Genomic DNA, 144179 nt, shown 5'->3' on the forward strand with positions numbered 1-144179 from the left:
GGACGAATGCAAACGAGCTTGCTTCATTTGACAGCTAAACTTTACTTAATCAGAGCCACTTTAAATAACGGCAGGTGTGTACAGACCCCCATTTAACATGAATTTGAATGTAGTGGTTAATTCTGAGCAAGGCTAAACCACAAGTCACACACATGTTCACCTTTTAGTTTTTGACCGTAATAGGAGACGGTAAACTGCTGTTATGTGCACGCCCGCTTGACAAGGGGGGACAAAGAGCGAGGGAGAGAGAGAACTCAGCGAGAGACAGATGACAAGGTAACAGACCTATAAACTGTCAATGAAAACATTTTTAGATTTAGTCCGCTCCTCTCTAATAACTTTGGGCTGGATTTGTTATTGAATCGTGTGTTGTAATTTTTCCCAACCAAATTATAGCACACCATGAAACTGAGTAAACCTGGAAAATTTAGTAATTTTTCTATGACATAAAATACATCCTACAAGTGTAAAATATTTTGTTCTTAATGAGAAAAAAAAAGATGAAAAAAGTAAGACTTTTTTCATCAAAAAAGTAAGACTTTTTTTTCATGAAAAAAGTAAGACTTTTTTTATCAAACTGACGTGGAACAGAAAAGGTTTACAGTAAATACAAGGTAAACAGGAACATTAGGTTAATCATTGTAAACGTATTACAGTGTTTTTCTAATACATAACTGTTATGTTAGCCTGAATCCTTTAACAAAATAAAATGATTCAGTAAATAAATTGGCAGAGAGCTTAAAAACCCTAACGGTAGACCTACAGTTACATCCTTGCCCACCACAGATAACAGTGCAGATGGAGGGGCTGGCTGCCTGGTCAGAGAGCAGAATAGATCAGAGAAAGACTTCATTTCAGCAATCCTGTATTACGGCCGACAAAAATGACCAAAACTGTCAACAGATGCAGAGAGCAGGGAATTCCCAAAATACCCACAATGTACGGGGAAAAAAATTTAGGGACTGGATGATAAACAGCCACTCAGAAAATACTTAATTTTACTTAACATGCTTGCTGTTCTCTTACAAAGTTAAGAAAAGGTAAATTAGTGCAGTATATTACAGAGAACATATGCTATATAAAATACAGAAAGCTTTATCAGAGATTTCCAGAGCATGAAAAAACATACTGTGGACGATATATTGTGTTTGACAAGTGTTGTCCTGCGCCCTGACAAAGCTGTCAGCTGACCTGATTATGTGCACCGAGAGAAAACTGTGGCAGTATTGTATTGTCAAGGGCATTAGTTGATGTTAAATAATAATAATAAAAAAAGATTTATAAAAGCCACTTCCAAAAAAAGAAACAAAAAACTTTGCAGATTATTTTATGTCCTTTCCATACAACCTAACAAGGACACTGTCACCGAACACCAGTCTGCTTCTCAGAGAAAAGTCTAATGGTTTCAACAAATCTGTCTTATATCATAATATTCTGCACAGACTGTGTGCTTGGGCTCCAAGGGAAGCAAAGCAACATAAATATTTATGTTTTAATAACCCCGCCTGGGTCAAAATGGTCCCAAATGCCGGGACGCGGACGTTTCGGGCCAAAGCCTAATCTGGTCCATCAGTTTTATGGAGAACTGGTGTTCATGGCAGTCTTATTTAGGCTGGCTCCTGTATATACAGAGTAAACATCAAGAAATCCTTAGTGTTTGCTAACGGGCGGGGGGTGGCGGGGGCTCGCATGCCTCAAAATGGATCCGAGTGTATAAACAATGTTAGCTGGGCCTGAGCAACAGATACCTCCACGGCGGAGGCTCTGTCACGCACAAAGTGGCCAGACACAGCACAGTCCTCCTAAATCATAACGCAATTAGCTACGGCCAGAGGAAGTCATGTCCAGGCCCTTAGGCCTCATTGTTCACATCAACCCGTTCAATTAGTGTTAATTTATTGCTTTCTGCTCAAAGATTCTGAATCTACCGCACACACCGTTTGGATTGCATGTAATTAGCTTAGTGCTTGTAAAAGAAAAGTCATGCAAAGGTAGATTTCAAGCAACTGCTGCCCAATTCTTCTCTTAACGTCTGCTTTCTGTCCCTGGGATCAAAAAGTAAAGAATGTGTAAATATTAATCTAAATCAGCAGTTATCTTTGGCCGACTGCACAATGGGTACCGCTACGCAGGAACACGGCCAAGTGTTAACAAGCCTGCTTTGACTCTTACTTGTCAAAAGAGTCGACTTGTTTAAAGCGAACCACATGCGAAAAGAAAGGCTATTTCTGGGGGAAAACATTTCCGATCTTCACATAAAAGCAGGAGCCCCATTTCGAGTTTACAGAAACTATAACAAAATGTAATTAAAGGTACATGCTTTGGATCATGGCGTCCCTGTGCTAACGGCACACAGGCATGAAACGTCAGCACAGAAATCACTAGCGTGGAGATTTTGGCTTTTGGAGGTGAAACCAAAGCTCCATCAAACACAAGCATCAAGCGAGTCCTGGTTATCTGTGCATCAGTCGACTGTAAAGCCATGTGTGCTTCAGGTGTGGCCCGTCTGAGTCTGCAGTTTGAGCCCATCCTGGCTCCACGTTTCCCCCATCGGCAGCCGCCTCAAGCGGTGACGAGACACCACTACAAAGGCTCGCTCCAGCTGCTCCCACATCTGGGGCCGTAGCATGTAGCACTTTGTTAGAGCGAGGGCCTGAAAGAGAGCGAGATAAAAACTGCACAACCATCATGAAAGGATGCAGGCAGAAAGCGACGGTTTGTATTTATTATCTCCCTGGGCAAGGGTTTATCTGTTCTTCCCTTTGTGCTCCTGTACGAGTATAAATCAAACCCTTCCTTTTGCTCCGCTCGTGTTTACGGGCAAGGTTCAGATCTCTTCCCATGTTTCATGTACGTCTGCAGCAGGTGGAAGAAAACAGAATACATGACAAACTCGTGTATACGTGGGTTTTTATTATCAAAGTCAACTTTTATCTCAACATAAAATAATAAAGGCAGACTTTCCATATTAAATATGGAAAGTCTCCTCTCCTAAAAACAAAAACAAAAAAAAATAAACATCTCTACATTACGTATAAACACATTACACAAGTAAATATTATTGATATTTAACGTGTCCGAACTCTGAAGCAGTTGTTGCTCAACTTTCATCGTGTCTTGAACTGTTGTTGTCCTGGAGCAGTAAATGCGTCGCCTTCAAGGTGGTGCACAGCTTTAGTCAAACAGATACAGACTCAAGGTGGAAATAAGTTGGTGAAAACATTGTTAAATAGAATTAAGGTAACTTTACCACTACGCCCAACAGGTTTTATTCTGACACCAATGATATTTCTCTCTCAATTACCCCTTTTCACATTTTGTCACATCATAACCACAAACGTCGATGTATTTTACTGGGATTTTTTTTTTATTGATAAATCAACAATGTAGTTCATAATTGAGAGGTGGAAGGAAAATGATGCAGGTAATACAATGGTTTTTTTTTTACAATGAAAAGTATTGCATATTACCACATATGCTCATAGTGGGGAGTATATGTTTTAGTTGCCCCTAAATGAAATTCAATGAACCTTAATTTCCTTTGAAAGTCAGTTAATTAGTAAATAGATACTCCGAGTATAAATCCAGCTGTTCTGTGAAGGCCTCAGAGGTTTATCAGAGACCAATAATGAATGAAAATCATCACGAAGAACAAGAACCACAGCAGACAGGTCAGAAATAAAGCTGAGAAGAAGTTTAGCTGATCAAACAACATCCTGGGCTCCAAACACCAACTGTTTTCCATGTGGCAAGATTGTTGTATAGTAGAACGAAAGCAGTAAGAGGTGTCCTCCGTAGTTTGTCACAGTCCATTTAGGTGGCACAGCTAATAAGATAGAGGGTGCTGTGGTCACTTGAGATGAAAACTGGCCAATATGCAGAAATAAAACGTGTGATAGAAGAATGACACCTCAAACACATCATGACAGCCGTCAAACTATGGTAAAGGCTCCAGGATGCAGGGATGCTTTTTTTCAGCACTGATCGAGAAGCTTGTAAGACCAAAGCTGGATGGAGCCAAACAGATGCAATCCTGGGAGAAAAACTGTGTGTGGCAGCAAAAGCGAGATACTGGGGCATGGGTTTGCTTTTCTCGCAGGACAACGACCCTGAACATTCATCTGGAGCCGGAATGGTTTCAATTAAAGCCAGACATTATTAGAAAGGCCCAGGCAAACTCCAGACTCAAATCCTGTGATTTCTGGTAAGACTTGAAAATTGATGTTCATAAAGACCTTCAAAGTCTGCCTCAGCTTCTGCTAGTTTGCAAAGAAAAACGCGGATATTTCTACAATCATTGCCTCCAATGATGCAAATGCACAGCACACTTTTCACAACTGTATTTATATATAAAAAAAGCATTTTCTTTGCCCTTTACAGTAATGCATTCATTTACATTGGTCTGTGACACAACGTCATAATAAAATACAGTCATACACTCATATTCAATGAATCAAAATATTACTGTAAAGTTAATTAATTTAAGTTAAACAGATTTATTACACACATATTGATGTCTTCAACCCTTTATTTCTGTTAATTGTGATAATTTTCTGCTTACAGCTACTGAAAACATGAAATGTCAATCTTAAAATGTTAAATCAGGCTAATCAAAAACATTTTCAACACAGAAATGTGGGCTTAGTGAAATGTTTGTTTAATACCAGCTTAAAAGTTTCATTTTCAAAACGTACCTTTAATCAGACAAACACACCTCATCCAGTGTATATTCTAATTTATTGAATATGACTGTACATGGGCATTTGAGGTGTACAAGTGACAAATGATGAAAAACTTAAAGGGCATTAATGTTTTCTTTAAAAACAGGCCATTAGAGCCGCAAACACCATTAGACATTCAATGTTAGAAATATAATAGATCTTTTTTGTCATAAATTAAATGTATACTGAATCTAACATATCAAGCTTAAATCTCCTTTATAATTTTTTTATGTACAATACATAATCTAAAAATATCTGACAGTAAATCTGTACAAAGGTATATTCCATACAAAAGGGACCTAGCAGCATTAAAAGAGTAAGGGAATATAAAATATAAATGGAAAAGGCTTATAAAATGTACCTGAAAAACCGGGATTTAAGAAGTTTTTAGGTCAACCCAGCTTCAAGCGTGCTTCATATTCTTCCTTAGCCTTTCCTCCACAAAGTTGGAACAACATCACTGATACCAAACGCTTCAGATTAAAGGAAACCTTGCATCACTAACGCAAAAAGGACACAAAACAATCACTTTCAACGCAAGCCTTTTGAAGACAAAGGGGAAAATGCTTTTAGTAGACACATCAGTAGCTTTATCAAGTCATTTAAAAAGTATATAAACACACAGTACAGAGTTAGTAGAGGCTGAGATATCTAGGCCAGGGCAGAAACGCGGTGTCTGGGTTTTCCTTCAGCGAGTCAAAGATTGGTGGTTAAAAAAAGGACAATTAAAGAGAAGAAAATACAACCTGGCTAAACCAAACAATGTTTATACTGTTGCCATTTTGTGCACCACAAACTGAAAATGCCATCGAAGTCCAAAAACAATAAGTTATCACATAAAGTCTTGTAGCTTTTGAGGAACTGCTGGTGAAAAGAAGTCGTGTCCAGCAGACAGGTCCTTCATATGCATCATAGTGAGAAAGTCTTGTTTGGAAGAGAGGACAGGACGTGGGCTTTATTTAAAACTGGGAAGGGTGGTTTAAATATTCTCAAAAGAACAACAATCTCGTTGTTAGCCGGCTGCTCTTCAGCCAGAGAATCGGGGCGTTTCCATGCGTCTGCGCTGCTAAGGTGTCCATCTCCTCCGCTGATTTGGTTATTCAGCCGTGAGTTCGGAGAACTCATGGAGGTTCTGCGCACCTGAACGAATAGTCGTTATCTCCGACAAGCGTATGCATTAATGTTTTTGAGGACATAAAAACCTATGGTCATTGGAGGCATGGCTATTGTCCGTCCAGCACGCAGAATTTTAGGCTTGAGCTCTGGGAATGTCTCGTCGTTGCCCATCAGGAGCTTCTCCCCGTTCAGCTGCACATGTCTGCAACGAGAAGGCAAAAGATATGCACAAAAGACCACCAGTGTCCTTATTTATGCAAGAGACAGACTGTCGTGAACCCTTCAATGGGAACATAATCACAAGAAACATTGACAGACAGAACATCAGAATTTCAGCAGTTTTACCTGAGCATCACAGCATACTAAAATCTTAACTTTTACTAATTCAATTCAGAAAGGGAAACTGATATGATGTTGATTCATTACACCTAGAATTATGTATTTCAGCTGTTCATTCCACTGCAATTGTGATGATTATGGCTTATATCTAACGATACCTGGAATTCAGTTTTACTGAAGAATTTTATATTGCATGAGACTGAGAATAATAAATAAATATTTGTCATTGCAGAAATGCTGGCCTTCGGAAATTCTGTAGAGTGAACGGCATATGCGTGATTTACTGCATCGATGCAGCGTGGCATGGAGGGGATGTGCTGAGGTGTTAAAGAAGCCCAGGTTTCTTTTCTAGTGTGTCCGTACATTCCTCTTGATAATACTCCAGGCTCTGTGTGGTAAATTGGGCTATTTAGGTCAGAAGAGGTAGCTGGTCAGGCAAGCCTAGTGATGTCATTGTCATGAAATCAAGTATCTGTGCTTTTGTCAGTGTGGGAAAATGCCCAGTCCTGCTGGAAAATTAAACCAGAATCGCCATAAAACCTAACAGCAGAGGGAAGCAGGAAGTGCTCTAAAACTTGGTAAAACACAGCTGACCAACACCGGCAGATGAGATGGCTCCCAAAATCCTTCGTGACCGTGGAAACTTCTCTCTGGACCTCAAGCAGCTTGGATTCTGGTGCCTCTCTGCTGTCTCTCAGGCTCTGTGACCTTGATTTCCAAATTAAATGCAACATTTACTTCTATGTTAAATTTTGGACCACCAACCAGCCGTTTTTTTCTCCTTAGCCCATGTCAAAGAGTGATATTCTCTCTGGATCAGGAGTAATTTAACTCATGGGACGCAGCAGTTGTATCCCATGTGCTGGATACGGCAGCATGGTGCAGCCTGGAGCTCTAACTGCAGCCGCGATCCACGTCTTGGGAATCTCCTAAATTAGCTTTGCTTCTCCAAATCTCTCAATACTGCAGCCATTCCTATTGGACTTCTCTTTTCCTGCAGATCTTATTTGATTTTGTATTTTTAAGAAACTGTAATATCCTGTAGGTTTTCATTAGCTTAAGCCATAGTCATTAAAATGTAATAGAAGTGAATGCTTGAAAAATAACACTGTGTGCAATGATGCTGTATGACGAATGGATTTCACTTTTTAATTCACTAACTGGACTAAATTAACTTTTTTCAGATAAATTCAGATTTATAAACATGGGCCTGTACATCTTTACACAAAACATGTAGTCTTTTTTTTATTTTTTATAGGAATCAGTCAAACATTTTGAAGGGCCTCCCACCTTGCAGTGGGAACCTGGATACTCTGAGATTTTAAAGCCAGTAAAAACTAAAGGACTTTGCCTTTGAATCTTTGCCATGTGACAGAATATTGTTTGCCTTTTATGTTAAAGAGTGCATCTTTCAGTCTTTTAAAATAAAAATTTCTCGTACAAAGCAGCGCAGCCATTACATGAGAGATCTCCATTTCTTTGGCATGTAGCGTGAGTGCATCTGTCCAGGAATCTGAGGGTCTTCAGGCATGGTTTTCTAAGTCTTTCCCAGCTGCTTTCTCACACATAATACCACTGATTGTACAATCTGTGTGAAAGGCTTAAGAGGAAGATGAACTGTATCCACTTTCAGTTGAAATGCTGATTCCAGATGATGAACACTTGGGGGAGCTATTGTTACAATTTTGTTATTTACTGACAGCACAATAGTGCAGATAACCTCCAACACTCTCAATGGCAGATAATTTGGTTTAAACTGCTTAGAAATGGATTACTAATGGATTCTAGATAAACAATAATGTAAATATTTGCCTTTTGAAAATTTACCCTGATAAAAGTAGAAAATAAAAATAAAAACAGAAAAATCAGTTAAGATGTGTTTTTATTAAGATAAGATAAGAATTCCTTCATTGTCCCGCAGTGGGGAAAGTCGGGTGGGAAATTTTTATCTTGCCCAGTAAAAAAACAAAAAAAAAAAACTTTTTCCTGAGAAAAAAGACGGCTATAATAATCAACATCTTAGTGTAAGCAAAAAGAGCAGTTCATTGGCTTTTTGTAAAACAGGTAAAATACTTTCATATATAATTTCCCTTTGTAAAAAGAGGATAAAAACAGTTTGTCCTGTTTGATTTAAACAACTAAAAAGTGTATCCAGTCCAACTGGATTGGTATTTATTTACTTTGTAAAATATTATGTTTAGTCGCCAAAACATTTTCATGAGAATGCATATTTGTAAAATAGGTAACATGACATCTAGAAATGGATGAGGGTAACGTATAAAGTGGATTATTTAAAAAAGACATGGGGAAAAAAATCCAAGAACACAAGAGCAATAAAGTTTACAAGTAAGACTTTGTGTTTATTTCTTGTTTTGCATGTTAATCATTTAGGATCAGGTTCATTTGCAGCAATTCTTTCCTGAAGCTGTTTTCCTTTGATTCACAGTGTCATAAGTTTTACAAAATCAAACCATTCTTAAGAGCGGTTCAGTTACTGGTGTTGTAAAGTTTATAATAACATGGAAATAAAAGCAGGTGGTCTGGAGGTTATTTTTACAAGAACCAACCAAATTCAATAAAATTTCAAATAAAATTATGCCCTCTAATAAGAATTTACAAGTCGACCCGAACTGCTCAAAGTTGCCCCTCAACATGCATAAGCCTAAACACTTTAAAAAGTCCCACAAGGGAAAATTTATAGACATCTGGTGCTGTTGACTTGATCATTAAATTCTCATGCAGTGCCTGTGGTAAAAGAAAGCACTTTAAGGACAGATAATGGGACATCGTTAGCTGCCTCGCCTTTTAATTGCCTTGCAATTCTGTTCTAACACCAAAAACATCCTTCATCATTACGCTGTTCTTCAGGTTTATGTGTGAGCCTCCATTAAGGCCCAACGCAGGTATCGTATACCTCAAAGACAACCACATCCACAGTTGTGAGTCATTAGGCTGTTATTCCAGGATTTTAGGCTTAAGTCAAAGTCAAAAAATAACAGGCTAGAAGGTTCAGGGTGGAGAGGGTGAGACTAAAACTATAATGATTTTATTACAAGAAACATTTTGAGAAAATGAGAATTAAATGGGGTTATTACACTAAATGAAATAAATCATAGATTAAAAAATGAACATATCAGCACTGAGAAGTTAAATAGTAAAAAAAAAAAAATCTATTATGGTATTTTAGCTGAAAAACGAGAAGGAAAGCAGATTAAAAAGACGCTGGAATAACTGAGCTGGGCTATACCAGGATTGAACAGGACTGCCCTGGTGAACTTTCGCCGTACGTATCCCAAGATTACTTTTGTTGTCAATTAGTGCTGTATAAATAAACCAAACTGAACTTTATTTAACCTTGTGAACTGATCGGTACTGGGAACATTTCCTTTAAACACAATTAAAGCCCCAAAAGAAGCCTACCAGAGCAAAAGAAGAAAAAAAATCCATATTAGCTTTTGCTGGATGATTATTGGATTAAGTATATGTTGATAAAACAGCATGTACTCTAGGTGTGTATTGACATGTTTTGTGGTGTGCTATTCAACCAGCATGCTGGCTCAGCACAAGCTACGGTCTTAAAACTAGACGAATTTAATGCAGCATTGTGAAAGGGTCTGTGATTAACACCTTATAAAAACAGCTTATAAAATATCAAATTTTCCTGATTCCTCAGCTACATGCCCTTCAGACCACTGCACAAAATAATTTTGTTTCGGGCAGTAATCTGAAATCACATCGTTAGAGGTAAATAATTAGCGGTTTATACATAAATCTAAAGAAAGAAGCAGGCAGCTACTAACCTGGCTCTGAGTCCACCCTCGCCGTGGGGTTGCAGCAGGTACTGATGGACGGTCCTGTTCCGTAACGTTCCTGCCAGCTTGATTTTCTTCCTCGACCGATGTAGATTGATTATGTAGATTGTTATGGAGCCTCTCATGTAGTTAGGACTGATCCCACAAAAGATAAAACACAACATTACTTTGATTTTGGCCCAAAACGCCTCTTGGCACAAACCAGAATCTAAAAGATACGCTCCTCTCCACATCTGCTACTGAAGACTTATTATAGTATCACAGTGCCATTCTGAATAAAATGTTCCATTAGTAACAACGAACACAAAGAGAGGAAGATCTTTGATATTTTTTTATCACATAGTTATAAGATAAAAGCATGACTCATTTATCTCATCTGGATCAAAAGGCCTTAAAAAAATCAGTAAGTAAAATATGTTTAACAGATGAATTCCAGCTACAGTGGAAACCAGATATTTACATAAGCTGATAAAAAAAAAAGATACATAACTTTATTTTTATCACTGTTTGGGATTAAATCAGACAAAACTTTTCTTTTTTCTGATGAGGTTGGATTACTAGACAAATTTATATTAGCAACATAATAATTAAAATAAGTTTTTGTATTGTTTTATTACTTTTTTGTAATAAAACAATACAAAAATAGAAAGTTTCTTGTATAGCCATCCACAAATGATAAACGTGCTAAATGCTAAATTTGGCCCATTCCTCCTGACAGACGTGGTACCTGGTTTAGGTTTGTAGACCTCTTTGCTTACACACACCTTTGCAGTTCGGCCCCATTATTTCCCTTTCAGGACTTTGTGATGGCAACTTTAAAACATTCACTTTGTTTTCATTCAAACGCTATGTAAATAATTTGGTGGTATACTTTGGATTACTGTCGATTTTGTAGATTCATTGATGCTCAACAACTATGTTTTTTAGATGCTGCCACTATTGGACTTCAGAGTTGGGATATTCAGGCTTGCAAGCTTCCCCCATTTCCCCTCCAAATGTAATAATGGTCATTATGACCCAACTCTTTCACTTTGGTTTCATCAGCTCACAGGACTAATCTATAAAAATTAAGATTTTCATCCCTGGCTTTTCATGTTGCATTTGGAGTATAGGTGTCTTCTTCACTTATTGGCCTTACAAAGCATGCCAGCATTTGTTCTGTGAAACCCACATTTTAAAGAACCCATCTTCTTCCTGAATAGGCCGTATCCCTGCACAACCATTGTTATCAAAGGGGAACAAGGGACCTTCAAACATCTGCAAATTGTACACAAGGATGAATCAGATCTGTGGATGTCCGAAAGTCTCCTCCTGATATCTCGACTGATTTATTTAGGTTTTTCCATGATGTCACAGAAAGGCTGTGTGTTTGAGGTGTGTCCCTAAAAAACATCCCCAGGCTATGACGCTATCATCTGGGATTTACCAAATGGTTGACAAGCATAGTGATACCTAGTATATGTAAACTTCTGACTTTGACCAAAGTAAAACAAAAATAAATGTCTAAATTATTCTCTCTGTAATTATTCAGGCTTAGCAATTCAAAATCTTTTTGGTCATTCTAAGTGACCTAAAATAGAGAAAAAAGTTTTTGTATTATTCATTGTCAGGCAGAGAGAGAAAAAAAGGTTACGTTTCTTTTTTGACAATATAGGTGAATAACTGGTTTCGACCGTTAATTTAGCATGAACTACATTCATCAGCTTGTACAGTATCTAATATTAAAACCTGCTGTTGTGTGGATCTGGGTCAAATGGAGGGTGCTCTAACAAAAAGGACAACAATACTTGAGTTACACAGACAACAGTGTTTAAGTCCCGCTCTAGGGACACAACTTGATAGGAATATTAGCCAAAGATAAATAACTAAGCGAGACAGATAAAACAAACTTGATAAAATCTTTTAAGGGCCCAGATAGGAGGACAAAGACAACACAGCTGTAGTGAATACCACATGTCAGCCATGGTGTTCAGGGTCAAGGCTAAATAGTCTGGTGGTTAAAACCCTTCCCTAACAAAAAAAAAAAAAAAAAAAAAAAAAAAAAAATCTCATATCCTTACAGCAGGCATGTTTTTGGTTTAATGTTTATCTTTCTTTTGGACACAGAGCGAGCCATTTATTTCACCACCCTGCAAGACAGCAAGTATTCAATATATTTACCAGGAGACAGAAAAAAAAAAAGAGTGTTCTGGAGCTGGGAACACAGCGTGTCTGGCTCTGGGTTAAGCTCTTTGAGTCTCGTTTCTCAGAAACATGGAGCGGGGTTCAGAGTGATGGACCCAACGGTTAGATGGAGGAATTGATAATGACCTCTAAGGCCTAAATGACGAAGAGCCAAACCAGAAACATAAACTCATTCTCTGTTTGATGTCTGCGCATCAGTAGAAAGAGAGAGAGAAAAAAAATGCCACAAAAACCACTGAAAGGAGGCAAAAGGGCAGGAGAAGTCAAACATCTAAGCTGCAGAGACTTTTCAACCCGCTCCCTGGCTGGACACATTTACAGTATAGTCAAACCACTGAGACAACAGGGGTTTGTCCACATGCTTACTGTGTACAACAACAAAGTGGCAAGGATATTGGTTCAGAGCATGAAATGGAGAGCTTTTAAACGTAAAAGTTTGATTACGACTAAACGAGTCCTGAACTTCTCCACATAACATCATTTCACTCCCAAAAAAAACAAGTTGAAAACTGTTGAAAATCTTCATGCCTGCCATCTGTAATAAATCGGTTGCATTTGTAATCGTCTGTCTATCTGACCACTGCTTGCCTATTTTTTTTGTCCAGAGATGCTCCACCTGTAAGTGAACCATGTCTAGAGTAAGGCCGTAAGTCTAGCCTGGTGCTGACAGCCTCTGGCCAGGGTTAGACGATAACCTTGAACAGGCCATGATGGCACTCTTTATCTCCTCCCAGCACAGACGGACTTATTGTCCCTCCTCCCACCCCCTCAAATATCCCCCTCCAGCCAATCCGAGATGGGATGAAGGCTTAGCACACCTTTCAGCGGCTCTTTGACGACAGGGAGACAGAACCCACACACCTGATAAGTGATACCCGTTAAGTTTTATAGGCTCTGAGCTGTGAAAGAGCGGGTGTCCGCGTACTGCTTATTTATGGGAAGCCAAATGGGCTGGCAGGGGATTTTGTTCTTCCCCGTCGACAATAAGCCTCCGGTATTCGCACAATGACACTGGGGGGTTGTTTTAACTGCAAAAGTCTGCTTTGTTCTAAAGATTCAAGGCAATTCCCCGAGCATTTTGGCGACAGATTTTTGTGAAGGTTTACAGCCTCACGACAAAGAAATGCCGTCACAGGCGAATTATTTCTGGTACGTACTTGTAGTAGCTCGTACAGTGGGCATAGATGCGTAGCTTGTCCCGAATGACTCGCCCTGGTTGGGGCTTCCTCTGGAGTCCAGCCACGCGGACGGCTAAAACCCTCGGACCAACAAGGCGTTTGAAGACCAGAGAAAGCCAGTAGTCCTGCAGGAGCAAGGCCAATAAATCACACAGTGAGAAGCACAGAACAGCTTTATTTTGCAAGCACTATTTTAAAAATACACGCATTTTCCCAATGACAAACATGAGCGGATAAATTTCATCTATGAGAATCTAGCGCTTCTGTAACATAAAGCTGTCTACTACAAGCTCTTATTTGTCAGCTTCTAATGAACGTAGAAACAGCCGTTCAAGCTTTAATCTTCATCTTTTTTGTAAATTAGTGACTGCTCCGATGTTGATACATTTCCCCCCTAATCAAACAGATTAGAGGTCTTAAAAATGTTTTTTGTGCTTATGTTGCATTGTGCCCCAGTAGGTTCTGCTGCTGTATTTTACCAGAGATGCCACAGAAAAATCAGCTGCACTGCAAAAACAGAACTAAATATAAGTAAAATTTTCTTTAAATGAGTGTATTTGTCCTTGATTTGAGCAGCTAAATATGATTATCTGCCAATGGAAAGAGTAATTTTACCCCTAAAATAAGATAATTAGATAAACTGCACATAAAATAAGTTGATGGAGATGAGTTGTTCCTATTTTAAGTGCAAAAATCTTATTTTATTGGCAGATTATCTTATTTACCTGCTCAAATAAAGTACAAATACACTTGTTTTAAGAAGAAAATTTTAACCTATTTTTAGTTCTGTTTTTGCAGTGTGGCGACCAGAATTAAACAATTTTCAGCTTGACAGGCCTGTAGGGGTGACCGATTTAAAGAAAGGCCCCTGACTGAGAGTAACACTCTTTCCTCTGGTAGTTGTGAGTATTTTAATATCAGTAATATGTTTAAAATTTAGTCAGATGAAGCACAGAGATATAAGAAGCTATTTATTTCTTCAACATTTCAAGACATATCTGTGATTAATTTGGGCTGTGAGAGGGTGAGAGAGAGACTAAGACCTCTGCAGATAACAGAGAGGCTGCAGTAGAACGAAGTCGCTCTGTTTCATCCCTTTGAGCTTTCAGCCTCTGCTGGATAAGGAAATGCTGGGAGCATTTTGGGAATCGTACGGTTAAAGTAGGATTAACGTCCTCTAAATTATACGCATGATACCTACTGTTTTTCTAACACCAGCCATACTAACCACGCTGGTGTAACTAATCACAAGTAAATAACACCAAAGACAAATTAAAATATCAACTCTGGAATAATTTTGTTTAGTTTTAAAACAGAAAACTCATGTTTTACAATGACCACTCTATACATTACATAATCATTATAAGATTACACCATTTTTCTCATAGTTTAGTATTCATATTGTTATTTGGAGTAAATAGTGACCGCTCACAACAGCAAGTCTCATCCAGCTCTTTAATTTCTTTCATTGAAGTTTTACAATAGAAAAAAAAAACAGAAATCCGCTGAATTGGTATTGGTTTGTCAAAGTTGACAGAAAGCAGCCACAAAATTCTGATTGGTATATGTTTATATTTTTATGTTGTTGTAAGTGTCAGAAACAGTAATCTCATAGAAATGGGCTTTTATTGAAATCTTTCAACAGATTATAAAATGTTGCACTAATTTCCTAGTAACTGCATCTTTTATTTAAACATGTTTCAAAAGCACTTCTTGGTATAAGTTTAAAAAAATTAGCGAGTTAAAAAAAAAAAAAACTAAAGCCCAAACATGAATGCATTTTGACAGCACCTAACAATTCTGACCCACTTTAAACAGATACGCCTTTAATACCACATTTTTACAAAATATTATGCTACATCATAAATTGCTGTTTTGTGTTATCCTTATTAAGAAGTTCACCATAACGCGTCTCACTCTACACAGACTACAACAGACTCAACACCTCTTCAAGAGACCCAGAACAACATGTGCTCCTCAGGAAGTTCCCATGCAATCCTGCATATGGCAACATTTAAGGGCTTCTTTTTTCCACGCAGACTTTAACTTAATTTGCTGCCAAGGCATCGAAGAAGCAGAGCACAGTATAGAGCGGTATATTGTTGACAGTGGCCAGAGGGACTGATACATGAGTGCTCGGTCAGAGCTATGATCTATCATAAGTACATCATGCGTAATGGAGACTTTCTCCTTTAGTTTTATATTCGAAGATTTGTAAACAACAACAAAAAAAAGCAAAGGCATCAGTATGTTGACACATTTCAGTGTATGGCAGCTCTAAACTGTGTGACAAAACTGTAATAGATGTAACATGGTTAATATCTTTATGTGAGAAATATTTACTGAATTTTCAGTTTGTCTGTTTTCTTGTCATAGTGCTCGCTGTCTCCCAGTCTGCCCTTGACGCTCGGATCCACTTAGACAGAAAGACAAACATTACCTGCAGGAGCAGCCAGTGAGAAGTGATCCAGCCAAAATACAATTTAAACCAAGCTGAGAGAAAGTCATGCGGGCACGACTAAAGCGGCGAAGAAAGCGCCACAGAAGGAAAACCCTACTGCAGATAACAATACCTTAGCCGAAGGAGCTAACATGAAGTAAAATGATGCACAATATTTTTGTTGCTAGGGAGAATAGAAGAGAGCCTCTCTAAATGTGATAACCAAATTAAAATGCTATCATGTTTTAGATTTTCCCTTCATTAAATAATAAAAGCACCTTTTAAAAATCCAGAGTTGATACAAGAGTAGACAGGAGTACCTTTATGAAGAGAGGCTAAATTGCTGAACCTCCCTGCTTTTTTTACTGTAAATTATTGCTGCTTCTTTTCATGCAGGAGCAATATGTCCTCATATACAGCAGATGTCTGCTCAGTAAAAACTATATCTTAGATCATCATCACTCTGCAAGTAGAGCTTACCACCCACCCCTGGAGACGGACAGCCAGGTCATGAGGAGGAAAAATAACAAAGAAAACAGGAAAAGGGAGTATGATTGGGACAGAAGGACAAGGCCAAGAAAACGAGGAGGGAAGGTAAGGAGGAAAGTGTGGAAAAAGATTAAGTGGTTCAGTCTTTTAATGGGCCAGGGGCTTTGAGTAGATTCTACCAATGGCGGAGTCATCCTATAGGGGAAGGGGCCAAGTCATAAATTTCCCATGCAGTAGACAGGTTGGCCCTGCAGTGAATTCTCTCAGCAGGTAGGCTTGCACAGCCGTCAGACATCCAGCCATGTTAAAAGCATTGTGATCCTAGCGGGAGCTCAGCATTCCCAGAAAAATAATGGAAACGAGCAGCAAAGAAAAACGAGGCCATCTTGACTGATTGATACATCTTAGGAAGCGACAAATAAGTAGACTTCTGCTTGAGCTATTAGATATGAGACACGTTTAGCAGATAGAAATACCCTCTGTAATTTTTAAATAATTTAGTGGATAAAAATTAAAATAATCTAAACAATATAAATAATCTATGACAAAGGTCCTTAATCCATCATATTTTAATTATTATTTTAAGCAATGATTTACTGTCAAATGTTGTATACCTTGAAATTAAATATCCTAAGATGTAAAAATTTGTCATTTTAAATTCATCCCCCAAGAAAGCACATGATGACTTCAAATTCCCAATTTAACACAAACGTAGGAATTATTTTCTCCTTCTCTATTGATTAATAGAACTAAGTACATGAATGAGTGCTGCGGACTCAGCTAAGTGATCTTTTCTTCCTGCAATGCCAGACTGCAGAAAAACTTGGCGTTAAGCATCTCAGTTCCACACAGCGTTGCAGACTATTTTACGAACTCGCCTGCATATCAGAGTCTCAGGTTCCAGATCTCTCACCGGCCGCCTGTCCCACACAGAGAGGCACACAGTTACGATGAAGGCGGAGGGGAGCGCTGACACTGTCCTGAGCTCCTGATAAACGGCTAAGGTTACATGGCATTTTGCCCCCGCGTCTGACCACTCATCGCCACTAAACACCTTTCATCTCGGCTAATAGCTCCCACGGGAAAGAGCCAGAGGTGCTATCAAAGTACTGGGCTCTGCGCAGAAACGTTTCTGAGTGTAATGGGACTGGCTGGGTCAGATCTTGTTGTTGGGATGAAAGGCCAAACAGTGTGTATTATGTTTAATCCTTGTGTTGCTGAAACAGACTTACAGGTAAAGGGTTAAAATGCTGATCCACAAGATGTGTGTATCCATAGTCAAAGAAAGAGTGCCGCAAAACCACATCAATGCCCTGCACAGCGGCCACACCCAGCGTGTTCATCCACCTGGAAAGGGTGCATATTGGGACTATTAGGAAGCCAGCTGATGCATTTAATTGCAGAATACAAAAAAATATATAATTTTAATAAATATATCACCTTCCCCTTATCATCTTCATATTTTAATTTTTTTTTTGTATCATGTCACTCACAGAAAGCTTGCAGCGTACGTCTCAGAGAGATTGTTTATGCCTCCGGCCCATGCTGCTCCAAGTCCACCCAGCCACACCTTCTTCCCTGGAGTATGTGTGCTAACAACCTGGAAAGAGACACCAGAAATGCAGATGCATTAAAAAAAAAACATGAATTAAGCTACTATTACTTACATGTTCAGGTTGCTTGAATCTCATCATGAAAACAGAGAAATTATTCAGATGATGTGTTATCAAACATCCAAATGTTTCAATTCTAGCAATATTTCATTGACCACATCTTACAAGAGCATCAAGGGAGCTGGGAGCAAAACGCTTAAACCAAAATGCACAAATAAAATACTTGGCAATGGTATAATGGACTTTGAGTTTTATTGAATGGTTAATGGAAAGCACACTGAAAAGTGGGAAGCAGGACTAAAGTTTTGGTTGGAGGTCTGACTGTGGAATCACAAAGCATAGCTACTTATAGAAAACAGTCAACCATGTTCAGAGCAAAGAAAGAAAAAAAGATCAAAGAACATAATTGTAAACATGGATTACAGATGTGATAAAGCCAAATGGATTTTATTTTTAATGTATGTGAATCAAAGTTTGTGCACGTTCACTGGGGGTGTATGTGTGGAACGTTATGGATAAATAATGTTTGCTATGTAGAGCTGAGTGCATGGCCTGAAGCACAAACTTGACATTTGCACACCCTCTCTTTATATAATCAAGATTGGCAAAAAGGGGAACACAAACGTCTTCAGCCGAGGAACATCATTCATCCTTCTGGCCCCTAGTCTTAGCAGCTGAAATATGGTCCAGGTTAGGATCCATCTTCTGAAACCTTTTGTTGTTATGAATTTTGGTGCCGGGAATGGTTGCTTCACTTCCCTCAGGCGCTGAGATGTTTCTTTTTCACAAATCAGTAGATTTGGCACAGAGGCTTGTGTTGATTGTGACTCTTTCAAAGGAATGAAAATATGTTTCATAAATAAATTGAATCATTTTTTCATATCCTCCCCTCAAGGTGGTCTGCAAACCTAACTTACAGAAATTAAACACACATATCTATATCTATCCATATATAGAGAGATTCACAGTATCTCATCTATATATATATATATATATATATATATATATATATATATATATATATATATATATATATATATATATAGAGAGAGAGAGAGAGAGAGAGAGAGAGAGAGAGAGAGATAGATAGATAGATAGATAGATAGATAGATAGATATAGATGTAATAATGTAATGTAATATCATCTTTATTGTCATTGAAACATACATTGAAACATACATTACAACGAAATTTGTTCTCTGCATTTTAACCCATTACCCTTGGGGAGCAGTGGGCTGCCATGTGCGGTGCCCAGGGAGCAATCTGGGGTATTGCTCAGGGACCCAGAGTGCCGGCACTGGGATCGAACCGGGTACATGCATCCTTCTCCGAGTGGATGCAAGTAACCACTCGGCCACGACCCCCCCCCCCTTATATATATATATATATATATATATATATATATATATATATATGACCCATCTTGGTATCATGGAATTTTAAATACAGAGAAAATATAATTCAGAACAATGACTCAGGATTGAGTTGAAAAAGTATCAGTACCTTGGTGACTTTTGTAATCTGTTCTGTCAGTGTGTCCAATAGACGAGTCTTTAGGAAGTCCTCTGCTTTTTTTACTCTTCCATCCATGAAATAACTGGGGAAACAGGGAAAAGAAAGACCTCCTTACAAAATCATTAAGTCTGGTATAGAATTAATTTTTACTGAATTACTGGAAATGCATATTCTAAAAAAATAATTATAATACATAAACAATATCTATTAATACAATTTCATTACATTTGTAAGCAACAACATGTTGTTTAATGACATTATGTTCTTTTATTAAATAAAATTACAATTTTATTAAATTTGTTGATGAAACATTTATTCATAAAATTTCAGGCCACTTCTGTGATTAAATGTTTAAAACAAAAGTGACCTTCTCACCAATGCTAATTTCTTGGGCTTGTGATTTAGCAGAGCTAGCAGGCTGGGTTGAACACATTACCAACCACAGACTAACTCACATGTAATTCACATTATTTGTGTTTAATCACTCTTCACTGGATTTACAGTTTTGTGCTGTTTTTTTCCTTTTTTTGTGTGTCCTGTCCCAGCAGCTTGGCAAAAAAAAGCTTGGCGGGTCTGGTTGCCTTCAAGTGTCGGTGCAGATTTTTTTTCTCACTCTCTCAGTCACTTCAGACATAAAGCTTGTTTAAGACTTTTTTTACTTTTGTAATTCTGCTTTGATGTGTTCAGAAGTTAACACTAATCAACAGAGATTGACGGCGTAACAGGACACTGTTTGATTTCCTTATTGTTTCAGTAAAGGGGAATTTGGAGAAATGCTCAGGTAATTAACTATTTTAACGTATTCTATTGTTGTGTTTTAGAAAAAAATGCAAACAAGTAAAAACATTTTTGAGCAACCAGTTGTTTTGATACCTCTGATACATTTTCACAGGTTTACTCTGGACTGTTTTAATATTGTCAGAGATATTATATCTATTAGATTAAATTAGATTAAAGCATGACATTTCTGCAGAGATTCAGGCATATCAACCAAGCTGGCACATGGCTTTGATCCGCACAGGATTGCAGATACAGTGCATTATTTTGTGTATCCATATCCCATGTGACAAAACTGTCAGTAGAATTTTACGGCAACATTAATCTGTAATTAATATGGTAAAATATTACAAAATAAAACATTTGCAAAAACCTTCCCACATCCTAAAGCTAGCTTTTCAATACAAGCAACTTTATTCAGTAATAAAAAACAAAAAAAAATTGATATGCAATATAATCATAGCTGACCCAAACTAAATACATTATTTAATAAGTAGCTTTAAATAAGTTTCACAGACTGAAGATTTTCTTTTGCATGTTTATAGTTAGAATACCGATACTGTACGTATATTAATGATTTAGAAGCCAAAATCTAATAAATATAGTAAGAAATGTTAAGTAAATATTTACGTCTGTTGATTAAAATGTATGTATTAAATAGACATTCCATCATGAATTTCCCGATTAAGGAGTAGTTAAGTATATTTCTATTTCTATTCTAGAATAATTTTAGTGCTAATTTAATTATTTCGAGCTTGACACAGAATAATTAAAAGCATGATTTTGCCCTATCAAACGGACAATAGCAATGATTGGTTATCCTGTGCTCAAAAACAACCAATCCCCATTGACTATAGTCATTTAAGCCCTGCCCACTGCTACTGGCTGGTAAAGCTGCCAGACGAAATAACCACAGTGTACAGCAGGATTCAAAAACAAAAAAATCTTTTAGAGTATAAAAATATATTTTTTATCCCTAGACATATTTGAATATTATTGTTTTATTAATAAAATTTCATTTTAGTTTTCCAGATTAATTTCCTATTTAAAGATTTATTTTTTTACTTACATTTTAAATTGTCACACTTGCTCCTTAGAAAAAAGGAGTGTCCGTCGACAGTTTTAATTATTTTATGCATTAATAAAATGCTGAAATAATTTAAGATTTTAACAAAAAAATGTGTTACATTTATAAAGAAGATTTCAGTAATTAATGATGAATTGACTATATTTTTTTACATCATTTATTTTTTATTTCATAACACATACAGTGGCTTGCAAAAGTATTCATATCCCTTCAACCTTTCCACATATTGCCACATTGCAACCATAAAAATAAATATATTTTATTGTAATTTTACGTGGAAGACCAACACAATGTGGTATACAGTTGTGAAGTAGAAAGAACATTATACATGATTTTTTTTTTTTTAACAAATAAAAAACTGAAAAGAGCATTGTGCAAAAGCATCAATACTTTGTGGAACCACCTTTTGCTGCAATTACCACCTTTTGCTGCAATTACAGCTGAAAATCTTTTAGACTATGTCTCTTCCGGCTTTGCACATCTAGTGACTGAAATGTTTGCCCATTTTTCTTTGCAAAACAACTCAAGCTCAGTCACATTAGATGGAGAGCATTTGTGAAAGCAGTTTTCAGATCTTGCCACATATTCTCGACTGGGTTTAAGTCTGGGCATTAACTAGGCCATTCTAACACATGAATATGTCTTGATTTAAACCATCCCACTGTAGCCCTGGCTTTATGTTCTGAGTCGTTGTCCTGCTAGAAGGTGAATCTCCGCCCCAGTCTCAAGTCTTTTCAGTCTCCAACAGGTTTCCTTCCAAGATTGCCCTGTATTTGGCTCCATCTATCTTCCCAACAACTCTGAGTATCTTCTGTGTCCCTGCTGAAGAGAAGCGCCCCCAGAGCATGATGCTGCCGCCACCATATTTGACATGGTGGTGCATTCAGAGTGTTAGTTCTCCACTATATATAGCGTTTTTCCTTTTGGCCAAAAAGTTAAATTTTGTTCTCGTCTGACCAAAGTACCTTCTTCCACATGTTTGCTGTGTCCCCAACATGGCTTCTGGCATAAAGACCGCATGTGTGCAATGAACAAATAATAGTTGTCCTGTGGACAGATTCCCCCACCTGAGCTGTGGATCTCTGTGGTTCGCCCAGAGTCACCATGGACCTCTTGGCTGCATCTCTGATCAGTGCTCTCCTTGTTTGGCCTGTAAGTTTAGGTGGACGGCCTTGTTTTGGTGAGTTTAACGTTGTGACATAATCTTTACATTTCCAGATGACGGATTGAACAGTGATCCGTGAAATGTTCAAAGCTTGGGAAATCGTTTATAGCAGAAGCCTGCTTTAAACGTCTCCACAACTTAATCAACATAATCTGCTCATGGTTCTAACAAGTTCTTCATGTATGGGGCATATATATATATATATATATATATATATATATATATATATATATATATATATATATATATATATATATATATATATATATATATACACACACTGACACAAAGCCCCATTTTACAAAGCTGGCCAATGACATTTCAACTGTACAAAGGAGACAGCTTCACTGATACAGCACTTTATATCTAATCTAAAAAGTCTCATTCTCATTGGCCTAAAGTTGTTATAGTAACACGTCAGTTCACTTTACTTTTAGAAACAGACACTGACATAACTGACATAATCAATTTTACTACACCACTTTGACAATCCAGTTCTGTGTCAAAATGCTGGATTGCATCTGCAGAGAACCTGGAAGTACTGGACTTCAGTTGAATGAACAATGCAAAAAACATCTGCAATGGTCTCATTGCAAAAGATAAAGATATAAGAAGAAAGGAAAATGAAAAATGATGTTAAAAGACCATGATGAGAGAGGATTTTGTTGACAGTTAGAGTCAAAGATCTGTGTAAGATCTCCCTGCAGGCAGACCAAGAGCTATTCCAAAATCCGTTCCAAAAGTTCAAGGAAAGAAAACAAGAGCACAGTATGCACAGTCAGTAGTTCATATTTCAGTTACCATAAAGCGATATATTATGCACAACAGAGGTTGGCAAAAAAATCAAAAAGTCTTTTCAAACACACAATAGCCAGTTGCACAGACTTGTAAATGTACTGAACGTTTTAACATTAGTTGGCATTACAGGGACAAACACCAGAACACTGTACTGGGGTTTTATGTAAGAGACCAACACAAAGTAGAGGATCACTAAGTGAAAGGAAAAGGACACATGCATTTCAAAATTTTTCACAAAAACCTGTAAAGTGCATGGGCGTAACAGACAAGTGGTTCACGTTGTACATGTCCTCCGGACTTTCCGTATCTGTATCCTGCACTTTTTTTCAGCTTTTAGAACCGCTTAATCCGTTATTAACATGCGGCAACATGTTCTTTAAGTGCACCGTGAGCATGGTGGATCACCAATAATGGAAGACATGCTGCTGAGCAGTGCTGCAATGTGTGTGTTAGAAGCATATTCAGCAAACCAGCCATAGCCAGCAAAAGCCAAAAAACTTTGGATAATTTTTTCCAAACAAACCATGTATGTTGAGTAATGCTGTTTTCTGAAGATGTTGGCTTCATGATAGCCAGTTAAAACATGCTACTATATGATATTAACTTAGTTAACAAAAATACTAATGTTGTTGTTATCTATGTTACATCACTTGCTAGTTAGTTCATGCTAGGAATAAACCCAATCCTCTTTCATTTCTGCACAGAACTTGTGCTCGCTATTGCTTTCCACATACCGTATTTTTCAGACTATAAGGTGCACTTAAAGTCCTTAAATTTTCTCATAAATTGATGGTGCACCTTATAATTTGGTGCTCCTTATATGATTACCATTGTGCTTTCTGACCAATTTTATATGGTACAATGTGCTCAAAAATCTGTTAAAATGTGTAAGTACAATTTTCGTAAGCAACGAAGATGCTCTGCTCAATGGTTATTTGGCCCATTGCGGCACACTGTGTCACTATCTAATTGGACCCCTGAGCTGTCTATAAGATTGCTTGACTGTAATGTCGAAACTAGAGGTGCATTCACGTAAAGGCCCCCACATACTCGGGCATAGTTCACTCCGCAGAGGTCCGAGCGTACTTGAGGCGTACTCAAGATGGACTCTGCGCGGACTCCGTGCATTCAGGTACAGCCAGACAGAGCTTAATTTTTACGACAGTGTATGCGGTGTCACACTATAAACTGTCAAGAAGTCTTTACATCAAACTGTTTTATATGTGACACTGAGCTGCGCAAGGACGCGTTCTCCCTGACAGGTGTGTGGTGGGAGCCTGCTGGAAAAGAAATGGCTCTAGGTGTTCAGTCAGCTAATCACACATTTCACCATCCACAGAAAGTGTTGGAATTGTAGGAATTTGTCACAAGAAATGTAGGCAATGGTTACGTTTGACTATGAAGGATAAAACATCCGCAGAGAGTCAGTGTGGAGTCAGCACAGCTCACAGTTTGTGCACAGTACGCCCGAGTGTGTGGGAGCCTTTAGGCAGCCCCCGTCCGGAGTAAGCGCTAGCAACATTAAACCTAGTAAGTTAACTCGATATAAAAGTTATGTTTATTTTGTCCTTATGTTAGAAACAGAGTAGTGTTGTCCATCTACCCTGTCCTCCCAACAGATACTGATAGCTCTCTCTCTCTCAGGAGAGAGCTGTGTACGTGAAGGGGCAGAGTGATATTACACACTTTGGAAGAATATTTAGTGCACCTTATAATCCAGTGCGCCTTATATATAGACAAAGACGCAGTGACACATTAATTTACAGTGTGCCTTATAATCCTTATGGTCTTTAAAAAATACAGTACTAACAAATTGATAGAAAAACAACAACATAAAACACAAAAATAACAACTAATACGCCAGCAGGACGTGATAATCTTTCATAAGAACTTTGTATGCCACCAGAGTGAGCTACTGACGTATACATTACATAAAAGAGTCAAATAATGTGGCTATTCACCTTTATACTGTCACCTAGTGGTTCAAATTGGAATGACACATGCACAATGCCTTTCAGGGTTACTCTACAATCCATTGTTGCACTGAATTTTTACTTCTACAGTATGGGTATATGATGTTGTATGTTGTTCTATTTCTGGTCTGCTTCTCTTACTGGCTAAACTAAATACAAGGCACTTGCCAGACAATGTAAAAAACTATGATACTGTGGCAGAGTCACACCTTACAGCTAGACAACAACCCTAAACGCACCCAGAAACATCAATGGGTGGATCAAATAATAGATCACTTAATGTCCAGATATGAATCCTTTTGAAAATTACTGTCAGGACTTGAAGAACATTGTGCATTCAATCACTGAGCCATCTATACCACAAAGCAAAAGGAATTAAGATGTCAGTCACCATGTGTAAACTTTAGACTCTAAAGTTTAGAGACATGCTTCAAAATATTTCCAGCTGGATCTGGAGTTCAAAATGGCTCTACAAAGTTCTGACTCAGAGAGGCTGAACATCAGTGCATGCCACACCTTTCAGATTTTTGTTATTTACAAAATTTTGAAAATGGACTTAATATTTGTGCACTACTTTGTGTTGTTCTATCACTTAAGCACCAATAAAATTAGTTTGGGTTTGTGATAGCAACATGACAAAAAGTAAAAATATCAAGTATGAATACTTTCACACGGCACTATAACACAGCAGCATTTGGCTGTGCATGATACCATTTATTGCACATTATTACTGTTATTGGATTATTATCCTAAAGTCATTAGTTATTATTTTGCCATTACGCACTTTGTTTTTGCTCAGTTTGTCAGTAAATAAAGCCCTTCATGGTTATTTATAGTAACAAGGGAAATACGACACTGCACACGTGCAGAAGGGGATGAACAGGGAAGTACCTAAGGGCTATTAGCGTCTCCCATCGAACTGTGAGTAAACCTCCTTATTAGTACTGTGATAATAGTGATAGCAATGCTTTTCTTAGCCTTTACAGTCTTAAGTACAAACAACATTTTAAATAGATCAATCGATCGGTTCTGACCTTGATGCTGTGTCCCTGTTTCCGTTGCTGAATGGAAATTTTCTTCTTGATGTTCGGATATGAGGCTCTTAGAGTTGCTGTAAATCGGTTTCTTTAATTAATAACAGCTGGTTTTCAATCAAGCCGAGCTGCTGCTTTACCACGAGGCATTGCAGAGGGGTCCAGTTCCGTTCGGCATTATTTAGTACTGATTTATTAGTCGCCATATGGCTTTTTGATAGTTCTGAGGTACTGCTAGTAGATGGTGCCACATCTATTTATATCTGCTCATCGCGCCCATTGCTGGGGTTTCTTTTAGCCTCAAAAAGGAGTATCAAAACACTATCTGGAAGGATGCCTGGAGTATGCAGCCTTTATTTTATCATAGTCAACTGGAATTTGGTCTTTTTGCTATGTGGCTATATACTTTTAAAGTCACCTGTGGTGGATGATTTCAGGCCAAATCTGAAACAAATTGTCAACTTGTGATCATATGACAAGTCAAGAACTCAGAGCATGTGGGAATAAATTGAATTCATCCACGCATCTTGAGTGACCAGTGGGATTTTATTAGTAGTTACCGCTTCCTCTTCCATTTCTACATATCATCTAGCAGTGGTCAAAATGTCATCAAGTCCATTAATGTTACAGTAACATAAAAAAAATAAAAATGTTTTCTTCAACACTTATAGGTAATATCAATTGGGTGCTACAACATTTTCAAATTTTGTGACTTAGCTACTAAAAGCGTCAATTAAGTATATTAGGAGCTTTTGTGATAAATCAACAAAAAGTGCCTAACTGTTAGGTAGAATGGGACTGAGATTAATATTTTTTTACTACTAAAATGAGAACATTTTGAAGAACCTCCTACTGCTACAATTAAAGCTTCAAATCCTTTGTTTGTTTTTTTTCTACCAGCTCTGCACATCTAGAGGCAGAATGTCACGACTAGTCTTCTAAGTAAAATAGCTCAAAATCAGAAATTTTCAATGTTTCAAGTCACAGATTTTAAAATCGATTCAGGTTTATATTGTTTCAAACACAGGAATATGTTATGATTTGTTACTCGCTGTAGCTTTAGGGTGGTTGTCCTGCTTAAAGCCAAACCTCTCTGCCCTTGACTCAAGTCTTTTTACAATCCCATACAGGATTGATCGATATGTACATCCAGCTACCTTCTGATCAACTCTGACAAGCTTCCCTGCTAAAGAAAAGCCTCCCCGCCGCATGAGACTGCCACCACCATGTTTCAGAGTGGTAATGATGAGTTAAATTGTCATTCTTCTATTTACCTACCTATGTTAATGAAAAATAGTGTTCTAATGATTTATTGAAATGTATCTTTAATTACTTCTTTTTTTTTTGAAAATTGCATATTAAATTAGAAGTCACACTGATCATAAACTAAGTTTCCTAAATTTTCTAACCCTGTTAGGTAATGGCAAATGCCATTTAATAGTATTTACTGAATATACATTTGACTGATGTTTGTATCCACGGAAAAAAAAACATTACTCATATTAGGGTGTGAATTTTATCATTATACAAAAACACACTGTGATCTACAAGATCAGCTCATTCCAGCAGAGCTAAATGCTACAAATTTTCCCCTTTAAAGATGTTTTAAATACACCCCCTCACCACCACCTCCAAAGGAAAAAAAAAAAAGCACCACCTCCAAGCAACTTGGGCACAGCCAAACTATTTATACCCTAAATAGAAAAGTAAACAGGCAAACAGACAATAAAATCTTGGAAACAAAGGTCATACTTCTACAAAACCTGTCATGGAAAATCTGTGGAAATGACAAACAGGTGAGTGGAAGTGATGTGAACAGAGCTGCATTTAGTTCATGCAGGGTGAGGCAGTGTTGCAATCCGAGCTTAGACTCATTGAAATGTTCCTCATAGCACTGGAAAGGCCCCAAGCTCCTGGCCCCAAACTGTAAACAATGCAGGGATTAAGTCATACCAGTTATTTGGCTATCCTTTCATCTTTCCAGAGCGCTCACAATAATTCTTCAGGCCAGATTCCAGAGAAAGAAATTTCCCTTCATACATGGGAATAAAGCAGAAAAGTGACTGAATTTTAAAATTTCAAGAGGACCGTTTTTAGCTTAGCACTGATGTTTGCTAGTATATAACACAAAAGGACATAGAAACATTCATCTTGGTGTTATGACCAGAACTGACAGGATCATTGCTGGTTTATTAAGTCCGGCAGCTGAAGCAGAACCAAGAACATTTCCTTTGTTCCTGCAGCATTTGCCAAGATCCTTGTTTTCCTGTTAGACTGATTGGGATTCAATAAAATGTAAAAGTGAACAACACTGTGTCTGAATGTTTGCAGACAAAGATCCACTTGGTCAGCTTGTTTTACACAACTCCCTCCAAAGCGTTATCCCCACATCAAAGGCGGATCACTGACAATCTAGCACTCTCCTAAAACAGAAATATGACACAGGAACAGATGCGATGCAATCAAAGAAAAAAATAGAGGAGCATCAGTGCCAAAAATGGAAACATATAGTTGAAACTGTACATGAACTTGCACTGTATAAGGAGACAAGTAGGGCTGGGTATCATCTAGGATGAGCCGATTCGATACGATTCTCGATACACAGCTCACGATACGATACAATTCTCGATACATGGCTCAGCTTGCTTTGATTCCAATATCGATATTTATTACTTTGAATTAATGCTCAGTGATTCAATCACCAAAATCAGCCAAATATTATGTTTATGTTCTATTTATTGATCACAGACATATTAACAGGAAAATAAAGTGCATTTGCTTCAATGCATTTAACGTGTCACAGAAACCAAAAATGTGCCCCAACATCTGATTTTAGGGACAAAGGAGCTTCTAAAATCCTGTCGGCCGTTCCACAAATTCGTCTCACTTGCTCTCCTTCGCTGTGAACTGTAATGGTTGCGCTGTAATAACGCCCCCTAGAGGTTGGGAGGTATATCGATATTGAAAGCCAGAATATCGATATTAAATCGTTTTTAAAAATATCAATATTAATCTTTATATCGATTTTTATGCACAGCCCTAGAGACAAGCCACTTTTTTTTCTCATTGTGTTGAAGTAAATCAGACTAAACTTTTCCTTTTCTGGATCAATTTGAATTCCCAAAGGTATTTCTATTACCTGTATAGATAATAGTGAGAGAATTTCTGAGATTTTATTTTTTTACTTTCTTCAAAATACTATTAAGTCTATAAATGCACGCAACTACAAAGACATTGATTTTTGGAGACATGTCCACTGGTCCGATGAAACTAAGTTTGAAGGTGGAATCTTGAACGTGATCCCAACTGTGAAGTACGATGGTGGCACCATCACACTCTATGGGTTTTTTTAATGCAGGAGGGAGCGATGCATTTATTAAGTTATGTGGCATTATAATGGGGGAACATTTTGTGCATCGGTGGGCGGAATACTTCGAAGACCTCCTTAATCCCACCAACACGTCTTGCATTGTGGAAGCAGAGCCTGAGGACTCTGGGTCGGGTTCTCCCATCTCTGGTGCTGAGTTTGCCGAGGTGGTTAAAAAGCTCCTCGTGGCAAGGCCCAAGGGGTGGATGAGATTCGCCCTGAGTACCTTAAGGCTCTGGATGTTGTGGGGCTGTGTTGGTTAACGCGGCTCTGCAACATTCCGTGGACCTCGGGGGCAGTTTCCCTGGATTGGCAGACTGGGGTGGTGGTCCCCCTATTTAAAAAGGAGGACCGGAGGGTGTGTTCCAACTACAGAGGAATCACACTCTTAAGCCTCCCTGGTAAGGTCTATTCGATGGTTCTGGAAAGGAGGGTGCGTCGGATAGTCGAATCTCGGATTCAGGAAGAGCAGTGTGGTTTTCGTCCTGGCCGTGGAACACTGGATCAGCTCTATACCCTCAGCAGGATCCTGGAGGGGGCATGGGAGTTTGCCCAACCAGTCTATATGTGCTTTGTGGATCTGGAGAAGGCATTCGACCGTGTCCCCCGAGGGATCCTGTGGGGTGTACTCCGGGAGTATGGAGTACCGGACCCTTTAATAAGGGCTGTCAGGTCTCTGTACGACCGGTGTCAGAGTCTGGTCCGCATTGCCGGCAGTAAGTCGGACTCGTTTCCGGTGAGAGTTGGACTCCGCCAAGGTTGCCCTTTGTCATCGATTCTGTTCATAACTTTTATGGACAGAATTTCTAGGCGCAGCCAAGGTGTTGAGGGGATCCGTTTTGGTGGCCTTAGGATTGCGTCTCTGCTATTCCCGTATGACGTGGTCCTATTGGCTTCATCAGGACGTGATCTACAGCTCTCACTGGAGCGGTTCGCAGCCGAGTGCGAAGCGGCTGGGATGAAAATCAGAGCCTCCAAACCCGAGATCATGGTCTTGAACCGGAAAAGGGTAGAGTGCCTCCTCCGGGTTGGGGAGGATGTGCTGCCCCTAGTGGAGGAGTTCAAGTATCTTGGGGTCTTGTTCACGAATGAATGGAAGATGGAGCAGGAGATCGACAGGTGGATTGGTGCGGCGTCTGCTGTGAAGCGGGCGCTGTACCGATCCGTTGTGGTGAAGAGAGAGCTGAGCCAAAAGGCGAAGCTCTCGATTTACCGGTCGATCTACGTTCCTACCCTCATCTATGGTCACGAGCTTTGGGTCGTGACCGAAAGAACAAGATCCTCTCCCTTAGAGATAGGGTGAGGAGCTGAGTCATCCGGGGAGGAGCCGTGGAGGACGTGCTCCTCCACGTCGAGAGGAGCCAGTTGAGGTGGCTCAGGAATCTGGTCAGGATGCCTCCTGGACGCCTCCCTGGTGAGGTGTTCCAGGCACGTCCCACCATGAGAAGACCCAGGACACGCTGGAGGGACTATGTCTCTCAGCTGGCCTGGGAACGCCTTGGGGAACGCCTTCCCCCGGAGGAGCTGGCCCAAGTGGCTGGGGAGAGGGACGTCTGGGCCTCCCTACTGAAGCTGCTACCCCCGTGACCGACCTCGGATAAGCGGAAAAGAATGGATGGATGAATGGATGGATGGATGGATGGATGGATGGATGGCATTTTGTGAAATATGAAATATTCAAACAAAATCTCAAGACATTAGCCAGAAAGTTAAGCTTGGGCACAAATGGGTCTTCTGAACAAACAATGACCTAGTCATTTATTCAAATTAGTTACAAGTGGCTTACAGACAACAAAGTCAATGATCACCAAGCCTTGATTTCTAGCAGAAACATGATAGTCATACCAGTCCAGTCAGAAAAAATGTGCCCAAATCCCAGTAAACTATTGTGAGAACTGTGTTAAAGAAAACATTTCACAGAAGTTTAAAAGGCAATTCTACAGAGTACTAAGGAAATGTATATGGACCTCTGAATTTAATAATCCCAACTGATTTAAAACCAGAAAAGTTTTGTCAGATCTGAGAAAATGAACAACAACGTTATGCATTGTTTCATAAAGAGCATAAGCATCTGTTTAACCTGTATAAAAACCAGAGTTAGTGTAAACAGTATGTAACTTTAGAGTTAAAAACAGGTGCTGAAGTGGTCAAAAAGAAAAGATAATTTTGTTCTAAAGTGGTGTTTGAACACCCTTGAAGGATAAATAATTAATCTCTACATTTAAAACAGACAAAACAAACTATAACCACCGGTTGTGCTGAAGCAAACGTTATGTTAGGTCACATACCCAGTCTTGAACAATTTATTTGTATCAAGAAATAACCATCTGGTGTGATACCAGAGGTGGATACACAAAGAAGAGGATACATTTCCTTATATGCCAGTGTGCATCTGAGCTGTATTATTAAAGGAGACATACCATGCTTTTCTGTTCTTTCTTTTCACATTTAAATCATTCAGTTATTGTCTATATAAAGTGGAACTGCATTATTTTGGTCTGAATTCCCAGTTATTGTTGTCCCAAAAGCCCCTCTTGGCCCCTGTTCTGAGGTCTGTCTGAAAGCAACTCGTTTTGGTGCTATCTCTTTAAATGCCTTCCAGTTCGTAGAGCGCTCCACTTCACATTACACAATGTAATGAATTGTGTGGGTTGATAAAACATATCTAATTGAGGCGAAAAACTAAAAATGACGGATTTGTGAAATTGGTAAGTTGGAAGTCCATGACGTTTTAGCAGTGACATAATAGTTAAAAAAAAAATGTAACAGAAAATAGAGAAAAGCAAAAATTGAACGGCTTGAAAAATATAACTCAAACAGAATATAAAGATATCTAAGCAGCACCCGGAGAGTCAATTTTTTTTTAATTTTCTGCACTCCTAGAGACTTCAAGTACAAAACAAAATGTAGTTAAGGGCTAAAAAACTAAATTTTGTTCATTTAAATATACACAAAAGCATTTAGTTCACTAACATAGCAAAAACTATGTGTAAAACACAGAAATGAATATATAATAGGCCAATATAATAGAATAACCTTTGTAGAAATTAGTGACGTCATAGTACGTGTCACAGCAAATCCGCAGCAAATAGCAAAGTGTCAGGATCTCCGAGCCGTAGACTTGTTTAGTTAATTGGATTCACCTGTTGTTGCCTTAATCCCCACATGTATTAAATTCCCTTGGTTTGTTTCCCTCGTTGGCGGGTCATTCTTCATTTCAGCGTTCTCCCTTGTATTCTCTCCTGCATTGCTCTGTGTTGCTCCGTGTTGAAGCCTGTCCCCAGCCTGTGTTTTTCCCTGGACCTCTGTGCCTCCTGTAAGTCTCCTTTTGATTAAAGTCTCCTTTTTTTGCTAAATGCGCCCGTCTCTGCCTCGTTGCTGCCTAGGTCCTTGCCACAAAACCATGACACAAAGGTCTATTTGTCGCTATAAGTTGCACTTTTTTTCAGAATTTGACTGATCCTGCGACTTATATTCGGGTGTGACATATATCAAATTTAAAAGTAATTCATCTTGACCAGTGTGAACTAAGGAGTAAACATTACAGTCTATAGCCACAAGAGGGCTCGCTAGGCCTGTGAAAACTATCCTGATCATGTATCACTTAAAATAGGGTGACCAGTCTTCCCAGATTTACGGGGACTGTCCCCGTTTTTGATGACCTGTCCCCAGCAAAAGCTGTCCCTGGAAATGTTCCCTATTTCAGTGTATCATGATGGAGTAATAAAGTTTAGCGCAACGAGAGATATTTACCCAGTCCTGCCACTGTCCCAACGTACTAAAAGAACTTATCCGAACTCGCCTTCCCCGCCCCCTCGGCGTTGCAGATCATGCAAAACAAACCAACCCCCAGACAGATATTCTTAGCAAAATCAGAGACATCCCTCGTTTTCATTAGACATATGTGGTCACCTTAACTTAAGAATCAATTGAAACATTAACTTATAGTCAACAAAGACTGAACACATGTTTGTATGTTGTTTTGCTGTTTCAGTATGCATTCAGGGAAGCGATGCGTGGTGCAGCACAAAGGACCCAGATTGCAACAGAACCCTGTTATTGGGCTGTCTGTGACGCTAATAACCACTAACGCTAGCTTAAAGGTCTGTTGTCTGGGGAGGTTACAACTTTGCTGATGCACATGAGCTTTATGATGCTCTGAAATGTCGTAATGTTAGCTTAGCAAGTGGCGCTGCTAATTTAGCCATAATTTTGACAACTTTCAGTGTAATGCCTCATTACGCTGAAATGCGCTGGATAAAACCTTGCTGGTTAGAGCTGCTAATTTACCCCATTCATCATTCCAGATATGCTCCATGTCATTCAGCCAGTTGTGGGTGCAGCTGTGTAATTTAATAAATCGGTTTACCAGATTAAATGTCAGTTTTTAATCTTTGATTGTAAATAAATGGGTATAGTCCGGTGTGACTTCTATATGTGTTTTCCTCTTTATGATGCATTTTTGGTGAGACTTAAATTCCGGAGCGATTTAAGGGTCAGAAAACATGGTAATTAATTTAAATTCAATTCAGTTCAATGTCTCTATATAATGCCAATTCAAAACAATGTAATCTCATGGCGCTATACCAGATAACAGGTCCAGTTCATATCCAAAAACATGTAGTTTGAGGAAGGGCTATATGTTTAAGGCAATGGCCCTTTTAGTGCACCTCTTATTAAGGAAGAGTTTAACAGTGGGGGGTTGCTTCACATGCAGATGTTTCTGCTGCTAATACCCACAGATGGAACAGTTAGGCTAACATTATGTGCTTTGCTCTGGGGCATCTAGACAGCAACTCACGTGCAAAAGGGTAAATTTGTCTCATTCCCTTTACTCACTCGTATTTTCACAGCTAGCTGCCTGGTCACACACTTTCGGCTGTTTGAAATCTCTCACCATGAAGCAACCCCTGTAGGTAAGTGAGCTGTCTGTATATACGCTTGGAGGGCCTGGGTGTAGTTAAGTGTTTGATTGAAGTATATGTTAGTCTAAAACCACAAATGTCAACCTTATGGCAGCGTTAGAGGAAAGTCATGGAACCAACACTAGGATTCATCCTCTGGGGATTGTATGTGTTTGTAAAAAGTTTCATGGCAATCTATCATGTAGCTGTTGAGGTTTATCAGCGTGGATCGAAGGGATAGCCCGACACTGCTGCTTTTAAGCTTATAACAATACCACTACAAATGCCGCTAAAGATGTATTTCAAATATCTGAACTTCCAGGTTCAGATATTTCCCAACCAGAGTCAATGGCAGTTTCACTATAGAATAGAAACCCTGCAAACCAGGCAATGGGAAAATAAGCAAATAAAGCTAAATCCATCCATCTCATCCATTTTCTGATCGCTTAATCCCTCATGGGGTCGCGGGGGTTGCTGGTGCCTATCTCCAGCGTTAACTGGGTTAGGGGCGGGGTACACCCTGAACAGGTCGCCAGTCTGTCGCAGGTAAAGCTAAATCATTCCCTGCAAAAGTTTTGTTCACATTATACTGCTTCATATTCTGTTATGTTAGACCTACAAATACAAATACACTGTAATATTTAATAGGACAGACAAAGAGAAAGCAAAACATATCAAGCAATGGAAGGAAACAGAGTTTTCAACAGTTTGCTAAAACAACTCTGAAAATGTGGTAATGTGCATTTCAAATTAAGCCCCTTGACTTGGACACTCACATTTTAAATCCAGAAAAAACAATTTCCAACTTAATCTTACTGTTTCAAAAGGATGCTGTTGGAGAACATTACAGAACTGCAAAGACCAAGGAACACAGCAGCCAGGTCAGGGATAACATAGGGGAGAACTTTGATGGATGGTTAGGATGGTAGCCTTAAAAGAAGAGTGGCAAGAGGGAAACCATTGCTTAAGGAAAGCCATGCATATTTCCAGTCTGCCATGAGGCATGGTGGAGGCAGCATCAAGCTGTGGGAATGCTTTTTGTCTGCAGGGACAAGGAAGCTGATTAGAGTTATGTGATTATGGACAGTTAGCTAAAAATAATTCAAACATGTGGCATATTTAGAATTAAAGTTAATTTTATTTAAACTAGAACTTTGTTTCTGAATGAAAATGAGACTGACATGTCAGAAGAGATAAATAAAATCTGCAAGGAGTTTCATTGTTATTCTTTTATATAATAAAACAATTATATCTCAAAAGACTTGCAGACTCAGGAGGGCTAAATAATTATCCACACATTACTTTTTGGATATATAATTGTAAAACAATATTGAAAGCAATGAAACCTTTATGTTCCACTTTGCTCTATCTCATTAAATCGCAATAAAAAGACATTAAAATGTGTGGTTGTAATTTTAAAAAATGTGAAACGGTTCAAGAGTTATGACTGCTTTTCCAAGGCACTATAATGAATGACCACACTGTTTTATTGCTTTCCAGAAATGGTTTTATTTTAAATTTAATATGGGCAAATAATTAAAGAAAGGTTGAAATAAGTAGAAGTTTTCCACCCCAGGTTAGTTTAGAATATGGAGTTATGCCATAGTACTTATAAAATATTGTCTGGGATTGTTTTAATAATACAAGCAATCATTCTTGGGGTCATGCAATGATTCCCACTTGTTTTCCACTCAGCATGTCCCTTTTTAATGAAGTGCTAAATGAAGGTTTTGCAATATTACCCATTCAGCTTTTTTTGCTCCACCTGCAAAGTTATTTTTTGGATTCTCTCAAAGGTATTGTGTAATTTAAGAACAGAACACTGCCCACTCATGATAATCTGCTTGAGTTTCACCTTTCAAAAAGTACCTGCTTCATCAAAGAATGTTGAAGGAAAAGGTTTTTTTTCTGATCAAATCAAACCAAGAAAAATAGGAAAATACAGGTGAACACAAGAGAAAATAAGTCAAAACAAAATGATTAAACCTTTTCCATTTTATAGATATAGGACAGCATAGTCCTATATCTATATACAATGCAACAGAAAAACTAGTGGTCTTTATGATGTGAAGGTTTGAAAACATCTCCCTTTCACACCAGCATGTATCATTGCTTAAAGCATCAAAGGAAGACTTCTGGTTATACTCACGCTAAGATGAACAGATCCTCCTTTTTTAAGCCAGTTCATATTGACTGCTGAGTTGCTTGCCTGCTATATCCGATTAAAAACAACTTCAGACAGCTGCAGTGGTGTAAAACCTGAGCTGTAGACATGTTAATGAGTGTGCTCCATTTTTGTTAGGTTGGCTTCTTTTATAGAGGTCAGAGTTTCTGTCACGCAGCATGGTTAGACTGGAATCTGGACCTTGAGTGTAAAACGGGCTAATTGACAGAGGGAATGAGCCAGAGCATATGGTTTGATTTTAACACCGTGGGTGGTGTTTTTCCTAGTCTTACTGACAGCCCCTCCACCTTCCGTTTCTTACAATTTCAACTAATTAGACCTGACCTTCACCTTGGTGACTGCTCGTGGCCACTCTTGGTATGCCTTAGTACAAGGTGAACGTGTCTATTTGCCCAAATCTTACAAACATCCTCAGGTAGATGCAAATAAAACCTGGTGGGAAAATGTTTGAACATATCTGCAGACATTCTTTAAGTATGGGCAGCAAACAAAATGGCAGGTGGTGCTGTTTTTTCAACATTTTTAGGCTTCTTTTCCTGTTGTTTCATTTACAGAATTGTTCTTCACATAATGCATCAATCTTTCTTTGGAGCAACGTTATTAATTGTTCACACAGGCTATTTTAAATACTTGTGGCAACATTGGGCTTTTTGTCCATTTCTTGACAAGACTTCAGGTGATTCATTTATACATTTCTCAATCTCTTCATTCATTCATTCATTCGTTCATTCATCCATTCATGAGCTTGGTAAGAGAGTAGAGAAAAAAAGGGTAAAATACCTACTGTTGCCACGTAACTGCATCTATAACTGAGCCGGCGTTCTTCATGAACCTGAAATTTCAAAAATAAACAGTCACAAATTCTTTTCCACCAAGGAAACCTGAATCTTGTACAGCTATAGTAATCAATATTATCAGACATTTACACTGCAAAAAGAGAACTAAAAATAAGTACAATTTTCTTGAATGAATGTATTTGCCCTTGATTTGAGCAGGTAAATAAGAATATTTGCCAATGGAATGAATATTTTTACCCCTAAAATAAGATAATTAGAAATCCTGCACTTGAAATAAGGTGATGGAGATGAATTGTTCCTATTTTAAGTGCAAAAATCTTATTCCATTGGTAAATAGTCCTATTTATCTGCTCAAATCAAGGAAAAATACTTTATTTTCAAGAAAAAAAATCTTATTTTTAGGTCTATTTTTGCAGTGTATATGCTTCATGAGCTGAGGATTAGTTGAGCAGTTAAATGAAGTTATGAAACGAGACACAATGTAACAATGAGGCTACAATAAAAGTCAGAACTTGTATTTTAGGAATTGGATGGAAATGTGTGGTTTGTTAAAAATATTCCTCTTAAAATCCACAATGTTTTTTTTTTAAATAACTAAAGCAGAAATTATGTTCGTAAATAGGCAGACGCACTCCTTTCAACAAGATCTTAAATATTAAAACACTGCTTTTATTCATATTAAAGACAATGAACTCAAAACTATTATCTACTACTCTGAAATCAAAATCGTTTCAGATGCATCTACATTTGAAACCATAAGAGAACGGAGATTGAATGAGGGAGACACAACCAGGATTGCAAATGCATTTTCATATCATCATTGAGCTATACTAATGAATTGTTGGAAACGCATGATCTCTATTTACATTTGCTATTTCTATAAACTAACAATATGTACTGAAGGCCTATTAAATCAATTTTAGTTTTGCTCAAAGGTACACACACACACACACACACACACATACATACACTCCACTAATGGTAATTTACTATTAGTTTTCTCTAATCTAAAGAGGGTCAACGTTATAGAAACAGGCTGAAATACATACATACATCCCACAAATATTCGGACAACTGCCTCTTGGTAAGTTGCAGAGATCTTAAAAAGTGAGAGGAACTGGACTTTGAAAATCACTCCGTGTCAATTTAAAGTCTGGAACCAGATTCAACCTTTTTGGTGAAACATACCAAATCGTGTTTAACATGTTTTACTGCCTTGTTTTATTGCCTATGCTGTATGTGTCTGTATCTAAATATATTGTCAGTATCACTGTCGACTCTCATCATTATGCTATCTACTATAATATTTTGGAAATCCTGGTTTTTAAAGGGACAAGTTCTACACATTAGCCCATGCTATATACACCATGATTCATGCATGGGGCTACTGCTTTCTTAGTTTGTCTTTGTTATTGTGTATCTGTGCTGATAAAAAAAACTCAACAAATAAATACATACTTTAGATGAGATATTTGAGTTTAACTCTAATCAGATTTTTTTTCTTTCTCATTTTAATTGTATGGTTCCTCTGCATGCAGCTGCACAGCGAAGAAAGTGAGCAGCATCTGTTTTTAAATCAACACATTTTAAAAAAAAGCTTTTACAAATCTGCAGCCGTCCAAGTGGACAAAACAAACGCTTCATGCAGAAAAAAGCTACATTTTCATAGCTTTATAGTTTTAAAACTATCGTCTGATGACGAATAACTTGTCAAGTTCAAGTTTAAGCCCACCTCTATTATATATGTGTAGGTCTATTTAGAGTATTTCTTAAAGTGAATTAATAAAGCAGAACTTACAACATAAATAAGAGAACAAACCTCTAAAAGCCTATCCTTCAGAGCCTTGTTGACTCAGAAATCTTTTTAAAAATGTGTTATAAACTGTTTCTACTACTCTGAAAGACTTATGCTGTAAACTCACATAAACAAAGCTCCTCCTGCTATCTGCCTTTCTCCATCTGAGGCTGTGCATCTGTGTGCGTTTTCACCTGAGCCAAATCATTCCATATTTGGGACCAACAACACGCCAAGATGTCTCTAAACATCTTGTCACAAAAATCCCAACTTTGACCACGGTGGCTTGTTTAGTCTTGCAGCTCTGATATTTGGACTTTTGAGTCGTTCAGAATCAAATTCATCTTATTTGCTAAAAGCTGCAGAGTGCACTGACTGTCAAACATAAGAGCCGCCCGCCTCGTAACGGTGTCAACCACACAAGAAATGTCGCTTGTTAAATATGACACCAGTGACCTACAGATACTCCAGCTCGCTGTTCTTCACCCGTTCCAGGTTAAATCTGTACAAATCGACTGCTGCTCAATAAGTCTGAACATTGCAGAGAAAATACATGCAAAGGTGTAAACAAACATACACCTTTTAAACTGTGGTGTATTTGAACTATTATGGAGTTCTCAATGCTTTCAATAATGGGACAATCTCAAGTAGAAGGAGGATGGAGACTCACAAATGATAATTGTTGCATAATTTTCCTATTATTTGTCAAAATGTGTTCATTTATGACTGCCTGTGTGCTCTAAGAAGAGTTATATCTTATAGTATCAGCTTGAGAAACACAGACATAAAAGTGTTGTGCAGGTATTGGGGCCCTTTCACAAGTACGTTTGTCTGTTGTTTTTTATTTTCTACTTTTTTCCATACCTCTAAATGTCACTTATCGGCATATCTCTGTCTATGGAAAATAATCTCCTGTATCTGTTGAGATTTATTTATAGGTGTATTTTAGTACAACAATACATCTTAGTTGTTAAAGGCACTGTTTCCTGTTTTTTTAAGAATGTATATGACTACTGAGAACAAAGCATTGATGAAATAAGTTGAAGTCAATGTGATATTTTGAAAATTATGTCAGAATGATGAAAGTAAAGTTTCTATGGAGTCTTAAAATGCAAAGCATATGTTTGGACTTTAACTCAAACTAGCTTCAACAAACACACCATATCTACTTAGATCTTGTTGACTTTGTACCTCACAATAAAGAGGATAATCTCTCACTTTTAGAACAACACAGCTGAGGCAAGTTTTAGTAATTTAAGGAAATTGTGTTGCGATTTGGATGAAAACAGTGCAGCCAATCAACATATTTCTTTGCAATGTTTCAATAAAATGTCCCATTTTGAGTTGAATTGGAAAAGATCACATTCTCAGGTAAAGATGAATTAAAAGGATTGAAATAAAATAATATTTTCATTGCAGTGGCATCTTCTCGCATTGACAATGTAACACAAATGTTGCCTCTCAACTGGGTACATTTATTCAGTGGGGAAAGGATACAGTATTGAAAAATAATGTTTTTAGCAAAAAGACTGGTGCGACCATTTTTGGGTCCCAAAATATCTCTGTAAAACAAAACATAACTGTTTTCCTGGCATATGAATACAGTGTGTCACAGAGCCCTATTTCTATGAGCTACTCTTCAAATTTGAAAGACAAGAAAACTTTTTTAACTAAGGTGTGTTGATAGGAGAAAGTATAGGCTAACATTTCCTATAGATAGAATACAGACATAGATTGAGGAGGGTGGAATGAGAGATCACTGCAAAATGTGGGAAAACTGTATTAAATCTTATTCAGCTAGATTAAAAGGTGAATATTTATGATAACTTTTTACACACCTTTGCAAGTGGTTTGAGTAAAAGTGGAGGGCAATGTAATAGAAACAAAACTAGGTAGGAAAGGAACATTTTCCAGGTTATAGGTCACCGTATCATCTGTAAATTTGCTCTTAACTGCTGAGGATTTGAGTTTGAGACCGCTGGTTTAGACGCTGCAAGCTAGTTCTGCTCTGTAACATTTCTTTTGGTACCAATAATTTGACTTACAACAAACTTTACGACACCGGTGCTCCAACGATTGCACACTATGTTTGGAAAATAGTTCTAATTTTATCAATGAACATTAAGCATATAACCCCCTCTGTTGTGTAGCAGGCAAATATATCAAGAAATGATCCTCCAAGTCAAGAAAACCCCCCATGTAGTACTTTCTCTGTAAAAAACTTTCCATATTTACATCACTGAACATTTTTGTGACTGAATATAAAAATGACAATAGTCTTTAATTAGACAGGTTTCAGTTTACAACTTAATGAAATTACTCATTACATTACAGCTTTAAACAGAAACACTGACCTTCATTTTAAGTTCAGACTTTGTGAGCATCTGCAGGCTCTCATTTCAAAGGATAATTTGGTTAATGTTTGTTTATATTCCTTCATCTGAGGATAATCTTAAATAGTTTTTTTCTTAATATTCTAAGACAGACTGTATTTGAGAGACTAGGTATATGTTTTAAATCCTTAATGCAATGTTTTTACTTTACTGTTTATTAAAATAGAAGACTAAAGGCTAAAAAATATGGCTAAATTTTTTTTTGGAATGTACATTACAAAAAACTCCTACTTGAGCGCCAGTCTGTGTTTGTTGTTAAGTGGCAGGAATGCATCCATTGCTGTCACTTCTGTTTTCATTTTAGCAGACAAATATTTACAGTAGCCTAACTTTTGGATGGTAAGACACATGTTGTAGGCACGCTGATCTGATGTGCTCAAAGAACCGAAGACGTTTTGTTATAATCCGTTTGGACATGCAAGTAAAGTCTTCCATTGCCTTCATTCTATGTTATAGTTAATGAAACTACCTTAATACCATCACGAAAGAGGTAAAATGGGTTGTTGTCACATAGGAGATGCAGCTGGATGGTAATTTTCTTTTACTGCCTTCCTCGCATTATTACAATATTTAATGCAGAAATATGTCACTTTAGCACCACGTTCTCTCATCTTTCCCATACCTTCAGTGTTGCAGTGTGATATATTTACTTTACTTTATATGAAAAAAATGTTAAAGTGTTAATGACTTTTTAAAACACAAAATATAATTATTTGCCCTAATAGTAAGATGGCCAAACAGTGAATTTACATCTTCTTGTCGCAGGCTGCAGTTGGGAGGGAGCAGTTAAATAAGCAATCGGTGTGAAGCTAAAACTGTTGCGGCTTCTGGCTGAAACCAGCAGGTGGGATATTGTGCCGCCACGTTATCAGTCAGATGACACTTTATTTAGGTTGACACGGTGTAAGTGGAGCTAAGACCCTGAAACCCAAAGAGTGGAAATTCATAAACACTAACGCTGCAGTGTGTGTGTGTGCGTGTGTGTATAAATGGTATAAATGAAGTGGGGGGGGGGTTGCATTGAAATGAGTAAAGCTCCATAAAGTCTGAAACTGCTGCAAGATACTTTCCACTACGTTTCCTCGTCCCTCCCTGCCAACAGGACAGCCTAACAAGGAGTGGAAATCTGGGCCAGCTACTCTTACTTATTATACTCACCCATCCAGCAGGAGGACTGCATTCTTCCGGGGTCGTCCGGCGTTCGGGCCGTAGAGGTGAGCTCGGTTGTAGTAGCGTACAGACTGCAGGAGGGTGCGTAGCTTGGCGTAGTCCTGAGCCAGCTGGGTGCTGTTGACGGCACGACCCACCATGCTCCGGTAGGCATTAGGCTCTGGTAGGAGGAGACGCAGCACAATCAGTCAACGCTCGTCCCAGAAACAGTAGGAATGGGGCAGAGAATATTGTTGTTGTAGTCAGACCTTGCTATCTTAGAGTATCCAACTGCCAGTAAAAAAAAAAGAGGGGTTGGGAGGGAGGTAATTGGGCAATTCGCAGTAATGTAGACCGATGGATTCGGTATCAGGGGAATTGTCCAAGCACACATGGTGGCCTTGCACATTCATTAAAACAAAGACCGAAGGAAACGGTTTGTACAAAAAGGAGGAACGCTAAGCTTTTGCAGGCCTACTGCTGTTTAATCGCTTAGAAGATTATTCTTTCCCTTTCATTCAACCCCTATAAATTTGTCCCGTTGTCTGTGCTGCTTGGATGATTTGCTTAAAATTATTGCTTTTGCCACGGTTGAAGTCCTCACAAAAATTTTCTAAACGCTCATATGAATGGATTTTGCATGACATTTTCAGACACAGGCTTCTCCTTCAATGAACCACAATGTTTACCCTTAAACTACTATAAAGTAAAAAGAGTATCACTGTAATGAAACAAATCTGTTTGTGTTTAAATGATGCACCAGAAGGGCCTTTTGTCATAGCGTTCAACGTTTTCTGGATATTGAAGATCTCTAATGTGAAACAGACATGAGGTTTAAACTAAAGTTTTATCACTGTTCAGAGTAACACTTTAATATTGGTTGATTGTAAAGTTACTGCCAAAGACATACAAAACTCTTCTTTTCATTGCATGTAAGGATTGAAAGGCCAAATTTAAATTTCAGATTTTTATCTCTACCTAAAGGCATCCGGCCTTTATTCATTTTTCTTCCTGACAGGAACTCCAAACACATCATGAACTCAAGAAATCCTGAAACTATTCGCAGCTTTGTCAAAAGACCAAAGAGCCTCGCAACAGATGGCGTATCTCCCAAAGATGCCTGATCCTGACCCATGGAATCAGTCCTGAAGAGACAGAAGCAACTGAGGGATCTTAAATCTTAACTAATCTTTGGTGACTACACTATGAGTGCAGAGAACTGAAAAACAAAAATGCAGATCTTCTGCCAACAACTTCTTCAAACAGCTACTGAATCTGCGATCTCGGTACTTCTCAAAAACGTTGCCTTCCCTTAAAGTTCATCCAGATTTCCTTACTTTATATCCACAAAGTGGAATTTATTGATAGACGCACATACATATGTACTCAGCCCTCTAAGACTACCCTTAGTCGAACCATCTTTTACTTCAGTCACAGCTGAAACTCTTTTGTATACGTTTCTATTAGCTGTACACATCTAGAGACATTTTGCCAGCTTTTCTTTGCCAAATACCTCAAGCTCAGTTAGATTGGATGGAGAGTGCAACACTTTTTAAGTCCTGCCACAGATTCCCAATTGAATTTAAGTTTGGACTTTGACTAGGCCACTATAACACATGCATATGCTTTGATCTAAATAATTTCATTGTTGCTTGTGCTGCGTGTTTGGGCTCGTTATTTCGCTGGAAACAAATCCAACCAGTCAAGTCTTTTGTGGCTTCTAACATACTTTGTTTCAGCGTTTCCCTGCATTTAGCTCCATCTTCCAACTCTGACCTCCTTTACTGTTCCTGCTAAGAAACTTATACCCACAGCATGATACATAGTTGCTCTGTGTTGCTGTATCACATGGAATCTCATTATAATATATCAAAGTTTGTAGTTGTAAAATAAAAAAGAAAATGCTCAAGCATTATGAATATTGCATTCTGCACTATTTTGGTGAACTGGGTTGCAGAGATGGCTATATATGAATTTGATAGAAGTAATAAAATGGAAATGTATATATATATTCACTTGCTTTATGGTTTTAATAGGGACGTGCCACCAAGAGAACCAGGGGAACTTGGAAACCATAAATCAAAGTCAGCAACTCTTTAGTAGATGAGGTAAAGAAAATCTAAAAACTTACTTTTTTCCTACAAAGACCAATCTGCTAAATGACTACTGACAAGGCAGCATGTGGTATGCTGCTATACTGACCGTTGCCCAGCTCCCAGGAGATGTTGTACTTCTTTCCAGCACCGTACTTCAGGAGGCTCAGTGTGGAGGATGTGTTCCAGGAGTTGTCTGGGTTTCTGTGCAGCGAGTTGAGCCCCAGGATCAGGTGCAGACCAGCGCAGTCGGCAAAGTTGTACAGTTTGTCTAAAGACCTGGCTGGGAGAAACCCACAAAGCAGTTGTAACTTTGATTCTTTTGATTCATTTGGAATCATATGACCATAATAGAAGCCATGTGGAGACCATGGATTTTCTGGTTCCTGATCTCTGTCATTCTTTATGCTTGACTATAGCTCCACAGTAATATCCATGGTGCTCTTTGCACAGAAACTACTGTATAGTTGCTGGCAGCTATGTTACTTTAAACCTACTGTTGAAGGAAATAGAAGAAATAAAAATCCTAGATTACTTTTACTATGTGACATAGTAGTTCAAAGACTTTATGTGAACCTGAACTTAAAGTTTTGATCTAAATTCACTTTGTATTTTAGATAATAGCTGATACAGACCTTGATTTACACAGTTTTTAAACAAAATCGTCTAGTCTTTAAAAAGGAACAACAGAAGGTATTTTATTTTCGGCTAAAACAGGAGGAATAACCCATTTAGGTTTTTGTAAAATAATATCTTCTCTTGTGGTTTCAAATGTAATATTATAACTAATATAACTGATTTAAGTTATATTTTCATCTTGTTTTAAATCCTTATTTTCTCCACATTTTTGATGTTGTCAAAAATGTATCAGTTGTCATTTTTAGTATATTTTCTCGTGTTTTAATTTGGCTAACTTATTTTTTATTCCGGAGTGTTTTACATTATTTGCCTGCTGCTTAAGTATTGTGTACTTTTTGCTGCCTTGAAGAGTTGAAGGGTGCTTTGGAAATAAAAACTAATTTCTGACATCTTCTTTTATTTACTTTCAGAGCTGTGTCTCTCTGTGTTGCCCTGTGATAGACGGGTGACCTGTGAAGGGTGGACCCCACCTCTCATCCCAGAACTACTAAAAATAAGCCCCAGCTCTCCCCACAACCCTGCAAGGATAAGTGGGTATAGACGTTGGATAGAAAGAAGAGAAATAGACAAACAATGTCATCTGAATAAATTCATTAAAAATGACTTAGTTGCAGATATTGTAATGGATTGCTTTCCCTATTTTAAACGTGTATACAAATCCACCAAGCTCCGTTACAGTGGCAGATCCATTTGAATCTGTCTGCTGCAGTATTCTATGTTGACAATTTAGCCCGTGTTTGTAAACCCCAGCCTGCTGTATCTCATGTCTCCCTATATTCAAGTTGTTGCAGCGGTCGGCGCTGTCATTCAGCAGCCTCTCCAGTGAGTCAACAAGCGCTGTGTGAAGTTGCCCGAGGCTGCAGGCAAGCCATTTAAAGAGGAGAGCAGTGGGAGCTGAAGTGAGTCTACAGAATGAAACACTCACCAGAAAGATTGTTGAATTGCCTAATTGAAAATATGTCACATTTGACTTTGCACTAAAAAATATTTGCAAAGTGGAGCACTTCAATTAAACTTGACTGTGGTTTTATACAATTGTGAAAATGTTTAACATGCAGAAATAAGAGTCAAGTTGGAGAAAGGTTTGTCTGCTCCCAATGTTTTGTGGTCTACTACTTCTAAAACATTACAGCAGTAACCATAATAATGTTTTAAATTATATAATGAGCTTTAAATTATATTTTTATTTATCAAGGGAATGATCCTGATCAAACCACCCTAGTAATGTTTTATAAAGTAACAGTACCCTAAATGTTATTGCTAGTTGTGACATGTTTCGCATTGCAGTGGAGAAAGATGGTCCCCATCGTCTTTTCAGAAAGTTTTTGAACATCAACAGCCTGCTTAAGCTCATGCCACAGAATCTAAAGTGTATTAAAGTTTGGATATGAAACGGCCATCCCAAAATCTTTGTTTTGTTTTCATATTGAGCCATGCTGATGGGGACTTGCTGGTCTGTTTGGATCATTGTCTTGCTGCATGACCCAAGTGCTGTGGAGCTTAAGGTCCCTAATGGGTGATCTAAAATCCTGAGCTTCTCCTTTAGGAATTTCTGCTAGAGAGCGGGATTTATGGTTCCATCAATTATGGCACGTCATCCGGGTCCTGAAGTAACAAAGCAGCCCTGAAGAGCATCTAACTACAACCATCAAGTTTGACTGCCAGCTTTTCTTAAATGCAGCGCTAGTTTAATGCCAGATGTAGCAGGAAACAGGTCTTCCACTTGTGTCCCTCCAGTCCATAGAACATGCTTCTTCTTCTACAGTCTTATGGCAACTTAGGCCTCCAGGGCTTTAGATGTTGTTCTGGGTTCTTCTGTGACTTCCTGGACAACAGTAACTTTGATAGGCTGGCCATTCGTAGGAAGACTCCCCACTGTTCCATGTTTTCTCCATCTGTGTATGAAGGCTCTCACTGTGGTTGAGTTGAGTCCAAAAGCCTTAGAAATGGCTTTGTGACTCTTTCCAGGTGTCTTGATTTCTCATCTTTTCTTTAATGTCTTTAGATCAGAAATTGTGTGTTGCTTTTTGAGATCTTTTAGCTTACTTAATGTTGTCAGATGTGTTCTCTTTTTAAGCGATTTCCTGGTTGCACTGATATAGTGGTATTAAACAGCAGCCTGGAGTTAGTATATTCAACTTGTAAAGGGAACTTTGTAAAACAAACTTTGGTACAAATTCAGTCTTCGAATAAAATTCAAATTTGGCGCAAAGAATGAATGTTGGGTTGGTAAGTATAAGTTTGTCTGCACACGCCAATAAAGTTCCTTCATCTGCAATGTTCAGTGAGAATCCACAAAGGCTGGATTTCCCATCATGGACTCCTGTGGTGTTGTGCCCCACAAAGCATCAAGCTCCAGACTGCTATGTGCTGCAGCTGAGCGCTCACTCATGTTAATGTCTGCTGTCTCCATTAGAATGCAATCTTCTCCCTGGGCAGGAAAGGTTGAGGGCCTACCACAGATGTTGGCATGTTAGAGTCTCAAAAGTATTTGTTGATATTTGAAGGTGTGATTGCAAGGTTCTCGCGGACACCTTAGGCTTTTGTTTTGAAATTTAATCTGTTTGGGATCATTCCATTAGCCTAAATATTGCCCTGAACTGTGACCCACACTTCCTAGGTTCAATAGGAACCAGATGAAGACTGTCTTGATGGTTCCTGCTAAAATCTGCCCCAAACTCAAGGTTTTGGACCACCTGAGCTAGTTTCTTCAAACGACTTTTAAAGACAACAACGAGAAACGACTTCAGGTAGACAGAATTCAAGCTGCTGAAAACTGTAAGGTTCTTCAGTATTCCTCGATTAAAAGACAACCGACTGACTTTTGTGGAGAACGCAACGAAACTCTCAGCACGTCAGATTTTAAAGTAGCTTTTTTCCCCAGTATTTGTTTTATGAGATTATGTCTTGAAGGGCACTAGTTTTGAATGACCCATAGTGTAAAAAAGAGAGGCTAGCTTGCCTGATACTTGTAGCACCTGGCATTAATCTGCTATCAGTCAGACAAAGCATGAAGAAAATGTATGCAGAAACAATAGCCCCGCTGCTCAAAGCACCGTCCACAAGCATATTTCTCCTGAGTAAACTGTCTGTTCTCCATCTCATTAATAACCAACAATAATGTTATTATCATAACCGCTATTACCGTAACTCCTTCCTTTTGTGGTTTAAGCAAAGCGCAGGAGCAGAGTGGAGGGCAACAGGACAGAGAAAGTAGCGCCAGATGTGGCCGTCAGGATGAGTGATTCCAGGCCTCCGCTCACCTGAGATCTGAGCAGAGGGCAGCCTTGTAGCAAGACAAAGTGAGCAGGCCTGCAAAAATATCATCGATGCATCATTGGATGCATTACTCTGCTAAAAGTACTCTTTCTCTGTGTGCAGGTCGAAGGTAGCTGGGATTGTGCTGGTTTAAATAAACAGTACTTTGTAAGTGACTTTGAATTTAGCTTTACTTAGATTTTTTTAAAAGATTTCTCTAATTTTTATTTACCTTCATTTCAGGTCTGGGGTATTTTTTTGTGTTTTGTTCGCTCTCAAGACGTCACATCTTTTTTTTTTCAAGCCAGTTTAGTATGTAAGTTACAATCTAAAACATTAAAATGACATCTAATAAGACATAACGGATGTATGCTGCAGGCCAAAAGGTTTGGATAAAAGATCACATTTGTACTTTGCGCAAAACAAACATTTTTATATAAACACTCCCTTAAAATAATGCATTTTTTCTAAAATTTGCGTTTTTTTTTGTTGCTTAGCATTTTCTTTCTTTAAAATAACCTATGGATATTTTGGCAGTATATATAATTTTTTTTTGCTAATTACCATTGTGAAAACTTTCTCAGCCCAAAAACTAAGCCTTGCTTTCTTTTCCAAACATTTATGCAGAAATAGTCTTGTAACATCAGTATCTACCTTAAGGCAGATTGAGGAAAATTGGGACGTATGAATGAAAGCCAAGTATGATGATTCAATCTGTAATGATCAATGCTGGTGAACCCAATATTCAGCCGGACACAGTTAAGTTTTTTTAAAAAGGTTTATTGTGAGGGATGAATAGTGGTAGGTGAGGCAGGCAAGCAAGCAGAACCAGACTTGAACAATGAATAATGTCTGAAGGTGCAGGCAGGCAGGGATGAGCAGGAGACCAGAAGCTGCAGGTAGTGACAGAACAGAACAGGTGATGTGGACCGGGGAACCAGCAGAACGGGCAGAGCAATCAGCTGGAACTCACGGGGAAACACGCAGAACCACAGCATGCAGACACAGGCAACTTTTATCAGAAGAGTTCAGCTGGCTGAGCACATAGGGACTGGTAGCGGCAGCTCATATGACAGTAGACGACACAAGATGAGATGTTCTGGCAGTGAGTGATTGACTGAGGCAGGTATATGTAGGCAGGTGAACAGGTGACCAGAGATGACAGTAATTACTGGCAGCAGGTGGAGTTGATGTGAGCTAATTGATGTGAGCTAATTGATCTGAGCTAATTGATCTGAGCTAATTGACTGGTGACTGAGCTGATAGAATGGTGGCTGATTCAAGTCCAGAAAAGTCCAAAATAAACAAACAAAAACCTAAATAATGACACAATCAGTATGATTTTTTTCCTTTAAATGAATATATCATGTTTTTCTAGCTCTGCATATAGTTTATTTTCACAGCCAACAGTCTGGTAGACTTGGTTCGATTGGGGACCAAATTGCAAATTTCCAGCTGGTGCGGTTTGCTTTCATGCTGCACATTGTCAAACAAACCAAATCTGTTGACCAACCTGTTCAACCCGTCGCCTGTGGTGACGCTGCACCAAGAAAATCAGAAGGAATGAGGTAAGTCAGCAACATGGCACAACTTCCTTTTCCGTGAAAAATGTAAACAAAATGGAATGGCAACAGATTTTAGCCGCGTTATTGCAATGCTGTCTTTGGCAAGTGTGCCAGACAAGCACAATTCCACAGCGGCCTCAGCGTGAGAGGAGGACGAGGCAGTCGACCACAGAGATTGTTATGTCTTACACAAGGCGGGTGAGACGGCTCAGTATGAGACAACGGCGTGCGCCCCAATAATGTGTTAGACCAAATGGTTAACCTTTTATTTCCCTCTCTCCTCTCACCTGATGCATATTTTAGTGACAGAGAAGCTAAAGTTCAGAGAGAGTGGTGAGCCCCCTCTCGTGATGGAAATGGAAGAAAAAAAATTGGTAAAATTTGGGTTAAATGTAACTGATATCATGTTTGCAAATTCAACAACAGCAGTGCAATGACACACTTTCCTTGACCCCTGCAAACACTCTTCATCAGGTTGAATCAGGAGGATTCAGTGAATGCTGCTATGCAGGTCTATTAAGAAATGCCATTCAATTATTTAGGTCCCAAATTAATTTTGTAATCTTGGACCTTTCTCGAATAAAATAAGTTGCAGCATTTATTCTTCTATGTTATCTGATAAAAATAAGGAAGTGATTTTATTACTGTAGCTACTATAAATTTAGGATTTACCACATCTCATGTCTTTGTAATAGGGAACCAAATGTGACCGGGTTTTGTAAAAGAAGAATAATGTTTCAATGATAAGAGAGGACACGATTAGTCAATAATGTGCTTGAACAGAACAAAATACAGAATATATTCAAAGATAAAATATAAACAAAGAATAAAAAATAAATGTCAGCCAAAGTGAGATACACTTTGTTGATAAATGTACTCATTAAATTAGTTATTTAGGTCAATAGCACCAACTACTTAAAAAGAGGATGCATGTCTTAATTATGCAGATGTGAATAGAAATACATGAGTTTATGTACTTAGATTGCAAATTTTAATTGAAACAGGATAAACCACTGCTCTTAGAGTCATTGTTTTAAATGGCTCCAAAAAATATATACATTTATTAAACCCAAACATAAAGTTACATTTTGTGTAACGCAAAACTGGCAGTGTAGCGCAAAACTAAAACTTGTGTCAGCCAATCAGAATCATTCAAAGCAACCACAACTTCCTGTTACGAAGGAATCATGGCGCCGGTAGGTTCGATCAAGCAGTTGGGCTTTTAATAAAACACAAACAAAAAAAGTGTCTGAGCCGATGTAAAAATCAGCACCTCTCTGATGAAATAGATTTTTAACTCCACCGCATGGCCAAGTGTGTAAACAATGGTCGCGCATGTGTGACAGCAATATTTGTCGCAGACCGTAATGTGCCTGACATTAATATCCGTCTTTTCATGTACACACCAGGCTCAAGGCCGGAGCATTTATAATTCTCCACTTTGGCCAGAGTTTTTAGGATCAGGATGTATAACGCCGTTTTTGTGTGGCTGAAAGCCATAACTGCATAAAAATGTCTCGTTTTTCCCAGATATCCTGCTACGTGTGGACGAGGCCTTAAATAACCTTAATTTTAAAAGATATTCGTGCCAGCCAAAAACTATGCTCTCTTGAATCCCAAATATTTTTAATTTTACTTCTGCTTATACTTCAAAACATTTCTTACTTCACAATCTTGTGTACGTTTAGTCAGAAAATTTCCAAATTACGCATAACGACAGCCTGTCTAAGAGGTCAGACTGTACTGTACTAACTCAGCTAAAAGTTTCCCTTTCATCTTACAAACAGTACAGCCAAAAATAAGCGGAGGAAACCAAGAAAGCCCTGTGTGTATATGAGCATGTTTGCGTGCGCATCTGTTGGCGTGCCTTTGTGTGTTTGTGTGCAGCGGAAAGACTGGGGTCTGGATATTGTCAAGCTGTCCATCTGATAGAAAAGCCGGTTCTGTGAAGCAGAGAGGCCGCTGCATCAGTCAGGGCTATGCCTCATTTCTAGAGCTCTGAATACTCCTTCAAACAGTGAGGCACACACATCCACGTATGCTGGGCCTGCATGCACTCACACAAGCACTGTTTGTTGGTTCACATACCACCCAAGTGAAAGAGATACCCATTTTACATTTCAAACAAAACCACACTTGTATCTGTTGCACAACCTCCGACATTAGAGTCACTTGATTAGACAGGTGTTCCCTCTCTGCTAATGCCACCAAAAGGGACAGTTCTGACATTTAGAGGCAGGGTTCTGTTGAGAGGTTAGGAGCAGTCAGTTATTTATTCCGGCAGTATAACATTTTAGTGTCTTCCCTTTGATGATTAAACAGAGATTAATTTTCCACATAAAAAAGGCAAGAAAAAAAGTGGATAAAATAACGTCATAAAATACTACAGAAGTTCCTGGAAACCATTAAATAAATCTTAAAACTGCTGTCATCTTTGCATTAGATGGTTATTTACAACAACAATTCTTAACAACAAAGACCATAAGTTGACCATAGCTGTCTGTGCAACATAATGAACTGTGTTCTCACACATTTGTACCACTCAGAGCTCCTAAAACATTTTGGTTTCCATTAAATCATAAAACAAATTGTTGAATCTAGCTTGCAATTCAGCATAATGGTACAGGGCAATTTCACAATTTGTTGGCACCTGGACAAACTTGACTAAGGACTCAAATGCAAAGACTGAATGAAACAGAGTTCTGAATAGTAAAATAAGGAGAACTTAGATGTTGCTCTTGCACACATACAAAAGGAATAGATGAGTAATGGGTAAAGAAAATTGCATATTATGGACAGCAAGTGGAAGAATCCAGTGAAATGCAATGACAACCAGAGAGCTTAAATAGAGTTAGGGGTGTAAAAATGACAAGCGAACCCCAAGAGCAGTCAGGGGAGGTGTGGAGCTGCTGTGGCAGAAGAAAGCGGGGAAGCTGAGGAAGAGAGACCAATAAACACAAATAGAGCTGAGATGAAACACAGATAAATAACCAAGGGGAAAAGATAATCAAAGGTCTAAGAGAAATAAAACACAAATGTGCAAAGACAAGAACACAAACATAAACTAAGAAATCAACAATAGAATATGACAAGACCTGCAGACCATAATAAACAAAGAAATGCTGACACCATAAACACAAAAGAAAACCAAAACCCAAACACCTGGAGATTGTGACAGGAATATACTATAAGCTATTTACATTGTTTAACTCCTTCTTTGTGACCAGTAATTTATTCAATTCCCAAATGTAAAGTAGAAATGTTAAAGCTAAATTAAAGTCAATTCAAATATCTTGGATCAAGCTTAAAACCCAGAAGTATAAGGATCTTGAGTGAAATTACTTTAACAAACTTCAAGTTCTGTGTAAGGCATAAAACTATGTAAAAAGCCCTTTACTTTTACAGATATATAGATATTATTTTTTTCAATAACGGATTAAGAGCAAATCTGGTAACGCTATTTTTTTTCCACTCAATTTAAATTTTTTAATTGTTTTATGGGCTTACAATTGACTTCTATACTTTTTTCAGATTTTTCCAGATGGTGTAGGAACCCTATCTAATGTAGTGTGATTGGATAATTAGTACTACTGTCATTGGTCTTTACCGATTCCTTAGTTTACAGTTAAATATCAAGAATTTCCTGGTAAACTGCAGCAAATTTTGTTTTCAATATGATCTAATTCAGTTCAGCTCAATGCACCAATATAAAACGAGCGCTATCCCTATAGCATGAATATAATCCAAAGTGTTTCACAAAATAACACAGAAAAATTACAGTTTTCAGAATGAGAATTGTCACAAAACACCTACAAAGTAAAAAATAAAGTCCATACGCTTAATACTGGTAAAAAGATGTGGAAACAGGTACATTTAAGACAACATAAACAATTATTAAAATAGAATTCTGTAAATGCTGTTTAATGTTGGTCCATTTATGATCAAACCCTTTCAAACAGGTAGGTTTCACGTTTAACCTTTAAGGCACAGAGCGGATCTGCATCCCGCGGCTAAGTAGTGAAATGATTCCAGAGTTTTACAGGAACAAAGATTACACTTGCATATTGATCACAGTATACAATCTAATTCAAGACGGTCAGGTAAAAAAATACAGAAATGTTAATTAGTCAAAAGTTCTGCCAATATGAAGCCAGCAGATTAGCATCAAATCATCAGATTTAAGATCCCTTACATGGTGCCTCACTGGCAACATTTTTGCTAGAATATCAGACCATGGGTTGGTAAGGCAACTTTACAAGCATCAGCACTGTCAGTGAGTCACAGTAAAATTACAGGATAACAAGATATATACGTTCTGCAAAATGTAACATGTTAATACAGAGTAACTTCTTTGAAAGAAGGGTGCAGAGTAAAAATAACTTTAGTTTTCCTTTGAAGATTTGCATTTGATGTATTTTATGCCACATGACGTTTGTGACATATATTCAGTTTGGTCAGATATATTTAACATCCTTTATTTAGCTGTAGGTATTTAGTTTGGGAACAGATTCATACTTATTTGTAGACTTCAGTGCACATAACCATCCGATGCAAAGCTGATTGCCCTTCATAGGTTTATAAAAAAGTGGAAGCATGAACTATTGTGAAATTTCTCAGGTTGGATTTGTGGTAACTCAGCAGATATCCACTACGTCTAAAACTAATCTCGGTAAGGATTACTTACTTAATGCATGTAAGATATTCACTGCTCACAACCCGATTACCAAACTCCACTTAAAAAAAAAATCTTAACTATCCTTAAATGTTTTAGTAGTTTTAACAATATGTTGAAAAAATATATTTTTTTGGGAGAAACAACATGTAGCTCTCTTGACCTTTGGCCAAAACAATAATGTAATAATACATGCGCCTACATCACAAACATTCAAGTGAGATTAACTGTGCAAGTAGTTTAATGATTAACTTATATCCTAGTATTTGTCTTACATTTCCACAGCTGTTGTCATTACATATGTTTTTAATTAGAAGGTAAAAATAACTCCACAAACAAAGGCAACTTTTTTCTTCTACCTTTCACTTTAATCTAATTTGACCGTTTCATCCTTTTTCTATTAAGGCGTAAATTCACAAAGCTCTTTACGGGTGCTAAATGTGGGCACACCTGAGTCTTGATGCAGAGGAAGATCTCTGATAAAGCAACACAGAATAGAGCACCTCTCTTTGCTAGCACAGTTTCCTCAGATTTAAATTATGTGCTAAGCGAGCATTTCTGTGAAAGTCTATGTATTCTGATGCATTTCAATAATCCAGAGAGAAAAAAAATATGTACATACTTGAGAATTATAGTCCGAGCAACCAGTGTTGTAATAATCATTTAAAGTGCAGAAATAAAGCCAACTGCAAGCACAAAACATTGGAGACTGACTGCTGTGAGCCGTACAGCTGGAAGAAGAGAGGATCAACATTCAATTTTAAATTGAGATGATTTGTGAAAGCTATTCTTGTTTTGGTTTTCAAAATCAGATTTTAGCATTGCTAATTCACTCCTTATTTCATCATGTCTTATGCCTTGGGAAAAAGGGGAATCGAGCTTTTTGTTTTTTCACCCTGTTTAATTCAGAACAAAAAAGTAATGAATTCAGGCCAGACACAACATACTGCTGTGGAAAATCTCAATTTGGATGTTTAGTTGCATCAAAGTCTAACCGGAGCACACAAGAGGACACACACACACACACGCATAGATGGACACAAAAAAAAAAAAAACCTTGGCTGAGCTCTGGCTTATTTTAAAAACCCAATCAAAATCAAATCCTCAAGAGATGCATGCAGACAAGAGGAAAGTTATTTAGAGAAATTAATTTTGAGCCTTTTTTCCTGTTTGCGGATACAGCGTGCCATGAAAATATTTAATACTTTGTAAATTAAAAAAAAACTGATATAAAGCAAAAAATGTGCATGAAATTACATCTTGAGATGCTTGTTATATGTAATTTTTTTGTAAGCTGTGATAACTCACAATGAAGAGCCTATAAATGTGCAGCAAAAGTGTACCCGCTAAATTTTCATGGTAAACTCAGTGGGGAGAGCCAACTCCAAGACGATACATTAATCAAATCGTTCCTACTAGTCTGGGGTACAATTGCTGATGACAGTTTTTAAGGTTTTTACCAGACGAATGAGCACGTACCCAATGGTTTTCTTTAACACGCAACACGTGCAGACAATTGACAAGACCAGCCATGAAACATTTTGAAGAAAAACAGAAAAAAAATCTCCAGGAAAAAGCCAAGTGCAGTACATTTATCATCAATGCCTCCATTATGGTTTCAATCCCTTTCCCTACCAGCTCCTTCGGATCATCCAGCGACCCTCTGCCTTCTGTTTCTCATTGGAACGATTCCACTGCTAACCAGATTCTTTCGCCGCTGCAGAGCAAGACACTGTGACTGAGGCAAGGTCATCTCGAGCCTCACGTTTCCAATTTGCACTTCTTTCAGCAGATAGTCACAAAAGGTTATTAAAGAGTCGTCTCTGCAGTTTGATCCTTTATCCATATAGGGGAAAAAGTCAGACCAACGTGGTGTTCCATCTACCAGTCAAGAAAGCTATTAGAATCGTGTGTTTTGCTAGCCTAGCGTTGGTGTATCTGCGACTCATCCAGACGTTAACTTGACACTGCATGTTCGGGTTGCGCCGAGAGAGAAATGTGGTTTCAATAAAGCGCGAGCCCAGGCTTCTCTTACCAGCATGTTACACAGAACCTAATGCCTATATGTTTACACGCACACACATCTCCACATGGACTCTTCTTCCATACAGAGTAGCTCCGAATCCAGCAAAACCATTCAGGTCAAACCCCGTTTGTACTCTTGAAGAATGCAAGATATGTGGTGGGCACCTGTTTTCAATTGTGCTGGTAGAGGGGGACCGATGAATGCTCGCGACTTGTGTATGGGTGTCTAAAGCAGAATGTGAGCGAGGGATTACCTCAATCCGTGAATTTGCTATGACTAGACTTGCGTGTGGCCCCCTCCTGTGAACCCCGTGTAAGGAGATGCAGAGCAAGTCGACAGGGCCTGTGAGTAAGATGAGTGGTATGTTAACATACACTGCTTTCGATGTAAAGTACAGCCACTCTGTGCTGCTGTGTGCGTGTGTGTGTGTGTGTGTGTGTGTGCGTGTGCGCTCAAGCCTAGGCAACAGCCCGCAGACAGCAACTCCAAGACAGAGAAGTGGACAAAATAACATCAACTGTCTTTCACTCGTTTTGGCCTCTGTAACTCAAACCATTTGTTGGGGGGGAAGAGGGTGTGAGGAAATGTGTATGGGGTGTGAGAGGTTTTCACATCTGTTTGGCAGTGGTCGCTGTCTATCACTCCCTAATGGGAAAAGTACGCTTTTTAGATACTAATGACTTCGATGTGTTTGGCTTGTAAAGAAACAAGGTGTGCGAAGGTATTCCTTTCCCAGGAGAGAAACATCATCGTGTCTTATCCTTTTTTCGCTCGCACTTTGGAGCTACCTATAAACCACGACCAAACATAACCAAATGTAGACGGGTTTTAGCAGCTGCAAGCTGCAAGTTGGGCAAAAGATGTTTTATGAATGATGGCTTTATTACAGACTAACATGCTGTTTAGTAACTATTAAATATAACTGAAGAATTCTGTTTGCAGTAAATCAACATCTTAATTACCAGTGCTTTATGCATTTGGAACTCTCTGTTGCTTTTTTGAGCAATGCGCAATTTCCGTTGTTTAAACAGCCTCCCTAACTTGGTCACACAGAAACCCTAATCTAATGAGGAACAAAGATCTCTAAGTACCGCATTGTCTGTAGATAGATAGATAGATAGATAGATAGATAGATAGATAGATAGATAGATAGATAGATAGATAGATAGATAGATAGATAGATAGATAGATAGAAAGATAGATAGATAGATAGATAGATAGATAGATAGATAGATAGATAGATAGATAGATAGATAGATAGATAATCTAGTGAGTTTTTGGATTGTGTTTTGTAGAGCTGTGAAAACTGGAACTTTTCAGTCCAATAAAACCGTGGTATGTCTGGAAGAGAGCCAAGTCTTATAAGAAGATACAAATGAGAACAAACAGCCATTTCACTAAATTGTAAATCTCTTTATTGCGATGAGAAATTTCGCTTCAGAATTAAGAGGTTAGAAATATGTGGTGATGCAGCGGCTGAGCGCGTGACCTATGTTAGGAGGCCTCAGTCCCCGGGTTGAAGTCTCGGCCCGCGGACCTTTTCCTGTCAGTTTACTGTCAAATAAAGGTATTTTTGAAAAAGGCTTTTCTAAAGGTGTGATCTTTCCAATTAATGTTAAAAGATGGCAGAAGATCAGAATATGCCTTGGATCACTTGTCCTCAATATAGGATTTCAAATAAATTCTGTGGCCTGTATGCTAACGCACCTTTTGACCCTTGATGTGATGTTTCTTACAAAACATACAATACTTAACACCTGCAATTGTCTAAATACAATGTTTAGAACACACATATAAAGATATGCAATGCATGTGCAAAAATCACAATGTATTCAATTCAATTCAATTAAATTTTATTTATATAGCGCCAAATCATGAAACATGTCATCTCAAGGCACTTTACAAAGTCAAGTTCAATCATATTATACAGATTGGGTCAGATTATACAGATTGGTCAAAAATTTCCTATATAAGGAAACCAGTTGATTGCATCAAAGTCCACAGGAAGAGTCATCTGCATTGTACATGGCTTTGCTGCAATCCCTCATACTGAGCAAGCATGAAGCGACAGTGGGAAGAAAAACCACCCATTAACGGGAAGGAAAAACCTCCGGCAGAACCGGGCTCAGTATGAACGGTCATCTGCCTCGACCGACTGGGGTTACAGAAGACAGAACAGTGTGAGTATGATTCAATGCAAGTTCTTTTGATCCCAACAAAGGCCCATTTGCATTAGTGATATCAGAACCCAGATGAAGATTTCCAGGGTGGTTTCAAAAGGTAATTTTTTATTATCTAAGGGTAAAAGTATTCATTACAAAATGCATCAACAGCAAAAGTATATTTGCTATATGACAAACACTTACCGATAGGTTTATAATTTACACAGAATGTGAATCAATGTCAAGGTTGAATATATATATATATATATATATATATATATATATATATATATATATATATATATATATATATATATATATATATGTGTATATATATGTGTGTGTGTGTATATATATATACTCTAAAGCTGAAATGAAACAAATGAAAGTGGTCTTTTGTAAATGGGGAAAATTATTCATACAGTATAATTTCAGCAGTACATAAAATACCAAACTTGATCGTGAAATGCCAAACTTAATGTTATCAAAAAAAAAACCTGTTTAGCCTGTGCAAAACCGAAATGTCTGAAGTTCAGAAAACATGTTTTGAAGCACTTGTAGTTTTCAAAGTCTACTTAACGACTTTAAATCCAATTAGCGTCGGAAAAGCTGAACGTTAAAGACCAATGTGAGCACCATTCCTGACATTTTTACTACCAGAGATTAGTAGCATCGCTGTCATCTTCAGAGCTGTCAGTTGAAAAGCTTCAGATCTTATCTGGTTATCCATCTCATTGCACACCTCTGCAAATACTGTAATTGTGAGCTGAATGCCTTGTAATTGAAAAGAAACAAGACTCTTCTTTGGAAATAGAGAGGGATACTAACCCCAGGCTATGGAAACCCTGAACCATCAAAGGGTTTTGTACTTAAAACAGTCTCCTTGCACAAAACACCTGCTTAAGCTGCAAACACAGCATGCATTACTGATTCATCAAGGTTTTAACAACTGGCTCTTTCAACAACTTGAAATTCATCGTGTTCAAAAAAGACCTGCAAATCAAGTCTTAGGCAAACAAAACATTTACTTCAGTAAAAGGACATCTGCTACATTTGCTGTTTAGGAAGACTATGTTTGATCCCAGGCTCTATGATGAATGAGGCTTATGAAGACCAGATCCCAAGCAGGGCAGCAATGCAAACACACAGGATCCCAGACTCCTTTTCACTGGTGGAATAATCACCGTAATCACGGCAATCATCCTCCGCTCTCAAACTATATCCACACACATTACTTACGCTTCAGTCAAAATTAGGGTCTGTCTTCAGATGCTCGTACAGTGCAGAGCCAGATTAAACACTGACAGAATCACATTGCAACACGCTTAAAAGTAACCGAGCTTTTATAATCTGAGATGCTGGGAAACATCATAAAATGGCCCATGCGGACGCTCATCTGTGCAGTGCTGTACTAGTTATGATATGTTATTAAACTATTGCTATTTTTCAATTTTAAAATAATGAACAATAATGACCCAATTAAATATAATTGATTGACTGATGGGATCATTTGTGAATTTAATAAATATTTTCTGAATCGTTTTACAGCAAAACCCTTACAAAAAAAAGAATTATACTTTTACCATTATGTTCAAGACAGGAGAATAATATATAACATAAGAAAATTTTGATAACTCCCTTAATGCAGCTTAATAAATAGGGCGTTTTAGTCAATTATATATATTAGGCCCCTGTAAAAAAAAAAAAAAGATTTTACATTTTGTAAAAGTAAAAACACATTTGAGGTTTAACCCAATATTTAATGCTTTGTTTCATTACTGCAGCATCAGGATTTGTAAAAAGAAGGAAAAATATAGCAGTTCACCTTCAAAACGATGGTTAGTCCCATCTGAGGTTGTGCAGCAACGCGTTATGACAAACTGTGATGAATAGTTCGTCCAGATGTTTATGGAGAGAGAGAATGGGACTTTTTCCAACCATTCATCTTATCAAATACCTCCCAAAGGCTTCCTATTCAGTCTTGTGTGGCCACAGCTGCCGTGTTTCCTGATCTTGTCTGTTGGTCACCTAAAGCTGTTTCAGAGAAATGTCTCTCAACTGATCGCATGAAGTGCCTCATGAAAGTTTTAAAGGGGTATGAAGTTTTTCCACTTTTCAGTTTTGCACTGCTTTGTGTTGGTCGGTCACTTCAAATCCCCCCCAAATTAGTTTGTGATTGTAATGCCACTAAATGTGAAAACAAGTTCAAGGGGTGTGAATCTTTTTTCAAGGTCCTCTCTGTTGCATCTTTTCATCTTTATTGGCAAAGATTTTTCAAACAAATGACAGTTTGAGTTGTTTCATTTATTATGTTCTTGTGAATTCATCCGATTTGACATTTATTTTCGTGTTTGCGAAACGCGACACTCTTCAATGGCTCTGTAAAACGTGTGGTAGCATTTTCCATTTACTCAAAAAGACAAATTAACTATGTTTGCTCGTAAAGCTATTCATTATGTGATCCAAATTGATTTCAAACGACACTTCTATTATGCAGAGAAATCATCGACGCACACTGATCTGTCTGGTTGTTTCAGTGAGCTCATACATCAGCGTAAATACATTTACAATTACATTGTTTAATTGACTTGATGGGCACAGTTTAGACAGTATGGCCGGAGGGCGGAACGTGGAGTAGAGATTAGAAACATGGCCCCACATGCCTTCCTGTTTGGTGTTTGTGTGTTCATCCCAATCATGTGCACATTTTCACCAGGTACTTCAGCTTCATCCCACAGTGTAAAGACATATGTTAGGTAAGTAAGGTTGTCCTTAACTACAAGCCTGGATGGGCTCCAGCACTGCCATGAGCCTGAATAGGGAAACATTGGCTTGGGAAATGTGCAGTTAGATGGAAAATCTTCAATTCAAACAAATCCAATTGGGGTTAAAACAAATGGCGCTAAAGCATTTTTACTAAAATGCTCACCTAAATTATCTTAGCTTGGTTTTCACCTACCTCCATCATACATTACATAAGTATACGGGACACAACAACACAGATAGAAGTGCAAAAGCATCCCAAGTGGCTGAGCCATCATAAATATTATTTCATAATGTTAGTATGATTAGGGTTTATATTTAAAGCTAATGAAGTTGAGGACATTGGTCTGATTTTGAGGTTCTATTTAACCGCCCACATCTGGATTTGGAAAGGGTATTATTGTGACAGTGAATAGAAATTTACAAAATGTTGATGCAAAGTAGGTTAATGTGTCTGCTAGTTCCATACACTGCACACAGTTGGAGCGTGGCACAGTAGTGATGCTTGGGAGAAAGAAATCTGCAAGCTTTACATGTTTAGTCCGACATGTTTTTGCACTTAAATCAGAAAATAATTAATTACCCATGTTTTAGCTGAAATTAGCTGAAATTCGAAAACAATTCAGTTGAATGTGCTCACGTCCAGTAGGATGCAACACTATTGGATGTCAGTGGATATGAAACGTCTTTCAGCCGATCAGGAACATTGCTACTGCCGCCAGCCTCCCATAAAATAATGCCAACTTTAGAACAGTAACATGCAAGCTGTCCAGCTGCAGATATAGCAACAAAACGTATTAATGGTCTCTTGTAAAAGTGCAGGACTAACATCTAGGAATATAACGTTGAATCCCAGGGATATGGAGATTTTCCTTTTCTATTATTGTCTATGAAACCCACAGCGACTTCTTTCTCTAACGCTATAACTTTGCAGCATCTCTGAGTAGAGGGTTAATCTAAATTGAAACATGAAATACTCTGCATGTAAATCTGAAAACTGAAAAGAATCCCAGAAAGAACATCATCCATAAAATATTTAACAAGTCTATTGGGAAAATGTCAAAGATTGTAAATATTATGTGACCATGCTGATTGGATAACGGAAATTGTAATCTCTCATAATCATTCAGTCTGACTGCTGAGCTAGAATGAAAACGTCTTAGGAATGTCAGCGATGGATGATAGTCCGTTACCTACAAATCAGATTGAACCTAGAATCAGGCAACAGAAGTGATTATTGCATCCCACAGGCTGGAATTGCCAGGGAGTTTTTCATGGGCAACATTTGTTTTCTTCTTACATGTCCATCTGCCGATGTGCAGAGCTGCAAGCTTGTACTTTGCAGGTTTTAATGGTTTAAAAAAATAGCTATTAAATAACGTGCACAGCCTTCACTGAAGTTTTGCAGGCAGCACAAGGAAAAATAAGCTGTGAAAAAAACAGGAGGCTACACAAAATGTGGCAGCACAGCTCCTCCGCTGACATTCCACTGACAACTAAGCTTATTTGTGGCCTAGTAGATCCTTTGGTGTACTTTTTTTAAAATATATATATATATATATAAACAAGATACCCAGCAAAATGCCTGGTAAGCTTCTAAACAAATCAAGTTTCGTTGTGTCGCAGTCCTTTGCACTGTCTCCCACCCCTCCCTTCCCCGCCGCAGGCACAGAGAGGAAATAGTACCGCTGCAGTTTGCATTACAGCACTGTAATGATCAGAGTCTAGAGTGTGCTCCAAATTTCGGGGCAGCTAATTAAACTTGATGTGGCTGCACACATGTCAATCATTTTCTAACTGGTCGAGAGGACAGGGAAACGTTGAGGCTACCAAAGATGTGAATGGTACTTAGAGGACAGTTCTGTCGCTTTTTACGTTATTCTGCTCTAACCGGAGACATTTCATCAAATCAGTCCAAACAACTTAAGTGTATTAAACATGGCTCCAACATACAGTAAGCAGTCCTAATTAAATCTGAACACACGTATTTACAGAAAATAAAAGGGATTTTCTAGGGCTTTCAAGCTAGTGAGAGACACTTGCTCACGTTTACAGAAATTACTACAATCACCAATTATGTGGTGCATAATGTTGTCCAGTAAATTACTTCAAAGGAACATTTAGACCATAAAAATATGTACTGCAGTAAATTCTAAATTAGCTGTTTTGAGTATTTTATTAACATCAGTGAATGCAAAGCCAGTGAGACCTGTGGATCCTCATTTAAATATCGAAATGAGGTCCAGCTACCTCAGTCGGTGAGGTGGTGAGGTAATAAGATTTATGTGTTTCAGCTCAGCTCTGTTCCTGTCCTTTCTGGAGCAACATTCTTGAAGGAAGTGAACTGGACCAATCAAGCTTGCAGAACCAGACTATTAGTGTTGATATCAGGGCATGCTGGCAGAAAATGTTTTTCTCTCTGCCAGGAGAAAGAATGGGTTGAACCAAAGCCAGCCAAACATCTGCTCCTGGTTAGAGGTGTCGGCCCCTGCCATTTGCAGTAAAGGTTCACAGAAAGATTTCACTCGGCCTCTTTTTGCCTGGGCCACTTAGAGCAGTCTTCTAAGCTCCCTAAGGGAAAGCAGGTCTGAGGAAAATACCTCAGAAAATTTAATTCCACTTTTCTCTTTCGAGCTGCACTCTTCTGACCGAAACAAATTTCATTACACACGTATAGACTCATAAAAATTCCTCCAATAACATACCGCTACTCCAAAGACTCACCGACTGCGGTATTTGGGGAAAACAATTAAATAAAATAAAAAACTCACATAGTAAAAAGGCTTTCAATGAAAAGTAAACAAATTCATGAGATCTATTTTTTTTAAATAAATGTTTATTGTCTTTTGTTGTTGCAGGTGAGGTCCAGGATATAGTTTGTTATAAAAGCAGTTAAAAATGTGGTCATATCAATAAAGTTTTTGTTTTTTCCTTTTCATTCAAGCTAAAAAATGTATGCCAGGTTTATAACAATAGCATACCCCAGAGCACAGCTGATGTATGTCTGTCTGTACTGCATCACTTGTCTGACCAGACTTTGATCAACCCAGTTGGGTCCAGTGAGAATTGGTTCTCTGTCTGTGGATAAGTAAACTGTCTTGAAAGAAACAATTGAGCAGAGCAGTAGAGTTAAAAGCTAATATACATTTCCACATGTGTCTAGACCTACCAGGGTACAACAACGACGTATTTCTAATAAAGAATAGCGCACCCATATTCTGCTTCACAGAAATTGTTGACAGAGCGCACAGCGTTAAAAAAGCTAAAACTGATGTCTCGTACAGACAAACTGAGAAACTGAGAAAATTGAGAAAGTGGCTGATGACTGGAATCGCATGATTTGTAGCTTGACAGGCCCAAACTGTCTGGTCAGAAACTCAAAAATATGATATTTCTCTGTTCAGGAAACACACCATACCACAACCATAACCACTGCCGGGTTGAACAAACAACACTCTTTGTTGTGGAAGTTCTTACTGCGGGAAGACAACAAACTGTCGGACACGACAACGAGCGAATTGTTTTAAAAAAAAAAATAAAGTCAGAGGAAGAGCAAGAAATTTTTGCTTCTTATCAAACCTAGGAAAGATTATATCACCACTTCCAAGCAATTCAAATTATGCTTTTGCAATTTCAAAAACCCAAAAGCTACATGTCAAACTCCTCACTTAAACGGTAGAGGTCATGATAGCACAATTAGGGAAAGGCTGAAAAAGTAAGATTTGCTTGAAAGGTTTGATCATAAAAAGCCTCTTTTATCTAACAGAAGAAGAGAAAATGCTTGCACAGTGTAATGCTCGGTGTAAACCCACACACATGTCAGTAGCAACATCCTATACCAGGGGTCTGAGTCCAAAGAGCCATTTTCACCCTCAGTCCAGCAAAATACAACTTAGTTTAGACCCACATATGTTACATGGCCTTTTGAAAAAGAGAAACATACTACAGGAATTGTGTTGTAATTTTTAAAGAACTGCTGTTTTATTTCTTATTTGTGGTTTACTAAAAACAAAAAACCTTTACAGAAAAAAAATCAATATTGGAAGTTAATATTGGTAGGAAATGATGCTAAAAAGCACATGGTTTTCAACATAATGACAAGACAATTTGCATTTTTTAACGAATGCAAAACTAGCATTTGTCTTTAGTAGTGCGGGGCAACAATTAAAATATTAAATCCTGACTAAACTCATGACATTTTTTCTGATTCATTGAGATTTATCCCAATATTATGCATAATGTTTTATGAACAAAAGTCCAAAAGCATTTTTGGCAAACACATTAAACAAATAATATACTTTTTAAAGTATTCCTTTAGTATTTCCAGTAAATGTTGACACAGACATAAACATAATGAAATAACATCACAAGAAATCAAATACAAACCCAAAACTATGCCAATGCCATGGCAGCAATGTTTTATTTATTTATTTTTTAATATACCCCCAATCCAAAAACAAAACTGTAGCAGATATATTTTTCAGACAATAACAAATTAACATTAATACAACTATTTATCTGATCAGGTCCAAGCAGAAACATTTCTCATAAATCAGAGAACATTACAATTTTGTTCAGTTACTGCTGTCCTTGTTTCTTAGGTAAAGGTAAAGTGGACAGGCACAAAAATAAAGTTTGCTGCTGGAATTTGCTACGCAGTGGAGATTTTAGTCTGTGAAGTCCATGTTTGTGCTGGGCATGCTTTGGAGAATCTCAATAACATAAAATAAAAAAATAGCAATGTAGGCTAAGTAGTAATTTATTGACTAACTTTATCTCTTTTTTTGTCTTTCTTCTCTGCACCAATCCAGTTTCTGAGATGCACAAGGTCCATTACTTTTTCAGATGATAAAGAAACTTCTTCTGTACAACATGACCTGCAAGAGAACACGATCTTTCACATGGTACAGATGTTGCAGGTGTGAATAAGTGCTTCTGCACAATGGAGGCCAGCCTGTTGTCTGCACCTGTATGTTTGGACCACCGCTCTAAAGGACAGGCCTCTGCACCGATGGTGTGCTCCACTTAGTATCGATTGGAGGGTTGATAATTTTGGGCTTGTTTTGTACCAACAGGACTTAAGCATCTTGCAGTCATTCAGAAGACCTTGAACATCATCAATATAGAGCCAAAGGTGAGTCCATCTGTTTAACAGCCAAAACTTAGCTCTCGCTGCATCATCTAATTGCAAATCTGCAACAGAATTGCTGAAAAAGAAAATAATAAAGATGTTGCGATGGCTCAGTCAACCCACTGAAATGTTGTGGTAGGACCTTAATAGAGTGATGCATCAAACCATGCCTGTAAACTTCAATTACCTAAAGCAATGCTTTAAAGAGTCCAGCATTTTTTTCTCACAGCGGCGCAACAAAAAAAATAAAATAAATAATAAAAAAAAAAGGTTAGAGATAAAACTTCTAATAGCTTGTTGATGCTAAAGATGGCTGTACAAGCTTTTTGGTTTAATGTGGTGGTTGATTTTATTGTGCCACAATTAATACAGTTGCTACCATTATCTTCTCACATAAATACACCCATTCATTGATTGTTGAAAGGTTATTTTTAGTTGGGCATGCATTAATTACAAATGACATTTGGGTAGATAAAACCTATTTGCGTGTGTTTGTCACTGGTAAACACCATGCTGCTGGTGTTTAGTTTGATTGTACATGATTGTACATATAAATGTAGCAGGAGGTAATGTTGCAGATTTTACATACCACCAACACACACCTATATTTGTTTTAACTAAAAAATGTTAACATAAAATAAAGCGATGACAGTTGTATTTATTGTTGAAATTAAAAGTGTTTTTATTCTGGGGTTGTGTAAGTGTGTATAGTTATATCGATTTGTAAACTAATTTTAAAAGCACAAACTAAAAGTCTCCAAATAACAGCCAATACCACCACTAGTACCAAGAAGATAAAAACACACATGAAATCATCTGGACAGATCTTCCCTCCATCCAGGACCTGTACAGGTCTAGGGTCAGGAAAAGGGCAGCGAACATTTCTGCAGACCCCACACATCCTGCACACAAACGATTTAGACTTTTACCTTCAAGGTGGTGTTACACAGTGCATTTTGTAAAAAAGAGCCACCACAGGGACAGTTTCTTCCCCAAGCTATCAACTCTGATGAACACTTGAGTGTCAAGTTTTGAAACCTTAACCTATGAAGTTAAATCCAGACTCTGCAAAGACATAACTTGAAGAATGTAAGTTCTATCCACCCACAATTCTTTTACAATTGAAAACATACAACTAACAAGTCCAGGGTGCCGTGAATCATTATTTTGGAAGGCAGCTGGACACCTGAGAGGTAGTGGTTTCAACAAAACGTCAGGCTTTCTTATTTTCTGATACCATAAACAAACCAAAGTGGCTAAGCTTCTCCCAAAGTTGTGCATGGCCCTGCATATTCATGTTGTGCATCAGGAATTTAAAAGAAAGGTGGTTCATTCAGATGTAGCATGTTTTTGTAATTACATTTATTTAAGGAAATCACTTGCCAGAAGAGTTCATCCAGGTAACCACATTAGACAGATTTGTTCTAAAAACAAGCTGCAGGCATCCTGCTGCCCCAACACCAGCAACAGCATGTTTGTGAGGCACTATGGTAATTAACTGCAATATGTGGGGATCAACTAGGGATCTAGTACATCCCAGTTTCGTAAAGCAGGATGAGAAACAAATGTTATTTTCCCAAAGATACCTTTTTAAATAAAGAAGCATACAATATTTTGTTCATGAGAAGAACAACAGCCCTATAACAACTTCACTTTCTTTATCCAAATCCCATGCATACAAAAACAACATGCATAATAAATGGAAAAAATGGTAACTGTTCATCAGAACAGTCACACAAAGAGGTGGTGTCTGGACAGAGAAAATTAATGATAAAACTATTTATACATTGTTTATTTGATTTTGTGCGTCTTTGTTTGTGATGCTTTTCTGACTGAGTGACCACTGTGCCTAATTATACACATTTGTTTGGTAATGTTGATGACTGGTAAAAAGTCAGTTTACTCCTGCAATGTGGGGTTTTTCTGCTTTATTAGTGTTTTCCTGTAATCCTTAATCCCACCACCCGGCATAGAAATACAGTATGTGTGCATAGTCCTTATGAAGATGCAAAATTGTGTCTCTATTAACCTTAGCTGCTAATGCTAGTGCTAAAGTCTACTAATGTTAAGCCAGTAGTCACCATTAGCTCTGCTGTATTCACTGCACAGCTCCTTCTGTTGGTGCAGCGATGGGCCGTAGCACGCTGCCAGCACTCAGGCACACATTAGTTTTTATGTTAGTGGAACTAAAAGGTGCAAGTGAGATTTAGAAGGGTTGCTAAATAGGGCCAGGTCTGTGACTCTAACATTGAATTTGACTTTTGTTAAACTTTTCTCGAAGCGACAACATTTTAAATATAAACACATATAAAAGGCAAATGAACATGTTTATTTTGTAAATATGTATATGTACACCGGTTTACAAAATATAAATTTATGGTTGGATTGGTGCAAATACGTATGATGACAATATGAGCATTCTGACTGCCTCTGTGGTGGCTGGTTTTTGTAAATTGCGCTCTATGGCGCGGACCTGAAGGTAAAAGTCTACACAGTTTGTGTGTGGTCTGCAGAGATGTTAGCTGCCATTTTCTTCTCCCTAGACCTGTACAAGTTCTGGATGGAAGAAAAGTGTTTGTAGTGTTAAGATAAATTACATCAAATGTGCTACAGAGTTACCACAGCCCTGTTGTACATATGATGAAATATTGAAGTCAATATTTTAAATGGTGTCAGTGTCAGTTACACTTCTAGTTCCAGTGCAGATGTAAATACATTTATTTTCAGTCCCTTGAATGTATTATTTTGCTGTGTTTTCAAGATATATAAATGTGCAGAGGTAAATCTGACCCTTAAGTTTTTTTTTATCTAACATACTCTTTATCATAAAAGAAAATACAGGATAAATCTACAGACAACAGCAATATTTTGGACTATATTTGGTTAAATAGGCATGTTTTTACTATCGCTCTCTGTCGCTGGTAAATTCAAATGCAAACCTTTTCAAAATGGAAATTCTCATCACCAGATCTGATGAATTTGACATTCACCAGAGCCGGTGATGCTTCAAACATTAACAAACAGCATCTAGTGTATGTAGTGCTTAGAAAATGTGTATAGATGTAGAAAGAAATGCTGCTTTTCTCTTTAGACAGACGAAACGCGCCCTCCCACTCAAGTCAAGCATCAAAGCATAGGAGCATGCATATTGCGTAGGACCAATGACATCAGACCAATAGCATCCCTACCAAAGTTGAAAGCAAACCTACACCCTTGGCTAAGCGACCCGCATGCACAGATAACAGAAGGAGACGTCACACAGCTGCACACTGTTTACAGAAGTAATGGTGAATGTAACTGTTTCTAGAAATGTTCAATAAAGATTTTGTTAAAAAATAAATAAAAGAAGAAAAACGCTGGTGCTGGCTGGCATCTCTCCTTGTTATTATTAGAAAGCTGTTGAGCAACAGTAGCCGACAATATTAAGAACACATCACAGCAAGAATAAATAAGGTAAGAAAAAGCTGCACAGCTATTAACAATGGAGAGCTAACTGCTTCTGCTGTGTGTGGATGTGTAGCGAGAGACGTGAAAGTAACGTGAAAGACCGATGAAATCCAACATGACCGTTCAGACAGCGGACACTGATCCGAATTAGTACCACAAATGGAAGTGCCATCATTCAGCCAACTGAAAGTGGCACAAATGTGTTTTTTTTTGGGGTGTGTGAAAAGATCCGATTTGGGTCGCATTTCCCTGCAATGTGAACGTAGCCTAAATGCTGGATGATTACTCAAAGCCTTTCATATAATTTGGCAGAGAATGACTGTGGGTGACGGGTATAAAAAGGGCAGAGTCCCAGGTGAAACAGATGCTGGATAATGAGCACAGCACAGGTGGATTAAATGAGATAAACTGGCTGAAGCTATGGCAGAAGGTGATAAACATGAATGGAGCTGAAAAATAAATAGAAGGACATAATCTGACTGAGGACATAAACACTCCAAGTAAAAATGAATGCAATAATTAAATAGAAGGCAAAAATTAAAGAAATGCAGTAACAAGGAAAACATTTACCAAATCTAAAACATGAAGAAGTGAACCTTAAGCATAACCCCAACGGCAAATGGATTTTAAAGCTGATGCAAAAATACTCAAAACAAACATTGATTCTTCAATATACATGTTCACACATAACTGTGATATCGGCAGACTTTTTTTATTGCTTATTAGTTTAATTTTATATCTTATTCTTTCTTTACAATGTTTTTCATTTGCTTCCCTTATTCCTTTCCTTTTTACTCTGTAGTTTAGCTTGATGTCACTAGCTTAGCTAAAGAGTTTCTTGACTAAAGTATTTTAACTAGAATTGAAGTATTTTTATATCAATTCTTGTGTTTTGGACAGAAATAATGGATTTTATTCTGTATATATTTGTAGTGCTTGCTATTTGATAACCCCAGGGTACAAATCCGCTCCATCTATTGTCCAATAATTTCACACCTCACAAGGTATTCATAAGATTGATAGAGACTGACAGCTTTTAATTCCCGATAATCAGGTGATGCCCCGACATGGTAATTTTGATCAAAATTACTAACTTTGTTACTAATTGCCTTTCATTAGTAGTTATCCATGGGCAAACCAAACGTGTTGTGACATACTACATACTACACTTCATATAATTGAGCAAGATCCAAAAGAAAAAGCAGAAACAGGGTCTTACGCAAACAAAAAGTGTTCACATTCATAAATATGACCTTGTTTTGTAAAATAAATCATTTCAATTGAGTGTCCAGGGCACCCTGGACACATTTTCTACCTGGTATAATTAAGGAGCAGCTTCTTCTCGTATCCCTCTGAGGCACATTCATGTTCTCTTTTCATGTGAGGGTCAGAGATCACAGAAGGCCAGCAGCAATGTCTTTAGATCAGGCAAAGCTTTCAAGCTCAACAGTTTTAACCAGTTTGGACACGTTTTCTCAATTATCAATTTCTTTGCTGATGGTGTTGTCTTGTTAAATTTCTTACAGAAAACAACATCTGGATTGACTGTAGTTTTATACACAGTTTTTAATTTCAGATGTGATACAGCGTATACATAAGCTTTGTACATTTATTTATTTTTTTTAGGAAATATGCACTTTTGTTTCAGCTATTACTTGTGTTTTTATTAAAAAATTGTATTAACTTTTTTTTAATTAATGTGTAAGCAATAAGTAGAAATTGATGTTATGAAAGGTTTATGGAAACAACTTTTTTTGTTCACAATGTTTTTTTAAGAGAACCGATGTTATTTGTGCTCAGAGCTTTTTGGGAAGCCTAACATGTGAAGCTACTGAAGCATAAGCACTTGCAGCTTTTTTTTTTTTTTTTTTTTTTAAACCAGTTTTACACAACAGGTGTCGGCTGGGTTAGTGGGTAAAGAGTGCCAGATCTGCCCAGCATTGTAAAATCCAACGACAAATTTTAAACTTTCTTTGTTTCCCTTTTATCAGGGAAATATTAGTTCTTTCTTTGCTCTCTTTTCCTCCACTGTTGCACATTCCTCTCTCTTTCCACTCCTCTGTTTCTTCAAAACTGTTTGAATCTTCTTAGTTCAGCCAAGTTCTTGTTTTCTCATCTTAAGAGCTGAGAGCTGTGCTGTGAATCTGCAGCTCAGCAGGACACCATCGAGTGATAGATGGCCTCTGACAAGGTTCAACACAATCCAACCAGCCATATGCTCCGAGAAGAAAAAAAAAACATAACATGGAATTAAAGAGGAATCAAGAGAGAGACCTGCCAAACTGTTATGCAGGCAACAATTTCAGGGGTTTACAGAAGTATACGGCAGTGTTTAACAGTTTGTTGTCCCCACTGTTGGATACATGCACCTTTTTTTTGTCAATTATTTTCACACATGGAAATAAATAACTTAACCACAAATACCTGAGCTTCTTTTTATTCAGAAACATGGGTAAAAAAAAAACAATCCTATTTTTTTTAAAACTAAGTCAAAAATAGAGAAAAGAAATTGCCCATAAAAAAGTTAGTTCATGTCATTAATTCAGTTCAAAATATAGAACTCATATCGTATAGCTTCATTTATCACAGACAGGTGTATTTCAAGTCTTTTCTGTTCATTTTGTTAATTATGGCATATGGCTAATTAAAACCCTAAATTTAGTTTCTCAGAAAAAACGTCATTCATGCAAAAGGAGCCCCCACCAAGAATTGAGCGCATATACTGTACAGCATGTAGACGCACAGGCTAACATTTTCTGTAAGGAAAATCAAATCCTCTTTTATTGGTCTTTTGTAATTTCCAAATTTTCTGAAAATTTTAATTTTTGTTTTTCATTGACCGCAGCTCATAATCATAAAGAAAAGCTTCAAACATATAAATATTTGTCTAAATAATCTGTTTTCTGGGTTTTCCTTAGTGGTTTGCATGTTTAGTGAATACATTTGCTTTTAATGATATTCTAATTTATCATATGAGAGAAAATGTGTCAAATCAAAAGATTAGGATCCAGCATGTCAGCAAATAAATTAGCCAGTCTGCTTAAACTGATGAACTATGCCTGATCAGCTCTCAAAAACAGCCTTTCCTCTCACTGTGAAATGGAGTCGCTTTCCCGGAGGACACACACTTACACCTACATGCATGTGCAGAAATGCTCCAAACATTTGTGCAATACTAATGAGTGTGTTAAATTCCTGCACAAGTTGTTGAGAGAAGAAACATTAGTGTAACATTCTTAAACACTTGGTTAAATCACTTCTCCAAACAGCGGTTACAGCTTCCTAGCATCATGCTAGCGTTCCTTGTAGAACAAACTTTTTGCACAGTAACACACACGCGTTCCAAGTCATAAATAATGGATAGGAACCTGTGAGTCAAATTAAATGAAAAAAAAAAAGTGTTTAACCGGTATTGAATGAGGCATGTTTTACCCTCAGAAAACTAACTTCATCTGTACTTGTACAGAGCTTACATACACATACGCCGTGTGTGTATATGTACACACATTTTTATAAAGAGGCACCGGCATTCCAGCTCCAGATCTGTCCCATTGGTGGAAGCTGGCTCAAAGCAGTCCAAAACACAGTGTCATGATTTGAAATCTGACACAAAACGTATGCTTTCTGGAGTTCTCGGGGAAAATGTGGAGGTTCAATGTCATGCCAAACAATCTTAGAAGAGGAAGGGCTGCTTTCAAACATTTCCCATGCGTCAGGCTATTAAAATGACATTCGTTTGCAGGTTGCTGGCACTTGTCTCGGGCATATTGCAAACACATGGAATTACATGATATGTCCATCCATGATTTAAACACTAGGTATTCTTTGATGCAAAGAAAAACAGACACTTCTGGATCTGCGAAGGCCATGTGGAAAGAGTGAGGAAAAAAACAGAAAACAGGCGATACAGCAATCAAGAGACTGTCACGCTGAGATTACATCACTGCTGATAATTGTAAACTGACAGGTACGGAAAGGAGGAAGAAATAGCATGTTAGAAATTTAGCCAAACGAACATAAAACAGAAGGTCAAGTAATTTTATATGTAGTCTTGTTCTGAAAGAGTCCCTTTGTCTGAAGATACGACTCAGTGTTACATTGTAAAAGGTCTCCATGTGTGAAACTCTAGCATCGAGCTGCAGGGCTTAATTCTGGAGCCAAACCTTGTCGCTGTGCACATGAACATAAGTAATTTAATCAACTGAGTTATTTAAAGCGTGGTTGCTATGAGAGATAAACCTAATAGTAATATGACTTTTTAACAAAACTTTGCAATTAAGCTGCACATAATGGCTCATTAGATGTTTTTATTAAACAAATCCACAAATCTGTGACGCCCAGATTCCAGATTCCATTACAGGAAGCTTTTCCAGGAACCAGGGTAGTTTTTTGCATTTCCTCTGCATTTACTAGAGAATACACACACATGACCAGTGTAGAAATTTACCCCTCAAAAGGTCTTGGATGGAGAAATGGACAAAAGTTTGAGGCGAGGAAATTTATTTATGACCTGCGAAGTTATTGCTTTACATGTATGTTGTATTAACTTTATTTAACTTATAAATTGTAGTCCCCTTGTTGCATGCAATGGTCATAGCTTATTGGTAAAAACCTCAGTTAACACTGCTGCAGTGGGAGGAGCTGCGTCCTGAGCCCTGTTTTGGTCTTCGTGGTAAAAACACTTAAAAGGGAAAATCCAAGGGCTAAAGAAAGTTATGGGAAAATAACTGTTGTTTTTTTTCATGTCTTGAAGTCAAAACAGTTATACACAGCATACAGAATTAAAATGAAAGTAGAATAATTGGTCCTACAGTTAATAATATGAACTGCAATTAACTCCCTTCCTTTGTCCATTTAGAGAACATCACAATAAATCAGAGCAGATAATTGGAATTTGAGGACTGAAGCAGAGAAGCGTTTAAAGAAAAACAAATAAAACCCAGCTTCTTATTTGTGAAAAAGTAAAAAAAAATAAACAAACAATGAAAACAGAAGGGGTTTTGGTTCAAAGACATAACCCAACATCTTGATATCTTTTTCTGTGTAAACCCCTAAACTAAGCATCTAAAGAATCTTTGTGAAACCAAACAATGATTTATCTCCCTAAATGAAGAGTAATTGATGAAAGCTTGCACCTTCATATATGGACATGAAGTTAAACTAACACTGGAAGAGAAAGTGCTCAAAGTTTCTCTCTTTTTGTAGTCAGTGGTAATCCAACAAGCCTAAATGAGTTGCCGTCACGGTCAATGTATTCAACCTCAGTATTTCCACAGGTGTGCAAAGCCTTTATAGTTTGCTCAGCAGTGCAAATGATTCTCCTATTTTGAAACAATAATTAATTTCAAACATAGAACTTAAGAAACGTGTGTGATTTGTGAGATTTTGTCAGCCCTACACCCAGTGAGCTATGCAAGCACCTTTTCTACAGCCAGTCTTTAACAAGCACATCCTATTTTCAGGAGCCTCTATTGCCAAAATTTATTTCAGGCTGTGCACAATATTTTGCTGGTCTACAAAATCTTGGTTTGTCCTTAAAATCAACCTTTTCAACCCAGAGTACAAACAGATGAAGAACATACTCAGCAGATGTTCAGCTGACATCTATGTGGGAGAGACCTGAGCACAGAGCTGGAAACCACTAAATTCATTGTTAATCACAATGTTAAAAGGAACACACTTCAAGAGTTAGCATAAACAATCTTTCTTATAAAAATTGGTCATACACAATTATTTGGACTTGCAGAGAGGAGGGACGCTAATGTTAGCCTCCCCAGCAGAACGACATGCTCGTTTACTGAAGACATTTATGTAGCCATCTATGTTGAGTCAATAACTGATAAAACCGAACGTACAATAGGGGAATCACTAACTATGTTTACATGCACAAAACTCCTTGATCAGATTTAAATGTGTTCAGAGTGAAAAAAAGAGGAATGACATTGTTTATATGGGAACAAAATAAAATAATCCGATCCTGATGTGTGTTTAGATGCACCGCGCTGTATTCAGAATAGAAGGGTTTTGACAGGCGCAAAATTTATGAATTTCCTTAAAATAAAAGGCCAGAAGTTGTACTTCATTCTGTGATAGGAAAAAGAAGTGTCTTCTAGGAGCCCAAAAGGACCCACACCAAGTTTTAAGAATGGTTGGGACTTTACTGCACGCCCACCAAGGCGTTAGATAATTTAAAGCTCTTTTAAGGTATCTAATAAAAAGATTGTATCACTTTTATATATATATATATATATATATATATATATATATATATATATATACATTGAATAAAAACAACAGCATGGTGTTCAAGTCAGAGACCACTTACCAGCTCATTATCTGGCACAGCTGATCTTGATCATTCTATTTATTTGATAATGCTCCAAAGATTAATGTTTTTGTATAACAACACTGTATTTGTGACACGCCTCAGTTGCTGGCCAAGCAGCACAGCCGAACTCCAACTTCTCCTCCGGCGACAGTAAAACAAAGCAGCTTGCATTGTGTAAAACCTATGCACAACCTTTAATGTTCCTCATGTTACCACGGTCTGTCACTGATCCACATTAGGAGCTCAAAACCAATAATATCCATATGGGTATCAACAAATCAGTGGCTATTAGGCTATTTCTGATTTCTGCCGACACAGAAATAGCATGTACTGCGCTACAAGTACAGTGTGAATCCTGGCAGGAGAAAGTTGCCTGAAACTCTGTTAAGCAAAAACAGGGAGATATACCGAGCTATGGCAGCTGCAGGCCAAAATTCTGAATCAGTCCAAATTTACACCTTCTCTGTGCATAATGACTAAAGCAATTTTAAACAGACAAAGATAACAGAGAACTTCTTTAGGTCTTGAAAGGGCTTTTAAAAGCACATTAGGAAAAGGAAGGAAGGAATCACATAGCAGAACTAATAGGAAAGACGGAGCCTGTTTCCCCTAGCTGAAAGAAAATATGTCTCGATTTTGAAGTGAGTACAAACAGAAAGTTTAACTAGAAGCAATCTGTGGACAGATGTGCCAGTTTGTTTGATAAAAACATTTTCAAGCCCTTCACAGATGTTTAGTGAATTCGCTTCTCTGTGCATGCGTCTAATGTTTGTCTTTCCAGATTTTCCACCTTCCTGTATGGCCTACTTGGTGGGTCACACTTTTTGTCAGGGAAACAACTCCACTTCAGTGCTCTGTGTTACTGTTTTACAGAAGGGATAACTTTGTAAGCCTAAATTTAGATTTGGACAATTAAGCAGATTTGACAATTAAGCAGCAGTAAAATACTGATATGTTCACATCAAACGTATTAACAGTCTGATTGTTGGAGAGCAACGTAAGTGCAAGGATCATTATCTACCCAACAAATAATATTAAAAATGCTTTGCTATTAGGCACAGGCAGGTTTCATGCATCAGTACAAGTATACCAAGTTTTTATTGTGTCAAAAACATCACATAGTTCAATGTGGTTTTAATTAGAAGCCAAAGGAAGAGCAGCAGTGACAGTAGTCTTCATAGGGCTGTATTGAGCTTTGAGTGGTGTAGACCTGCCTCACCCCACATTGATGTGCACTGCCTGTCAGTTGGCTGAATGATGGCATTTGCAAACAGAAAGCCAAATTCCGATGTTTGGAAACATTTGCTTTTGCAAAAACATAGACAAAAAACAGACGGTCATGGTGTGGAAACTATTTCCTTGTCACACTACTGAACACTCAAGAAAAGGGCTTGAAGAAGAGGGGTTCAGTTCACTTATGTTCCTTAATCTTACTGGGCCAATAACATAAACAATCCCACCTTGGCCGGCGTTAAGGTTAAGCCGTGACTATCAGCAACACGGCTTTGATAGTGACTATCAGAGTATCAAAATGAAAAACTGATTGCTTCTTCCTTCAGGATGGAAGGAATGGAAAGCAGACAGCACTGATACAACAATATTATGGGCATGACTAATCAGGAAGTCCCACAGCTGACAAATGTGTCTAGAGCCGCAGTTCCATCGACCCTACTCTGTTTGGCTCACCCAGCTCCACCCTTCTCTACTCGGTTTGTGTTTCGACTGGCCTAGAAATGCCTGCAAGAGGGAAACGCCTCCTGGGGGTGGCTTTAGCCCCCACTTGCCCTGCCCTATGCCCTGTTTACACCTTAAACCTTACACTTTAAAGGAGCAATAAGTAAAATTGCATTATTTTAGATAGAAACAACTGAAAAATAACAAACGTAAATTTAATATTTCAGATGGACTATGGTCTGATGTTACACTGCATCTCTCTGTGTTGTTCTCCAGTCTCTTGTTTACATAGCCTGGCCGACCATGTGTGCGTGTACGTGCATGTGAACAGCTGCCACCCAGTGCTTAGCCCCTCCAGGGCCTAAAATGCCACCATCAGAGCACCGGAGCGCTGGAGAAACATGTCGGAGAGTAAGGCTGCAACGATTAGTTGACATTATCAACAATGTCGATAATGAAAAAATGTTGATGCAAAAATAACTACGCCGATGAATCGTTTAAAGAATATGCAAACACCGCGGAGATAGACGAATGCAGTCCTCTAAAGTTGCAGCAGAGGGCAGCATAGCGTCAGTTCCTTGTGAGCTAAGCATGCCCCTGTCACATGACCCTCTCACATAGCTGCAGCTCCATCCCAACGGGATAAATATCTGGATCACACATCAGCTGAAACTAATGCCTGTTTTCAGGCACGGAGTTAAAACGTACAGCTTTATGAGACTTATTTTGGCCTCAGCCATGGCACGAGTGAGGATAACGCGTTAATAGCTTAACATTTTTTCAACTGCATTGAAATAGTTTTTATAGGTTTGATTTTGCACCGATTTCCCCGGCTGCGGCGTCTGTGTCGGCAGACAGCCACTGCCTTCTACCGCATGACGTGGATGGATGGACACTTCAGAGACAGAAGTTTCCATTCAGTGTGTGTAAAATGGGAGAAAGCCTAATTTATTTTCCATTCACAGCGGTCCTTAAAAGTTATGTTGTTGCTCTTAAGCTTTTCTGGACTTCCTCTGAGAAAACTTTCTCAGAGGAAGTCCAGAAGAAGTCCAGAAGAAGAACGGACCACACTAAAATAAGAATTACAGAAGCAGAAGAAAGAGTGACAGCACTGGAGGTAATCACCTTAGAGGCATTCAAGCTAAGCACAAAGCTGAAGAAGAATAGAGAAATTCTAAAAAATGGTATCACCACTTTTAAAAGTTGGTCGGTTTCTCAAGAGAAGAGGGTCTTCTTGGAACACCAATACACACCTAAAATGCTTAAGCAGACGGAACCACACAAAAATAAAGTGCTGCAAGAAAGGAAGCTTTGCTTTCATGTCCATTCTTTGTGTGGCATTTGTGTGACAAATGTATCACTCAGTTGAAGAGGCAACTACAGACATGGTGAAGGTGGGTCTCCCTGTGTCACTGTACAAGATCCCTTTGGACCTAATGGAAAGGTCAAAAACGTCGATGTGGAACAAACAGCGGTTGTCGGGAGCAGAAGACCAGTATGTGACAGCGGCACAAGACCAGTGGGTGCTAGCAGCGACTGACTTGTGGGAAGAAAGGAGGCGGTGTGGCTACAAGGAGAAACTGGACATTTTCAGGAGGGAATAATGGCCTTTGAGTCAACCACTCTGCAGACACCAACATCTCAGTTGAAGCTCAATATTCTTGGGTAAGTGGTGGAAAATAATAATGGCCAGGTATTCCTATTAATAACATTTAATAATAAAAATTAAAAAATAGTTAAATGTCTTGGAGACTGAACTAATCAGCTTGGAAGATCAGCACAAAACTAACAACCAACCTTCTTGTCTGACAAAAATTAAAGAATCTAATTTATGTAAAACTATTTATACATGCATTAAATACAGAAGAAACTTCTATTTCATAGACAAAACTATTACAAAGCAGGAAATAAGGTCACAAAACATCTAGCCAAAATAAGGGAAACTACAATAAGGATGATTTATAAAACCAGAGAGCCTGCTTCAAAAATAATTACATTTAAAACAAAGTGTTTTGAAATTACCAAAATCTTTACACGCAAAGGCAACATGGAGAAAATGAGAAGTAAGGCTTTATAAAAAACTTTAGATTTACCGTAAATTATAGATTTACTAAATTAAAACCTATTAAAGCATTATAAAGGCCAATTATTGGGCTCAAATCAAACAAATGTCCTGGACCAGATGGCTAGAGAGCTGAGTGGTACAAGGGTTCAGTGAACCATTTTATCCTCATTTCTGGAGAGATGGGACCATTGCTGTTATGCCGAGAGCCAAAGAGGACAGAGCTAGAAGGTTCTAATTATAGACTTATAAGTGTTCTGAATCAAGACTATAAACAGCTCACAATTATAATTGCAAGAAGACTGGAACCCTTCCTAAAAGACATTATATGCTTAAATCAAAAACATCATTAGACATAGATAAACAAATTATGACATTAGACAAACCACTTAGCACATTAAAAATATAATTTGGAGGCAGTTATTTAAAGCTGCAGTTGGTCACATCTGTATAAATGTAATCTCTTGTCCATTTGATAAAACTATCACTTTGTCCTGAAAGCAAAATATGAGACAGACAATCTGTGAAAAAAAAATAAAATAAAGCTCCTCTGGCTCCTCACAGTGGTCCTACTGCCATTAGCAGAAACACACTGCTCCCGGTCAGAAACAACCAATCAGAGCCAGGAGGATTGTCAAGCTCTGATTGGTTGTTAGCATGGTCAGTCACTCTTGAGCTGCTCCTCCCCCACATAGTGTGTAATGCTGTTCAAGCTCAAGCTTGCCGGGATGGGTAACTTTTACATTTGAACCGATACGGTACCGATACCCAGTACCTGGAAATCGAAACCAGCTCTTAACGATATCTATTTTCGGTACTTTTGTGTATTTATATAGTAATACATTTTAGTTTATTAAACTAATTTAACTTATTTCAATTTAACATATTTATTTCTCAATATCTTGTTTGGATCTACAACTTAACCCATCCATCCATCCATTTTCCAAACCGCTTCTCCCTCATGGGGTCGCGGGGGGTGCTGGTGCCTATCTCCAGCGTTCACTGGGCGAGAGGCGGGGTCTACAACTTAACCATTTTAAACAATTTTTAAATTTAAAAACATTTTAAATTTTAATTTGGAATTTTAAAGTTACTGTATCCAAAGCACATTAAACAATTTTTTTTTAACCAGAACAACAGATTCAAGCACAGAGTGAATGAGGTGAATAAGGGATTGAAGCTGTGTATGAATAAACTTCAGAGAATTGTTTTAGTGCAACAGTTTCAGAGAAGAACATTTTTTTTTAAATATATGTTATCCCACTTTGTAATTCAAGACGGGATACAATTGCAATGAGAAAACACAGAGGCTCTCCTCTCTGCACTCTGTCCTCTGACTACAGGCGGGCTTCAGGACGATGCAGCAGCAGCTGTCTGTCTGTGAGACAGTGCTTGGAAAGGTTTGACAGCAGCAGTCACCGCTCTCCTAAGACAATAAACTCCAGAATGATTGGTACTTTCAGGGAAAGTCACCGATAACAGAAGAAAGTTGCTAGAATATTTTCTAGTTGCTTTTTGAAAAAAGTTTGCTGGATTGGTCTTTAAAGTTACTAAATATAGTGAGAAATTGGCTAAATTGGCAGCAGTGACCAGGTGATTCTCCAGATTAGAAGTATTCCCGCCGCTTGCCTTGCACTTCGCATCACAAATATTGCAGCAAGCTGAATCTGTAGCACATTTTGGAAAGTGGAGCCATACTTTCAAACGTTTGCCATCAGCCATGCTTTCTTTGTTGACTAGACCAGCAGCTACTGTCGTCATTAAGCCCTTGTGCGTGCAATGCTGTGTTCATTATCTGCGATGGAAAATCGCCCACTTTTCCACTCCTGCAGTGTCACAGTGATGCATTTAGGTACCGAAACATGGTACCTTTCGATTTTACGTGATTTGGTACTCGGTAGTACCGATGGGATTCGGTCAGTACCCATAAAAGTACTGAACTCTGTACCCATCCTTAGTTGTGTGGAGCAAAGGTAGAGAAACAACCTGCTTTACTGGAAAACTACCAGTTTCTTGAGTGGCACCTGCTCACAAAACAAAGAGGAGTAAACGTTGGAGCAGCATGGCAGGCTCCGCTGTTGGGAAGGAGCTGTGGAGGGAGAGCTGCAGCGTGGCAGAGAACAAGGGAGAGGGACCTGTAACATGGCCTTGTTAAAATTTTCAGGCTAAGTCCATGGTTTTCTCAAAACTCCCTACTGCAGCTTTAAGAGCTCAACATAGAAAAGGCCTCTGACTCTCTGGACTGGTGTTTTCTGTACAGAGTGTTATCTCATCTGAGATTCCAGGAGACGTTATTAAAACTATTAAACAAATATAACCAACAACAAAAATCTGAATAAATCAATTATCATCACAGTTTTAACTGGAGTGGTACTTTTTGATAATTTCACAGAGCTATTGGTGCAATGGATAAGCCATTGGCTCAATAGCCATACCATTTTTGGTATTACAATGAATCAAACGTGACATAGAATATCACTTTTTGCAGATGACATCATATACAGCATCTTTTCCAGAACTCATGTCGGTCATCTCTGAATATATATAGTACCTGGCTATAAATGAAATATGAGTAAGTCTCTAATACTAATATTTAATTATGTAAACAAACAATATGAACTACATAAACTTTAAATCAACCGGGATTATTAATCTATTAATTACTTAGGTATCAGCATCCCTAAAAATCTTCCCTGTATTATAAACCTTAACTTTGACCCTGTTGTTGCTAAAATAAAATCACATTTGACAAGAAGGAATGTGCTGTAATTTTAAGTAAAGCTCAAAGAAAAGAGTTACGGGTTTGACAAAATATTTAAATTTATTTAAGTGGAGACATTTTAAAAATGTTTGAAGTTTTGAAAGTTTAAGGTTCAACAAATTAGAATGTGTACAGATTAGATAACAAGCGCCCAAGGGAGCTGTGTCAGGCGTTTTGAAGGTTTTCGAATGACATATAAATCAATTCCAGGAATTTAATTTATTTCTAAAAGAACTGACAGTAAAAATAAAGGAAATTGGAAAAGATAGGTATTTTTTAAATAGAATTAGAAACCTGGGAAAACATAATAAAGCATCAGGAAAAAAGTACTTCCTACGTAGCCTGGAGAGAATTGAACTGAATTGTCTTGATGGAGATCTTGCGGCAAAAAAACGGCAAACCACCTCCAAAATTTCTGGTCTTAGACACAGATCCTCCAATTCTGGACAGATGTACAGAATATATTAGGAAAAAACATTTAAGGTAATGTTCCCTTTCACATTCAAAACCTTTTACTTGGGTTCCTTACACTTAACCCCGGAGAGTCAGGAGAAAAAACAAAGTCTATTGTGTGTTTTGTTGATGGCCAGTAAGAAAGTGCCTACTAGAAAATGGCTGACAAGTGACTCAATATATATCACCTGTACAGTGCAACTACCAATATCACCAGATTTTTTTACACTCCTTGATACTATTACCAACAATTGATATCTGCTACTTTCTGTTTTACTGGTTCAGGAATGGTTTTCTTTTGTTGCTTTTCTTTGTTCAGTTTCAAGAAAACTGTAATCAAACAGCACAATAATGTCTACAATTTCCGAATAAAAACCTGTATATTAAAAGTAAATAAATAAATTATAAAATATTGAATATATGTCAAATAGAAGATAATTATGTCAAGCTGCAATTGAACCACAAAGGTTAAGAAACTTTAAAAGTGCTTTAAAACTTGTTAAGCTGTGTGCAGTTCTTTTGAGGGAAGGCAGTCCTTTCACAGAACCGTAGCAACAACTGCAAAGGCATGCTCATCTAAAAGCATCTGCCTCTTTGACCTTAGTGTTCTAGATGAAATTCAGTAATGTAAAAGATCCTGCAGATAAGATGTGGCCAAACCATTAAGAGCCTTTAAAACTAGCAATAAAATCTTTAAATCTATCGTCTAAGTGACAGGAAGCCATGGGATTTAGGCCAGCCCTGGAGTGATGAGCTCCTGCTTCCTGGTTTGTGCTGATGTACGTGTTGCAGTTTTCTGCAGATGAAGAAATAATGATTTCAGAAACAACATCTGTATAAATCTAGAGAAGAATAGCAAAGGGGACAATATTCTGCTAAATTTAGCTGGTATTTATTCTGTATGCATGCTTCCTTTTACTAATATCCAACTAGCAATACATATGAAATACACCATTATAACTGTAATTTCATTCTATGCGGATATCACTGGGGCCCATGCCTGCTGACTTCTAGAGTTGTTTTATAAAGTCTTCAGTGGATTTTAAGATTTGCTAAATCTGGCTTTGGTTAGGTCTCCAGAGTTGTCGAAAAGACCTTTAAACCATTGCTTCTGGAAACAAATGGCATCCCAATGTGATTATTTGTTAAAGACACCAACACAACCTGTTTACGTCTTTCCGTCATTTTTGGCTTGCTTCTGGCTTCTGGATAAAAGCCCTGCACCTCTTTGTCGTTTCAAGCAGAGTTGACGCAGGTATTGGTGTCTAATCTAGTCTTAGGAGAGTTCACAAGACGTAAACTTCCCTGCCACATGATACTGCACATATGAGGTCAGACTAAAGAATAGAGAAGGAAGAGAAGCTAAAGGATGTCAGGCTTTAGGCCATATCTTTAATGCTGGATTCTTCTTCTCACTGTAAGAGGCCTCATTAGAAACAATCAAAAACTAATCTGCTGACATGGTTAGCATGGTCTCATACTAGCCGTTGAAAGTGACACATTTCTCTTTAATGGTTAGTTTCTGACAACATTCAGCTGGGATCTGGGAACCTAAAACTCTGGCATCAGCCTAAAAACCGCTGGCATATACACCAATGCATTTTGAGCTATCTAATAAGAAGTAGCAAAGAGAAGGCTTTTGGATCCTTATATATATTTTTTTTTTTTATTTTGCCTCAGCATAACTGATGAATAATAGGGAGCAAAATGCATAAAGTTCCCCACTGGGAAGAGCCCACAGGTAGGTGAAGCATTACTCTACTTAGCTTTTATATGTGTTTGCCAGTAAAGCTTTAGGATTAAGAAAATCTCACAGATAGGATAATGACTGGAAGTAAATCTTTCAAGGGAATATTCACCTACAGCCTTCGGGCAAGGCTGATTGCTCCTAACACTTTCACTATGTTATATTCCCAGGCTGTCTGGCATAAAATGTTCTTTAGAGATTTATCTGTCCCATTTTAATGCTGTTTTGGTCTGCAGAGTATTATTATTGTGAATTTGGAGATGTACCCGGGATCCTTATCCAGTTAAAGGAGTAATCCTCCCTTCATGTTCACAGTTGTTATACAGCTTGGATGTTTTATAAGTAATAAACTGAGTCTAATCTTCTGTCTACCAGGGAAACATTTTTCACCATATTGGCTAAAACACAAGCCCAGATAACATGTTTTAGAGTTACACAATTGTGCCAAAGAATTTGATGAAATTCTGGGCACTTTGTTCCTTCAGAGCTTTTCCTTGTTCGTTGCAGCCAAAGGGTTTTGTTTTACCCTCATCAGTCCCAAGGAGTTGTTTCCAAATTTTACTGGGTTTTCAGTTAGATGTAAAACTAAAATCCTCTGAATTTTGTGATGAATATGCTGGATAGGTTTTCCTATGTTGACTTTGTTTAGATCACCTTATTTATTTTGTATCATTTGTAACATGGCCACAACAGCAGTCCAGATTAAGCTAAAATAACCTGAAGTGTCAACCAGTGTTACAATAAATCTGAACAAAAATCCTAAATGCAGTTTCCCAGGAAGGTATCCTTTTAAAAAAAAAAAAAAAAAACTTCATCCTAAAGGACACAGCCAACATTGTTACTAAAAAACAGAATTAATTTAACTTTTTATCAGCTTCCCACAGCCTCATTTTATTATTGTCAATTATTTTTACTTTCTGTGTGCCAGTGAGAAAAATATCAGCAGAGAACATTTAAGGAGCTATTATATTTTTTAAACTAGTAAATTAAGATATGATACTTAAGTGTTTTATATTTTTCCTCTGTTTGCTTTATGCATTTAACCTGTGTTTTCATATTTAGTTTTACATCCCATCTTTTAAAATATTCCTGTTCCACTTTCTTAACAATTTCATCTAGGGTTGGGTTATAAATAACGACAAGCTTAAAAAACATCCTGCTTGTCCACAATGACAAATATTTTTTTTCTTTAATGATGACATCCCTATGCATGGTGAGAGTTTTACATAATATATATTTTGTTTTTGTTTTTGACAGGCAAATAAATGAAGATCATTCTGCAAGTGCAGCTCAGTTTGAGTTTTCTGCTCACACATAACAGACTGCATATTTATTCTTTAACTTGTAAAGTGATATCCTTTGTCATTTTTAAATAAATTGCACACAACCTCTATTTATTCTGTGAGCCAATGTACCAAGAACCTTAAGATCTGAAACTGAACCTTTGGCGAGTAGCTGGGTGAGGATGGAAAGTAGCCTTGGCTATAGTCCTGTATTTTTTAGTATTTCTGACGATTTGTATGTATACTATGTAAATAAATTGCCCCTGTTAAATAAATAAATACAAATACAAACCTTAGACCTCATTCTCTGAGCTGTAACACAAACTAAGATTGAGTTATACTCCAAATCAAAACAGCAATGATAGGAAAACATTAAAGACATGTTTGGCTGTGCTGAAGAAATAACCGATGGACGGTAAGCAAAGGGGAATAAAGTTAGAAAAGTAAATTCAAAAGGGAGGAACTAATCCAATAGATAGATATTTTTTGTGCCGAAAGATATAAAATGATGCTGACTATGACCTTGTCTGAGGTTAAGGTAATTTCTCAACTCAATTCCCCCGCTGTATGCGTGTGTGCACATGGACTCATAGTGGCCCCATTACTGATGACTCTAACAAGCTTAGGTCAGAGGTCAGACAGTGGTGAGAGAAAAAGGATGGAGCGAGACTGTTAAAGGTCCTTTAAACACCACCTGCCCTCATGCATAGACCCACACACACACATGCATGCACTCAGAATCTTGACTAATTGTTACCAGAACATTTTCAAACACATCCCTTGTGCCTCCGGACCCCTGTTTCTTCCCCGCCAATGAGATGATAAGTCTTCACGCAGATTCCAGTTTACACAACATGCTTTCAATTCAACGTGGTACAATAGTGAGGCCGTTATTCAAGCATGTGAGCACTTTTGATACTTTTTCAGTGTCATCGCCACCTCTTCTGCTGACCCAGTTGCCTTTTAACACAATAAATGTTAAATTCCACCAGATATGTTTTGCATCCTAAAAGGAAAACAGCGGCTGCTTTAGTACAGACATCGATGAACTTGTTCTTCACACCTTTCAGTAACATTTCTCCGCCAAGGGGAGCTGAAAAGATAGATAATTTGTACGATATTTTAGGTTTTCCTCAATTACAAGCACCTATGGCAGTGAGTCAAAGTAGCATAACGCACCTTTCCATTCTTCATCATCACCCCGTACCTACTAATTTGAACCATCGATCTTGATGTTCAGCAGCAAGAATATAAAATCCTCCCTCCGGTAATAATCCATCAGTTAGAGAAAAAAAAAATCACTCCAGCGTGGGGAGAAAATAACATTTAGCTGGGATTCATTTCAGCCATAATTTATACTGTATCAATATTTCCAAATTATATTTCATCCCTCGACCCCGCCGCCCACCCTCCCCTACCCCAACGAGTGAAGCCAGCTCTATTGTTTGCTTTTTGCTTTTAGCTTTTAAAATGAAGTAATTACAGAACCCACAATAAGCTTCAGAGAAGAATGCATATTTTAATCATCCATAAATTATTTATGTTTTTGTTCTTTAGCTTCAGAATCGCAGCGATGACTTGGCCTCCACGCTGCTGCTTAGTAAAAAAAGCACGTGGTTTATGGGAAAAATGGTATCACTAGGTAAGTTGTCGGGAAAGAGAGATTAATACCCAGAGAGTGACAAACAGAGAACATGAAGATGAGAAGTTTGTAAAACATGCTGTCATTCTGATAATACAGAAACATTAGCACTATTATTATAAAGCGTACTTCAGCTACTTGTTCACTACTTTGGGTCTCAGTATTAGAACATTTTGCTAAAATGTGTTATAAATATACAAAAAGGTATGTTTTCAAGCCTCCTGGGTGAATTTATGGAACAAGATGAATGAGGACTTGAAACTTTGTATGAATATAAATCACTTTTAAAAAAAAATAGATCAAAGTGAGCTAGAGCAAAACTACATGGATGGAGCAGAGTTTTTAGTACACAGTGGGGATCCTGGCGGCATACCGTCGGGTGAGCTGGTAGCTCTACTGTACATTAAACATGACTGGATGAGCAGAATGTCCAATGTCTACAATGGATTGTATACAATAAAAAAGGCTGGACAGTGTTTGTTTGTTTGGTTATTGATAGTAGCAACGGAGAATCTATAAGCATATAAGATAGTGCCAAAATAATTCATTAGAGAATTGTGGATATGTAGTATAATATAACGGAAGGAAGAGATGAGAAATGCAGAATAGTGGATGATAGAGGAGAGAGAGATTTTAATTCCTTCTCAAACTGAATATAAATGTTTTACATTATTTGATTTTTATTCTTATTGATTATTGTTCTTATTTAAGTTTTCATTACATTATCAACTGCTAACATTTGCTTTTACATGTTTAAGATGAAGATTTAATAAAAAAAAATAAAACGTTATTGCAACAAAACTAATGTCAGCAGCATTACTCAGATTTCCAGCAGCATACATTGCAAAATTATTCATACGCCTGGCAGATTTAAGTTTAAGTAACCTTTTAATTTCACAAACACATTTCTTCTCATTAAAAGTCAGAGTCCTGACTTGAAGGATTATGGCAAGGAGGCGTTCCAGCCTCACAGACCTGGAGCTCATCACCAAAGGTAAAACATCAAAATTAGGATGGAAACAGGTAGGAAGCGGACACTGGTGGAAATACTGTAGCTACAAAGGAATCCAACAACTGCTAGACATTAAACTGTATATGCGTAACTGCCCAAATTCTGTCTGCACTGCATCCCACATGGTGCATCATAAATAAATAAAAAACTTCTCTAGGCTTCTTACAAGTTTGAAAACTGCTCCTTGTTTATTGATCGCTCAGACAAATTTCAGTCTGCAGCCATTTAACAAGCAGGGAGAATAAAAGACTGTTTTTTATTTTAGGGTAGGGGGGTATTATATATGCTAAGGGAGCTTATTGGGAAAGCAGCTCATCTGCCGTGTTGAGGTTTTTTGAGTAAATAGACAAACTGCTTCAGACATGAAGTCGTGTATTTTGGCAATCCTGCCAAGTAAGAAGATTATCATCAACAATGTCAGCAGTTTACAGAAACCTGACAATCAGGCAACAAGTTAAAAAAAGAAACTGTAACATTGTGGTGATCTCAAACCTCAGGCTGTAGCTTAACTTACCAAACATGGGCCATTAATGGCTGCTGGACTAAGGAGACGACTACTTATGTCATTTGCTTTTGCATGCGGACAAAAAACATTTTCAGTGAGTTTTCCTTGCATAGTCATATACCTCGAAATACAGCTTAATTTATCATGGCAGCGGGTTTAAGTCTCCTTGCTTCACTTTCATTGATGTGGGAAGCATCTCAGATAGACGTGCACTGATCATGCTTTTTTTAAGCCAATACAGATTCCTCATTTTCATTGAAGCCTAGTCTGCCAATACCAATTTTAGAACAATGTGCTTTAGGTTTCTTGATAGCGGTAGAAGTTTTGCATCCAACACTAAATGAAAAGAATAACAATTGTATAAGATTATGCTCATTTATGCATAAAATCACAATGTCTCTTTTCTACAGAAAACGGCATCTAAGTATATATATATATATATATATATATATATATATATATATATATATATATATATATATAGAGAGAGAGAGAGATAGATAGATAGATAGATAGATAGATAGATAGATAGATAGATAGATAGATAGATAGATAGATAGATAGATAGATAGATAGATAGATAGATAGATAGATAGATAGATAGATAGATAGATAGATAGATAGATAGATAGATAGATAGATAGATAGATAGATAGATAAAACCTGTTAGGTCAAGCATTTATAGACTACAAATGCTGGGAGTTCTTGGTTTTAATTAGTTTTTATATATATATATATATATATATATATATATATATATATATATATATATATATATATATAGATAGATAGATAGATAGATAGATAGATAGATAGATAGATAGATAGATAGATAGATAGATAGATAGATAGATAGATAGATAGATAGATAGATAGATAGATAGATATATATATATATAGATATATATATACAAAGTTAAGAGACTTTCCTGAGTGGCAATAAAACCTGAAATGCCTTTCTTAATTTTTTTTAATACTTCGATGTTCATGAGAAGGTCGTTGTCAGCCAGATCTCTTTGTATCATTGTGAAATACTCTTTTTTTTCCAGTGTGGTCCTTTAGCTCTAAAGCAGCGGTCTGCAACCTGTGACTCCTGAACCACATGTGCCTGTTGAGGCCCTTCAGAGTGGCTCCTAAAAAAACTTTAGCTCAAAAAATAAATTTGTGTTTAAGCAGTCCTTTTATGTGTTCTTATATAAGACATTTCCTCATCAGAATGAGAGAAACAGTACAAACTACTGGAAATATACAGTTTTGTTGTTCACTCTACAGTCTACATTTATAAAACAAAATAAAAGATACCTTTTTTCAAAGCAAACACAGCTTTTACGGCTTTACACAAATTTTATGCACCAGGGCAGGGGACAGAAGCAGCTCGCAAACCTTAAAGTTTGCTGACCCCTTGCTCTAAAGAAACTAAACGGTATGGCTGCCATGACTTTAAAGAAGATCATAGGAACATTAACAGAACTAGCGCTATGTCTGGTGTTAAAATAATTTAATTTACTTTAAAGTGTCAACAAACTGAAAAGGTTGGGAAAAGGTTGGGTTCTGACCACATTAAATACCTAAATTTCAAAGTGCTCTTTTGCGCGTTAGCGAGATTACAGAATAAATGAGCTACAGTGTGACTCCAGAGATAAACTGGTGAAGCGACTACTCTTGAAGGTCTAGCAGGTCTGAATTCTTACTGTGTTTGCCTACTTTGATAGATTTCTACCCGGTCATGTTTTGATTGTTGCACTCGAGACTATTTGAAAACACACATCTGCTCTACGTTGCTCATATATCCCCCATTATCATTCATGCAGCAAACGCGCGGAAGGTCGTCTTGCCCCAGAACAGCGGAACCGTCCGGGTGCATAAATAATACACGGCAGGCGAACTGATGCGAGGCCACCGGTTCTGTGCTTCTACCGACCAAAAATGTGTCTGACAAATTCAACTGGATTCACTTGAGGTGTTTTTGGACGGTTTGTTTTCAGTAATTCATCAATTCCTTTCTGAAACACACGGCTACATATTTCATGCGGCGCTGGATCCACAGCAAAGTGGGGTTTCGCAGCAATTATTCTGGCTCCAATACAGAAACTAAATTAATATATTCTCTAAGACAGAGTTGCCAGTCATTTCCAAAGTTCAAAATTATTTTTCTACGACTCTTTGGCTTCTTGGACTCGCTCTCGGGGAGGGTCTCTGTTTTGAAACAAAAATCCTGCCTAAACCAAAAAAAAAATAAAAAAATCTCCCACCCATGACTTCTCAAGATGGTGGGGAGGATAAGAAGCAAGAAAGCACCAGCAAAGAAAAAAATTTAAAACACCAGCCTGTTATGATGGTGTGGCTCCAGCTTATATTGCGCTCCGTACGATTAGATCCTCATCAACCAGCTGAATTTCAATTGGGCAATCTAAGCCCATAAAACCCACACAATATATAATTCATGACATACTGCCACGCGTTGCCTGAAATGCCTAAAGACTGCAAATACTTCTGACTACACATCATTCTTCCTGCTCGGAGGTTACTGAATGAATCCCATCAAAAAGTATGCAGCCCACCCAAAATCAGGGCTCCCACAGTTTCTTCAGCAGTCAGACACCGTTAAGTGTTACAAGTGAAGATGTCAATGCACTGTTTACAAGCCTCTGCTGCAGCACCCCCACATTCCTCCTTCAGAAATTGCATTCGTCACTCTAAAAGCTGACGGTTTACTCCCGCACGCCTTAAACTTCATTTGAGAGCACAAGCATGACCCGCAGAGTCCAGAGAGAGTGGGCATATGAGTGGGTGTACCAAAGACAGGCAGTTTGTGAGTGGGATCTCCTACCTGTTATTGTAATGTTGCTGTAGATGTTGGAGAGCTGCTCTTTGAGGAGGACGAGCTGTGTGGAGGCAGCCTTCTCCCTCTGCAGCTCCAGCATGATGTCAGGATGGTGGGCCAGTTTGCAGCCTTTCTGTTTGTCCAGGGCAATGTCACTGCGCACTATATCTGCCCTCCCCAAAAAAAAAAAAAAAAACAGACAAAGCAGGATTAAAAGACATGTTCTGCTTTTCTCTTGAGTCTTAAAATTAGAAATTAAATGTTATTGTCGTGGGATGATTTGCTGCTTAAAGCGTCATCCAGTCGGTATCTTTATTTTCTCTGTATGGCTATTTGTCATCCGGTGATTCTACTCAGTTGCGACGGGTGCTGTAGTGCAGTGGTTCCCAAATATTTCAGGTTCTGACCCAGAACTTACCTGCAGCACAGACTCGTGACCGTGGCTCTCGCTAGCCGAATACTACAAGCATTGCTAATGACACTGTAAATCAAATGTTGGAGTGTTATCAAAACCACCTTAACAACTTTCCAGCTGCAATTCAGTAAAGCAGTGGGATTTGCAAATTGATGTGCTCATTGACAAGATTAACTAATATTGGCAACACAAGCCAATAACAGTGCAATTTATTGCAATCAAAACTCTACGGGAACAGGTCTCTGGCAAAGTTGCATTGCGTTATTACAGCTGTAATCTTTATGTTTTTATTGGGGGGGGGGGGGGTTATGTTGGATTTAAAGACCTGGGATGGCAGATTCTTTTTTTCCAACTTAAAACCGAGAGGTGGAAATTTTGAAATAAGTACATGTTGAGCATATAAACCTTCGCAGTTTTTTTTCACCACAGTTTTGTTTTAATGATTAAATCAGAAATATGATATTTGCAAAGGTTTTTACCAGACCTGATAGTTTCACAACCCACCGCTGAACCCCGACGCAAAGTTTGGAAACTTGCTCCAGTATGTCCCATGTATTTAGGTGAAATTTAAAAACTTGTATTGTGCTGCCCGGACAATGAAGGGATTTTAGTTTCTTAGATAAAAAAAATAACTGGAATTATGCTTGGCTCAAAGGAGCTTATTAAAGGACTGTTGCATGAATTTAATCAAGGAGAGCGCGTGGACGCGAATAAATGCATCCATCACGGTAAGAGATTTTTTTCTCTCTCTCTCTTACATTCGTTTATAGCGACGTGTCTCAACTAAACTGGCACCTATTAACATGAAAATACATTTACATCATATTATATTTAAATTAAATGTTAGCTTCCAGCGGGAGCAAATTAAATAATTAATAATAATTGTGTCTGTTTCCGAAATGTATTTTTGCCCGTCCAGAATGAGAGGAGGTAGAACGCGGACACAAGAAAATAGGACGACGGTCATGTTTTCTTTTTTTCTTTTTTTCTTTTACAAAAACGCAACTAAAGCGAAAAGAGAAACGTCGTCTCAAATCACCGTCCTCGTAGTTCTTCAGGTAGTAGTCTGGACCGGGGCCCCTGAACTTGGCGAGGTTCTTCTGGTTGTTGAACTGCAGGAAGTCGGTTCGTTTTCCGCCGAAGCGCAGAAAGGCAGGAGACAGGCCGCGCGCCAGGGTCACGAGCCGTCTGGAGCTGTGGAGACACGGGACAGAAAAACAAAATGATAATTAAAAAAAAAAAAGCGTCATAAGTTTCAGTTTTCAGCACGTTTTCTGTTTTTTTTTGTTTTACTACAGAAAAATATAGGAGCAGGGGGAAATCTGCGTCCTGTCGTAAAGACTACGTTTTAGACTTATTTAGTTGAAATATCAATTAAAAAACAAACATACGTGCAAAATAAGCTTTATGGCTTTCATTGCAATTATACGTCACCGTAGGCCTTTGGTATTGTCCGTCACCAAACTTTTTTGACTCGTTGCAGACTGAGATCTAGAAGCTGACATCCGCTTTCGCTTGCTTTATTCGTGTTATTTAGCGGCGCAGGTAGAGGGATCGTAACCTAAGGCAGGCAGGAGGGACGGAAAAACAGAGGCCCAAACTAAAAGTTCGCCTACCTAGTTTTGCTATCTATTAAGCAGAGAATGACGCACAGAAGCTTAACATGGTGATAATCTATCATCCAAGGGCAGTTTTCAGGGGGAAAAAACAGTCAAAAGTGATTGCCCCAGGAAAGCTTTTACTCTTGTATTTTAAAGTGACGTAATATAATTTAGGAGACGTTTGTCCAAATCTTACACCCCTTCCGCCCAAAGGATTTACTTGACCTAAATCAAACCGTGGCCCTACCAACAACGAACATGCAGCTATAAACGTGGTCGTGTTTAAGTGAACAATCTATGTCCAAAACATGTTGCGAGGGATTAAAATCAGCTACTTAAACTAATGCAAAATGCGTTCTCTCATTTTCTCACCAGAATGAAGTGAATTACCCCCAAGTAAATCGGACTCCTTTATAGCATTAAAGCTGTCATGCAAAGATTTAGTAAATTTATATATATATATATATATATATATATATATATATATATATATATATATATATATATATATATATATATATACACACACACACATATGTATATTTACTTTTCCTCTTATGAGTGCGAGCTCAACTACTAAGTCATAACAAAGAACAAAGACAGTTCCGTGGAGAAAACTATTCCCCTTTGCTTAGAAAGAGGAAAATGTCTGAAAAAATTGCTTACATTATTTCTAGGGAAGTAAAACTTTAAACTGAATTCACCAAATAAAAATTGCCCCTCTCTATGTTCCATAACAGATGATAGCATTTTTTTAATAGCAAGAGGTAAATAATCGTAGCACTATACTATAGGGACACCTCTAAATGCCCAATATTGACGTTATTACGTGGGTGCTGTATTATCACGATTTATCAAAGACGTTTTAAATGTAAATTGGCCTATAGGCTAATCGTTCCCTGAGCGGCTCTCTTAATCTGACTGATTAAACAAACTTTGAAAAGGAGGAAACGTGCCTGATCGCTCCATGACAGTACAACGTGGCTGCGTACGTAAGAAATATAAAAAAAAGAGAGAGAGAGAAAAAAAACACCAAGCATTCAGAGGTGGACTCACAAAGATCTGTGTTGGACATTTAAGAAGTGGCCACTCATATACAGATCAACACTGATGGATAAAGTCTTGGTACCTCAGAAAGTCCAGCCAGCCGTCTCTGATGATCGCGGGGTCCAGCTGCAGCGATAAGAAGTTGTCGTTGAGGACTCTGATCGGACTGCGGGTGTTGACATCCAGGAGAACCAGCGTCCTCCCCAAGAAGCCCGGACGCTTCCCGCCAGCTGCGGTTCTCTGATACGTGGAGGAGGAAGAGTACGAGGAAGAGATCACCGACTGCACCACCAAAATAACAAAAGATGTCAGCCACAGAGAGGACCAAGGAGACGCGCAGGGTGAAGATTTGGGCATCTTCTCGGTGTCTGAGAGGAGAGGGGGGGATCCGTATGCGTAATGAGGCTTGAAGGCTGAACGAATATTAAAAGCTATGAAGCTAAAAAGTGCGATGACGGTTAGTTACTTCGGTCTCATCGATCTGGATCAGTCTTCCTGTCTGGTGTTCTCACCCCCTCTGCCCCCCGCCCCTCTGCGTATTTTTGGAGCTGCCATCAAGAGCGCACGCCCCGAGCCAGCCTTCCCGGTTGTGGGAGCTGGAAACGGGGAGGAGGAGAGGACGCAGCACCGCCCCTCTAAGGTTCTCTGAGGTATAAGAAAAGCAAACCACTCTTCTTAGTCTAACCTCGTGTGGGTTACGATCGAGAGGAAAGACGCGTTGTTTTCTGCATATTATCTGCACAGCGAGTTTCTTTAAAAAACAACAAAAAACAAAGCACAAATAGATTTTTCTAAAACAGCTGAATATACAATTGGAATGCAGCTGTCAAAATTAAATATAAGTTATATTTAAATTATGTGAAATCTGAGGAAAGAAATGTGTCCAAAAAAAGATGCGCACTTTTACGCGCGTTTCATCCAACTGTGTGGGTTAGAATTAGGCCAAAAATGAGGTTTCTCAATATAAAGACATTTTAACTGTGGATGATCTGACCTGCAGATATATTTAGGCCTTAACAGACCCAAGTCTGACGTTTTCATATCGAGCATGCTTAAGTGAAAGTGCGTCTTTATCACTTCTTTGACTGTAAGGTATAATGAAGAAAATTATTTCTGATTTCAAAACAAAGTAATCTGGTAAATGTGTTACTGTTGCAGACGGGTTGTTTATGGTTACGATAAGCACAACTCAGTAAAACCACATTGAGAAAATGTGTGATAGAAGTACTGCGCAAATTTAGCTAAACTTAGAATTAATCGCGTTCAAGTCAGCTCTCTTCTGATCAGGCTATGTTCCCAGCACCGGTATGCTTTCTGAACATTTTAAATGAGATGTAAAAAAAAAATAAACGATAAACATTTAAAGCCCACAAGAATCTCCTATTACTGGCAGCGGTCAAACATAGCAAAGCAAAAATAGAAATGTGGACCAAAACTATCTTGTCACCAACATATTTCATGTTGATTGAAGAGTTCTAAGTAGCTTTGAAAAAAAAAAACTGACTGGACTTTTTGGAATCATATTTGGAGATGGAAAAATTAGCAATCGGCCTTTCTGCAGAAGAACTCAAAGGCAACATAACATATCGTAAGAGTTTGAGTCCTGGTATTGTTTGGACTTGCATGAGTCGAGGAGAACAAAACAGATAAAAAAAAAAAAAAACACCAAACATAATGACTTCTCGAAGGCGCACTCAGCCAAATTCTAACCCGGACTCTGATTAAAAAAAATGTTGATGGGTGAGCACTGAGCTCTTTTAAACCACCAAAATGACCCTTTAACTCTTTAAACACATATGTATCCTACGTGTTTGGAAACGAAGTCCTCGACATTATCCATAGAGCAGGATACGCTTTTGTGAAAATGTTCAAGTCATCTGTAGATTCGGCACCTTGTCATTGTTAGAGGTGAACTTATTCTTGTCTCCCTGAGAGTTAGCTGTTGCAGATATAATCATCAAAAGTTAGATTTTAATCTGCTTTGAGAATCTTTGCAGATGACAAATCAGAAAGGGTTGGGTTTGTTCTCACACTCTGGATTTATCCACGAAATATATTCAGTTTTCTTTTGGGGGAGGGGGGGTGAAATAACAGTAAAACAATTCACCGTGTTTAATTAATACTTCGTACCACAGCACAGCAATTTTAGTAGTACTTCAGCAGCGTGACATTTACGTTGGGAAAATCACCGATTTATCATTCATCTCCTCTGGTGTTTTTTTTTTTTTTTTTTTGGATCTAGAAAAAAATGTTTTAAGACGGGAAATGTCTGCAGATTGCACTTGTTTTGTTTTTATAAACGACCGTCGCGGTCCGTTTTTATTTTAATGCATTTGTTTACTTATTTTACATTTTTTATACGTACTACTTTCGCGTTTTTCTTTTGCTTTTAGCAGATCGGTCCATCTGATGTTTTTCTCAGGGCTCATTTTTTTTTCTCCCGATGGACAAATTATCTGAGACATTACATTCGCGCGTACATGCGGCGCGTTATGGCGACGCCATACCCTGCGCAATGCCTGGAGATCCGCCGATGAAACCCAGGTGACACGAACGTATTCCTCTCCTCTAAATCCAGATTATGGTTTTTCTATGACGGATATTAAGCGAAAATGTCCCAACATCTGGTATACGGATCAGCAGCCGATGAAGAGGAGATAACTTTTCAAGGACTCCTTTCGTTTGTCGCTTTGCTGAGCTTAAAAGTTTGACAATCACTGCTTCTCATCTGAACGGAAAATAAATGCATAAATTATTATTTATAACACCTGTTAAATTGATCACACAGGTATTTTTTCCCTTAAACCTAAAATGCTAAAATTGCTATATTTTGTAACATAAATCTCACCAGCACCACCACCACCACCAACAAAACATTCTGCTCGATGATATTCACATTAAACGGCCTTCCGAGTTAACCATGTTTATTTATTTATTTATTGTATCCCTACAGTGATAAAACTGCTTCCTAACAAGAACCAGTTCAAAAACCACTGGATTTAAAAAAAGATTATGTTTTTTTATAAGTTGCACACAGGAGAGCATTAGCTAGTTTTCATCTTACGTATATCTACGATGGCGTGTAAGTAAATAACCATTTTGATCGGCATGCAATTTGTCTATTGATGTGTATTTCTATTTATGTTTATATGGTTCAATATTGGCATATGTGTAAATGCGCATAAGAATCTGTTAAAGCACGTTTTCATGGCGGCTGCTGGGGAGGTTTGCGTTTGGATGGAAGAAAAAAGGAAAATAACTGATCAATTTCCATATGGAGGGGAATAGGCTTCCATTAAAGAAAAATTACAAACGACTATTACTTTTTTGGGGACATGTTAAAGGTTTACATTGACATGCACATTGAGGTTTTGGTCCTGACATATTCAAGTATCGATCCAAAATCTAAATGAATAATACTAACTGTTATGTTCCTTAATCGTGTTGAACCTATTATTTAATAATAACCATGATTCTGACATTTGCGCTTCTTCTGCTAAAACATTAATTCTAATAATATAATGATGCGGGGTACAAAATGCATCTATTTTCATTCTGCACACTTATTCGTTATGAGCGGAAAAATAATGAATTTCTAACACCTTCAGCCTCGAGCTTCAACTCTCGGATTTAAACTTGTATTGAACTGAATTCTGTGAGGAAACTTCTAGCCGGCGTTTTTGTGACAGCGGGGTCAAAATCTAAACAAGGTAAAATACTGCCATCTAGCGGTTGCAGCACACATGACGAAGTTTAGAGACTGCAATGACCTGTTTTAAAAAAAAAAAAAATACCAACACGGTCTACTGCTGCAGCTTTTGCCGGTACTGTGCTTCACATTCCCGCTGAAAATCCCGCGCCTGAAGAATTTCCTGCAAGTGCTGAATCACGTTCATTATTTATGTCAGGGCTTCTCCTCACATCTATTTTTAGAAAGCGGCAGAAAGCAAAGCGAGCATACGTCAGAATTGTTCATTCACATTTCAGTTTCTCCTACCTCCCCTCTCTGAACCCCCCCCCCCCCCCTGCCACATACCAGCTGCTCCATCCGTCCCATCCGCACACCACGTGACCCAATTCTCCCCCGTCCTTCATTCAGTTCATTCAGCACCATGGCTGTGGATGCTGCGGATGCTCTCCGCTGTATCCTGCATCCACGCCAGCTCTCCCTCCTCTTTCTCGCCATCACCCTCTCCTCCCTGCCGGCCCCGGCGGCGGCGCTGCTCGGCGTCCGGCCCGAAGACACGCAGAGCGGGGATCTGTCCGTGCAGAACGGGATTTTGAGGGCGACCGAGGGGGCTCGCTTCACGCTGAGGGTTTACCACTCTGAGCATCCCCACCACGCGAATTTCAGCGGCAGACTTGACGCCGCACCTGCCGCTCCGTGGATCGCCTTCATAGAGGAGCCGAGCGGCAGCGGTGATGCGGAGAGGGGGCCCCGCTCCAAGGGGAACCCGTGTGAAGACGAGAGCTCCCGGAGCTCCGACATAGAACTGCTGGGCTCCTTCAGATCAACTTCAAGTCACAACTCTGTGTTAGTTGAGCTGCTGGCCAAAGACTTGCGCAGAGACGAGGTGATCAAATTCTACTCCATGTGCGCGTTTGACGGAGTGAAATGGGAGCACTTTAGGACCAAAGACTTCTTGCTGGCTGTGGTGGAGAGACCACCAGAGCCAGATGTTTGGCTCCAAACGGGGGTCTCCGTGCTTCTGTTGGCGCTGTCCGCTCTGTGCAGCGGGCTGAACATCAGCATGCTGGCGCTTGACCCAGTGGAGCTGCGGGTCCTGCAGAACAGTGGCACAGAGAAGGAGCAGAAATACGCACGGACAATAGAATCCGTGCGTAAGCATGGGAACTACATCCTCTGCACAGTGGTGTTGGGTAATGTCCTCACAAATACGTGTTTTGTGGTGTGGATGTGCCAGATTTTGGGAATGACCGCTCTCTCGACTGCCTCGTGCACTTTGGGGATCTTCTTTATCGGAGAAATATTACCCCACTCCGTGGCGTCCAGGCACAGCCTAGCCATCGCCTCCAAGACACTGTGCGCTACCCGCTTGCTGATGCTCATCTTCTTCCCCATTGCATACCCGGTGTCCAAAATCCTGGACATCATGCTGCACCAGGAGATCAGCAGCTTTTACACCAGGGAGAAGCTGGTGGCCATGCTGCGTGTCACGGACCCTTATCATGACCTGGTCAAGGAGGAGCTCAACATCATCCAGGGAGCTCTGGAGCTGAGGACCAAAACCGTGGAAGATGTCCTGACGCCGCTGTCAGACTGCTACATGCTGTCATCAGACGCCGTCCTGGACTTCTGCACCATGTCCGACGTGATGCAGAGCGGCTTCACCCGAATTCCGGTCTACGAGAACGACAGGTCCAACATCGTGGACATCCTGTTCGTGAAAGACTTGGCCTTCGTGGATCCGGATGATTGCACTCCCCTGAAAACAATCACACAGTTCTACAGGCATCCCATGCACTGCGTCTTCAATGACACCAAGCTGGATGTGATGCTGGAGGAATTCAAGAGAGGTAACCCAACGTCAAACCCCACAAGAGGTCTTGTCTGTGGAAATACTCTGCAAACCCCCCCCCCCCCCCCCCATTTGTCTTGTTTTTTCACGTGTCCAGAACTTGTGCGCGACTTACGAGTGAGAAATCAGTGTTAAATGTGTGAGGCGCCACATGGTTCGGAGCAATCTCAGGGTGAAATCCTGCCACCTAGGAGTTAAATTTCCTTTGAAGTGACTATGCACTTAAAAAGAACTACATTTTCAGAAGTCAGTGTATACATCAGTTCATTGGCTTAAAGTGAATCTGCCAGTAAAGTACTTTGATCCCCAGAACACTGAAAGCCATGTGTGAAATGTGAGACTGTGTCACACAGTGCATATGGTTCAGCCAGAGGTTATGAAATACCAAGAACCATAATGGTGTTATCTTAAGAATTTGATGAGTGATGGAAGTAATTTTCCCAAAACAACCCTTTGTAAGTTATCTTGCTACAGTCCTCATTTTTGCTGTCGCTTTTCTGCAATATAAGAGAAATAGTCCCTCCCCTACAAGTTTGTAGTTCCACTTGTAAATGTTTTGGATCATCAAACAAAATTTTATATCATACAAAGATAACTATAGTGAACACCAAAAAAAAATCAGTTTTCAAATGATGATTTCTTTTTTAATAGAAAAAGGTTTTTCAGACATTCAAACCAACCTGGCCCTGTGTGTATGTGAAAAACTTATTTTTATTAATTTGTGAATCAACCACATTTCTTGTGGTTCTTCCTCACTGGCAACTTCCAGGCTTGATTACCGAGATACAGGACCTGCCTAACAACATGAAGCAGGCTAAAAAAAAGCTCAAACGCAACACATCATATACGCCTCTAAAGAAAATCATCAATCTAGAAAGGGTTACTTCTCAACTAATGGAGAAAACGTGAAACATTGGTGACCCTACCAAGCAGTGGCCAGCCTAGCCAATATTGATTTAAGAGTGAATAAAAAAAAACTTCTCCAGGAGTTCACAAGTGGAAAACAGTGCCTGAAGCACTGTAGGCTCCTTTTAATCCGGCGTTCATGAGTCTACAATAAGAATAAAAACATCAATAAAAACAATAAAAACTCGAAAAGATCACAAAGGCACATCTCATTTTAGCCAAAAAAAAAAAAAAAAAAAAACTTTGGATGATCCCAAACACTTATATGGTGGACTGACGAGGCAGATGTGGAAGCTTTTGGTAGGTTCTAGAAAGAGAGCGTCATTGCTACAGTCAAACATGGTGGTGTTGGTGTGATGTTCTGGGGCTGCTTCTTTGCGTCAGTACCCAGAATACTTGCCATGCTTGATGATATAACACATTTTCTTGCAATAAGAACATCCTGAAGGAAAATCTCCAGCCACCAGTTTGTGATTTATCCCAGGGTGCTCTTAGGTCAACCTGTAGTAGTGGCCTAGTCAAAGTCCGGACCTAATTGGGATTGAGATGTTGTTGCATGACAATAAACACGTCATTCAGGCTAAAAATAAAAACAAACTTAGATTCAGCTGAATAAAAAACAATTCTGCATAGAAGAGCGGGCCAAAGTTCTTCCCCTGTGACAGCAAAGACTCACTGACGCTCATCGTAAATGCTTGTTTACAGGCGGTGCCCCCAAAGGTGGCACAAGCGTTCATAGGTGCGGTTTTGTTTTGTGTAGCTTTATTTTGTATAAAAAAAACAAACCATGATTGGAAAACTGCCCTTTGTATTGTCTCACGTCTCCTTTGTCTGATAGTAAAACGTGTTTTTGACACCAAAACATTTCTCTGTGACAAAAAAAGCAAATATAGAAAAAAAGTCGATAACACTTTTTCACAGGAAAATGTAAAAAAAAAGAAAGAAAATCTATAAAATTTTCAGTTGCTTAAATCTTCGATCTGTTCCTCTTACACATTCATTGCCCATTAAGAATTGATGTTGACTGACTGAGACGCTCTCTAATAGTGATCGCATCTCTTCACTTTGGACCGAGCATGTCTCAGGACTCCATCCAACAGCATACGATCAAATTTAAATCATTAGAGGCACAGCAGTTACGTTACGACTGAAATTTGAAGCGCCTTGCAAAATTATTGACACCCTTTGAACTTTACCCACGCTGGCTTCAGTGCATTTCATTGGGATTTTTAGGCGAAAGACCAACAGGATGAAGAGCATGGCAGTGAAATAGATTCTCAAAGGTTTTTTTTCCAAATAGCATGGCAAGCATATGTATCCAGCCCTCCTCATGCTGCTACTGGGATTACAATTCAGAGAAAATGACGTATAAATGCAGCTGTTCTGTGAGGGCATTGCAGGTTTGTTGGAGACCGTTAGTGAACAAATAGCATCGTGGAGGCCAGAGGAACACAGCAGGCAGGGCAGGGACAGCGGTGTGGAGAACTTCAGAGCGGGGTCAGGTTTTAATATGACGAGCCAAGCTTTGAGCATCTCAAAGAGCTCTGCTAAAGCCATCACCTGAAAACAGAAACAGCGTGGGACAACTCCAAACCTACCCAGACACGGCTTTCCCCCGAAAACCAAAAGGCAGGGTTAGAAACGTATTAATCAGGAAGGCAACCAAGAGGTCCATGGTGACTCTGGAGGGGTCAGATGTGACCAAGGTTTACCTTTATGATTCCATGTGTGGCAGAAGATTCACACAGCAGACATCAATGAAGGCACCATCAGAAAGATGAAACATGCACCAGAATGTGGCGATGCTTTTTGTCAGCAGTCAGAAGGGAACTGGTCATAGTTGATGGGGAAAATAGATGAAGCTAAATGCAGAGCAACACGGGAGGAAAAACCTGTAAAATGTAATCTGGCTTGAGACTGAGGTGAAGGTTCATCTTGCAGAAGGACAAAAATGCCTGAACATACAACCTGATGTCTACCACGGAGGTTTCAGAGGCTACGTTCACACTGCAGGTCTTGATGCTCAATTCCGATTTTTTTGTGAAATCAGATTTTTTTGCGTGGTCGTTCACATTTCCAAATATATGCGACTTGTATGTGATCTACTGTGTGAACTGAATGCGTTCAGCCTAAGTCTCCCGCATGCGCACTCGAAGACGCGATGACGTCACACGTAGCAAGTGTGCTCAGTGTTTGCGGAAGTAAACATGGATTATAATGCTGGCGCGCGTTTTGCGATCTTTAATTTATTTTCTAACCGGAGCTTTCCCTCCATTGACTGCTCTCCTCATTGTTGTCAGCCATAGGTGTCTTTTTTCTTCCCGGTTCTGCTAACAGGACGCAGAATAGTGACGTTTGTCGAGTGTCGTGACAAATAAATGCGACCCGGCCGTACAGACACAGGTCGCATTTGAAAAGATCAGATACGTATCGGATTCAGGACCACATATCCAAGCGGCCTGGGTCACATTTGAAAAAATCCGATCTGTGTCGTTCAGACTGTCATAAAAAGATCAGATCCAGGTCGCATATGGGCAAAAAAAATCAGAATTAGGTCACTTCAGACTGCAGTGTGAACGTAGCCAGAGAGACCCAGTTAAAATCCAAACTGAGAATCTGTGACCAGACTTAAAAAATATAATGTTCTGAGATGGTCTCCATCCAATCTGCCTAAATATTGGAGCAAAATGTAATTGCAGCAAAATGTGATTCGGTAAAGTGTTGACTGATGGGAGCTGAACACATATGTGTGCCACAGTTTGTGTTATTTGTAAAGAAACTTCTTCGGCCATTCAGACGACATGAACCCTTTCACTTTAACTGGCTGTTGCAGTTTTTGTGTTGATGGCGACATTTAGCTTTGCCGGGTTCCCACACAGAGGGCAAGAGGTCAGCTCAACGTTTTGAAAGACGGACTTTGTCCTCACATGAATGACCTACTGGCTGACATATGACCTGCTATGGTCCCTGTTGTTTGAATGTCAGAGTTATTAAAGGTGAAGTCAAGATTCACCCTTATATTTCGAGAGTATGCTTAAATACGACCCCACCGGGGCTTTAAAATCCTCTCAGTGCGGTTGTTCACTGCTCTCTGAGCCTGCAGAGCAAATCATGAAAAATTCAGCTCCAACCTTTTGCTTTCCCTGTCGCCTACTTTCTTCTGTTGTCTCAAGGATTAACAGTCCCCGCTGTTCAGGATGCTCAGCTGGAAGCTGTGAAGATCTCTCACTGAGGGGGCTGGTGAGCAGGGGTCGGCCTGTTGCTTTGAGCAGAGCACAGAAAGGTCATCAGCAATTAAAAAAAAAAGCATGCGGGTGAACAGCACTTCTGTGGAAACTTGACATAACTTTTTTTTTTGTGTGTTCTCTCACATTCAGCACAATTTAAGCGCTTTATATGTTCAGTAACTGTCTACTGTCCCGCCCTAAACTTGTTTTTGCATCAAGTTTAAATCTCTGGTACATTAAATTGCTCCAAAAACTACAGATTGGCAAAAATGACGTCGAAGAAAGCTCGAAGCTTTGTAAGAAAGACAGATGTTTTGTGGATGATAGATTTTTCTTTTGTATGTTTGGAAATAAGTCTAAAATATTCTTGATGTTTTTGGGGGAGTGGGTCTCTTGATGGATCATACGATCCAAAATCCGTCAAAAGACCAGGTCACTGTTCACAGCATACAGGTCTTCACAGAGGAGTAACATAACTAAAACTAAAATTGATACCTGCGTTTTGTAAAAATATGACGAAAATCAGACATATTTTGTGGGCCAAAGTATTCTGTTTGTCATTCTCTAGGGTGTTAGTGCTAAACAGTAATGGCTGGGGTATATCATCAGGCCTATTGAGTGTCAAATATAATTCTCAATTAAAACCCGCATGGAGTCCAGGTCAGGGTTGCATCTGATACTTATGGCTTGTTGACACCTGACCTCAGAAACTTTAATGACACCCAAAACACCTATGGGTGCTGCAGACTGCAGAGTCCATAAAAAAATTAAAACCCTGTTAACTTTATTTTAACAATTTCTGATTTTATTGTTTTATTTAATTCTACTTTGTTCCTTAACAGATAATTGTTGCACTTTGAGATTGGCAAATTGATATAAAATGCATTCTAAATAAAATTGTATTAATTTATTAATAAATAAAATGTTGATTATAATAATAATAATAATAATAATTCGAATCAATATTAATGAGACAATGAGGATTTTCATACAAAAGAGGTTGTTTACATTGGGAATACTTTTTTGTTGTTCCTCAGATAACAACAAAGCTCGGTTTTCCCTGGTTTGGTATTACGTTCTGAAATTGGATACAATCTGATGTGGAATGTAAGCAACTTATTTTAGATCAGTGGTATCAGTCCTGAAGAACAAAGTTTATGCAACCAGTTAGATTTCTTGTGAATGTCTAAATTATAGCTCCAATGTCTTAAATGTTTTGCAATTTCTAATGTTTTTACAAAATGCAAACTTAATAAGTTAAGCACAGTTTATTTACAAAACACAAGCTCTCAAAAAATGTCATCTCAAGGTACTTTACAAACAGGTTAAATCAATATCCTGATATCTTAAAAGGTATCTGGAGTTCTTCAATTAACTGAATGGAAGGTAGAGGAAGTGATTCATGTGGCCCTAAAGGAGCCTTTAGTGACATTAACAGCCCTGTTGGGGGGATTAAAACTTTGATTAAAACTAATGTGCCTGATTCTTCCAGCCCACATTCAGAACTCAAGAAAGCTTTTGGATAAGAAGTGAAACGTCTTCAAGAAACAAGAGAAGTCTAAGTTTCCTTCGATCTCCGGACTTAGGACGGTCATGTTCTGGATCACTGGCAATCCTCACCAATGTATGTTCATATGAAAAATTAAAAATTCAGTTCAGATCAATTCAGTTCATAAAATTCTAACCAAATCAAGTAGTCACATTCAGATGGAGTTGCAATTAACACTCAATACTTTATTGACATTAAAATGTCGTTTAATCAGAGTCAGTTGATGATGAGATGGTGAGCTGGTTAAAAGGGAGCAGTCCAAGGAAGCCCGACATATTGCATCAGGTCCCTCAAGTCTCAACAATTCTTTATCCTGCATTTGAAGAGAAGTTATTTAAACTATACAAAAAATATTTAATGCTTTGTGAAAAAAAATCGTGCGCATTATTTTGATCAAATGTAAAGAAAAATACAGAAATGGTGGAACTGTCACCACATAACAAATATTGATGCATTCAAATCCACTTTGTCACCTTGGTCTGACATATCCACGATTTTAATTGCCACCAAAGTCCTGACCCCACTATCTATTTTATAGAAAGTTAGCGCCTTTTTGTAATAAACATTTTTAACTTAAAACATTTATTAGCATTTAAAAGTTTGAAATGGTAAAATTTATGAAAATAAAAGATGAACAAACATTGAGGTAAGATGATTTAAAAGCAGTTTATGGCAGTTTTTTAATGCAGAACTTTTTTGACACATGTTTAAAGGGCACAAATTAATGCCTGGAGTATAATATATTTGTAAGCATGAAAGACAACGGATTTCAATAATGCGTTAAAAATAAGAATTCCTACAACTCTGCTACCCACCCAAGATGACTATTAAGAAAAAAATAAAAAGTTAGAAGAAATGGAACAAAAAATACCTGAAAAGGCTTTTAGTTTAAAAGAGAGAGAGAAAAAAAGTTTATTAAACAAACAGCCTTCTTACATTTTGCCTGAAATGTACACACTTGTTATAAAGGAAACATGTCTGACATATACCAATTTGAGCGTTTCTTATTTCTACTGGCTTGCTATTACTAATCCATCAGTTTCTGTTATTTATGTTGGTCAGATTGCTTATCTCTGTTGTTTTTGCTGAGTTTCATTAAATATTTGCATTTTCTAAACAGATTTTTCAAAATTACTAATTTTAATTCAAGAAAACAGAAACTGTCTTTAACCAATAGAAGGTATTGACAGGCATCATTTATGTTAAACTGAAGTTTTTGCTGCAAGTTGTACTTGCTCAACCTATAAGACAGTCTCCTTTCTTTACGGGTGCTCTTCTGCAGAGAATTCAGCCAAAAACAAAATAAATAAATGCACAACCTAAAAGAACAGACGATTTTCAAAAATAGACTGCCGGAGTCTGGGAAACTGCTGGAGCAGAAGCATTTGTAAAAAGAACATCCACGGAGGACCCAGTTTCACCCCGGGCATGTGTGTCTGTGCTTGTGAGCGTGCTCAGTGTGTGTCACTCTGCAAGAGTATTATGTAACGCGTGAATGATGTAATGCAGTTCCCCAGAACATCGGCAGCTGAGGGCAGACCCTCCTCTGCATCACCTGCGCTCTCCGGACACGCTGCAGCCTTGCTGTCTCAGCTAATCTCACACAGCCACAGTCTAATGTGTGAAGATGGCTACATGTCAGTCAATCTGATTTTTTTTTTCTCTCTCCCCTTGTTGGACTGGATTAAAGCATTTATTTTATCCTCTGGCAACGATCCCCTAAATCAGCCTGTCTCCTGGAGTTTGAGCTTAAGGCTGGAGACTATTTACATGAAATCTGCGTCCAGATGACGTCATAAAACCGGTTAGGTAACGTTACTGGTCATCCGAGCCGACTTGTTTCTCGAGAAAAAACAAAACCCATGAAAGTTTGAGTCAACTGCATTAATGCAGCAGTACGGAGCCCGGGAGAGCTCACTTTAAATTATTTTTTTTTTTCAGGTCGTGATAATTTGTGAGCACGTTTCCTTTAATTGAGCCCTCGAATTAATAAAACGTGAGCACGTTTTTATTTTAATTGAGCCCTCGAATTAATAAAACTTATTCGAGCACACGTTTTAATTATTCGTGGGTGCGTTTTTATGGTAGATCGAGATCTCGAATATACTATAACGTGCTCATGTTTACATGTGCCAAGACAATATTGAGTGCACGTTTTACATATTGTGGCCACGTTTAAGTAGATCGTGCACACAATGTTCTATAACCATGTTCACTAAATTGTGCTCTCGTTTGAGTAAATAGTGCGCTCGTTTAATAAATTGTGCCCTCGTTTTACTATGCTTAAAATGAGAGCTCAATTTAGTAAAATGAGCTCACACTACAGTAAAACGAGAGCACAATATAGTAAATTGTGCACACGATTTAGTAAAACGAGCGTACAATTTAGCAAAACGAGAGCACAATGTAGTAAAACGAGCGCACATTCTCTCAACATGCAAAACATTTTGCGATGACCCCTCTAGGGCTCCGTACAGCAGCAAATCTAAAAAAATAAAATAAAAAATTTGACTCAAATGGCTTGATTTTGGACAAAAAGCACAAAAAGTGCTTGCTCTTAGTCGATTCTCCTGTTGTTTTTTTTTTTCTCCTTGTGACGCTCAAAGGTTGTGGCAACATTGACTTGTTGTCACATTGGCTTTGCAGGCTGTGCAGGGATGCTGCTGGCCTGTTGTGTCACTGTGTCTGGCTGGCAGGCTTGTTATTGTGGAGGAGGGGTTGCTCATGAGCGTACAAGGCGCCCATGCATCATGCTTATAGAGGTGACGGCAGCATGGCCGCTTAACGTTGACAGATGAAGGCATCATCGGTTGGATTGCGTAATCTCCGTTTTTTTTTTTTACGTAAGGGATCGGGTCTTCCAGGCTGCCAAAATGTCTCCGGACCGGTTGCGTGTCCTGTCTGAGAACCCAGACGACCACAGTCCTGACGCTGCATTTCTCTGTGTCTCAACAGTCTGTGTTGATTTTCTTGTTCTCTTGACCAATTGGAGGCTGTTGACTGAGAGCTATTTTTAATCCAGTGACGTTGCCTCCCCGGCCCTATCGCACGAGCAGTTTTTAGCTCAGCTTCTCTTTTCTCACAATGTTTCCCTCTGTCTGCTCTCACGAATGCAGGGAAGTCTCACCTGGCCGTGGTGCAGAGGGTGAACAGCGAAGGCGAGGGGGACCCTTTCTATGAGGTGATGGGCATTGTCACGCTGGAGGATGTGATCGAAGAGATCATCAAGTCTGAGATTGTGGACGAGACAGACCTGTACAGTACGTATGAACACACTTTTCAGAATCACAGGCAGATCAAATCTATTAGTTTGGTTCTATTGTTTCCACCTATGGTGTTAAAAACATACTCACTCATTGGATAGACCTTACTAATAACAGCTTGGACCACCTTTGCCATCAGAACTGCCTTAATACCTGGTGATATTAGATTTTAAAAGGTGCCCAAAACATTTCTGAGGCCTTGGTCTAGGTTGGAGTGATAGCATCTTGCAGCTGGTGCACATTTCGTGCTTGCACACCCATGATGCCAACCTCCTGTTCCTATAAGTCCTAAATGGGCTCAATTGCATTGCAATCTGGTGGCTGTGGAAGCCTTCTGAGGACAGTGAACCGATAGACTTTCTCATAAAACCGGTTTAAGATGATTTATACTTTTTAACATTGTGTGTTATCCCGCTGGAAGTAGCCAGCAGAGGATGGGTACACTGTGCTCATAAAGGGACAGACATGGTTAGCGACAATACTCAGGCTGGCTGTGGCGTTTAAACAACGATAATCTTCAGAGGTTGTCCACCACATCGTTACGCGACATATTACTCCAGCCTAAACTGTTGATACAAGGCCGGATGGAGCCGCAGCTTTAAAATGTCTAACCCCGTTCCTGACCCTACCTTCAGAGTATTGCAGCTGAAACCGAGGCTCGTTGGACCAAGAAACACTTTTCCAAATCCGTGATGGCCCAACGCTGGTGAGCCTGTGAAAATTATAGTCTAAGCTTCCTTTACTCAGCTGACAGAAGCGGAACCAGGTGTGGCCGTCCGCTGCTGTAGCCTGGGATGCTATTCTGCACACCTTGGTCACAACCAGTTGTTATTTGAGCTACTCTTGCCTTTCTGTAATATCCAGCAAGTCATTTCATTGTCCTGTGAACTCTACAGCAACAATGTATTTTTGCCTCTCAACTGCTACTAATTGAAAAAGTCCTGTTAGATCAGCAGTCTCTGAAACACTCAGACCAGCCTGTCTGGCATTAACAACGATGCCATATTCAAAGTGTCCTAAACGCCATTTCTACCCCGTTCGGATACTCAATTCCAGCTTTATCCAGATGTCTTCACCACGTCTTCAGCACACGCCTAAATCTTTTGTCTTTGCTTTAGTTGCTTTCTCTGTTAACAAGCAGTCGAGAGCACTAAGGGAAGTGTTCAGTGAGTGCGGTTTCCTATTTCCTGTTCCTTTAAACCACTGAGTTCAGGTGTTCTGATCACTTCCATGATCACAGGTGTACAGAAGAAATCACCCAGCCATGCAGACACATAAGAACCAAACAATGGGTCACTCTCAGACGCTCATTAAATTCAAGTGCTGCACCATAATAGTTACCACGACAGGACCCCACCCACCCTACAAACCCACTCAATTCTATAATCAAATTATTGATTTTGCCTCGTCTAACCTGATGTTCGCTGCTCCTTTCTGATACATAATTAATCAACGCAAGTAAATGACCCCGGCTCACAGATAAGCTCTGTAATCCTCTCATTTTTTAATTGGCTTGAAAAGCTCTTGACAGGGAAGCTTTCAAATGCCAGACACACTTCATTTCCTATCTAATCCCGGCCCTCGCTGCCCCGTACCGTGAGAACCGTTTTTACTGCTGAATCAGCGGTAAAAGCCGCCATAGCGACAGCTGAATAAAGCAACAACTGTACGATTATTAAATATTATGCACTTTCCCTTGCAGTGGGTTACGTAAGTATTAATATTTTTTCAGTTTTTAAACATGTTACAGTTGGAGGCTTTTATGTGTTTTATTCAGATTAATTGTGGTGGATCGATACAATTTAGCTTGTAACTGTAATAAGGAAAGAAAATGATGCGTTGGTTTCCAAGTTTTTAACAAACGAAAGTGTTTCGCCACCTTGAGTCAATGCTTTGTAGAGCTGTTTATTGCTCCATTTACCTCAGCAAGTATTATGGCCTGTGTCCCCACAGCGTAATACTGCCACCACCTCGTTTCAACATGTAGATGGTGAGGTCAAAAAACTTGCTAAAACTTTTAATAGTAATTCTACTATTGCCGCAAAAGCTTGTTGTACAAAGCACAACAACGGCAAATCAAACATTATTTGGCAAACGATTTAAAACAAATAAATTATTTTCCTTCCACCTCACAATGATGTGCTGCATGCTTGGAAATTGCATTTACATTTGTGGGTGGAACATCACAAAATGCAAAAAATGTTTAATGAATACAAATACTCTCACAACTCACTGCACACACCAAAGGACTGTCACTGGTGCAGCCATTACTCTCATGATTGTTTTATACCCCTTGGATATCTGCTTGATTGCAAACCTAAATTTTACTCCTGACATCTTGGATTGAAACAATCTGCCGCATATACGATCCATTTTTAAAAAAAAATGCTACCAATCTCTGGCTTACAGCTGACAATCGGACAAAGAGGCGAGTGTCCCACCACGAGAGGAAGCAACAGGATTTCTCCATCTTCAAACTTGGAGAAAATGAGCTGACGGTGAAGATCTCTCCCCAGCTGCTGCTCGCCACTCACCGCTTCCTGGCTACAGGTAATATAGGACTGGGGTAACCCAGCGAGAGAAGGAAGGAAGACGTGCAAAGCTCCTGGTTTCTCACGTGGGTTCTCGTGCACGTGTGTTGGTCTCGTAGAAGTGGAGCCTTTCAGGCTGTGTCACCTGTCGGACAAGATCCTGCTGCGCCTCATCAAGCACCCGAGTGTCGTGCAGGAGCTCAAGTTCGACCCCAAGAACAAGCATGCGCCTCAACACTATCTCTATCAGAGGAATAAGCCCGTCGACTACTTCATCCTCATTTTGCAGGTGACCCTCTCCTCCTCTCTGCTTAGTGTGGACACAACACGGTTTAATGTGGAACTGGGTGCTCCGTTAGATGACTAATAAAAGCCGTCGCCGCATTAAAGCGGCCCGCTTTAGCCTAATCCATGCAAATGTGCTCTTGTTGCAGGGACGGGTGGAGGTGGAGATAGGAAAGGAAGCTCTGCGGTTTGAAAATGGAGCCTTTTCCCACTACGGCATGCCAGCTCTCATCTCGCCGCTGCCGGCCGGTGAGTAGCGACACGTTCCAGTGAGCTCGGAGTCACGGTGATGATAATGGCAGCATAAAGCAGACTTTGGCAAAAGACTGCAGCTATGGCGGGGGATGTTTTTGCTGTATTAATGCCACCCAGCGTCTGTCAGGCTGCCGGAGCGGCGGCAGAAGCCGTGGGAAGAAAGTAATTAAGAGGAGTGTTTTCAGAGAATTTCCCCAGTGGAAGGACTTGACCTGCACAAGATTATGTGAAATCCGGCTAAGACTGCGGAGCAAGCAGAAATGCTGCCGTACAAGCTCCTTCCCTCTGATCTCTGGTGGAGGTTTCAAGCTCATTTTAAATGTCTGATCTTCAAGTTGAGCCTAAATCTATATGTAAGCTCCTATTAAATATTCGAAAAGTGCTATTTTAGGAGATTATGTGTCTAAAACGTCTCACTTAAGCAGATCCTGATGTACGATATCCAAAAAAGAGTGGCAGATCCAGCTTTTCTCTGCTCTTCTTTTCTTGCCTTGAAATGGTTTTGACAGATGTCACTGGGCTGTACTCAGGTGAACAGAATACTGGAATACAGCTGTTAATTGAATTGCCAACATATTCCCTCCTTTTTCTCACGCAACACAATGTAATTGTTGAAAAAAATATGTTCCGAATAGTAAGAAAAACGGAGAGTAGCTGTAATGATAATTTTATGTTAAATAGAATAGATACAAGACTTTCTACTGAACAAAACTCTAATTTTAGACATGGTGCGGCGCCTCTCAAAGCCACTTAAGCTCATTTTGTCACAGTCCAACTCCACTCTTTAGCATTTTCAGAAGGATTTTATGTGATAGACCATCACGAACTATTGCAAAGTTGGGGGTGTATCCTCTTATTTCTACTTCACAATTGCTTTGAATTGGTAGGTACGACAATATTCTAATGAAATAACTTTACAGAACTGTACATCTGATTTTTTTTTTCACTTACCTATCTAACTCTGTTAGGTTTAGTTAATTTAAATTTTTTTTTTTTTTTTACAAATCAGTGCATCAGATTTCCACCGGATAGATTTTTTCGGACCATCATTAAGGGGAGATACCTTTACCCTATGTAATGTTGTCTAAAGACAGAGAAAAAGTCCTGGTAGCCTACCGGACAGGGAAGGTATGAGTCACGGATCAAAAGGATGAAGCAGAAATATTTCTGCAGGATGTAAGAGCTTGGCTCACCCCTTTAGGAGTTTCTGAATCTGTCCGCTAAGCTGAACCAGGGGGAAAAAAATCATCATGAGACACATTGCATTACCAATACCATTTTAGATAAAACCCGAAACAATGCTGGTAGCAGTGCCATCTGGATGTTATCTAAAATGCTCTATATATGATAAATAATGTTATTTTAAAATGCTCAGTTCATGTTTTATGGTTCAGAATGAAGGAACGCCATTCAAAGTTTGCATTCAGTTTCAAAAGTCTGAAAATATGCAGGAACAGATGGCGCATAAACTCAGTGGAGATTTCTGATGCCTATGTTTACGCAAGACAAACTCTGCGGTTTCTTCACCCAGCCCACAGATACAGCTCTCGAGGCAGCGGCCTGAACCAGTCGGACTCGTTGCTGAGCGGGGGCAGCGTGGGTCAGCTCACAGCAAGCGGAGGGGCCTATTTACCAGACTACTCAGTGCGACAACTCACCGATCTGCAGATCATCAAGGTTCGGGGTGTGGGGGGGGCTTTAAACAAAACCCAGAAATACACACACAAAGAAATAAACCCTATTATTATTCCCTCCATTTTTCCGCCACTCTAACCTCAATTAAATCTAAAATTTCCTGTACACTCAGGGTTATAACTTGGGACCAACAGCAAGACTTTTAAGCTCCTCTGAATTTTGAATAATGTGCACTCTTTTGTCTGCTGCAGAATTTGCCTTTGATGTATCCTAATTGTGGATTTTTGACTTAACACAGACATCCTGTCCCTCAGTCTTTCCTCGCCCACAGCCTCTTTCCCCTAATCATCGAGGATAATTGAGCTCCGTTTCAAGCAGGACTATAATGGCTTCACGCGGCGGCGGATATGCCCTCGCCGCTTAACCCAATACTCTTGTTGTGCAAATATGGTCCATATTTTTAATCAAGGGGGATGGTTTGATTGCGTGCTGGACACGAAGGCAGCCTTGCATGCGAGCGTGATGATAACCGTTGTATTCTACATGCCTCAGATCACCAGGAACCATTACCAGAATGCCCTGACAGCCACCCGGATGGACAGCACCCCTCACACCCCGGATGCTTACATGGATCCTTACATTAAAGGGAGAAGTCCGGGCCCAGAGGCTCGCTCAAACAGCGTCGCCCTTCCACTCATGAGCGTGCACACTCGACTGGGGATGGCGCGCCTGGCGCACCTCCATCCGTACGGTGGCCTTCACAAAACCTACCAGCTCAACGAGAGAAACCGCATCGTTCGTGAGTTCCAGGCTCGCTTTTTGACAAAGCGTCAATTCAGACAAAAGGGTTGATAGTAAAGTGTACTGGAGGGCTGTTAGTCCACAGAGTCTTAATACTTTTTAGGAAAGGCAAGTGTATATGTACACTGATCCACAAAGTAGTCAAAAGCATTTTAGAGAACTACACATGTTGGGCTGTTTTTGTGCTGAAAACCCCTTTTGGAACTGTGGCCCAAAATGTCAAGTTTAGATTCGTCAGACCGTGACACATTCACCCACAGGCATTTGGGAGGTTGCAGCAAGGTCTGGATGTCTCCTCTGGATGGAAAAGGCTTAAAGATAAGGACCATACAGCAATTTTGCAGCTCCTTCAGCGTGTTGTTTTTTTTTTTCATCCAATTTGGAGGGACATCCTGTTTTTATAAAGTCTGCTTTTCTCCAATTACTTATTGCTAACTGTCTTCATGGCGCTTTGGTATATAAATAACACCATGGAGCTTTTTGTGCCCTGACGAATACCTTTACTCAATGAAATTTTCATGATCCTTTGAAACGTGTGTCCAAATTATGGATTTAGCTAAATTATGATAATGTGTAAGTCAGGAATAAAGGACAGCCAAATTTATTCTACATTTTCAGAATGGATGCTGAATGAATCAAAAGGTAATTTAGTAAAGTATTAGGTCGAAGGTGTACAAATCTATGAAACCAGGCTACTCATTTGCCTCTTAGAGATTTGTTAGTTTTTTCAATTGAACTGTACTGAACAAATGTTGCAGTATATATAAAGAAATGTATTGAAATTATTTACCAGCAATAAGAATACATTAAATCAAGTAATCAATAAAATGTGAAGTGAACTCATAGTTTCCTTCCTCCACATCTTCACTTGCTGTCAGATATATCTTCTTATATCGTCTTGAACTGAGATTCATTTCTGCTACTTTTAGTGAAATGTTAGCAATTTTTCAATAATTCACAGGTCTCTTTGCAAAAAGAAAAAGAAAGGAATAATAATACTGATGTGGTTTCATGGACAAGGCCCTAAAACCAGGTAGAAAGATTAATGAGACTAACTGTGCTCTATTTTGCATTTCATTGTGTCAAATAGTAAATGTTCAAATAGGTTTCACATGAAAAATTGTAATTCCTAGGCTGAACAATATCACAAGCTGACTTTTTATCTCAGTAAATAAAAAAGACTTTTCGAATGTGGTCTTAACACCTCACAAAGTTAAATGATTTCTCTGAAATGTAGCGCAAAACTCAAATATATAACTCTTTTTTTTCCCCAAAACCTCTGTGAGTAAAAAATAAGTTGGTCAAGATTTGGTATACTGGTTTCAAACATTAAATTAATGTTTTAGTCTTTCATATATGCTGGTGCATATTAATGGAAAATAACAGCCAGTGGCAGTATTTGATTTAAAAAAAAAAATTGAAAGAAATTTCCATCTCTAACTCTAAATCTTTTGCTCTTACATTTAATCTGTGACAGGACCATTCAAAAGTATGTTCAGGGGTAAATAGGCGGTTCTTTACCTCCCTCTGCAGGCAGAGTCACAGACAAGCTGCTGCTTTTCTGGCTTCATTGCTCTCATTTCCCTCCAAACAGGCAGCAAATCTGACGGGCAGAGGAGTCCAAACGATACGGTGTTCCTTCACATGGATGAGATCCCCTACATCCACGAGGACCGACCGGAAAGTTCTGCTGACAATGGTAAGGAGGCTGCTGGTCCTCATAGGCGGACTGAAGGCCTTTTCAACATAGGGACCTGTAGAAAGTTTGTCGTTTTTACCCCATGATTTTTAGGTTGAGCGAGGGATAAATAGTGTTTTTGCTTGGAGAAACGTCTCGGGCAGTTCAATTGAACAAATCAAAAGATTAAAATTTAAAACCAGTCAACACTGGAAACTTTTTGACACGAGTATTTCTAAGAACTCTTTACTCAGGTTTGCACTCTCCCAGAATAAAACTGCAGTATGGACTAAATAATTAGCCACATTTATATTACACATAATAAAAAGGATAATAGGAATGTAAAATATTTTCCCTTTTACTGAGTAAAAAGGATATTATTATTATTATTATCATCATAAAATATAATTCAAAATCTTTTTAATAATATTATACAGATACATTTAATATTTCATTCTCAATAAAGGTTGAACTGAATCAAAAGTTTTATAATTTTTCGATTTCTGTGTTAATGCCATCATTAACTGTTTTAGCGTTTCAGTCATAAAGCCACACAGCAGAAATATTACTAAGTTGCCAGTTTTTACCACCATCCTATTTTGTGCCATTTGCTCCACTTATGGCTTCCTGTCTTTTTGTTTATTTTCCTTCTGGACTCTGGGGTTTGGTCAGTTTCTAATCGTTAAAAAAAAAAAAAAAATTCTCAATAAAACCTCTTCCTGCCTCCTCTCTGCATTTGGGACCTCCTCTGGAGAACAAGACCGAAATCACGTTTTTGTTTTCTCTTGTTTAAATTGTTCAATTAAGAAAAAATAGCTTGCGGGTTTGAAAGTAATTTACTGACAATTATTTTCAACATCAGGCGTTTAAAGGGTTAATACCCTCCAGTGCTGACTGAGGCTCAATGAGAAGTAGAGAGCTGCTGGTTCAATTCCGGCTTCCTCCCCTAAGCCCATGTTAGTACCACAGAGCAAGGAAGTCGTTATGTGTCTACTTTTATTTAATGAAGCCATCTCTGGCGTGTTTGTTGCAGATGTGCCTACAGAGCCATCCACCTCCCCGTTCATCAGCTCCCTGTCTCTGTCCAGCTCAGAGGAGAACATCGGGAAGAAGCTCCTGCGTAAACTGAGTGAGTGAGCGGTTTGTCATGAACACCGATGCCACAGCTCACCCACACACACGCTCTCAGATGTGCCTGAACTTTTCTGTCAGCTGCGCCAATGGTCCCGAGCGTCTCCTAGCAACAGGTGACGTGTCGTGTCCCTGTAGAGCAGAGAGCCCACCGCTTCCTGCAGAGCAGCTCCTCCAGATGCAGCTGTGCCTGTTGGCCCAGATCTGTGACTCAGCCTCTGATTGTTCAGTCGTGTTCGGCTTTAAGCCGAACTCAACCCAGAGTGTGACAGCTGCAGAGATGGAAAGGACACGTTTAAATCTCAGCTGCGGAGAAACGCAGGAATGTCAACCAGCAGTGCCAGATGACCATGTTCTCCTCTGTTTCTAGGTAACAAGAGGAGGAAAAAGTCTCGAGATGGAGAAAGGAGTTTGGAGGAGGAGGAGGGCTCAGAGCAACCCTCAGTAACGAGCTAGTCCAGCGACCCGGAGGAGGCGGGACACGTCACGCACCCCGTTCCTCACTGGAGCTCCCCGGATGCCCTCTGTCCAGAAAATTCCTCCAAACCTGCTTCAATATCTGATCCAACTCCTCTTCAGCCACTTATAAATGCTCAGGACCCCGTGGACACATTCTACCCTATTTTTGCCTGAAAAAATAAAATAAAAAAAACTTATAGGAGATATTTTAACAGCATATCTGATAGATGAAGACTTTTACTGGACTGCATGGGACCTGTTCAGTTGTATCCACTTTCAAGGTGCAGACCTCGTCCATGTTACCTTTTAATGATACCTAGGCCATATTCACCATGTTAATCACCATATTTAAGCCGACATTTGTTATTGAAAACTCGTAAACTGGAATACCAGACCAGCCAAATGTGAGCAACAGTTTACTTGATCAAACAGAGTTTAGGTATATATGATTTTTTTCTTATTTTATTGTTACAGTATGGTCGTTTCCACATTGCGAAAACGTTTGCACAAGGAGCCGTCCAGATGTTGCCAAAAGGGGCCTGACCATTGCCAGCACAACAGACCCCGCAAGGTTAAACAGAAAGGGCCACCAAACAGGAGCACAGCTTTTACATAGCTTCTTAAAAAGCCATAAAATGACCAACGTTCAGCCTGATTGTAAGGAAAAAAAGATATAAGGTCAAAAAAAGAACAAAGATGATTTTGTTTTGTTTTTTTTATATGACAGTGTCAGCATTGCCAATGCAGTACGACAATAATACTGCAAGTTTTAATTGCACAGGTTTATAAGCACATAACTTCATTTTCCAGATGCTATCTTCCAACGGAAACGTTTTTTTTTTTTTTCTACATACACGCTATGACAGTTTTTTTCCCATCAAAATACTCCGGTCTGTCAACAAGTATCCAAATGGAGAAAACTGCAACCCATCAAACATCTTCATCTTTCCACCGGCTTAACCACATCCATTGCAGCAGAGTCCAGTGGTCTCCATCAGCTGTACATAGCCCATTGTAAGGGGCATTAGATATTAAGGTCATTTTCATCAATACCAGTCACTGAAGCTGTACACACCAGCTAATAATAAGCTAATATGTTTTGGGGGTTAAGGATCTCTAGATGTGGGGTTCCAGGCAGGTTTTTTCTAGAAGATATAGCTGCTGCAGAGCCATCAAAGATATTCACACCCCTGGAACTTTTCCATTGTTTAACTTGTTACAACCATGAACTTAATGAACCCATTCAGATTTTATGGGCTATACAGACACAAAGAAGTGCACAACTGTAAAGTTTACAAACAGATGTGGTGAAAGAGTGATGTGCAATCAACGCTATGCACAATTACAGCCACATGCGCTTGCAAAGACAGCTCAAACCTTTTAGGTTGTACCACAGATCCTCCATTTGATTTAGCTCTGGGCTTTGTGTAGGCCATTCTAACACAGGAATATGGTCAGATATGTGGAGTGCGTACATTAGCAGCCCTGTTGACAACCCAACACCATGAAGCACGGATCACTGCAGCTCCTCCAGAGTTCCCAAAGGTCGCTGCTCTGATTAATGCTGCCCTTGGTCAGCCTGTCAGTGCAGTTTGTGGAATACTCTTTTCACTCTCACTTCATAGCTCGAACAGTTCCCTGTGCAACGTTCAAAGCTCGGGGTGGCTTTTATAACCTAACCATGCTTTAAATTTCTCTGCAACTTTCCCCCTGACCTGTCTGCCGTGTCCCTTGGTCTTCATGATGCTGTTTGTTCGACCATCACGGAATATTGCAATTAAATTACACACAGGTGGACACTAATCAATAATCAAGTGACCAATTAGGGCAATTTGTTAGACTGGATTTTATTTAGAAGAATCAAATTAACGGGGGATGGACACAAACGTTTGTCGCACTTCCTTGTTAGGTCTTTGAAAACAATTTGAAAAACGTACTCCTGCTTCACAGTTATGCACTACTTTGTTTTGCTCTATTGGAGAAAACGCTAATAAATCACGTTGAAGAATGTAGCTTTAACGTGATTAAAAAAATAAAAGATGGGAAAGAGGTAGGAATACTTTTTGAAGCCACTGCATACTTGCATGTTTGTTTTTGCCCCTTGTAAAACCGACCCCCACAAAGATCCTGAATCCCTCGTGCATGCCGATGTAAAAAGAGTCGAGTTGAAAGCGCAGTCTGCAGGTAGTCTAAGTAGATTTTATAAGTCCGACAGAGACTCCAGGCTGACCTTTAACAATAAACTCTCTCGTGTAACAGAGAGACGTGTCTGAAAAGGTTACTTTGAGAGCTCATAACAAAGCACAAGAGGTCCTCTGAAAGGTGCGTCAGTGATAATCCCGCATTACTGCGGCACAGAAACGATGCCGTTTCTTCTCAAACAGAACCAGATTTAGGTCGGGCTTCTGCTGAAACTAAGCCAGGATCGCTGCCAAACAGAGAACAGACAGAGATTTGGCTGACGAAAGCAATCAAACGCACACTGATGTCAAGCCGACACCCCCTCACCCACCCAGACACAACGGACAATCCCTGATTTAATGCGTTCTGCCTGGTGCGACACTTTAAGTATAAAGGATCCTGCACAGCTATGCTGCTCAGACTGATCCCACAGACACGGGACACTCAGGGGTAAAAGTGTCCTGATCTGACAGCTGACTCAGACAGAGAGGATTTGAGTGGGGAGTAACATGCTTTTAGAGAACTTACACATGTGTTGGGACTGGTAAAATGTTTGTAATAAAAAATAAACTAAAGCTTGGTTTTGCTAATGTAAGATTCAGATGGCTATATAAAGATGTGAAGAGACATATCATTTGATCTAAAGGAAAGAATATATGAATAAATTTACTGACCTATTACCCTTGCAGTGTTGTGTTTGTTCCCTCTGTTTACATTTTCTAAATTAAATCAAATATATTATGCAAACATTGCGATATTTTCAGCAGGATGTGGAGGGAGGTCGTAAAGGTAGCTGCATGAACACAGAGCCTCGTCTTTAGAAACCATGCTAACACAATAACCATTGGTCTTTATTGGGGATAATCTACTCATCGGGTCTTTCAGCCTCAATTAAATCGCTTATCAGCCTGTTTGTGAGCGTACTGTTCACAGTGACGAGATAGCAGGCTGGTTGATCATTAGTTTTTCTTTTTTTCTTTTTTTCCCAGCAATAACAGTCTTACACAAGAGCCAGCCAGTGTTATGAAGGGTCAACGAGAACCAGCCGGAACCCGACAGGGTCGGACACATCAAGACACAGAGGCTGCAGCAGCAATGAGTGCACATTTCTCTGGGGTCATGACACCGGTCAGGAGCGATCGATGCCGTTTGTGCTGACTGCAACTGGAAAGAAATACTACAAATACGGATTTTAGAAGAAGAAGAAACTATAATTGCACAGGTTAACAATAAATGACACGGGTAAAGGGGAAATACATTCCTGAGAACAACAGTTTGCATTTCATTCAGAATCATTTTTAGATCAGTCATTCACAATAGCTGGATCATAAGGTAAATTGGTCCTTGGTAATGCTGCTCTGTTGTATTGCTTTTAACTTTTCCAACATTGGTGAAGACGATTCTTAGGAATTTGCAACAAAACGAAAGACAAGTTATCCCTCTTTTCAAGACTTTTCTAATGACATAAAAACAAACAACAAAATGAACATGATGGAACAAAGACCCTGATCTATGACATCAGTTTGGTGCATGAAAAAAAAAAAAAATGTCTGCAAAGCAAAGCAACATCCCGGCTCAGGATGTGTGTAACCTATCCTAACGCAGGGAATTAAAATCCAGGAAAGCCATGGGTGAATATGTGCGAATAAGCAAATCTGTGGGGAAAAAGTGGAGTCAGCTCCTCGGGGTGGGGCTGCAGGAAGCGGTGACAGCTGGGAGACTACCCTACTGCACCTTGGTAACAGCCTCATGGATGGACTCGGCCACGTAGTCGATGTTCTTGCTGGTCAAGCCGCACATGTTGATGCGGCCGCTGGCCATCAAATAGACGTGTTTCTCCTTCACCATATACTCCACTTGGTTGGCTGCGGAAGATAAAAGCAGGGAGATTTGACTCGCCCTGCCGCTTTGCGGGAGCCTGCATGTGTGTTACAATGATAACATTTCAAAGTTTCCTCTTGTTTTCTGACTGTCCTTGAACTCACGGTTGAGGCCTGTGAAGCTGAACATGCCGATCTGGTCTGTGATGTGGTCCCAGGTCCCCGGCGTTCCCAGAGACTGGAGCTTGGCTTTAAGCTGGGCCCTCATCAGTAAGACTCGGTCCGCCATCGTCTTCACATTGTCCTTCCTGAATTTACAAAAACAGGAGAGTCTGAAATCGAGCATAACCCGGGCGGCTGTTGTGACTCATTAAAAGCCCGGCGAAGTCGTTCCGTTAAGACATTTTCTTTTTTTTTGCACTGACCATTCTGAAAACAGCTCTGGGGAGCTAAGCGTCACCGCAACAATGCGAGCTCCCTGAGACGGCGGGTTGGACCAGGTGGTCCTCACAATCTTCTCCATCTGGGAGAGAACTCTCTTCAGGTTTTCTGCATCCCGCGCCACGATTGTCAGGTTGCCCACGCGCTCATCTGATGGGCGAACAAAGGTCCCGTTTTAGAAACGACTGTGCAGGTTGTCTGCTTTCATATCACAGCATTATAATCTGGAGCATTTGCCTTTCAAAAAGGAGGCAAACATTTGAATGCAAGTAGGTTTCAATGCAAAAGTTCACATTTTGATGATGATGGCTTTAAATATCCCAGTAAAGAAATTGATTAGCTCCAGGCATTTACATAAAAACAACAATATACATACATATAAACATTTACAAGGACGTAAAGAGCAGTAGTTTTGTCAATCTATGACTAAAAAAGTTCTATCAACTTTATTTGGATTTTATGTGATAGAGCAACACAACATAACTGAATAACTGTAAATTAAAAAAAAAAGAAAAGCAGATATTGCTTTGCATCTTCCTTGATTGCAAAAAGCCAAAATAAAATCAAGTGCCACCAACTGGCGCTAGGAGGCATCTGATTCGTAGGGATCACCTGGATATGACTTTACGTCAATGTAAATCAGGCAGTTTGAGAATGGGGCAGAGGTTTGTTAGAGAACATTAGTGAACAGACAGCCTCACGAAAACCAAGGAACTCTGCAGACAGGTCAGGGAGAAAGCTGTGGACTCTTTCAAAGCAGAAATAGTTTCTAAAATAATATCTCCAGCCTTGAACGCCTCAAACCATTATCTGAAAAAGGAAGTGTGGCCCAGCCCTGGCCATCCACCTGAACCGGCAAGATGAACGTTAATTAAACAAGCAGCCAGGAAGCCTGTGGTACCTCTGGATGAGGTGCTGAGATTCACGGCTAAGACGCAGGGATTTGTTACACAGAGTAATCTAAGTTGCAGACTCCATAAATCTGACCTTTGTGGTAGAATGACAAAAAACCAAGCCAAATTTTGAAGGAAAGCTATAAGAGGCTGTCTTTAAAGTTTGCCAAAAACTATGAAGGGGGCATATTATACATGTGGAGCAACGTTTTCTGCTAAGATGAGAAGGAAATTGAACACTTTGTCCTACATGTAAAACGTAAAATGTGATGGAAAATTGTCATTTCCCTCATCACACTATCCCCCAGCATGAAACGTGGTGCTGAACCACAATCTCTTCAGAGGATGCAAAAGGCTTAAGACTGGGGCCAGAGGTCTGGCATCCAACATGGCAATGATAGTTGAAGTTTGGGCAGAGCCAAAACAGAACGGTTTCAAAGGATGGACCAGTCAGAATCTAGACTTAAATCAATTTGAAAATCTCTGGCAGGACTATAAATTTTGAACTTCTGTGTGAACTATTTTGCAAAAAAGAATAAATGAGAATCTTAGTCTATAGATGTGCACAGCTGGTAGAGACATACTCGCAAAACCTTGCAGCTGCAACTTCGCTGAACGGTGGTTCTGAGGACCGACTCAGTGGAACTCAATGCATCCCACTTTCCAGAGTTTTGAATGCAAAACTTCATCATTTCCCTTTAAGACTATACACTACTTCTCTTTATCATAAATATCCCTATTAAAATACTTAGAAGTTTGTGGTTGTGACGTGACAAAATGTGGAAATCGTTCAAATCAATTTACAATTAAGACAAAAGATTGGTATTAAGAACACGCTTTTTAGCTCAGGTAATATCATTCAAATCAGATTTTGGTGGTTCTGCGTACTGACAGGTTACCTACTGTAGAGTCCGAAGTTTTTTGAGAAAGACTGAGCACAGAACATTTCGACGCCCTTAGAGACAAAGTAGCGGACAGCCCAAGCGTCCTTCTCAAGGTTACCAGAGGCAAACCCCTGATAGGCCGAGTCGAAAAACGCAAACAGCTTTCGCCTCTGGAAAAAAAACAAAAAAAAAACAAATCATGACTCATTAAACTGTGAACACTTCACTGAGTACAGCTGCACAAGCAATGCAGTGCTACGTGTGCACTTCTAAAGCAGGATACCATCATGACTTCAGCTATCTGCTTCCATTGCTCCTGTGTGGGGTCGGTTCCCGTGGGATTGTGGGCACAGGCATGCAGGACAAAGACGGAGTGCTCCGGACAACTCTGCGGGGAAGGACAGGAGCGAAGAATGGCGTAAAGAACACCGATCCCAAGTCCACGTTAAGCAACAGGTGTGAGCTTACTTCCAAGTCCCTGAGGAAACCGGACAAATCGAGTCCTCTCTTCTCTGCGTCCCAGTATTTGTACGGGCGCACGTCCTCAAACCCGGCACTGCTGAACACGGCATTGTGATTTTCTGGAACAGAGAGTGAGAACAGCTCTTACAGCACAAGTTGCTTTTACTGCTTAAGCTTCCTGTAGATAAAAGATTGGTTTATTGGTGGTACTCACTTGCAAGTGATAAAAAAAAGGATGCCTGATAAGAGGCGATAGCCACAGGACATAAATAATTCTCAGCGTAAAGTTTTATCTGCAGGCCAATCAAAGTCCTAAAATTTCTCGTTTTAATCGGCGATACGCCAGTGTTCCTATGTCAGCATGTGTGGGCATACCCCAAGTAGGTGCGGACACGTAGACGGGTGTTTTTGTGTTGTTGCTCCCATTGTAGAATCGCCTCAGGAACTCTGCGCCAATCTTCAAAGCGCCGGTACCACCGAGACACTGGACACCGCCCACCTGGTCCGACCAGAGAGAGGCTGCCATGTAACATCTGTGAAGATTAAAAGCCGAAATACGCAGCAAGAGCGTCTAAAACACTAACCCTGTTCTCCCGGATGGCGGGACTGTCGTCCCCCAACACGATCTTGGAGGAGGACGATGTGAACTCGGCGAGGCCCAGGATGGGCAGGTACTCGTGGTTTAGCCTGTCGTCGTGCACGATGATCTTCTCCACCTTCTTCACCACCGGCAAAACCCACGGCTTGCCCTCATCCGTCCTGTACGCTGTGGGGAACCAAGGCATTCGTCGTTATTACAGATGAGCTAATCAATGGATAAGATCGGAATCTGTGATTTTTCACCAACCATGTGATTAGCAGGTCAAATATGAGCTCTATTTTCCAAATTATTAAAAGTATTAAAAATAAGAACTCCCACCGATTGGCCATCAACCAACAATGAGTGCTTGATGCACTTTTTTTTATTTGAAGTTAGACAGAAATTAGGACTGCATGCTTGGTGTATTAATACAAGAAAATCTTGTAATTCTTTACATTTTCTATTTATATCAAAATTATTAATGATATTTATTTACATTTATTTTAGCATACATAGTTTGAAAACAAGGCAGGTGACAGAAGCAGGTTCATATTTCTTGATACAATACTTAAAATAATCTAAAATATAGATTTAAACCCATTGGGAGCCTAGTAAAGTTACCATTTAAACAATTTATTTAATGAAAAACAAGAACCTTGATCAGTTTAAATGCAAAGCCTTAATAAAGGTGCTTTGTTGTGAAAAATTAGTGTTTTGATATCTGTAGGAAGTAAATATACATCACTCCTACCAGACAAAATGATACCCAAATGCAGTATGTGATATTAATTCAGCTGAGCCATTTGCAACAGGGGTATTAACTATTACTACTTTAACAGGTTAATAGCAACTTAGCATAGATAATTTCTGCCACAATTCAGAGGATTGTGATAATAAACAACAACCGAATGGCTTCATGCGGGCTGTGCTGAACAAACACCAGCAGCACCAAGCTGACCCCAGCTGATAACTGTTCCAAGAGGTTCTTCTCACACATGTGCGCACTTTCGTCGGTTGTGTGTTTGTGCCAGCTGAAGTGTGCACACCTGATAAGGAGTGGAACACGAACATACTATAACCTCTTTATCCCTGGGAGAGAGATCATCAGCTTACTTCAACTCAGCACAGTTCATCAGGCTGAACACCAACTGTAGCCTGCAGAGATTTCTCTTCTTTTTTTTTCTTTTTTTTTCATTTTGAACAATGTTTTTTTTTTTTAGTGAAACAAATAAAACAAGCTGCAAAGTACCCCCCAGAGCAATGCTTTGGTTATTTATTATTTTCCCCATTTGTTCTATCTTTGATGGACTTCCTGCTTCAGCTCTGCAAACGGCTCTTGCTCCATGTGGCACCAGGCACCGTGTGGCCTACATTTACCAGCTGCACAGTAGCTTTTGACCATCTGTAGCACTGTGCGTCTTGCTCCGGGATGGGGATTATATGACCTCAGCTTCCGGTACTAATCACGGGCCTCGGCTGCCCTTGTCCAGCCACGCGGCAAAGCCACACAGTGCTTCTCACACTGCTCGTTCACAATGGAGGAATTAACTCTTGCAATAAGATTAACGTGGGAAACTGGGGTCTGGGGTGTTAGATGTTGTTTTAAAAGAGAAAAAAACATAGATATTAATACCGCTGGCTGCAATGGGAGAGTTGTTGATGACATTGCAGTGATCTCAGACTTGCCAGATCACAGAGACAGAGGTAACCTCAGAGAACGCCAGCGAATGTGGAAAAGTGAGGGATGGAATATGATTCAGCCGAGTCACCACATGCCCACATAGACCGCCTGAACATAATAAGCTTGATTATTCATATCCTCTCGGCTTTGTCATTTCTGATCTCTAGATTGGGTCAGACATTTTGGACATTTCAAACACAACACAATTTACTCAAATCTTTATCTTCTAGGTGTCTAAAAGTTTATAAAGGTTTGTATTGCATATAGCAGTAAAATGTAAAATATGATTCCCATGGTAAAAACACATTTTAGAAAAAGAAAAAAAGAGGTAATTATTAAAGAAGACGTCTCTGAACAGGTAACAGAGTCTCACGGGTCTCTGAAAGCGGTACAACACCTCATCATTTATCCCTGACGCAGCCGCAGACACCCCTGGTTACCGTTACCATGGTTAACGCTTCACAGCGAGCAGCTTACCTCCCACCCCGAGGTTCACCTTATTTGGAAACGGGTCGTTATTGAAGTCCTGCGTTAGTTTAAAGACAGCCACGGGGGCTGCAAGCGGGACCTCACAGAACACTGACATGTCTTCTTTTAAAGATGGCTGTAAGCAGCGGGGAGCTATCACCGGAGCAGCAAGCTACGGGGATGTAAAGAGGACTCTCACCTTCAACTCGGCTTTCTGCACCGTTAAGAGTGGGTGTGAGCGGATTAGCCAATAGGAACGCGGCAAGGACATGTCGTCACTGATTTGTGTCAGGTTAAAGTTCGGAAAAGAAACACCCAGCCAAGAGGACCGTTGACCAATGAACGCCCTCGACTCGTGATTGAGCAATCTGAACACAAATCTTTGCGGTGCGGGGTTGTTGTTGCAATTAAATATGCTGCCACAAGGTGGAGCCAGAACCTCGTTAACGTTATTTCAGAACACCGAAAGTCAAATCTGGTAAAAGATGCAATGTGCAGAAAACACATTGCACTATAACAGTGTTATAGTCTCTTTCAAAAGGTATTCTCACCTATTCACAGTTGTCCCATTTTGCCCAGTTTAGAACCTCAATCTTCGGTGTATTCTATTAGATTTTTATGTCATAGATTAACACTAAGTCATATTTGACTTTATGTTAATCATATTTGTAAATCACATCTGCATAGTTTTATGTCAAAGTCAAAGAAAACTCTCTCTCTCTCTCTCTGTCTCTCTCTCTCTCTCTCTCTCTCTCTCTCTCACTCTCTCTCTCTCTCTCTCGATCTCTCTATCTATAGATATATAGAGCGTAGATAGATATATAGATCATAAGAATATAGATATTATATAGAGATATAGTATACATATAGATACACATATATATAATATATATATATATATAGATATATATATATATATATATATATATATATATATATTATATATATATATATATATTTTCCCCTCATCTGACCATAGCACCCTTTTCTAAACGTTTTCTGTTTCCAGTACATGGCTTATGGTAAAATGGAAACCTTTTTTGAATAATGGCTTTCTTCTTTTCACTCTCACATATAGTTCAGATTTGTCAAGCATCCAACTAGTAGTTTTCCTGCTTACAGATTCTCTCACCTGGCCTTTTTTTTCTGCAGCTCCTCCGGTGTTGCCATGGGTCTATTGGTTGCTTCTCTGATTCATCCATGCTTCCCTGGCCCGTATGTTTAGTTTAATGGTCATATCTAGATAGATTTGAAGTTGTGCCATACACTTTCCCTTTTCAGATGATGGACTGTACACTACTCTATGAGATGAATGCCAATGCAAGTCACATGTTTCCTGATTTTTACTCGAAAAAATAAACGTTTGAGCACCATGCACTGTATTTATGGATATCAGCGTAAAGAGGGCTGAATAAAAACGCATGTTTTTTTTCTTTTTTAAATAATGTTTTCTTACTAAAATTAAAGATAAAAAACAATCAAAATTCCTCTATCCTTTTGCTTCTACTTCATAGTTATGTAGAACATGATCATGATCTATTAGACAGCATCCCAAATAAATACATTGAAGTTTGTGGTTGTAACGCAACAAAATGTGAAGCTTTTCAAAGGATATAGTTACTTTTGCAAAAAATTGCAGTCTTGCACAGATATTTCAGGTTTTAGACAAAATACATGGCTTGTCTTGGAGGGCAAAGTTTGTAAAATCATAAATATAGTGAATTTACATGCCGCTTTTCTAGTCATAATGAGACTGGGCAAGCTAGAAGCTAACCAACAACCTTCTGATTGCAGGACCACTATTCTACCCACTTAGCCTCAGTCACCCCGTTACTGTTTTCCATAAGCAGAAGCCAGACATCCCATCATAAATGTCAGCCGCTTCTCAAGCTGAACAGGCGCAGGCAGCCGTATGGTCTGGCTGCATATGCTGATTGAGCAACCACATATTCTGTTTCAATGTGCAATTCTGTTTCAATGTGCAAGTATCCTCATCTATTTTGTCCTGAGGGCCTTGGCTGAGATATGATGTAAACAAACTGCCTCTCCTGTTTTCTCCCCACAGCTGTCTGCATGAGCTGAAGTGGTTGATAAATGAAGGCCAGACCGGCCAGTTAGATGGAGGGTGGGGGTCTGTTTCAAATGTATGCCCTTTAAACAGAACGAGCTATGCAGACTTTTCAATGCAATCAACTAACCATATAATGAGCAGTCATACAGTATTATGATGAAGTTATTACAGTAACAAATGGTAAATTATAATACAGAATGTACTACAGTCAAAGTGAATAATATGATACTTCTGACTTTAGGCAGGTTTAAGTCATTTACTCTTTAAACCCAAGGGGTTATGTTGTATGGATTAGTAGAAACTGAGGCATTATAAAGTCCAGTATAATAATAATAGTAGAATATTATTTTAATTAGTAAGTAAGTAAGTAAGTAAGTAAGTAAGTAAGTAAGTAAGTAAGCAAGTAAGCAAGTAAGTAAGTAAGTAAGTAAGTCAAAAAATGTTAATAAAAAAAGTACTAAAACTAAACAACAGATTTTTTCAGCCGGTTCTCAGCTTATCAAGGTTATGTCTGCAAACAAACTAGATAATATTGTAACAGGATTGTTGACAATCTCACTTTTTTTTTAATTTAAAGGTACAGTGAACAATTTTTTTTTTCCTGCTTCGAGTTCCAGGAGGATCATCTTATCTATTGGTTGTCCCACATGCCACTGATTGTGAAGAAATATGCTGGTTAAATCTAGGCTGAATCCTTCTAGACAGATGGAGGATTTTAAAATTCCTTAAACCCAAGACACGTGTCTTTCTTTCTGCAGACCAAAACGAACACAGCGCCCTGTCTCACATTGGGCAAACATCTTGATGGTCACCTAGACATTACATTCTGTAAAATGCGGAGAGATAAGGAGAACCTGCTTGAGGGTGTCTGTGTGTCCTGGTATGAAATATTAATGTTTCAGAAAAGGAACACCAGCCTGCAAACATGTTGGTGGTATTGTGATAGCCTGGGGCTGATTTGCTACTCAAGTACCTGAACAACTTATCATAATTTATGACATTTCAGAAGTCATTGATTCAGCTCCCTACCGCAGCATCTTTAGAAAGAGTGAATCACACTCGGCTTATACAGCTAAGTCATCTGACTGGACAACTCAAAGAAAAACAAAATGAAACTTTTGGAGAAGCCACATCAAAGTCAAAAATGACATCTGACTGAGACGCAGGGACATGACCTTAAAGGCCTTTCCTGATGGACAACCTTCAAATGTGGATGAATTATAACTATTCGGCAGAGAAGAGAGGGATGAAATTCCTCCACAGGGATATGAAAAACTGAGTGACAGTTGACAGAAACTTTTGATGGAAGCTATTGCTGCCAAGGATTGCTCAAGCATTCATTAGGTTTAGGAAATAATAATTTTTTCACATAGGAAGGAAACACTGGAAAGTTTTGTGTTTTTTTCCCTTCAAAACTGCATACTGTATTTACTCAGGTTGTCTTTAATAAAAATTTACCGGATAATTTGGAAAAATGTAAGTGTAATGAAAAGCTGAAACCAAATTCATTGTTCCGCACTGTACTAATATCTAATAATATCAAATCTTTCCAAATTCTGCTTACATTTCAGCAGTTCTCATAGAAATTTCCTTTTGCTTGGTTTTGCAAATTTGTTGTCATTAACGCATTTTCATGTCACCGAAGCCACTAATAAATATTATTTAAGCGTCACAAACCCCATTGCAAAGCATACTAACAAAAGATGTGCAAACAATCCAAGTGCTGGTGGCCAAACAATGCTGTCGCCATTTTCTCCTTTTTTTTTTTGTCCTTGAATATTAGCCTATACTCTCCTTCTACATGGCTGACCCCACCCCCACTCATCTCTCAACTACACACTAACAGTAGATGTTTTCATTCTTTTACGACCAGGTGAGGGTGTCTCGTATGTTAGCTATCACTGTCAACCCTGCAATTATGGGATTTGAGCTCCCAGAACAAGGCTCGGGGGCCGGCAGCGGGGTTTGCTGTGCACGCTCTGAGGAGGCCTCAGGGCCACGGGCTGAGCTGTGATGTGAAGTGTGAGTCAGGGCAGAGAGTGACAGCAGTATCCCCTGGCGACACAGTCCCCGGGGTGGGGTTGTGCCAGCTCCAGATCATTGAGTCGCTCTGTCAAACACCCAAGCCCCCCTCCCAACCCCTCTACGCAACATTTAACTTTGCACCACTGAGGAAAACAAGACAGGAGAGACACGAAAGAACAATCCCGATGGGGTTTTAAGCCATCATTCCCTTGAATAAGTCAGACACTATAAAAGACACACGGGCAAACATTCAGGCACAAGACCCCCCCCCGCATTCCAGCGGTGGTGTCACTGAAACACAAACAAGAGCGTGTGCTCACACAGCGCTGCACATTCCGGGGGTGTGGGGACGTTGCGGCGCTGCTCCCATGTTGCTGTGGCCCCTGCGTGTCTCTGGGTCACAGATCCGTGGTGAGTGACCACCTTTTTAGCTTCCCGCCTTGTTTGTTTTTTAAAGACAGTCTCATCAATTCTCTAACAAGGGACCAGACACAGCAACGGCGGAGAGCACACCAACCTCCCTGCATCGTCCAATGACTGATGGAGCCTGCATGGAGTTGAAAACATCAGTCATCTGTGTGTATAGCGGCATGCCAGCTAGTACATGTGTGTTCTAGGTCTGTTTGACTTATGTATATAAATATCTTCATTTGCTTCACTTGATATCATGACATGAAATCTCTCCTATTTTTCATGTACCTGCCTACTCTCCGGCTGAACTGGTTGCACTTGGCGTCTGTCTAAGACAGGGGTGTCCAAAGTGCGGCAGTTTGTGGCCCATAAATTGATTTTTGTGAGTTCAGTCTACTTCCAATTGAAATTGTTAGGAACAACAAAACAAAGTATTTAATGTGATAGTAAACAGGATTATTGTATCTTTTGACCCTCCAGTACGTGAACATTTTGGCCTACATAATGAAAGGTTTGGACAGTCATCAAAATAACATATATTAGTGAATTTTAAAAAAATCATTAACTGCTTCACAAAAATAGTGTGAGTGTCCATTCCAAAGTATGTAATTGGCATAATGTACAGCTTTTTGGATATTGTACATTAAAGAGCTGAAGTACATGACAGGTGAAATTATTAAGCAGGTGTTGCACAATTAAAGCACAATACAAGAACAGAAAAAGAAACCATACATATTAATTTGATCAATTTAGATTAGACTTTGTTCAGAGGAATGTTAACAACAGTTTCCTAATTGACTGCTTTGATGTGGCCTTCAGGCCATGAGGCTGGGTGGGACCCAAACACAAGGCCTTCATTGTGCTGCTCGGACTGATTGATGTTGTCTTTTGGCTGACTGCAGCAATGCAGCTTCACACAAATATGAATGCTAAGGCACAAAGAAAGGAAGTGGATGTTTCGGGTCTGAATTTTTACCTTGGCTGTTTTTTTTTTTTTTTTTTTTTCTCAGTCTCCAAAGAGGCACAGAAGTTATTTTGGTTCAATTAATGTATGTGATGTGCATCTACACTTAAGGGAGACCTAATATCACTCTGTGATATATAGAAAGGTCAAAGGTCAAGGGCAGGGACTTAAATCTGTGCAAACACCAGACGGCAATGAACACTGTTTTTGTGGCTATGACGGATCAACCAATTTAATTCAATTCAATGCGGTACCGCGCACGTGACGTCACCGTCTCAAGAGCAACGCCCCTTTTGCCGCTTAGGTAGGGCATACAGGAGAGAACGCACGGATAACGGATATGACCGACTTTACAGCCGTTAAACTTTCCCAAGACGATGTCCCAGGCGCACGGTTTACTGGTCGAACTGTCGAAGAACACACCAACCTTCAGCTCAAACGATGGCTTGAGTGTCGAGGGCTTAAAAAGACTGGAAAACTGGCCGAGTTGATGAACGGTAAGCTTTGTTTTTTTTTTCCTGCGCGACGATCATGGCAGCGTCGGCCGTTTTTTTTTTTTTTTGTTGTTGTTTGCAATCACCGTCCAGGAATGGGTATATGTTTAATGTTTGTCTCATTTGAAATGTTTTTGAGTAAGCCTGGTAGCAGGCTATCATGTTAGCGCCTGCTACCATGATAGCCTATATGCTGTCATGGTAGCAGGCGCTACTTTATTAACATGTCGGCCACCAAAATACTCTTACCTTGACTTGATGTCGCTGGAATTGGGTCAGGATGTTCTTCGGTTGGGCCCTTTCCTCCGACAAAATGCTTGCTACATATGTACTTGAATTTTGTAACTTTTTCCGGGTTGAACTGTTGTGTAGGCCGACCGCCCCGGTGTTCCAAGCGTACACATTTCTCCTTGGCAGTCTTGAAGAAAACATCCTTCATATGCGGCCGATCAGCGTAACTCGAGTCGCTGTTGCACGTTCCATAGCAACAATGTTTAAAAACCATGGTCTTAGATTTGGAAAAAGCAGTCGTTTACCGAGTAAAACCTAGGCTAACGCACGTCTCTTACAGCGAAACAACAGTGAGTTTGCCCCACTGCGTACCACGTGATGTGACGTCATCGTGACGTTGTGTTTCTAAAAATAGCTCGCGCGCGGTACCGCATTCAATTCAATTCAATTCAATTCAATTCAATTCAATTCAATTCAATTCAATTCAATTTATATAGGGCCAATTAATGAAACATGTCATCTCAAGGCACTTTACAAAGTCAAATTCAATCATATTATAAAGGTTGGTCCAAAAATTCCTATATAAGGGAACCAGTTGATTGCTTCAGAGTCCCAACAAGCAGCATTCACTCCTGGAGAAGCGTAGAGCCACAGGGAGAGTCGTCTGCATTGCCCATGGCTTTGCAGCAATCCCTCATACTGAGCTAGCAAGAAGCGACAATGGAAAGAAAAACTCCCCATTAACGTGAAGGAAAAACCTCCAGCAGAACCGGGCTCAGTATGAACGGTCATCTGCCTCGACCGACTGGGGGTTACAGAAAACAGAGCAGAAACACAACAAGACAAAAAAGCACAGAAGCACACATTGATCCAGTAATCTGTTCTACATTAGATGGTAATAGCGGGTGATCTGTCTTCCTTGGATGATGTCACAGTTAACAGAACGTCAGACCAGGTGTACCTACTATGAAGAAAAAAAGAGAGAGAGCAAAAAGTTAAAAGCTGAAATGACAACAGTCATTTCAATGCAATGCAATGCAAAACTAGAGAACAGTAGACTGAAGAACAGTAGAAATCAGTAGAGTGAGAAAAATAGGCCCTAATGTCCTCCAGCAGCCTAAGCCTATAGTAGCATAACTATAGAGGTAGCTCAGGGTAACATGAGCCACTCTAACTAGAAGCTTTGTCAAAAAGGAAAGTTTTAAGATTAGTCTTAAAAGTAGACGGGGTGTCTGCCTCAGACACCCCGTCTACCAAAACTGGGAGTTGGTTCCACGGGAGAGGAGCCTGATAGCTAAAGGATCTGCCTCCCATTCTACTTTTAGAGACTCTAGGAACCACCAGCAGACCTGCAGTCTGAGAGTGAAGTGCTCTGTTAGGAACATATGGGGTAATCAGAGCTCTGATATATGATGGAGCTTGATTATTAAGGGCTTTATATGTTAGAAGAAGAATTTTAAATTCTATTCTTGATTTAACCAGTCATTGTCCGTTTTTAGCCCAGAACGTTACATTGAATATCTGTTTTTTTTAACATGTCATACCAACATTTAGCAAAAATTCAGGCTTGGTAAGCCCATTCCATCAACCCAGACAGCTTTTCAGCCATATTTAATCATCCTCACATAGATCTTTGTCATTGTCTTCATTATAAACTATTATTTTAGCTTTGGTGTTTCTTCTTTATATCTTGGCCTGTTAAATATTATGGCGGGTCTTCTTGTGTTGCAGTCTCAGTGGCAGGTTTGCTTTGAAAAAAAGGGGGAAATGGGACAGACAAAAAACTGTATTTTTATTTTTGCATTTTTATTTACTAACTTTCAATGTTGAGCAGAAAACTTAATTCATGAGCAGTGACATTGAGTTAATCATAGCCAAAATTACAGCTGCTATTTTATACTTAAATTGCATAGTTAAACCGAAACAAAATTACGCTTATTAGGAAAACGTACCTTATAATGCCACTTCTTTTGCCTTTCCACAGCTAATATCTAAATACATCTGAACAAGAGCAGCTTTTTTCCAGAGTTCTGCCACATTGAAATCCAGTTTTGTAAGCAGAGAGAAAAAATAGAAAATTACATGCATGAAAAGCTGACAAAGGCCAGGTTGCAAATGATAGATGTCACTCATACTCATACATAAAATTGAAGACTTTATTTCATAAAAACATTGATACATAAAGAGGGGCTTGTTAATACTGGGACTGTAGCTTAGTTTAGTCGCTGTAATTGTGCCAAAAAATAACATGAATTAATTCAGTTTTACCTCCCATAAGCTTTTCATCAAGTTCTACAGAAGGTTTGGTAATGACCGCTTCTTTGGTTCTGGTGCATTGAGCCAGGGAAAAATCTAAAACATGCCAAAAGGAAGGGAGGGCTGGAAATGGACATCACTGCTTTGTTGTATTAAGAACGTTTAAAAAAAATCTAGATGTAACACACTGATAAAATACTAATAACCTAAAGGGATATTTAATTTTACCTTGGGATTAATAGATAATTTTTGAATTGAATAGGAATTTGAGAAGGAAGTATAGTTGCCACTATGCTTAATTGCTTTAAAGGTTCTGTCTTTTACTCAAGAACCAAGGTAATTCAATCTGGAGAGACTCAGACGGAGAAAGAGAAAACGATTAACAAATTTATTTGACAAAATGAATAACAGTTCTTTGGCGCTCGGGCCCCGGCTGAAGATTTGAGCAGTGAATTCTGACGAATTCAGATGAGCCCATCAACGCTGAATAGGGATGCTCCCCCGGGGCCGACACTGGTGGTGGAGGTTGGAAAAGATGACGTCTTGGAATGCTGGTGGAAAAGGGGAGGAGGTGGGTCGAGCACAGCTGGAAAGCGAAAGGGTGTGGAGCCTTTTAAACAGAAGCTTGATTGAAGATTGGAGAAAGCGGGTCGAGGTCCGGAGATGAAGATGACGCAGTAACAGGTAGGCGGAAGTCTTCCAGCTTGAATTTGCGTCTAGGCTTCATTTCAACAGGATGGATTGGGCTTGTGTTGGTAAAACTCAAAAGAGACAAAGACCATTACATCCCACCACCTTTATCCTTTCTAGTGAAAAACATTCACCATATGCTTGTTTTTCAACTAGCTTAAACTACAACAAGACACTATTTGCTTCCGTCGACATTTAGAGGAGATTTTTCTTCCTCCAGGATTTTATGTTGATGATGGGGCCAGCAAAAAAATTGCAAAAGATTTTCAGCCAAGCTTTCTGAATGTTTTGTTTTTAATACGTCCTAATAAATCCTGGGAATCTATCAATATTAAGGATGGTTCCTTAAACAACTGTCTGACTCTTTAGATGGTCTGGGATTTTTAATACATGAAGATTCCTGGTGCCGCTGCAGATCTCAATTTTACATGTAAATAATAAGCAATTACAGTGTAAAATAAACCACAATGCAAATGGGACACTAGTTTGAAGGGTCCTAAAATAACATCAGCATTAAACTCCTCTAACCTTTTGAGATCGGAGTTGTTTTAAAGCAATACATGTTTGCTGTGGCCCCTCTCTCACTAGTTGTTAGTTTCAGCCTCCGGGACCTGCTGATCTGGGTTCATCCTAAAGGCAGGAACCCACTGAGCTCTCCCCACTGAAGGTAAAATATTCACTGCTCATAAGCTTTCAACACAACCTCTCCTCAATAGTCCTGAACTATGCCTTTAAAGAAAGGAAAATCCTTTCACACCTAAATTGTCTAACTCCTTTCCAGCAGGAGACCCATTTTCTCATTTAAGTCCATGTGGACAGAAATTCAGCAAACTCTGAACCCTTCGTTTTCATATTCCATACATGATTGCATTCAGTTTCAGTACAAGACAAACATAAAGGATACACAGAACTTTTTAGGTTTCATTTCACATCTCTGTGTAATGAATCATGTGGTGAAGAACCCAGAATTCAGCCAAACACTGTAGAAATGCTTTTGACGGTGTTTTAATGGAGGGAAGGTGAGGAGAGGGAATCAAAACAGTCAAACAGAACAGGGTCCAAAAAGGGTAAGGCAGACATCCAGACAACTTGACAGGGAACCGGCAACAGAACTGGGCAGAATAAAACAGATCAGGTTACAGACAGGATCAATGTGCTGGGAGCTCTTACCAAACTGAGGCAGCGGACGCATGGGTGACAAGTGTGACGAACCGACGGGGAGCAGAGAACTAAGGCAGGTTTAAATAGGTGGCTAGAACAGGTGAGCGGAGGGAAACTAATCAAGGACAGGTGGGAGTGATTAAGGGAGCAGACAGGACACTAGAAAATAACCCTAAGACAAAACCAAGCAAACCAAGCACAGAACTAAAAGCAGAGCTAAAACAGGGACCAGATAACTAACACAATAAAGGGGCTAAACTAGAATCCAAAAACGGAAATAAATCTAAGGGCAAAAAGAGCTACTTTAACCAAATAATAAACATAAACCAGAACAGAACGTGACACTCTGAACTGCTTCAAATGCCGTACTTACAGAAACAAACTGCTTTATTTTCTCAATAAAGTAACGCTTTTATGTGAAGATCTTGAGATTGATCTCCTTTTCACTTATATCTGTTGATAGTTACAATGGTGCAGATTAAATTTGTGTTACATGGCAAAAATCAGTGCAAAGTTCCTGGATAGCCGGGGGCATTCTAACCCAAGGTGGTGAACATATAAAAGCAAGCAGACATGCATGTTTCTGTCATGATACTGATCACTGCTTCCTCCATAGAAATCTGCATGTGCAACTGAATCTCTGCCCTAGGGGGTCTTTAACTTTACCTTAACTTTAAAGTGTCATGGTATCATGCACACAGTCATTTTCAATTGTTTACGGCACAGAATGTGATATATTTTGTCATTCTGCTCTTTAGAGAGTTGCACATGTTTGCTTGCAGTTGTATCTGAAGTCCAGTAATAACCACCAGGCTAGACCCATTCTGGACCAGCAAGTCCTGTTGAATGTGGCGGTAGTGTTACCGGAGACCATGGATTTGGTTCTGCTCCTGAGACGTTTTATGGACTGTGAAGCCTCCTATTCGTTCGTTCATCGTCCAGTTGGAGCACAGATGTCACCAGATGTTATAATCAGCAGCCATCTGCACTGATTTAGAAAAATCAAACAACAACTTGTCTTTTTATTTCTCGCCTGCTCCTTGAATTGTTGTCATTTTCTGGCAGTGCAGTCATATTGCTGCTGGCATTGGAGGTAGCGGGTTAGCTGACTGGGCTGTGCAGTATTAGGTGCACCGCTGATGTTTGATTTGTTCTGCTCTGAGCCTCAATAATGCCCCGCGATGGGCTGGCAATGACATGATTTGAGGAATTTTCCTGACCCACATGCAGAAACTTCAAATAGGACAAAGAAAATAGTTCAATATTTTTAATTTAATTTTTTCAACAATGAGTTCCTTTAAGAGAACTGCTAACCAGTTCAGGGCTCAAGGGTCCAGTTCGTTTGGTTTGCTTACGACTAGTTGGAGTGGACTTGTCCTGGAAGGGGGAGGCTGGAGATCCTGGAGATGAATTGATGGATTGAATAGATCTTGGCTGGTGGGAAAATGGTGGAGAGCTGAAGGGCAGGAGAAGAAGCAAGCGAAGGGGCACCGTGGAGTAAAACGTCTGGGAGCGAGTGGAAAAGACAGGGTCTTTGAGAATAACCAGGATAATATCTTGAGGCAATAAACCGGGAGACAAGAGAAGAGAGCGTTATACTCACAAGAAGGTAAGTTTCTAGTAAACTCTAAACCACAATGAAATGCAGACGGCTTGACTATACCAACTATGTGGAATCATCAGGCGGAGAGTGATGGTCACACTGCTCCTGATAAACGTGGCAGGTGATGATTACAACGGTACATATCTGTGCCACCTGCAGCAGGAAGCCATGCCCTCCAGCAGGGATCCTCCGGTGGTATAGAGAGCTCACACAGCCACCAAATCAAACTCACACACCAAGATCATGACAGGCAACCAGTCCAGGGTGTTCCCCGCCTCTCGCCCAATGACCCTGGAGATTGGCACCAGCCTTCCAGCTACCATGTGTGAAAAAGCGGGTTATAGACAATAGATGGACGGACCCCATCGCCAGAGCAGATATTTTTTCAGGAGAGTGTGTAGCTGATGGAACTGCTGTTATGTGTTTGTTAATGAGAGTGAAGACGGGGGTGTAGATGGCATGTTACAACTGCATTGGCAAACTACAGTGGCTCTGTTTTGATCTGTTTAATCATCACTCATATTCTTTTGTGTGCCCTCACTGCTGCATCAATAAATACAGACTTGTAATACCCCATACGGAGCCTGGGTATTACAGATTCTCCCTATCGGTGTAATGATTCCTGTCTGTTCCTGCCTGAAAAGCTCCTGTTTACAATCCCATGGTGTCACTCCCTGCTCCCTGTGCTGCATTGGCAATCAAGGTCTGAGCGGCTACACCTGTGGCAACTTCAATCACTGGCAGTCTCTCCACCTGGGAGGAGCTCTATTTATTCCTGGCTCTACCAGTGGGTAACCACCAGATTCTTGAAAGCGACCGTGTGAGTAGACCATCCAGTGTTCCCTGTAATGACCTCCTGATCGCGACATGTCTCGTTCCTGTTCTCTCCTGCCTGTCTTGCCCTTATCGGTTTCTCCAGTTCGCTTCTGTGTTCTGTACCTTGACCTTGTGCCTTGCCTATTGACCGTGCCTGCCTGCCTCTGCCCTTGTCTGGATTCTCCTGCCTATTGTGTAGGATCCAAACCTGGACCTCGGAACCATCTCCTGTCTCTGCCCCGCTTGGAAACCTCTGCGTGGTGCGTATACCTCCTGATACCGATTTTCTTACCTGGATCCCGGGTTTCCCTCCTGCCTGGCCTTTCTCTTTGCCTTGACTAGCCTTGCCAAGATTTCAGATTAGTCAGTCAGTGATCCAAATCCTTCAGAAAGAGCCGTTGGGATCAATCATCAGAGCTAGTGCAACCTCCCGGCATCTGAAAAGGTTAGTGGCTTTTATTCAGAGCATCATTACTCCACTGAGTTGTTCTCGGCCACTAACCCTGCTCTTCTCCCCTCAGGGATTCCTGTACGAGCTCCCGTCAGTTCCTGTTCCAGCAACACCAGTTTATTAACAATAAGCATTCTTAAATGCTTACTCTGTTTCGGCTGAATTATCAGGTATCCGGATTCTGCCAGAGCATTACAATCAGGGCTGAAACAATAATAATTTAATTTTTTTTTTTCTTGCAACCCTGGCTTGGGAGTTCTTAGTCCTTTTCTCTCACGCATCGTCTGGACTTTTTTTTTTCTCATGTGATGTTTTACAGCTATCGTGTAATAGGCTGTAAATCTGAAGTGAGCAGGGTTATTGTGTATAAAAGCTGTTTTCTGCGGTGGGAAGACCCTGTGAGGATTCACCAGGAGTTCTGCGCTCCATTTCTGTCATGAAGTATACAATGTCCTTGCCAGAAGAAACGTCTTTGCTCTGACAACATCGGGTGAATAAAGCAGAGTACTCCTTTACTGGAAGCCTTGTGTACTGTGAGACACAATATGACAATCATCAGCTCAAGGTCCTCAATTCTCTGCAATTTGGTGGTTGTTTGCAGCCTTCTGTACATTGTTAATTCCCAGGTCTCGGTATAAAGGATGGGTTGTGAGTGTGAGGAAGATGCTGAGGAGCACAGGTGCTTTTACACACTGCTGCCATAATCCTGCATACACAGGTAGAAGGAAAAACTTATGACATCCCAGCATCCCCCCCAGCGGTAATTTTATCATGAAAATATCAAAAATGTTTTAAGAATTACTTAGGGTAACCAAACCTGACAAGGATATCTCACATTAGACCTTTTTATACACATCGAGTCAGACTAGGAGAAGACCCTAGGGAAGACCCAGAACTAAGTGGAGGGACTATATGTCCCATCAGGCCTGGGAACACCTTGTGGTCCCCCAGGATGAACTGGAGGATGTCACTGGGGAGATCCGATCTCGGATTGAGTGGAAGACAAAGGATGGACGAATGTGTCAAACGCTATTCAGAGGTTGCATCACAGACATGGTGATCAGAGCGTCTCAACTGCATCTTTAAAACCGAAGTATGTTAGTGGGAGTGTCCGGTGGCGCTCCGTCCATGCAATGACTTTTCCTCTGCTGAATTATATCTCAACAGCAGAATTTGTATTTCTTGAGAGTGACTGGGAGTGCACAGGGACAGCTGTATATACTTTAAACTATGATGTGTTGGCAAGTTTCAGAGGTTCTGCAACTGTACCTTTTTTAAAACCTAAATACACCTGGCCCTAGTCTGACCAAGAACGACATAATTTGAACCCCCTCGCAATGTTCTAATGATTTCTCCAGGCGCTATCTTTATCTACGGGGCTTTGGGATAGCAGCGACAGAGGATGGGGATTTATTTAGGTTGCAGTTTCCTCCTGAAACAAAGTCTCAGCCCCGTATATCACAGATATTACAGCCCTGACATCCCGCTGTTAATGCTCATATATACAAACACACACCTGCTGGGGCGAGGCCGTCTGGGAGAGAATTACAGCAGCCTAATTTATGACACCCGTGGGAGGGCAAAGGGCAGGGGACCCAGACAGTCCTGACCTCACTTCCTCCTTTCAGGGTCTCCGAGTTACACAGAGCAGGGTTTCAGTTCACTCTCTCACAGTCTTTCAAGTAAACTGCCTAATTAGTGTCTCTCTTTTTTTTTTCCCCGAACCCGGTTATCACAATGAGCCCTGAGGGACCGCAGGAACCTGTAAACCAGGCCCTAATGTGGAATATATTAGGCCCTTTCGCAGCTGATAAGTGGGTGAGAACAAGATTTAGCTAAAACTAAAATCTCGCCCTGGGCTCGCCTCTGGCCTCCTCATTTCCTCCAGGGAGAAGCCGCTGTCATCCGTCACTTGGGTCCAGGCAGAGGCACAATGGAACAAGCCTGGATTCTGGCTACTGACACCATCACATGGGCTGCTGATAAGACTCAACTTCCGGGAGCTAAAAGAACTGAGACTTTGCTGATACACAACACTTTGGTCCTTGGCCATATTTACAGATGACCGTGAAATAAAGGGAAAAGGAAAGTTCACTGTCAATCAGCCATGCTCGGTATGAAGTTTTGCTGCTTTAGATATTTTCAAGGACCTTTACACTGAACCTCGGCGATGCTTTTCTTATTCAAGATTCTGGAGAGGAACTTTTACATCCCTGCAGAATAGTCAAACGGGGTTTGGTAAACAGACTGTTCAGCTCCGTGAGCCAACTTATTTCTTTGATGTTAAAATATGTCGTTGCACTGCAAGACCAATGGATGTTCATGTTTTACTTCCTTATCAAAAGGATTTCTGCAAATACCAAGCCAGCAGTTCTGAACAAAGTTTTTGTCCAGA

General features: G+C 39.3%; 3 protein-coding genes across 3 annotated transcripts; 1 reads left to right on the top strand and 2 right to left on the bottom strand.

Moving 5' to 3' along the window:
- Positions 1 to 4325: 4325 nt before the first annotated feature.
- hpse2 (heparanase 2) lies at positions 4326 to 96510 on the bottom strand. Its single transcript, XM_012880465.3, has 12 exons — positions 96024 to 96510; positions 94333 to 94487; positions 92885 to 93046; positions 45034 to 45207; positions 42841 to 43012; positions 37482 to 37529; positions 19396 to 19489; positions 17773 to 17879; positions 17512 to 17626; positions 13330 to 13475; positions 9977 to 10123; positions 4326 to 6039 (listed from the first exon to the last, which is right to left on the bottom strand). The coding sequence occupies exons 1-12, from the start codon at positions 96296 to 96298 to the stop codon at positions 5877 to 5879; spliced, it is 1758 nt and encodes a 585-aa protein (XP_012735919.1). The 5' UTR covers positions 96299 to 96510; the 3' UTR covers positions 4326 to 5876.
- A 3488-nt stretch (positions 96511 to 99998) lies between these two features.
- On the top strand, positions 99999 to 119373 carry LOC105938718 (metal transporter CNNM1). Its single transcript, XM_012880574.3, has 10 exons — positions 99999 to 101479; positions 110280 to 110423; positions 112836 to 112976; positions 113077 to 113246; positions 113392 to 113491; positions 115029 to 115174; positions 115685 to 115931; positions 117528 to 117632; positions 118645 to 118740; positions 119113 to 119373. The coding sequence occupies exons 1-10, from the start codon at positions 100054 to 100056 to the stop codon at positions 119196 to 119198; spliced, it is 2661 nt and encodes an 886-aa protein (XP_012736028.2). The 5' UTR covers positions 99999 to 100053; the 3' UTR covers positions 119199 to 119373.
- A 3199-nt stretch (positions 119374 to 122572) lies between these two features.
- On the bottom strand, positions 122573 to 128804 carry got1 (glutamic-oxaloacetic transaminase 1, soluble). The gene is made up of 9 exons (XM_012880575.3): positions 128621 to 128804; positions 126467 to 126648; positions 126258 to 126381; positions 125889 to 126001; positions 125704 to 125808; positions 125440 to 125590; positions 123628 to 123793; positions 123368 to 123510; positions 122573 to 123247 (listed from the first exon to the last, which is right to left on the bottom strand). Exons 1-9 carry the CDS (start codon positions 128727 to 128729, stop codon positions 123108 to 123110), a joined length of 1233 nt encoding a protein of 410 aa, XP_012736029.2. The 5' UTR covers positions 128730 to 128804; the 3' UTR covers positions 122573 to 123107.
- Between the last annotated feature and the right edge of the window lie 15375 nt (positions 128805 to 144179).

Source organism: Fundulus heteroclitus, chromosome 22 (assembly GCF_011125445.2).
Source record: "Fundulus heteroclitus isolate FHET01 chromosome 22, MU-UCD_Fhet_4.1, whole genome shotgun sequence".
In the NCBI taxonomy this organism is placed as follows: Eukaryota; Metazoa; Chordata; class Actinopteri; order Cyprinodontiformes; family Fundulidae; genus Fundulus; species Fundulus heteroclitus.

What these genes read in the sequence shown, in the direction of transcription:
- hpse2 (XM_012880465.3), bottom strand. Translation starts at nt 96,298, where the DNA reads ATGCCCAAATCTTCACCCTGCGCGTCTCCTTGGTCCTCTCTGTGGCTG. An exon ending in AGATTACAAAAGTCACCAAG is followed by an intron (nt 17,880 to 19,395) that starts GTACTGATACTT and finishes GTCTCTTTCCAG; the next exon opens with GTTGTTAGCACACATACTCC. An exon ending in CACTGTACGAGCTACTACAA is followed by an intron (nt 10,124 to 13,329) that starts GTACGTACCAGA and finishes TTGTGGGATCAG; the next exon opens with TCCTAACTACATGAGAGGCT.
- got1 (XM_012880575.3), bottom strand. Translation starts at nt 128,729, where the DNA reads ATGTCAGTGTTCTGTGAGGTCCCGCTTGCAGCCCCCGTGGCTGTCTTT. An exon ending in GTTTCCTCAGGGACTTGGAA is followed by an intron (nt 125,809 to 125,888) that starts GTAAGCTCACAC and finishes CCTTCCCCGCAG; the next exon opens with AGTTGTCCGGAGCACTCCGT. An exon ending in AAAAAACTTCGGACTCTACA is followed by an intron (nt 123,794 to 125,439) that starts GTAGGTAACCTG and finishes TTCGCCCATCAG; the next exon opens with ATGAGCGCGTGGGCAACCTG.
- LOC105938718 (XM_012880574.3), top strand. Translation starts at nt 100,054, where the DNA reads ATGGCTGTGGATGCTGCGGATGCTCTCCGCTGTATCCTGCATCCACGC. An exon ending in GCTGGAGGAATTCAAGAGAG is followed by an intron (nt 101,480 to 110,279) that starts GTAACCCAACGT and finishes TCACGAATGCAG; the next exon opens with GGAAGTCTCACCTGGCCGTG. An exon ending in ACTTCATCCTCATTTTGCAG is followed by an intron (nt 113,247 to 113,391) that starts GTGACCCTCTCC and finishes CTCTTGTTGCAG; the next exon opens with GGACGGGTGGAGGTGGAGAT.